Source organism: Nicotiana tabacum, chromosome 14 (genome assembly GCF_000715075.1).
Source record: "Nicotiana tabacum cultivar K326 chromosome 14, ASM71507v2, whole genome shotgun sequence".
In the NCBI taxonomy this organism is placed as follows: domain Eukaryota; kingdom Viridiplantae; phylum Streptophyta; class Magnoliopsida; order Solanales; family Solanaceae; genus Nicotiana; species Nicotiana tabacum.
The window spans coordinates 30,999,168-31,143,346 of NC_134093.1; the positions used below are offsets into that span (position 1 = coordinate 30,999,168).

Sequence of the window (144,179 nt, forward strand, 5' to 3'; positions counted from 1 at the left end):
GGATTCTTATTTGGGAAAGCATAGAAGAGTTAAATTATTCAATTAAAATGTTGTTTGAAAAAAAAAGATTATTGCTGGTAAGACACATAAGCACATATATATAAGAAATGATTTTGAGTTTACCTTATATCCCTAGCAACTTGAGTTTCCACTTCAACAGGTGGACAAAAGCGTAACTCCACTGGCTGTTCTCCAGGCAACTATATTCCAAAGCAAGGAGGATATTGATTTAGAAAATTGTATCAGCTAGATGCTTATGAGTTCGTAAATGGACAAGTTTCTTTTTAACTGTAAAAATGTGAGAGATTAACATATATGCACATACACCAATCACATCTCAAGTAAATGAAAAAATCCATTTCCAAAATAAATGAGTAAATAAATAAAACCATATTCAAATAATCAGTCTCACAATTCATAAACCTGCGGTATAAATTCCCAAATACTTGAATTTTTATGATACTTTGAAGTTACTGATCAAGTTGTTAAAACAACAAATTTATCTTATTGCTCTCTCTTTTTTTCTCATCTCGGAGAGGAGTACATTTATAATTGTGTATCAATAATTAGAGAACTAAACAATTAAAATAACAATTTAAAAAATAATTAACTAAAAACTAGAGACCCAACCCTTGCTTTATTTAAACAACTAAGATAAGGTATAAGATAGTCTCTATTTTTTCACATCCTCCTCCTCCTTTTCGGCAGTTGCAATTTAACAAACATGCATGCACGATAATACGACGTAAATCCTATCTTGTCAAACTAAGTATATATCATGCTAGTTAAAGTTCCTAAAAGAAAGCTTTTAAATTACCAGTTCAGGTTCTTCTTCTTCTTCTTCTTCCTCGTCACTCACTTCCTCGTCAGCTCCCTCACCTTCTGGAAAAAGCCAATTGCCATATTCTATCTCGCGGCAGTTAGGGCAACACATAGATCCCCTAACGTTGAACTCAGAGCCAATGCAATCTGCGTCCAGAATAAATATAATTGAATACACGCAGTACACGCGCACGCATATATATATATATATATATATAATGGCAATTTCATTTTTCCAAAAAGATTTTTAGTCGAGTAGGAAAAGGACGATAACAATCTTTTTTTAAGCACTTTCTTATAAACATTCTTTTAGTTACAAAGTACCTAGGGACACTTCTTCTGATCAAATCAGAACAAAACTTCTTAAATCGATCAGCTACTCATTAAAACATACTTTTTACTTCTCTAGAAAACTTTTCTAAAATGACTTCTCCAAAAAGTTCTTCCAAATTTGGAAAGGGCTCTCTCTCTCTCTCTGTGTGTTTGTGTGTGTGTGTATGTGAGAGAGAGAGAGAGAGAGAGGTTTCATAAGTTCATTCATTAAAAAATTAAGAGAGAAGAAAAACAGAAGAAAATTGGGCAGATAAATGCCTAGAATATATATAGTTCATAACAGCTTCATTAACAAGTGTAACCAAAGTACTTAACCATAAATAAAATTTTAAAAAAGCCCAAAAAGACAGCATTCAGCAGATCTACTAATTAACCAATACACAAATGAAACATACAACTAATAGACATATGAGAAAATTGAATTTTATGTTACATACCCAAATGAAAAAGATGACCACATATAAGTTTGGCAATTGACCTCCCATCGTTATCTATAACATCTTCCAAGCAAATGGAGCATTGAGGAGCAGCCGCGATATCATTCGGAAAAAGATTATCAGATACAATCTCGGGAGGTTGATAAAAATCGGCCATGGTAAAAAAGTTTACGAGCTTGATAAATATACAAACCAAAACTTAGAAATTGAAAATGCAAAGGAGTCGTCAAGACCGAGGTAATGTTATATAGGGGCTAATCACAACCCTTATATAGGAAAAGATTTAACAATAACCTTTTGTAGAGAAATAAATTTGAAAACCGGTGGAACAAATGGAAAAAGCATGAAATTCAGGGGTTTTAAGTAAGTAGATAATGCACATATAGAACCACCTATGGCAGAAAATTCATTATTATTAGATTTGTGGTAATTTACTGATGTGTCATGATTTTGTTCTTATCTTGGTCCTAGTTTGACTCATAAGAACTGATTACAGGTAATCTGAAATTAATTTATATTACGTGCTTAACTGGTATTAGATTCTCTATTTCAAGATTTTTACGTTGAAATAAGAATCAATTTGAAATACTGAATAAGAAATACGAATAAGGAGTCTTTATGCCGAAGGAAATCATTTCAACAAAAAAGAATCCTGCCGCTTTACTAGGACTAACTAATGAAAAACCTAGGACCGGAAGTGATCTTAGAAACTAATCGCGTTTAGAAAAGAATTTCAATATCATAGATGTCTAGAAAAAAATAAAATTACGTTTTCATTATAATCATTAATTACTTAAATGGCCAAAAAATTAAACTCGTCCATTCATGAAAGCTGAAATTTTGTTGCGTCAAGGAGAGTCCAGGTGTGAAAGGGCTTTAGTGGTGAGTGAAAATTGATTTTCTTTCTGATTAAAGTTGTTTATATTTCATTAAATTTCTTGCAACTTAAGATAAATCAAAATTTATTTCGCAATATTAGTCCTCATGTTGCAAGTGTTACAAGATTTGATTAAAATAATTAATAACTAAGCTCCCAACTTAAAATAGTGTTGTCAAAACGATATATTGCAATCAGTTAATTAACGATCGATTGGAATTGCTTGTCAAAACAAGGTACACTTGTTTATTGAAACCCTTCTTATTGGAAAATTGCTCTAAATTACAAAGAGAGGAAGAGGACTGGTTGTGTGGATGTGTGAATGATAACATGAAGGAAGATGATATTTGGGTGTCAATGGTAGTAATCAGCGTTTTAAAAGGTGAAAGTCCGAGGCGGGGCATTTTACTTAGTGCGGGGCGAGACGTAAGCTCCGAAACATGAGGCGAATGCCCCGTAAATCATTAATTTTTTTTAATTTATAAATTTATACCACGAAAACTTTAAAACACATTAAGATTTTAATAAAATTTAAAAGGATTAATAAAACTCATATAAAATAAAATATCAACATATTTTTAAAAATATAAACAATACAATAGTGTTTAAGTTATTATGAGATAGCATTCAACTATAATGTCCTAATTGTCAAACAATTAAAAAAATATAATTTTGTACAAAAAAAAAGTTATCAAACGGTATATTTTACTTCCTTAATAGTAAATAATCAACAAATTGTTTTGACGTTATAATTTAAATTATTAATCCTTCGTGAATAAATATAAATTTTCTTTCAAATAGAAAAATAATAAAAGAATGATAATCTTGAGTGACATAGAACTAAGACAGAAATCAATAGCAATTGAAAATATAAACTTGAGCTACCAAATTTTTTTAAAAAAAAAAATCAACGATATTCATCGTGACGATGCTCTCAATTAGTAAATTTGTAATATTATAGCTCGTTATTGTTGGATTTTTTCTACAGGATGTGAATGGGAAATGGAAGAGGCACCTCTTGGATTGAACCTTTTTATCTCATCCTTTCATTGTCTATAAATTTAGAGGCTTGTCCTCATTTTTACACACGGAAAAATCTGAAAACTTCTCCTCCCTTTTTTACATTGTTGCACTGTTGTTTCAAAACAAACATATAAGTGTCAAGTGTGATTTGCTACGTTTGTTGAGTTCACTGAAGTTCTGTAATTTCGATTGTCAGTATTACATAATAGTTTTTTCGTTCTATCCTGGGAGGAAGTAATCCATAATCCTGGGCAATAATGAGAGGATTAAATTTCTTAAGGACACACAAGCAACTTGTGAGCTGAAAAATTATTTTATGTTTTGCTTTATTGAACTAATATTTCTTTATTTTTCTGATTGTTTGGTTTCAAACACAGATTACTAACAGTAATTTGGTTATTTTCAATCTTCATATTTCTATAGATGAAAATAGAATATTTATCATTCTTTAGTTAAAGAATTATGGGGGTCAACAATACTAATTTGATAACTCGACATGATATTGCATAGAAACTGATAGGCCAGCTACGAGCGTGGGCGTTAGGCACGTTTAAGGTGCATAGTTGGGCGCTTGAAACATAAGCTTCATACAACTAAGGCCCAAACGTAAGTCTCATGGTATTTTGCAGTATCTTGCCCAAGAGCGAGCCTTGGACGAGTCCCCAAAAAGCCTTTTAATAGTGATAGTGAAGGTGATGTCGTACTGGCGTGGTAATTTTGTGGAAGAGATGGTGGTTGTCTTTTTTTGGTTGAGGGGTGATTTCAATATTCTCTATGATGGATATTGGGAGATCGAAAGAGATATTGGATAAATTCCATTTACCATTAACAACGATGTCCTTTACTTTGAGGTTTTCCTCTTTGTTTTGAGGGGGGACTACTATGCACTTTCTTAAGAGAGAAAATTCTGGAATCCAACGTGAGTCCCAGATATTTAGGTTTGAATTACGGTTTGGTTGCCAAAGAATGCCTTTAGAGCAGGTAGTCCATCCTTTGAGGATGCTTCTCCGTATGAAAGAAGAGTGAGTGGTTCTTTTATGACCATACTTTTTGATGAGAAGATTTGCCCAGGGTGCTATGGGGTTGGTTAGGATACGCTATCACGACCCAAATCCTAATATGTCGTGATGGCGCCTATCGATGGTACTAGGCAAGCCGTCATTTCCAAAATACTCCCAATATTTAACAGAAAAGTAAATCAAGACATTTAAAATAGGCAAAGTTTTCATAAATAGGGGGTAAAATCCAAAACACAAGTGCGAAAATAGCTCCCTATATCGGGGTGTCACTGAGCCATGAGCATCTATACATAATCAATCTAGAAATGAAACGACTGTAACAGTTTGGATCCAAATACAATGAAAGAAAGGATAAGGAATAAGAAATAAGGACTGTGAACGCCAGGCAGCTACCTCGATATCTCCAACGGGCAGCTACGCGAAATATCAACACTCTCCGCGTCCAAAAACTCTTGGATCTGCACACGAAGTGCAGGGTGTAGCGTGAGTACAATCAACTAGTAAGTAACAATAATAAATAAGGAACTGAAAGATAGTGACGAGCTACACAGTTATAATTCATTTTCAGTAGTCTCAACAAGCAAAGTAGACATGCTTTCAAATCCGGCAAATTGAGTTAAATAAGTTTATTCGTGCCAAATTCAAGTAAAAATCATATAAAAGTATCCTTCGGAAGTTTTCCAAAATTAGTGATATATGGAAACTATGTGCAACAACAATGAAATCATATACAGCCTCGGAGGGTAACAATCACTCCGTCCTCCCATTCACTCCAACCTGACAATCACGCATTCCTCACAACCACTCATTCCTCACAGTCACTCAGCACTCGACACTCGACACTCGGCAATCACACTCAGTAGATACCTGCACTCACTGGGGGTGTGTACATACTCCGGGGGGGCTCCTTCAGCTCAAGCGATATATCAAGCCAAATCATGGCATAAATCAATGAAAACATATTGCGGCGTACAGCCCGATCCCATAAATATCCTCACAATCAAGCCCTCGGCCTCACACAGTCAGCAATCTCTCCAATCTCTCGGGATCTCAGAAATCAGAAAAATCAGCCCAAACAGCAATAATATGATGTATCAACAAGAATAATAGAGACGGAGATATGATATATGAATTAAACTAAGACTGAGAACAAATAGCATTTAGCAGGTAATTCAACATGTAACACGGCCTCTGTGGGTCCCAACAATACCAACACATAGCCTAAATATGGTCTCTAACATGATTCCCAGTCAAATTCTTATAACACATGAAAAGCATATAGTTAACAACAAGTTTATTCAACTTCTCAATTTCACGGAATGGACCAAGTCACAATTCTCACGGTGCACGCCCACACGTCCGTCACCTAGCATGTGCGTCACCTCCAAAACAATCATATAATACCAAAATCCGGGGTTTCATACCCTCAAGATCAGATTTAAAACTGTTATGTACCTCAATCCGAGTAAAACTCTACTCCAATATGCCTTTGCCTAGCGAATCGGCCTCCAAACGTCTCGAATCTAGCCACAAGCAGTACAAAATAATTAATACGGACTAAATGAATCAACACCATAAGAAAAATACGAAATTATAAGCCAAAATCCGAAATTGGTCAAAAGTCGGCCTCAGGCCCACGTCTCGAAATCCGACAAAAGCCACAAAACCCGAAAGCTCATTCACTCACGAGTCTAACCATACCAAATTTATCAAAATCCGATATCAAATGGCCATTCAATTTTCCAAAATTAACTCTCCAAATCCCTAAACTCTAACCTCCAAATTTCACCTCAAAATCACACCAACTAGGTGGAAAATCGGTGGGGAAACATCATTATTGAAGAAAAATGAACACAAGGAGCTTACCTCAGTAATCTCTTCAAAAATTCTCTCAAAACCCTCCAAAGTCTGAGCTCAAAATGATAAAAATGGTGAAAAATCTTGAACTCTGCCCCAGGTCTTCCGCACCTGAGGCAACTTAGCCGCTTCTCGCAGGTGCGCCCTAGAGCCCACTTCTGCGTCTAACTCCGCACCTGCGTCCTTTTTTCCGCTCCAGCGGACTCGCTTCTGCGAGACAAATCTCCGCTTCTGCAGAGTCGAGCTTCAAGGCCAAATCCACTTCTGCGGCCCGCAAATGCGCAAAAACTCTTTAAAAGTAAATACTCTTTAAAAGAGTATTTACCTCTTTAAAAGTAAATACTTAATAAATTTTATCAACACTGTAATTTAAAATATTACTCCTTCGTGAGTAAATATAAAATTATTTTTAAATAGTAAAATAAGAAATGTATGATAATTTTGAGAGACATAGAACTAAGACATGGAGATCTATCAAGTGAAGATGTAAATTTTGGTCATCTATTTTTAGAAGAAATATTCAAATGATATTCACCCTCACAATATTTTTAATTAATAAATATGCAATAATATGGTTCGTTATTTGAGTTATTCACAATTTTTATATTTCTATAGATAAAAAGAACTTTAATCATTCATTTGTTAAAGAATTTAAAGAGTCAACGGTGTAAATTAATGAATTCAACACATGATTTGCATAGGAATTATTGGGCGAGTCCCGAGCGTTGAGCATTAGGTGTGTTTAGGGCGCACAGTCGGGCTCTTAGGGGCGTAAGCCTCATAGAACTAAGCCCCACACATGAGTCTCACAACCACTCATTCCTCACAGTCACTCAGCGCTCGGCACTCACACTCAGTAGGTGCCTGCGCCCACTGGGGGTGTGTACATACTCGGGAGGGGCTCCTTCAGCCCAAGTGCTATATCAACCCAAATCGTGGCATAAATTAATGAAAACATGTTGTGGCGTGCAACTCAATCCCATAAATATCCTCACAATCAGGCCCTAGGCCTCACTCAGTCAGCAATCTCTCTTGTCTCTCGGGCTCTCAGAAATCAGGAAAATCAGCCCAAACAACAATAATATGATGTATCAACAAGAATAATAGAGACTGAGATACGATATGTGAATAAAACTGAGACTGGGTACAAATAGCATTTAGCGGGTAATTCAACATGTAACACGGCCTCTGTAGGTCCCAACAATACCAACACATAGCCTAAATATTGTCTCTAACATGATTCACAGTCAAATTTCTATAACACATGAAAAGCATATAGTTAATAACAAGTTTATTCAACTTCTCAGTTTCACGAAATGGACCAAGTCATATTTTCCACTTTGCACGCCCACACGTCTGTCACCTAGCATGTGCGTCACCTCCAAAATAATCATATAATACCAAAATCCGGGGTTTCATACCCTCAGGATCAGATTTAAAACTATTACGTACCTCAATCCGAGCAAAACTCTACTCCAATATACCTTTGCCTAGTGAATCGGCCTCCAAATGTCTCGAATCTAGCCACAAGCAGTACAATACAATTAATAAGGACTAAATGAATCAACTCCATAAGAAAAATATAAAATTATAAGCCAAAATCCGAAATTGGTCAAAAGCCGACCTAGGCTCACGTCTCAAAATCCGACAAAAGTCACAAAACCCGAAAGCCCATTCACTCACGAGTCTAACCATACCAAATTTATCAAAATCCAACATCAAATGGCCATTCAATTGCCCAAAATTAACTCTCCAAATCTCTAGCCTCAAACCCCCAAATTTCACCTCAAAAATACACCAACTAGATGGGAAATCGGTGGGGAAATATCATTATTGAAGAAAAATGAACACAAGGAGCTTACCTCAGTAATCTCTTCAAAACCCTCTCAAAAACCTCCAAAGTCCGAGCTCAAAATGATGAAAAATCTTGAAGTCTCGCATTTATAGGTTCTGCCTAGGTCTTCCGCACCTACGGCAACTTAGCCACTTCTGCGGTCTCGCAGGTGTGCCCCAGAGCCCGCTTCTATGTCTAACTCCGCACCTGTGTCCTTTTTTCCACTCCAGCGAACTCGCTTCTGCGAGACAAATCTCCGCCGAGCTTCAAGGCCAAATCCTCTTCTGCGGCCCTTCTACCGCATCTGCGGTCACGCAGATGCGTGAAAACCATCGCACATGTGACCTTCTGCTTCATCACTCTCTTGGCTGCTTCTGCGGGCACGCACCTGCGGTTCCCATTCCGCAGTTGCAATTACCCCAGTAATGGAAAACCTTCAGCAAGCTTACAACTTCAAAACTTGATCCGTTAATCACCTGAAATCAACCCGAGGCCCCCGGGACCTCAACCAAACATACCAACATGTCTTAAAACATCATGTGAACTTAGTCGAATCCAAAAATCACCTCAAATAACTTCAGAAACACGAATTTCACATGGATTCAAGCCTAATGAACTTTGAAATTTCTAAATTCTACAAATGACGTCAAAACTTATCAAACCACGTCCGATTGACCTCACATTTTGCACACAAGTTACAAATGACACCACAAACCCATTCCAACTTCCGAAATTCCAATCCGACTCCGATATCAAAAAGTTCACTCCCGGTCAAACTTTTCAAAAACTCAACTTTTGCCATTTCAAGCCTAATTCCAGTACGAACTTTCAAATCACAATCCGGACAAGCTCCTAAGTCCAAAATCACTAACGGAGCTAACGGAACTATCAAAATTTAAATCTAAGGTCGTTTACACATAAGTAGACATCCGGTCGATTTTTTTAACTTAAGCTTTTAATTATGAGACTAAGAGTCTCAATTCACTCTGAAATCTCTCCGGGCCCGAACCAACCAACCTGATAAGTCATAAAACAACAGTGAAGCACAAAAATGAGCAGAAAAAGGGAACGGGGCTATATTTCTTGAAACGACCTGCCGGATCATTACATACGCCATGTTAGACCGCTAAGGAGAGCCATTGTAGGGCCCCAATATTTTTAATAAGGATGTATTGGACATTTAGTAAATTATTAAAAATAAAACAAATAAATTAAATAAAACAAAACAAAAAAAAGGATGGAAACAAAAGGGCCAAAGCCCATTAGAAAGTAACCTACCAAGGTTTGAAAAAGGGTTTAGAAAGAAAAGAAACTTTTGGCTTCTGGAGAAAACGAGAAACAGAAGAAATAAACCAAAAGTAGAGAAAGAAAAAAAAAAGAAAAGAAAAAGAAAAACGCTTTGGACAAAGTATTTAAGAAGAACTGGGAGTTAAAATTGAAAGTATTAAAGTTCTCCTTCGACTCAAGAGGTTAACCTTCTTCTTCTCATCTGTTGAATTATTTCACTACATCTATGCAATTTCATGTAGTACAAAAGAATTCAACAAAGTACCTTTACACAATGTTTTATAGCCACACAAAATATATGTGCCTCATTTTACACCACAAGATCCAAAGTCTTCTCTCTTTTCTTAAATTTCGTGCTCAGTCAAATGGGTTCACATAAATTGAAACTGAGGGAGTACTAAATAGTTTGAAATCGATAGAATTATGGACTAGTTCTATGATTAAATATAAATACCTTTTTATTTACAAGATTTGTTTTTGACTAATTTAAATTAATCATAGCATGGGTAAATATACAATTAACACGAGATCGATGTTGATGTGGTTATAGATTGATTGGAGAAAGTCATAAGGATCGCTCGAGGTGACGAGTTGGTATTTCACACGAGTATTATGAGTAGTAATCTTACCACAATTTGTGTTTTCATAACTTGCATGGTTTATATATGATTTTGAAAATAAATGTGTTAATGATGCTTTGAAATTGCATGTGGGACAAGTCCTTTACTTGATATGGTACCGAACAATTTACTTAAGATGTTTACAGGTTAATCTAAATATTTTCACCGTTACTGGATATGTCTTACTGTTACTTGAGATATGATTACCGTTCCCGAAATAAAATTACAAGATTTGAAAGAAATGATATGCCCTTTGCTATTTCGAAAATGCTTTCGTACGAGTATTTACTGGTTATAAGAAAGAGTATAAATGGGAGGAGACTTTGAAGGATCCCGTAGCTAACGGTGGGTTCGTTAGACCTGGTGCACCTTGTATTTACCGGTTACCGAGTACAGTTATAGCTCTCGCTAGTAAGGTAAAACTAGCATACAATTACAGTTTTCCCTTGAGTAGGGACCTACAGTTATATTTGACTCTTTTTACGAAGGGGTCCACACAGTGATACAAATTACATGATCCTTCTTTGGAAACCTCCCAAATATAAAGATTTGCTATGAGACAGTGTTTACCAAGTTTATTACAGAATTTTTAATTGATTTTATTTATATGAAACACGTGATGAAACGGATTATTGTTTATTATTTCTGAAAGGACATTTTATTATATTTTCGGGTTAATAGGAATATTTTTTGACTTGTCCCCAATTAAAAACGGTTGTGGTTAAGAGTTATTACTCACTGAGTTAACGACTCACTCCTCGCTATTATTTTACAAAGACACTAGATGATGCGAGCGAGGATTTCGTTAATTAGAGTACACGAGTTGCTAGTTCCTGGTGAGCCCCCACACTTGTTCGTGTGGGCGAAGAATTTATTTATTGTTATTGTCTTTTCTTTTGAACTCTTAGAGTCGCTCCATAGTCATTCTTATTGGTGTCATGATGATTCATTCGTTATATTTGACTAGTTACTAGTATTGCACTTTCTCTCCATATTTTGAGATAGGTTTAGTATTATTATGTTGGTAATGGTAATGTTGGTGAAAATTTATTTTGGTTAGTTGATGAATATTGTGACTTATTTGGGTGAATATTGGTTGGTTATTAATTGTTTATTAGACAGAAAAACTTTTGGATAGTCTTAAAATAGGGGAAACTCTGTCCGATTTTCTGTAAATTACCGATGAGGCTTACTTGGGGGCACTTGCTTCCCAAGTGTTGGTCATGATCCTAAATTGGGTCGTGACAAAGTTGGTATCAGAGCCCTAGGTTATTCTTGTGACTAATGGAGCACATGTCAGTAGTAGAATCTCAATTTTGGTTATGTAGTCGGCCATTCCCATAATCGTGATTCTGCGAGAGCGTGATAGGATGTGTCTATCTTTCTTTCTTATTTTTTCTTACGTGTGAGACGATTAGGGTCAACTAATTGAATCTTTCACTGTTTATCTTATTACCATAAGACTCGATCTTGATCACTCGATTATATGAATAGGCGAGAGGTTCAGGGGGCATTAAATGTGGCCCTTGGCAGATAACCGTCAAGGGGAAGAGGTAGAGCTTCCTTAAAAGGACTATGAAAGGGTTCTTAAGCCACCATGAGAGGATTTCTTACCACCACGAGACGCTTGATAGGATCCTCTCCTGAAATAAGTATTATCCCACCAATATAGCCATATGAAAGTGTTATCGTTGAGGTACTTACCTCATCTTGATGGGTATAATGGATGGAATGGAATAATGGGCAACAAATGGGCTCCTAAAGGCCTCAAGCACCTACAATAACTAAGATGGTCGAAAATAGAGATATATCCTTAATAAAGTTCCTAAAAATTAAAACCACCATGTTTAATGTTTCTGATTGTTCGGAGGATCCTCAGAGGTTCTTAATGAAATATTTGCATTACGAGTTTTAGGATGCTCTAATAAGAGACTCATGGAGCTAAAAACTTACAGCCTGGGGAGCATGGTCAATAAATATATGGTATGATATTGTACTGTTAGGAACATAAATAGGTGCAACACAATTGATTTGGAATAAGTCTATAAACTATTCATGAATTGCTTTCTTCTTGGAAGCCAAAAACGTAAATCTACTAGGTAAGAAATTGGTTAACATACTAGGATACCGATATATGATACTAGACTTCCTCAGCTAGCTAGATACACATTATCTCAACCTTGAGGAATTATCTGAGGAGTGCTTAACCTTTTAAATAAGATATTAACCTCGTATACAAAAAGTATGGCCTATTCTATGATAGCTAGCTTGCTAAAGATATTGAAAATATAGATATGATAGGCATGCAACAAAGTTTTACGGAGAAAGTACAAGACTGAGAATTCTGTCGATGAGTATTTTAGTGCGAGTCAAACAACTGGAAACATAGACGGTAAGATTTTGAATGATCTTTCGGGGTTGTTAATCATGTGGGAGAATCTGAGTTAACCGAATATGTTTAATAAGCATGTCAAATTCAAGTTGAACATAAAGATATCCTAGTCAACTTGATATTACTTAATATGGTCTACTTTGAAATAGATCGGTTATATCTTCTTGCCATGCCACTCTCGATTTCCATGTAAAGGAAGTTGAGTTTGGGATACTGAATTAACCTAGTTTCATCCTAAAATATAAACAAGCTCCAAAGATAAATAAGGTTATATCATGTGTCAAAGCTCAACATTACTAAAGAATGATTGTTGGGGTCTCTTGGCTATGATAAGAGAAATAAGGGATAAGACACCTAGCTTGGAAAAGGTACCAATAGTTAGAGAATTATTTAATGTATTTTCTGAGAATTTACCAGGATTATCTCAGTAGCAGAAATAGACTTTGGCATCGATTTGATACCTAACATAACCTATATCGAAATCCCCATATGGCATGACACCAACAGAGTTAGAAAGAGCTAAATGAATAGTTGCAAGACCTAATAGACAATAGTTTTATTAGATTGAGTATAACTTCATGGGGTGCACCATTAGTACTATTTGTGAAAGAGGAAGATGGGTCATTAAGGATGTCCATCGACTAAAAGCAATTAAAAAGGTAACGATGCGCTATAAGTACCTATTGCCTCATATAAATGATCTGCTTAATGAATTTCTTAGTATCAGAGAATAATATATTCCTAGGGCAATATTTCAAACTCGGTATGATATTATATGGGTTCCTTGTGATATCTTTTGGACTTACAAATACTCCAGCTACATTGTTGGACTTAATGAATAGGGCATTCATGATGTTTTTGGGCAGATTTTCCATAGTATTTATTGATGATGTTACCCCGTAGCCAGGAAGAACATGAAGATTACGTGAAACTATATTATAGATGCTGCAAGAAAATTTTACTTATGCCATGTTCTCTGAGTGTGAGATTTGGCTAGACTTTGTGGTATTCCTCGGTAATATTATATCTGAAAAATAAGATTATGGTAGATCCTAAAAAGATAGAACCAGTTCAAAAAAATAGTCAAAACCCACTACTCCTTCATAAATCGCAGCTTCTCGGGCTTTGCAAACTACTTCAGGTAGTTTTTGCAGAAACATTTTGAATAGCAGCGCTGCTAACCAAGTAAACTTAGAAAAATGTAAAGTTCCAGCAGACGAAGTAATATGAGATTAACTTTCAGAAACAAAAAAAAAAAAGAAAAATATGTTTGGCAACCTGTATTAGTCTTACCATTATGTTCTAAAGGATTCATAGTGTTATGTAATACTTCCAATGTTGAATTAGGATATATTCTCATGTAGAATGATCACGTGATGGCTTATAATTCAAAAACTATAGAAACATTTGCAGAACTATCCCACTTATAGTTTGGAGATGACTATAATTGTATTTGCTCTGAGGGTCTGGAGACACTATTTGTGCGAGATTTATATAGACTACAAGAGTCTGAAGTACGTTTTCCAGCAGAGATATCTAGACCTTCAGCAACATAGATGGATAAAACTATTTAATGACTATGATTGTACTACTCTATATCATTTTGGAAAGTCCGTTGTTGTGGCTAATGCAAAAAATAAAAATAAAAAATAGGGTAGTTCGACGAATATAGCTCCTATAAAGAGACTTTTGGTTAAGAATATGCACAAACTAAATGGTATAGGTGTCTCATTTAGTGTGAAAAATTTTAGAGCCATTGTTGACTTGTGTTCAAGTAAGGTCTTCATTAGTAAAGTACATAAAGGCCACTTAATATAAATATGAGGTTCTAGCTAATAAAAGCAAAGATATAACTATTGACAGAAATTGTATTCTCGACTAGGTAACTACATTTGTGTACAAGATGTAAATGTGTTAAGATGAGTTATTTTTGAGGAGCTCACAACTCTAAATATGATGTACATTCAGAGCCTAGTAAGATATACCATCACTAGAAGAAAATTATATTTGTGGAAAAAGGAGGAAGATTAACTTAACCTTGTTTCTAACAGTTTAACTTGTTAGCATGTCAACCTTTATGACTTGCAGGCGCACTACAACAACTCAGGATTCCAAAGTGAAAATTGAATAGAATCAAAATAAATTTTATGACAAAACTACCTCAAACAATTAGAAGTTATAATTATATGTGGTAATAAGGTAACTAAAAATTGACTTACATGGTAGGCACACTTTTGCCAGTTAAAACTTCTCACACTGAGGATAAATATACTCAAATATACATGAATGGAAAATTATCAAACTATACGAGGTCTATCCATCATTTCTGATAGAAGATCACAATTTACTGCACGATTTTGAAAATCTTTCCAAGAAACATTGGTTACACGAGTAGATCTTAGTACTCTATTTTATTGACAGACATGCGAGCATTCTAAATGTACCATGCAGATCTTGAAGGATATGTTGAGAACTTATATTTTGAGTTTGGAGGTAGCTTATACGCTTACATATCTATAGTTGATTTTGCCTACAACGATCGCTCTCAGTCTAGTATTTAGGTGGCACCATATGGAGCCTTGTATAAGTGTATGATGTTGTTCTCCTGTCGGATGGTTTAAAGCCTATGAGACTAACTTTTTAGGACCCGACTTAGTACAAGAAGCTATTGACAAGGTCCAGTGATCAGATTGCTCACAACTCATAATAGACAAAAGTCTTATGCGGATAAGAGAAGAGAGTTAGTGTTCACAATCGAGGATATAGTGTTCCTACGAGTCTCCCCTATGAAAGGTGTGATGGGGTATGGGAAAAGAGGAAAGTTGAGCCCTAGGTTTATAGGACCGTATGAGGTACTAGACCGAGTGAGAGTTGTGTCTTATTGTTTGACATTTCCGTCTGAGTTATATTTTACTAATCCAGTGTTTCATGTCTGTATGCTAAAAAATATATATCGGACTTCTCTCAAGTTCTTGAAGCACCGACTATACCGCTTGATAAGAATTTATCTTGCGAGAATGAGTCGATGGCCATTGTTGATAGACAAGTAAGAAGACTACGGTCAAAAGAAATATTGTTCGTGAAAGTCTTATAGAGAAATCATACAGTTGAAGAAGCTATGTGGGAAGTGGAAGATGTTATGAGAGTCAAGTATCCTCACTTATTTCAGTCCACAGGTTGTACTAGAGTTAAATTCAGGGACCGAATTTCATAAGGTGGGGAGGATGTAGGGCCCCAATATCCCAGTTATTCAAATGGATGGGATTCTAAAGACAGGTGTCAACTTGGTCGAGGATTAGTCGGGAAAGCATCTCCATGCAAAGGATGAAGATATAAGGTGAAAGAGGACAACCTTGTCTAATGCCTCTACTAGAAATTGGTGGTTGCACCATTAACCAAGATTGCTATTTGGCTAGTATAGATGCAATTCATAATAAGACGTTTAATGTTTGGTGGAAAATTAAAGAAAATGAGAGTTCGATGGATGAAAGACCATTCAAGCCTATCGAAGGCTTTTTGAAGATCTAGTTTCAAGATCATGTTGGCTTTACTACCTCTCATCTTTTTGAATTGAGAAAAAATTTCCTAAATGATAATAGCATTATCACTTTCGCGTCTTCCTTTGATAAAACTGGCTTGAAAGGGGCTGACAATGTCCTCAAGGTCAACATTTTAAAAGTACATGTTTATAGTACATTAATAAGATCATAATCGATTTTTTTCAGATAATTTTTGTTCGTAATTTCTAGTTAGTAATAACATCGCCTGCAAAGTATCGAAAATTATATATATATATATATATATATATATATATATATATATATATATATATATATATATATATATTCTAAATCGTACCAATTAATCATGATGAAAAAATCTTTTCTGTTTCTCCTTTTCATTGGTGATTCATCTCTCTCACACACACTTTCTCTTCTTTTCCTGTTTCTTTTCTTCAATTCTAATGTGATACCTCACATGATTTAAGGATAACAAGTGTTAAAGATTGAGAGGAATATAACATACGAAAATGTGGAGAAAGGCAACCCATATAATTGCGAATGCAGGATTTCATTTCCATTAATTAATTTAAAAATAAAAAACATTCAATCCAATAAAAAAAACACCATGAATGTGGTGCAAGAAAAAAGGAAAAAGGAGAAAGAAAAAAAGACCAAGAGGCATACCTATTGCTAACTACTAAATTCATGAAGCCAGCAAGATATGATTTTTTTTTCAAGCATATATGCTAGCTACATATAGTTCTATTGATTTTTTTAAGTATATTTAGAGGTTTGGATGTATGTCCTCTTTCTCTAAATTAATATTTCTTGAGAAGGTTTTGGTCTAATCTCCCTCCAATATATATTTTCCTTTATGCTTTTATTGTTCAACATTTTCAATTCTTTGTCTTTGGCTTCTTCACAATCATCACTGAGCAACGAGCATGGTGAGAGCAATAGTCACTTACGCTTCCCAAAACAGCCCTGTTAAAAATTTAAAGTATAAATTGCCAATCAACACTCTCGTTATAAAATAAAATAAAATATAACACTAAGAAAAAATAAGCATTAGCTATAAAATTCGTCATTAGTCTGTCGCTAAATCATCCATCGCTAATATGATTAGTTTAGCGAAGAAAATATGTTTTTTAACGACAGAATTCATCTAACGCTAATATATTCATGTTTCTTTTAGTGTACGTAAACTCTAAAATGATTATGAGATCTACTATAGGATTATTTATTTTACCTTTTGAAAGCTCCATAGCCATGGCTGCCCATGACCAAGACAGAGGCGTGGTGCTTGTCAACAGCATCACACAGCACATTTCTAGCATCTCCTTCGACAACATCAAATTCAACATCAGTCACCCCTTTAGCATTGCATAATTGTTTTGCCTTCTCACAAACTCTTTGAGCTGTCTTTTTAATATCGGTTTCTACGAGCATGAGCACGTCGCTTGTTCCTACGTACCACATTAAAGAATCGATCAATCAGTTATATCTCAATCTCAAACTAGTTAAGGTCGGCTATATATATGCATTAGATCTCTTGTATTTTTCGGATCCAAGAGGATTATTCATCATAGGCGGATTTATAGGCAAAATTATGGAGCACGTGAACTCATGATCTCTCCGTAAAATTAGATTTTTTATGTATATATTTTCTAAAATTTGTATAATATTAACAATTGGCACTCATACTCCAAGAAAGTTAAATGATGCACTTGGTTGAATGTTGAATTAATTACCAAAAGGAATGGGGATCAATTTTTACCTAATATATTTTTTCATCATTTTTTTTAGTAGTGCACCCATGTACTAGAAATCCTAGATCCGCCTTTGTAATCGTCATAAATAGTGTCAGAGCTATATTTATTGAAGAAGTTCATCCGAATCCCCTTTGGCTGGAAATTTTAATGTGTATACACGTTAAAAAAAAGTGTATATATGTCAATTGTTGAATCCCCAATATATATAGAAGACAACATATTTTTGAATCCCCTCGATGAAATTAACAAATGGAGCATTTATAAGTAACGGATTAACCGAACCCAACGTTTTCAACATAAAATATAAATATATAAGTGAAAAACTATTAGAACTCACAATTTAAAAAATATAATGGGTGAAAACCTAAAGATTGAACCATAAACACGACAAAGCAATCAAATTGTATGGTTAGTACCTGGGCCAGCAAGACCTATAACAGAAGTTGGAGTAGTTTTTACGTGAACAATGACGAGCTTAAAAAGGGAATCTGTGACAAAGAAATGATCAAGAGTCCATTCTAGGGCATAGAAGCTGTGGTCAGTGTCATCTAGGGCAAAAATCATGGCTTGTTTTCCTGCCATTTGTGTCTGATGAATTGCTACAGAAGACCAAAAGCTTTGAATTGTTTGAAAACCAATCCAAACAATTCAAAGCTTTTTTCTACAAAGACCAAAAACTTTGTGTATAATTGGATGGAAAGAATAGTGATAATATTATGGGGATTTTATAGCTATTCTTTTTTCTAACTATGGCCCGTAAAACATGATTTGACCACTAATTTTAGTGGACATTATTCGACAGTTAGTTCTTTAATCCATAACTGAACGGAGGTTGTTAAGGAAGATGCTTGGTCTGGTTGTTTTGCCAGATATAATTATGCGAAAGAGTTTCTCTTTTAGAATTGATTTAATTAATGTTCTTGTCAAGTAGTTTAACTACCTAGGAAACCTAATGTTATGCTAAAGATGGATATTTTTCTTCTTCAGTAATCTTTGAGTGGCAAACTATAAAAGGTAATGAACTTTTACGTAGTTTAATTTATTATTCATATATTGAGAATAGTTAAATTGCTAATCTTCCTTTCACATTTCAGTGACGAAAAAAAGTCAAAACTGTTGAATCACAAAAATACTTTTGTCAAATTCTGTTCTCCGATTAGGTAAATGCAACTCGAAGAAATGCTAAGATGACAACATATTATTATTATAAAGTTAAGAAGAGTAAATTATATGTATTAATTGTGGAAGGATTATTAGTAACGGATCCAGAATTTTCATCGAGGGGTGTCAAAATATAAATAATTAGATATATCAAAAAGTCAAGGGGAGTCAACGTATATTAAATATACATAAAATAAAAAAGTTATCTAGTAAAATATTGTAATTTTCCGGCCAATGGGCGTCGCTTGACACCCCTTGCTTCAATGTGGCTCCGCCACTGATCTGACTTGTCATATTTCGCTGGGTGCCAATACTAATCAAATATGTAACGAAAAAGAAAAGATCAAATAATGACCTACAACTCGTAACCTAGTAACAATTACATAACCATAGTCTAATTTTTTAGCCTTTTGAATTCTTTTTCACGTAAAAGTCTCTGAAGGCCTTGTTAATTAAGAAATATGATTACATATCTTACCCGTAACTGCATTCAATCAAGAGATGTTTCAACTTGCATAATTTGTTGAAGGGTGTGGTAATATATGAAGCTAACTAGTTACTACTAGAGGTGTACATAGGTCGGGTTGGTTCGGATTTTGCAATTACCAAACCAAACCAATTGTATCGGGGTTTTAAATCTATAGACCAAAACAAACCAATAAAAGTCGAGTTTTTCAATATCGGATTTTCTCGGGTTTTTCGGGTTTTTCGGGGTTTTTTTCCGATAAACTTGTGCTCCAAATATTTCTATAGTCCTAAATATAATTTTACCAATAACAACCATGTTTTTATTTTTTAGCATTGACCTCAACTATGCTAGTCAATAGGTTGTATGGTTCCACTTTATAAAGGTCTCTACTTTATAAATTATTTTTCACTTTACACTAAAATGCTAATAAAAGCTTAAAGTAATTGACATGTCCAGCTTCAATTGAGCCTTAGATAAATAATTAGAAAGGGCAGGTTGGAGTATCATGGACAAATCAATTGCTTTAAGTATTGTAAAAAGTCTAATTTCTTCAACTGTCAAATCAACTGAACCTTACAGAAACAATATAATACAAAAGCTTCTTAATCGATTAAAAACCATGCACCAACTTTCTTTTAATTAATTACCTTAAAGTAGTAAAGATTCCAAAAATAATCATGAAGCAAATTGTAGTTAACTATCTCTCTAATCAATCCTCAAAGGTGAATCTGCATATTCCGAAAGAAAAAAAATAATTAACATATTTAATATTAAATAATATAAAAAAATAATTATACTCATTAACAATTAAATATAAATTATTACCTTCTTCAACTTGCTCAATTTTCTGGACTTCCTCTAACATGTCTTCAAACTTATATTCCTTGAAAATACATCAATATAAGAAATAATGTAGAAAATACATCACTCTTAATTTTATATAGTCCATATTATTTAACCAAATGATTCAAAATATAAGTAAAAAAGTTTTAATATCTTTTTAAGTAACAGTCAATTACTCATGTTAATCATCTAAGAGAAATAAAATAAATAAATAAATTCGATAATAGGGAGGAATACAACAGATTTGCAAAAAAAACTCGCTAATCGGAAAAAGAAAAATCTTAGTTAATTAGAAAAAAGCAAGGCGTATGTATGCAGCTAAAAGAAAACATGTAAAATGAGAAAGGGAAGAGCCTTACCGATGAGAGCAAAAGAGAGTTGATAGGGTTTGAGCTAATTGGGTGGTTTTGGAATGGAACGATAGGGTTTCTTGCTTTTGGAGAAGAGGCAAAATGATTTCAATTGTTTAAGTATTTTAGAACAGCTTTAGGACTAATCTAGTTTTGCTTTAGGACTAGATTTTGGTTTGGGCTCAATTATTCTTTTATGGGCCAGACAAAAATATATATTTACATGGGCTATAAAACCAACTTAAAATATTATGCTAAATACAGAAATTATAAAAAAATTAAGAAATATTTATAACTTACATTCTAATAAATATTTTTATCTATCTAATATATAAAATATGTATACATGTAATGTCGGATTGGTTTGGTTTCGGTTTTACTTTTTTTAGTTAATACCAAACCAACCCTATTATGGTCAGGTTTTATTTTTCAATACCAAATTAAGTCAAACCAAATCACTAGTCGGGTTTTTTTTCGGGTTGACTCGAATTTTTGGATTGGTGCGGGTTATCGGTTTCGTTTGTACACCCCTAGTTACTACTAATGGAACGATCCAATTCTTTTAACTTCTTTTCTCAAACTCAAAATTTCCTAATTCAAGTGCTAGTTCATTTCAAAAAGTTGGCCATGTCAATCAGAGTCTTTAATGCTATATTTCGCTTGCTCTCTCCCTCTCAAATTTAGACGGCAGAATCTTTTATTTTCTTTTTAAATAATTCTTCTAGATATTTTTTTGGAAGTCAAACAATCGGAAGAGATAACAGTAGAGTTCTTTAAACATAGTATTCAGGTAATACCGCTAAGAAAAACAATTAAATTTCATCATCAAAAGCACGACAAAAAGAAACATTTCGCTATTATTTTTAATCTTGACTTTCTCTACCTGTATGTTTTAGTGAACTATTTTGATTAACGGCATGGTTTTGAATTATATTATGGGATCGTGTGGCACGCCGTCCACTTATATATGATATTATGGGATCATGTGGCACGTCGTCCACTTATATATATATATATATCATGGGAACCGGAGTTTCTTCTGTTTATTTCTGATATTTCATTTTTACCTGTTACTCCCCAATAGCATGTCCCCTCGTAGCTTTACTTTGTATTATCTTATTATTGTTTCGACACGCTGTGATATAATAGTTAATAGGTTACGATATAAGTTTTGAAAATCAAAATCTAGTGTTTAAATCTCATCAAAGTCTCATTTTAAAATCGATATTCACCTTAGTATATTTTAAAATGCACAAAAACTATAGTAGGTGATAGATGTAAATATAAACATACACTTTGGATGCTTTATAGGTGATTAAACAACACTAATCACCATCTTAGACAGCAAGTATATTTCAAACTTTTCAATAAGTAACCTTAAAGTTTACTTTATATAATAAAACAAAATGCAAATATATCTATTTTTCTTTCCAATCCAAGGGTATTTTAGTTATAGCCCGTTTGGTCAAGCTTCTCCAAGTTCAAAAATACTTCTTTTTAAAAAAAAAATATTTTCTTTTCAAATTTAAAGTGTTTGGTCAAACTTTTAGGAGAAAAAAAAGTGCTTGCGAGGAGAATCGGAAGCAGTTTTGGAGAACCATGCTTCTTCCGAGACGCACTTTTTTGAGAAGCACTTTTGAAAAATTTTACTTTTTAAAAGTTTGGTCAAACACTAATTGTTGTTTAGAAGTACTTTTTAAATTAATTAGTCAAACGCAAATGCTTCTCACCAAAATTACTTTGAAAAAAAAACAATTCTCTAAATAAGCTTATTTTTTCATCTCGGCCAAACGAGCTATTATCCGCTTGATACTTTTGAAGAAAAGAAAAACATTAATAACAGTCAATTTTTATATTTATAAACAGAACTACATTACATACACAATTATACAAAACAGATAGTAGTAGATATAATTTCTCTGTTCCTAAAGGTAGAGATATAGAGAAATTATATGATAAAAAAACCTTCACATTATCATAAAATCCCATGTTTTCTCAATCCAATCCGAGAATTTAGGGTCTTTTCCTTCCTAAGGTTCTATCCACGTTCTCTCAAATCTACTTTTGGATAATCCAATCCAAAATTCAATTCTTATTCTGCAGATATTGCATTTTTCTATGAATGTTTATGATTCTATATGTTTAATTTTATTTTCTAATCTTACTTTTTGTGGTTTTGTTGATTTTTAATATGTATTAGTTCTTGAATAATGATCTACCAGTTTTTATTATTATTATTATATTTTTTGGTTTTCGCATTAGAAATGAAATGACCCAAATGGAGCAGAATTGACACAGATGATCATTATTAGCTTACTCCAACTAGTTTGAGATTAAATGTAGGACTAGTTGTCATGTTATTTCTTTTTTCTTTTCTTTTCTTTTCTTTGGAGGGGAGGGTGGTTAGAGGATGTAATTGGAAAACTTAATTGGAAAGACTCAAGTGTTTTAAAGTTTTACTTTTTTTCTGTTTTTGTTTCTTTGAGGTGTTGTAGAAGTATTGAATAGAAGATATTAAAGTTGGCTCCTCAAAGGCGATTGCAGCAGCGCCACATGGGTGGTCAGGTGCAGCAGAGCAATGCGGCGGCTACTGCTCTGTATGATCACCCACACCCAGGCAATGCGGGTGATGCTGTCATGGCGCGATGGCTTCAGTCTGCTGGCTTGCAGCATTTAGCCTCTCTCCCTATGCAGGTAAAATTTTCTTAATTTTTAATAACGTGTACATTTTGCTCGAATCTCAACTTTAAAGCTTAAAAAGAAACTGAGAAACCAGATGTGAAGCATTGCTATATTAGTTTTAGTTTGATTTATCCTAGCTTTTTGGTGTAAATGGATATTGAGGATTCATAGAGCTAACCACTGAGGGATGTTACTGTTCTTCTGTCTGCTCTGGTCCCAAAGGTCCTTCTAGTTGGTTTACCTCTCCTACCAATAGTGTTATTAAAAACCATCGGTTGATAGTTTGAAGTGATGAAGCAACGTGAAGCCAACATTATCACTTCAAACAATGATACTTAGACTAAGCCCAAGGAGAAGAGGCCAGTTCTTTGAATCACAACTCGGAGGGGTTACAAGTATCAGCATAATTGTATATTGGATGCTGAAATTAGCAGTATTTTATTTTAATTTGATTATTATAGTGTTAGATTTATGTGTTTGGTAGTTTTAAAATTTCCCGTAACTTGTACGCTTTACTTCACGCTTTTCGCTTCAAACCCATTCACGTTGCTTTTTTATGCTTTTCGCTTTAAAAACACTACCTACCACTGTGTTTAGTGAGAATACAATCATAGACTTTCTTTCCACATTCCTGGACAATAGGGTTTAAGTAATTTCGTAGTTGTTTTATTTACTCCAAGAAGGAGTATTGCATCGTTGTAAACACCATTCACTGTATTTAGGAGTTTATCACATACATTTATCCTTTCCCTTGCACTCCTTGTTCTCTTTCATTTGAATATGACCATGTAACCTTATCATGGCATTCTTAGTTTGTCTGGATGTTTATCATTGAGTTTGTTAGTAATGGTGAAGCTTGGGATTGTTTAAAGGGATATGGAACTCAATCTATGGAGGAGAAGCAAAGGCTTTTCAAGTTAATGAGAAACCTCAACTTCAATGGTGAATCTGCTTCCGAGCCGTATACTCCAACTACTCAGAGTTCTGCATGGATTGGAGCATTGGATGGTTTTAATTCTCCTGAGTTCAAAGGAGACTTTGGGGCTGGACTTTTGGATCTGCATTCTATGGATGATACAGAGCTCTTATCTGAGGTATGAAAATAGTCTACCTTGGCACTTCTATTATAAGAATTAACATTGTTTAAGCTTATCAAAAAGAAAAACACATTGTTCAGCTGGGGACTTCTGTTAAACACACACTTTTTCCGAGACCATTCCCATTTTACCTACCCTTACACCCCCACCCCTTGCCAAAAAAGGAGAGGAAAAAGGAAGAAGGATATAGATAATAGGGTTACTAAGTATGGGTTCATTTCAAATAAATAGTTGATTGTTTTGCTACAGCTTTCAGTCGATTATTCGGGGTGCTACTTAACAGTAAAATGGCGAGTTCTCTGTCTAATAGTTGTGAAAAGCACGGGAGAAAAATCTTATTCATAATGCCCTAGATTACATAATAATAGGTATCTACTTCCCGATGTGGGACACTATACATGACTAACTACGTAATACTCCCCCCCTCAAGTCGGTACATATAAATCAAATGTACCGAGCTTGTTACAGATGTAACTAATACGAGAATCAATAAGAGACTTAGTGAAAATATCGGCTAGCTGATCATTCGACTTCACAAACTTTGTAACAATATCCCCCGAGAGTATCCTTTCTCTGACAAAGTGACAGTCGATCTCAATGTGTTTAGTCCTCTCATGGAACACCGGATTTGACACTATATAAAGAGCAACTTGATTATTACACACTAGTTCCATCTTGCTGATTTCTCCGAATTTCAACTTCTTGAGCACTGTTTGACCCAAACTAGCTCACACGTTGCCATAGCCATGGCCCGATATTCAGCTTCGGTGCCAGATCGAGCAACTACATTTTGTTTCTTGCTCTTCTAAGAGACCAAATTACCTCCTACTAGAACACAATATCCAGACGAAGAACGTCTATCAGAAGGTGATCCTGCCCAATCAACATCTGTGTACCCAACAATCTACTCGTGGCCTCGATCCTCGAATAGTAATCCTTTGCCTGGAGCTGACTTTATATACCAAAGAATGCGAACAACTGCATCCCAGTGACTATCACAGGGAGAATCCATAAACTAACTTACAACACTCACCGAAAAAGAAATGTTAGGTCTAGTCACTGTGAGGTAATTCAATTTGCCAACTAACCTCTTATATATCGTAGGATCTCTAAGAGGTTCCCTCTGTCCAGGCAAAAGTTTAGTATTCGGATCCATAGGAGTGTCAACAGGTCTGCAGCCCATCATTCCAGTCTCCTCAAGAATGTCTAAGGCATACTTCCGCTGTGAAATAACAATACCTGAGTCAGACTGAGCGACCTCAATACCTAGAAAATACTTTAATCTGCCCAGATCCGTAGTCTGGAAGTGCTGAAAGAGATGTTACTTCAGATTAGTAATATCACCCTGATCATTGCCAGTAATAACAATATCATCAACATAAACTACCAGATAAATACACAGATTAGGAGCATAATGCCGATAAAACACAGAGTGATCAGCTTCACTACGAGTCATGCCGAACTCCTGAATAACTGTGTTGAACTTACCAAACCAAGCTCGAGGGGACTGTTTCAAACCATATAGTGACCTCCGCAATCGGCATACAAGACCATTAGACTCCCCCTGAGCAACAAAACCATGTGGTTGCTCCATATAAACTTCTTCCTCAAGATCACCGTGGAGAAAAGCATTATTAATGTCTAACTGATAAATAGGCAAATGACGTACAACAGTCATGGACAAAAAGAGACGAACAGATGCTACTTTAGCTACGGGAGAGAAAGTGTCACTATAATCAAGCCCAAAAATCTGAGTGTATCCTTTTGCAACAAGACGAGCCTTAAGCAGATCAACCTGGCCATCCGGGCCGACTTTGACTGCATTAACCCAACGACAACCAACAGTAGACTTATCTGAAGGAAGAGGAACAAGCTCCCAAGTGTCACTCACATGTAAAGCAGACATCTCGTCAATCATAGCTTGTCGCCATCCTGGATGAGATAGTGTCTCACCTGTAGACTTAGGGATAGAAATAGTGGACAAAGATGATATAAAAGCAGAATAAGGTGATGACAGGCGATGATAACTTAAACTGACATAATGGGGATTAGGATTAAGTGTGGATCGTACACCTTTGCGGAGTGTAATTGGTTGACTAAGAGGAGACAAATCCGCAGTAGGTGCAGAATCTGATGCATGACGTGAATCACCTGGGCCTGATGCTGGACGTGGACGACGATGATAAGTCAAGAGTGGTGGGGCTGCAGAAGGTTGAACTAGACTAGGTGGTGGAACTATATCTATAGGTGGTGGAGCTGCAACTGGAGCTGTGGGTGGTGGAGCTGGAGTTGGAGAGGAAGATGAATGGGAGATAGTGACTGAATCTTCAAAAGATGAAACCGGTAGCACCTCAAAAATATCTAAGTGATTACCTGGACCTGTGAAGTATGATTGGGTTTCAAAGAGGGTAACATCAGCGGACATAAGGTACCGCTGGAGGTCAGGAGAATAGCATCGATACCCCTTTTGCGTTCTCGAGTAACCCAGAAATACGCACTTAAGAGCACGAGGAGCTAACTTATCTTTTCCTGGAGTAAGGTTATGAACAAAACACGTGCTTCTAAAGACACGGGGTGGAAGAGAGAACACAGGTAAGTGGGAAAACAGGACAGAGAATAGAACTTGAATCTGGATAGCTGAAGATGGCATACGATTAATAAGATAGCAAGATGTAAAAATTGCATCCCCCCAAAACGCAACGGAATATGAGATTGTATGAGTAGAGTACGAGCAGGCTACCCCATTTTGTTGAGATGTGTACAGACAAGATGTTTGATGAATAATCCCATGAGAGTTCATAAACTACTAAAATGGGGAAGACAAATACTCTAGGGTATTATCACTACGAAATGTGCGGATAAAAACCCTAAATTGATTTTGAATTTCAGCGTGGAAGGTCTGGAAAATAGAAAATAACTCAGATCGATTTTTCATCAAAAATATCCAAGTGCACCTGGAATAATCATCAATGAAACTGAAAAAGTGGCGAATTCCAAGGTAGAACTCACCCGACTAGGACCCCAAACATCTGAATGGACTAAAGTAAAAGGTGACTCTGCTCGATTATCAAGACGCCGAGGGAAATGGGAGCGGGTATGCTTACCAAGCTAACATGACTCACACTCTAGAGTGGACAAGTGAGATAAACCAGGTACCATTTTCTGAAGTTTTGACAAACTAGGATGTCCCAATCGTTTATATAATAAATCTGGTGAATCGGTAACAGGACAAGTTGTTGAAGGAAGACAAGATGTGAGTCCATGTGTTTTTGCAAGGATAAGGTAATAAAGTCCATCTGATTCACGACTGGTACCAATGATCCGCCCTGTACTGCGTTCCCATATAAAAACAAGATCATCAAGAAATAAAACAGAGCATTTAAGTGATTTGGCTAAACGACTAACGACTATGAGATTAAAAGGACTACCGGGAATATAAAGAACTGAATCTAAAGGTAAGGAAGGAAGTGGACTTGCTTGACCTTTCCAGTTGCCATGGTTTGAGATCCGTTGGCCATTGTGACTGTTGAAAGAGATTGAGAATATGAAATAGTAGTGAAAAGAGATTTCTTACTGGAAATATGATCAGATGCACCTGAATCAATGACCCAAGACTCAGAGATTGAAGATTGGGAGACACAAGTCACGCTACTATCTGTTTAAACAACGGAAGTTATCCCTGAAGATGTCTGTTTACATGCTTTGTACTGAAGGAACTCAATATAATCCAGTAAAGAAACCATCTGGATTGGATTCAATGAATTGCATCCAACGGATTGTGAGTTAAAGGCTTCTGATACGAATGCCATTATAATGTTGCGCCGAAAAAAGCAAAAAATTTCTGGGAATTAATTGTTCACGCCGGAAAATATATAAAAGTGGTCGAAATTTGATTTAAATTAGATGGGTATGCTCGGATTTGCAAGGAGAAGACACTGCCCTGAAGAAGTTTTCCCAAATTCTGGCTGGAAATTGCCTCACGCGCCGGCGCATACACGTCGGAGCTTCGCCGGAGAAATTCTTCCGGCGGCGCGTGAGGGCGCGTGCGTCCTTTTTTGCCGGAGAATTTTTTATGGGTTGGTCGCCGAGCTCTGATCTACTTCCTGGTGGTGTTGGTTTTTGCACAACACTGACGAGTAGTGACTTTTTACATGCGGCAGACCTGTGTTTGCCGGAAAAAGACTTTCGGTTGACTGATTTCTCTTCCCGGAGTCGCTGGAATTTATGCACGGCGATAAATCTCTCACGATTGCTCTGATACCAGGTGAGAAGCACGGGAAAAATATCTTGTTCATTCTCTTCACAAGCGGAGAGGAGCAATTTACTATAACAATAAAAGTACAAAAGAGAGTACAAAATTAGAGTAAACACTCTAATTAATCCCAAATACCCTAAGAGAATAACCTCACAAGATCACTCCAAAGAAAGGGTTCACACAAGTACTTTCCAACACTAACTCTCATACAAAACACTCTTAATAAAGGAAGAAAGGAAGAAACAAGAATTGAAGACAAGTCTTGTTGGTGTGTCTACAAATGAGGAGAAACTCCTCTATTTATAGCAAGAAATCCTTCGCCTAATAATGGATACTATGTCATGGCAAATGTCATGATCCACAAATTTGTTATAATGGATATTATGTCATGGCAAATGTCATGAACCACAAATTTGTTATAATGGATATTATGTCATGGCAAATGTCATGAAAATTTGACCATATTACAGAGTTTTAATCGAAGATGACAATGGATTTAGTCACCATTGTGCTCATTAAAGATTGAAACTTTCCAGAATTTAAAAAGGTTGTGATGCTGCTGATACTTTCTTATATAGCCATTACTCTCTTACTTAGAATCACATCATCGTTTGTTCTAATTAGTACATTGTGGTCCAATCGGGAAAGCGAAGAACATAAGATGTGTCTATAGTTATGTCTGAGTTCATTTCTTGTTGTATAGAGGGAATTTGTTGAGTACTAATGTTTGCTTTATTTTCATTATAGCATGTTATTTCTGAACCATTTGAGCCATCACCTTTTATGCCGGCAGTAAACAAAGCCTTTGATGGCGACTTTGATGATCCTACCAATCAGCACCAAAAAACATCGCCAAACACAGATGCTGCAACTGGATTTCTGCCATTTGAAAAACAAAACAATGCGAGGGAAAACAATGTGGCAAAGATTAAAGTAGTGGTATGTCAGTTTTGCATGTACCATGAATTCATGTACCTCCTTCCTTAAAAGAAAATGTGTTCTTTTGACAACTCAAACTACTATAGACTAAGACCATTTTAACCACTTTACTTGTACACATTCATACCATTATTCTCAATACTTCTCTACCAAACTCAGAATAAAATCAACTCAAATATTTTACAATTAATAATGACAAACTAACATATATTTTGGGATGTAGGTAGTATCTGGCAATACTACAGATTCTTTTACCACTCTTTCTAATTTTGAGTGTTGTTCTTACCCTTGTCGCATGAATTACATGGTTGCTGAGATGATATGGCAAGTCTTTTCCTCTTTAAAATTCTCCATAGTTGACAATGGTGTGTGGGCAGGTGCGTAAAAGGCCTTTAAACAAGGAGATTGCTCGGAAAGAGGATGATGTTGTCACTGTATCTGACAATGCTTCTCTCACTGTTCATGAACCTAAGCTTAAGGTTTGTCATTTGTAGTTACAAATTGTTTACTTCTGCATCATACAATGTGGAGGCTGATAAAGCTTTACAGTCGCTTATTTTGACCTTTTTCATGTCTTTGAAGAACTGAGTTTTGGTTTCGTTATGGAAGATGGACTTGACTGCTTATGTGGAGAAGCATGAGTTCTGTTTTGATTTTGTCCTAGATGAACATGTTACAAATGATGAGGTATTGTTTCATCTTACAAATGAAAATACTAATCACAAAGACAACTGATTTATGTGTTTGTCCGGAGATTATGTCAAAAATGATTTGAACTACCTTTAGCTTTTTATTTTGCAAGGAGTGGTATTTTATCATCGCTTTCCTCTACTATCTCATTCTTTTGTTCTTTCATATGTAAAGCATTTCCAGCTTAATGTGTTGGTTTCAAGTTTCCTATCATGGCTGTGCCTTAAGCAATATTTTGCAGGTTTATCGAGCTACTGTACAACCAATTATTCCTATCATCTTTCAGCGCACAAAAGCAACATGTTTTGCTTATGGCCAGACAGGTCTGTCTATATTCCTTCACATGTTTGTTTCAGTTTTTAATATAGGGTACTCGTTTATTTTTTTCTGATAGTTAATATAGGGTGCTGAATTATCTCCCCGCCTCTAGATTATTGCTGCTCGTTTTGTTCTATAATGTTTCTGTGTTTGCTATTTAAGTTTGGGAGAATTTGTAGAAGGGGAACAAGCTTGGCAGAGGAGATCTTAAAAAAGTGTATTGAGATTTTCCAACTTCCAGTTATGTTGTGATCTCATTCATCTATTCTTTTTTGTCTGGCCCATGCAAATTTGCGAAATGGACCTTTAAATTCTTGACTCGTGTGACTAAAGTGCGAGATATACTTGAGGTCAGGTCTTGTTTAATCTGCTTGGTCAAAAGGTGCTCATTAAATGAGTTATTGAATGTACGAGGTTAAATTCTTTTAATCACTTTGGAATGTTTTCCTTCTGGAGTTGAAGGGATAATTCTTGGCTTTCTATCTTTGATATTTCTATATTCGGATGGTCATTGAAAGCATCATAGTATGATATGCAGTCATGGGACAGTTGCAGCTCCCACTTCCTTCTTCCATTGTCAGGAGTGGACACATGATTGACCCTAAGCCATTGTATATTGTTGTATAAATTGGTTTTTCTCTTTATGAGTGTCTATTAATGGAAGTTGCTATAAGCCTATAACTGTTGAATTTATATTTGTTATTGCTAGTTGGTTTGGTTTCCGTTACACCCATGGTTACTCTCGAGAATCTCCTTAGTTGGTTATCTTCAAATTCACGTATCTTCTTTTTTTTTTTTGGTAAATAAAGAATATTATTACCAAGTAATGTTATGTACAGAGTTTCAAAACTACAAAAGCAGACAAACTACACCCGCGAGCTGAGCATAGTGCCCCAACTGCTAGGTACTCCCTATCTATCTATCTTCTACTTCGCTGCCTATGGATATGAATCCAATTCTTTTAATCTGTTTGCTACTTTTGACTTCTTGTTTCCTCGATAAAATATGTCTTGTACTATCAGCCGAAGGATCCCATCAACAGTCTTCTTCTTGTCCTGGAACAATCTTGTATTCCTCTCAAGCCATATGTAGTAGACACATCCTGCGAGAGTCATTCTGTAGACCTCCGCAATGGCTTTCTATCCATTTATTTCTCGGACTGTCCATTCAATCTCCTCATCCCACTTCAATACCGACCTTTGGAATCCCTGCCATTTCAGTAGTCTCCCCCAGATTTCTTTTGACATCCTACACTCAAAAACTAAGTGTGGAATGGTTTCATTTTCCTCATTACACAACTCACATTTTTGGTCTACTGCTTTGCCCCATCCTGCTACCTTATCTTTCGTGTGAAACTTCCCTTGGATCGCCAAATTCATTATAAAACTCCACCTAGGAACAGCATAGTTGTTGCAAGTTAGTCTCCTCCATGACACCTTTGGGAACTCCCCTCTCATCTTATGGTACATTTTTTTAATAGAGAAGAAGTGCTGGCTCATCAACTCTGTTACCTCCATTCCTGCCCTTTCCAGGTATGCCTTGGCTTTAAGTATTTTAAGTAGTACCCAGGATGCTTGCTTCACTTGAACCTCCCAGATGTTCTTCCCCTTCCCGTAGTATATATGGACCCACCTTACCCACAGTTTATCTTTTTTGGTACATAGGTTCCACAGAAGTTTAATTATTGCTGCCTTGTTCCAAGTTTCAATGTGTATCACATTAAAAACCCCTGTTGTTCTGGGCCAACAAACCTTTTCCCAAGCCAACAATGCTCTCTTTGATATCTCTGTTGCGCCAGTCCAGAGAAAGCTTCTGCATGTTGCCTCTATCAGCTTCACAACTTTCTTAGGTAGCACAAAGATTTGGGACCAAAACACTTGGACTGAGAATAGTACATTCTTGATCAGTTGGAGTCTTCCGGCATAGGACAAGTATTTTGTGGTCCATGAAGTTATCCTTCCCAACATCTTCTCTATAAGTGGCTGGCATTGTACTAGGGATAGTCTTTTGGAGCTCAGAGGGACCCCCAAGTACCTAATAGGTAACTCCCCTTTTGTAAACCCCAGTGTTGTTAGAATTTCCTCTTGCAGCTCCCTGCTTACCCCTCCAAAATAAATGGAGCTTTTGTCTCTGTTTGCTATCAGTCCTGAGCATTGTGAGAATTCATTAAAACCGTTCATGAGCAATTGAACTGAGATTCCATCTCCCCTGCAGAAGAGAAGTAAATCATCTGCAAAACATAGTTGAATAAGCTACAGCTTTGAGCATTTCGGATGAAAATTAAAATCTGGGTAGTTTTGTAGTGTCTTGAGTTTTCTATTGAGGTACTCCATGGCAATAACAAAGAGGAATGGGGATAATGGATCCCCCTGCCTTAGGCCCTTCTTGGCTTGAAATGGGCAGCTTGGTGTCCCATTAATGATAACTGAATAAGAGACAATTGTAATACATATCATGATCCATTCTATAAACAACTTTGGGAAGTTCAGAGCATGTAGGATTTGTTCCAAGTAGGGCCATTCCAAGGAGTCATAAGCCTTTTGCATGTCTACTTTGATCATACATCGTGGGGACACTCCTTTCCTTCCATAACCCCTGACCAATTCATGGCTAATAATAATGTTGTTTGATATAATTCTGCTAGGAACAAAAGTTGATTGGCTTTGGTCTATTGTAGCATCCATTACTCCTTGCAGTCTCTTTGTAAGAATTTTGGATATCAGTTTATACAAAATTGTACAGCATGATATGGCCTAAATTGCTTGATAGTGGAGGGGTTCTTAACTTTTGGTATTAATGTAACTGTAGTGCAATTGATAGGCAGATGCATGGTCTTTCTATTGAAGGACAGGACAGCATCAATTACCTCATTCCCTATAATGTTCCATGCTTTCTTGAAGAAAAACGCATTGAAACCATCACAGCCTGGCGCTTTCTGGTCATCTATATCTTTCAGAGCACTCATCACTTCCATTCTTGACACTGGTGCTATCAGTTTCAGCTGCATCTCTCTGTTCAGACAAGGTCCATTTTTCATTTCAATGGGGTTTATTGCAGGTATAGAGTCAGCTGTTGAGCCCAATAGTCGTTTATAGAACCCTATTATCTCTTCTTGAATTGCCTTTTCACTCTGCAGCAACACACCATTATCATCCATCAAATTTCTGATTTTATTTTGGGATAGTCTATTCTTCACAGAGGCAAAGAAGTAGGCCGTATTTGCATCCCCCAATTGCAACCATTGGTTTATAGACTTCTGCTTTGTTATACTTTCTTCAATAAGGATCCACTTCTCCAGTTGCTCTCTAATTGATTTCTCTTCCTTTTTCAATTCCTCTGATATCCCCTTGATTCTCAACTCCTCCTGGACTGACCATAGTTGTTGTCTACTGTTTTTGATTTTCTCATCAACTCCTGAATAGTGAGTACTGTTGAGTTGTTTCAGTCTGTGCTTCACTCTTTTCAGTTTGTCCCATACTCTCTGCATATTCCCCTCTTTATCCATGTTGGTCCACCCTTCTATTACTTTTTGCTGGAATTCTTCATGTTCTGCTATGACATTGAAAAATCTAAATGGTCTATATGTTTTCTTCTGCTGGTCCTCCAATCTAATTGCTAATGGACTATGGTCGGAAAAGTAAGGCGCCATGATTATAATATCAAAGTGTGGATATTTGATCATCCATTCTGCATTTGCCACTCCTCTGTCTATCTTACTGCTAACTGAGTTATTCGACCATGTGTACATTGCCCCTATACTTCTCAACTCTGCCATATGACAATCATTCATAAAGTCTTTAAAATCTTTAACCTCAGATTCCTGTATCTGATTGCCGTTTATTCTATCCTCTATATTCAACACTGCATTAAAGTCTCCCATTGCTAGCCATGGTCCCGCTTGATCATTTTGAATTTGCCTTAGTTCATGCCATAGACTTCTCCTATCACCAATTGTATGCAGACCATAGATAGCTGTGAAGCTAAATCTCATCTTGCTATCCAATATGCAAACCTGCCCATGAATGAGTTGTACATGAGTAACTTCTACTGTGAAACTGACCCTATTAGGATCCCAAAGTAGCCAGATTCTTCCTCTATCTCCTGTTCCATAGTTGTTGCACCAGTTCCACTGCGGAGCTATTTTATTTTTGATCTTTTTTGCGACTAATTCTGTCACTCTATGTTCTACTATAGCTATTATTGCTATATTATTTTCCTTTATAAACTCCTTCATCTCCTTTTGCTTGTACAGCTTATTCAACCCCCTTACATTCCATGTGACTAACTTCATCTTGGAATGAATAGGTGTTGTGTCTCCCCTCCTCTACTTGTGCTACATTGCCCTGCTTCCATCCCCTGCTTGGTTATAGCATATTGCATAGGGATCACCTATTGCTATAGGGTCAAAACCATTTTTGGTCTGCATGCCTTCAGTTTGATGGCTCACTGGAGACCTGCCTGCTGATTTCCCCCTCACTTTTGTCCACCCTTCTTCCTTTTCTATTGTATTTTCATTTGTTGGTTCGTTCTCTATAGTTGGTATCTCAACCATCTTAGTTGTCTCAGGATTGCTTTGTGCCTTTGCAATCTGTGTTCCCCCTTTTGCGTGCCATTCTTGTCTCTGCTTAGGGGCATTCTTTCTCACTTGCTTTGGTTGCTCTTTGACCTGTTCTTGTTTCTCCTTTTGTTGGCAAGAGTGTCCCAATTGTAGGCAAACATTACAATATTCAGGGCGCCAATCATAGGTCACTACCTGTTCAAAACATCTACCATTTGGATCCTTCACATCGATCTTTTCAGGGAGTTTTTTTGTGATGTCAATCTCAATTAACACCCGAGCATAAGAAATTCTATCCACTCTGGTAGTACAGTCATCAGCATACAGGGGTACTCCCAAACTACTTGCTATTCGACTCAGGGATGTCGTCCCCCAGCAATTCAGAGGTAAGTTTGGAAATCTTACCCATATTGGCAAAGTATTCAGTACTTCATCCTGGAAGTTGAAATCAGCTGTCCATGCCCTTGTTATTATCGGCCTGTTGTTTATAGTGTTGGGGGATGCATATAACGCCTTGTCCCTGTCCTCTATACTGTGGAATCGGATTAGGAAGTAGCCATCGTTATGGTAGTAGACTCTTGGCTTTGCAGCAATTCCCCATTGACTTGCTATGAACCTCTCTACAGCCCCAATTGTAGGGGAGTCCCCAACCACATAGAAGACAATTGCCTTGCGCCATTTTTCAGTTTCCTCTTCCACTTCTTCTTTTTCTAATTCTACGATTTTAACACCATCTCGTATAGTAGGGGCGATGTAGCTCAGATTCATACCTTTGGAAGCATATTTGTTTCCTTCAAACAAATTCACTCATGGCAGCTTGGTTGGTGGATCATGCCCTAGGTCCAGTCTTCTTTGCGCCTTATTCGTCTCTGCCACTAGGTTCCCATTTTGATTTTCTGAACTAAATGCTATTGTATCCTTGCTTACATCTTTCACTCCCTCCACTGCCGATATGCCGGAGAGTGGCGTTTTGTTCTTCTCAGTGCAGCTAGGTAGAGCAGGCCATGGACCGTCCTTCTGTGGCAAATGATCCCTTGGCGTATCAGTACTCAGCATGCTCGTGCTCAAAGACCCTTTAGTGGGCGGTGTAATCTTCTCCGCTACCATCTTTGCTGGTGCGGTGCAAATTAGGTTATTCACATCCCCTCTAAGATCCTCCTGCTCTGAGTTCTCAATTCCCATGGGTCGTCGATTAACCTTTGTCAATTTCACATTTGATAGTTCAATTCTGTGCGTTACCTTTTTTGCCCGGCCCCTAGCCATTTCCGGCTAGGGCGTACGTTAGTAATCACCACTATCGTGCGCCTTGAGAGGAAAAGCTAGATGACAGAAAAAATACGTATCTTCTTTTTGTTTCATTATTTATGTACAGGATGTGGTAAGACGTACACAATGCAACCTTTGCCTCTTAGAGCCGCAGACGATCTTGTGGGATTGTTGCATCAGCCAATTTATCGTAGTCAGGCGTTCAAATTGTGGCTTAGCTTTTTTGAAATATATGGTGGAAAACTGTTTGATCTTCTCGGTGATAGAAAGTTAGTATTCTTATCCTACATAGGACATCTATTTCTGTTCTCCTTTAATGTGGATGTCAATACACCACCTATTTACTTATCAAAAACATACATGCGTGGGTATGCACATATATACGTACATATATATATATGTTTGTGTGTGATTGTGTCTGTAACTATTGAGTAGATGCCCCATGTGGGGGACACAAATCAGAAAACTTTAGATTCAATTTTTGTGCACTTCGTTTTCTAACCTAGAGCCTTCCAGTAGGTCTCGGTTATACAATATGGAGTCCTGAGAGCGGTGGTATCTCTTACTTTGTTTTCACACCATATGAGATAACAGAAACTAAGATCATAATGTTACAGTCGAGTGCACATATTGCATTTATTTTATTTATCCAACTTGTAGATAAATGTGAAATCTTCTCCTACTTTCTTTCATGAATTAATAGCTTCATGTCTCAATTTTGTCTCTTATCAATGTTTTGCCAAATTACTCCATTACTTTTATGCAGGAAACTTTGTATGAGGGAAGATGGGCGACAACAGGTTTGCATTGTTGGACTCCAAGAATTTGAAATTTTAGATGTGCAGATTGCGAAAGAGTATATTGAGAAGGGAAACACTGCTAGAAGTACAGGCTCCACTGGTGCAAATGAGGAATCATCAAGATCACATGCAATATTACTGCTAGCGGTCAAGAAGCACAATGAGGTGAAGGACTCCAGGCGAAATAATGATGGAAATGATTCTAAGAGTGGCAAAGTGATCGGAAAGATTTCTTTTATCGACCTTGCTGGAAGTGAGAGAGGTGCGGACACGACTGATATGATAAACAAACAAGGTGAGTTCTCATGGTATGCACATCTGGCTGCTCGGCATTTCCTTCTGTGTGTGGAAGCAATAAAAGTTGATGTCACGAAGAACACTTCTGTGTTATTCCATTGCTGCTAGTAAGGAAGGATGCCATGAAGTTTGATACTTTTAAGTATTGACCTGAAACAGTACAGTACTTTAGCTAAAATTTTCATTCAAAATTTCATGTCTGCGTACAATTTTTTAATCCCAGTTTCATTCCAAACTCTAGAAATGAAGTTTTCATGTACATTTTTAGGTTCTAGTTCTAAGGTCAAACAAGCTCAAAGTTTCAAACAGGCAAAAACCTTGTTTGACTTTCCTAAACCCACCCCCACCCCCCCAACAAAACCACCACCACCACCACACACACACGCCAAAAAAAGAAGAAGAAATCACTTGCACTTCTATAGGCCTTGATGCCGATATATTGAGACCTACATTTTCATTTCTTTCCAGGATTGAGGGAGCAGAAATTAACAAGAGCTTGTTGGCTCTTAAAGAGTGTATTCGCGCTCTTGACAATGACCAGATTCATATTCCATTCCGTGGGAGCAAACTTACTGAGGTGCTTCGTGACTCCTTTGTTGGCAACTCAAGAACTGTTATGATTTCCTGCATTTCTCCTAATACTGGATCATGTGAACACACACTCAATACATTAATATATACAACAACAACAACAATAACATACCCAATATAATCCCACAGGTGAGGTTGTACGCAGACCTTACCCCTACTTGGAGAGGTGGAGAGGTTGTTTCTGATAGACCCTCGGCTCAAGAAAAGGTAGAAAGGAAGAAAAGGGAAGAAGAAGAAGAAAGAGGGGGAAGAAAGAAAGAGAGGGAGACATAAGACGATAAGGGAAAAGGGAAGAAAAAGTAGCATCATATAGTAACAATCAGGGAGCAACAATTTCCAGTAAAAGGGAAGAAAAAGTAGCATCAAATAATAACAATCAGGGAGCAACAATTTCCAGTAGCAATTTTCAAACACAATGGACATGGTTGCTAAGTACTAGATATAATAACAAACTAGAAGAAAGTATCTTTCAACCAACCAACAAGGATATTACTAGTACTACCGGTAAACCTAGGAGAAACTCACAACTACCAGTCAACCTACCACCTTAATCTTTGACCTCCACACCTTCCTATTGCTAGTCATGTCCTCGGTTAGGTGAAGCACCAACATGAGCTACCCTTGCGGACAAGTATATACTCCCTCCGTTCCAGTTTATGTGAACCTATTTCCTCTTTGATCCGTTCCAAAAAGAATGACCCCTTTCTAAATTTGGAAATAATTTTACTTAAACTTACAATTCTACCCTTAATTAGAAGCTTTTATAACCACACAATACCCTGGGCCCCTTTTTGAATTGTTTAGGACCACAAATTCCAAAAGTCTTCATTTTTTCTTAAACTACGTGCCCAGTCAAACAGGTTCACATAAATTGGAACGGAGGGAGTAGCTATTATCGTATGAGTTGAATATTTTATTTTCTTTTATTATGCATTACAACCTATTGACATTAGATCAACAGTGTTAAAAGTCTATCTAAAAGCGGAAACTCAAAAAAGGATCAGAGTGTCCCTACGATGAAGGAACCTTCTTCAGCACCAACTCTGGCTGCTTCTGTGGAGGCAGAAAATGCTAGTGAGCAAGCTCAAGAATCAAAAGAATCAGAAGTAGAAGAGATAAGGAGAGAGAAAGCACATCTTACAATCCCTCTAATGAGCTCGGCAACCTCTAGTTTTGCTTCAAATCATGCCTTCCCGGGGCCGGAGGAAAGTGGGGCAAATTCTGGTGGTCTGGGAAGGGATGAGTTTGAGGTGAAGAATATCTATGGTGGTCAGAAAATGTACTCAAAGCCATACTTGCAAAGTTCAGCTGATACAGAAGACAAGGTGCAGAAAGTATCTCCACCTTTCTTACCTTTACCTCGCAAAACCTAGGAGGTGCATTGCCAGGAAATTTCCTTGATTTATGTAACATGCATAGCAGTTGCCAAATGCCAACTGCATCTTAATTCGTGAATCTCCTTTGGAAATTCCCTTAGATGCAATACCCATTCAGCTAAGAGTTTTGATGCTTTTATCTGTGAAACAACACACCCATGTCTATATGAATTCCGTGCTTGCTTGAAATGTTAAAATCCTTTCTCGCCCATTTTTCTTAGTCTTACTACAAACTTCCCATGTTTTGTGCTATGCTTTACTAATTCATATAAAGAAGATGGTAGTAGGAGAATTCGTCACTTAGTAGTTCTCCTTGTTAGTTCTACTTGTCGCACCTAGAAATTCAGAGATTCTTCAACAATGATCTTGAATGTCCATATTTTCAAATTCTCGTTTAACTTTTTCTTCTCTCTTTGTCTGGTGGTGATATTTCAGAGGAGATAGTTAATACTTTATGAATGTTCTATTATGCCCTCTTGAGTTACCTATTAACAAAACCAATCAAAAAAGATGTTTTAGACCTGGGAAAGCTAAAACAGGGACTGTTAGCTATGTGCTTGAGATGATTAACGTATTTTACCTTTAGTGATTAGGAAATAAAACTGTTAGCTGAAGTTGATCAACCTGGTAGTCTAATCAACAATTATGTGACACAACTGAGTTTTATGCTATCTCGCAAAGCAGCAAGTCTGGTCAGCCTCCAGGCTCGCTTTGCCAGGTTCCAGCAGCGACTGAAACAGCAGGAAATACTCAGTAGAAAGAGGATACCACGCCAGGCAACAAGTTACATGGCTACAATTAAGAGTGGCACCATTTTCTACCTTGTTTTTACTTGTCCCTTTTGTGTTTCTTTCAAGATATAACTTTTTCCTCTCTTGCCCAAATTGTGTACACAAACCATCAAGCAGAAGTTTCATTGAGCTAGTTCAGTTGAAGAGAAAAAAATTGATGGCCTCTTCTGAGCTTGCACTAACAAAACAGCAGATATTTTAACATTGCTTTTGTACCATGCTGCTCCTGCTACGGGTTAAGGAGACTTTTTTTTTAATTCTTTGGCAGTCTGGCGAAGGAGCGACTTTGAGTTGTGAACTGGTTGTGGTCAGACATGGGCTTGGCTGAGAATTGGACACTGATCCGCATATGCTACTGCAAATTATCAAGAATGTATTATTCCAACTTGTGCTATATTGCCCAAAGTTTTAGTGGTTTTGTGGGATATTAGATGTTTATTGCAACCGAAAGGAAAAGCTTGAAAGTGTTTCGTACAACAATGGAATTGAATACTTTGTGTATAAAACAACTGCGATTAATATCTACTCTGAGCTTAGCATTTCCATACCCGTTTGTACAATATGAGCAGTCTAGTTTATCAGTTTCACTTCAACTGCTCTATGATCCTTTATAACAGCAGGACATTATGGTGGCAGATTATGTTGTGCGGACTCTCCAAAACTACTGTCGTACTCGTGTCGGGTCCTCAAAAAATGCACTATTTTTTGGAGGATCCGACATGCACGCACTGACATTTTTGGAGTGCCCGAGCAACATAGGTAGCAGGTAGGTGAGGTGATTCACTGACCCACTCCCTGCTAATGTTGAAGTCAGTCAATTATTCCTAGCGAAAAGAATATAACTAGTTGATCAAACTGAAGAATAGGAATCTTTGCATTCGTGAGGAAAGAAAATACATTAATGTTGTAACCTTTACAAACGTACAAATAAAAATTATTAAAAACTTTGTATGTTCTCTAAACATATAAATCTCTGAAATGCCAAACAACTCCTAGAATGTACACTCGTCTATTGTGACTCTGGAATGAAAAAGTGATCCTAACCAAGAAGGCAAGCTTGCTAGTTCTGGCCCTTGGCATAGTACAGCTTACAGGCTAACCGAAACATCAACTGAATAAGCACACTTGTAGACACCAAAACAGAGTGTCAAGTACAAAATTAACACCAGTTGATTTCAGATGACAAGAATTTTTTGTCACAGCAAATACAATGCAAACCAACCGCGTGCTGCACATGCCTATACATACCAAAATACCAGATCATGCAAATGAAACCTTGAATTTTCATTTCTTTAATGAAAATAGATAGAATCTCATGATTACAACTTCTGAGATTTCTCCAAAAGAAAGTTGATTTCAGATACTATATGTGAGAACTGTAAAGACCTACACAAAAAGGAAAGGGAAAAAGAAGGAAAAAAACTAAAGCACTTTCAACCTCAACCTACAAAATCACGCCTTCATCAGACAGTAACTAGCTTGCTAGGATCTCAAACCACCAAATAGACAAATCAGACAAGGCCTTCATGGAATTGTTAGCAATGCATCAATCATTCCAACAAACTATGTAGTCATCCTTTGCTGACACAGGATATTTAACATTGCAGCAAAGAGCATGTTCAGGACTTTTTACTCTGCTTTCAACCTTAAGATCTCCTTGGCAGTCCTTAACCTAAAATACGGCATATGTTCCTACAAGAAAAGGACAAGATTGTTTACAGTTTCAACATGCATGTTTTCCTGCAGAAAATGTCACACACACACACACACACACCCCACAACCCACCCACCCAGGCCCCAGGTATCCTTTTTTTGGTTGTTGTTGAGAGGAAAAAAAACTTCTATCACGTAGAACATGGAGCAAAGTAGGAAAACTAAGCTTCCAAAAACTAGGACATCCTAACTGCTTGTTGCCAAGACTTACCAGGAAAAAATGACAGCCCCCTTCATCCGAATGGTAGAGATGGAATTCTTTATAGTCCAAAAAAGTACTAACATGTAGGAAGGAATAGGCAAGCTATGGAGTTGTTCATGGCCAAGAAATCGGCCAACTTCCAAAACAGGGAAACAACAGAGAAGGTTTTTCTGGGAAGAAGAGAGAGAGAAGAGAAGCAGTGAACAATATACAGTTCCTGGAGAAGTTTTTCGCATTCTAACACAGATAGCACCGATAGATCAAAAGTCATATTGTTTGTATCATGAAACCCAAAGTGGCAAATTTTAGTATAATAACCTCCCTAAAACATGTGTATATATATACACACACACAGTATACACACATACATGTGTGTGTTGTGTATGTGTGTATATAATGATATTATTATATTCCCTTCCTACTTAGAAACCGGTTTGCCTTGTCACTTTTCATTTTTCATCCAAAGCTGCAATGACATTGCAGCACATCAGTTTACCTGATTAAAACAGAGTCCTATATCTCTGCTGTAGAAATCAGCATACTTGAGCATGAACATGCCGCAGTCAAACCTGTTCATAGTGCATATCTTATCAGTATGACCAGACAACAAACTTAATGAACAGAAGTCGGTAATAAATTAAGCATAGAGATACAAAGTTGTTTCATATTTCTTGTAACCCGAACCAGCTGAAAAATAGTTTGGGCAAACCATGGTAAAAAAATTTATGGTCAGTTAATTAGACCTTCACACTAGTTTAACAAAACTTAATACATCTACCCCTCTAGTTTGATGTTTCATTAGATCGCTTTCTCCTTCCGTTAGCCTCTGCTATCAGAACATTAAAAGCACAAAAAGTTAAATTATCATCCATGCCCTCTAACATTAGTGTTTTTAACAAAAAAACATAGAGCTAAATAAATTTATAGATATTTTATATTAGAAAGAGAGGAAGTTTCAGGGCCACCCTCATTCCCCTTCAAGCGTAGCCTCTCCCTTCCTAGCTTTGCTGATACACACACATCAGAAAGAACACTCACTGTGGAAGATATGCTTTATGTAAAGGCTAAAGCTATATCCCACAGCCCCATAGGCCTGCTCCACTCCTTATTTTCCTTTTCTTTGGTGGTTCATTATATAACATTTTTAAGAAGGATACTTTGGACTTTACCTTTACCTTATTAAGAAAACTATGCATACTTTGGAAATGGTAAGTTTCATCTAAAGCGGGCATAACCCAACTTAAAGCATTAAAACTAAAATCATTCTGCCCTAAATAACATGTTATTCTGTAGCATTACAATGACCATCTTTACTTAGACGAGCATCATTGTGATGCTTACATGGGATAAAGGGGTCGCAAAGTATTAGCAGAACGAGAACTATTCATGACATTAAAAGAGACATCACAGATACGGCTACTGGCTGTCAATAGGAAGTTAACTTAATAGCATTAAAATATAACCAATCTGCCATAAATAACATGTTATTCAAATAGAAGTAGGACCACGGACCTTTGAACTAGCCAAATTTTTTTATTTAGACACTTTAACTAAAGGTGTGACCTATTGAACACCTGACCTATATTGAAAATGTGCCTATTGAACACGTAGTGTTGACATGGCATAGTGCTTGTTTCACACCCAAAATCGAGCGTGTGAACAGATGAGAAATTTCATGTTTCCACGCAAAATCAACCTCTCAACTCTCCCGCTGCAACTCCGTCCTCCTATTGCCGCACCACCTCCACAATATTATACCCCGTCGGCTTCAAATGAGCCTTTGTATAGAAACAAAAAATTATCACTACTGAAAATCTAAATATGGAGAGACAATTTTGGCCAGAAATAGAAAGAGTTTTCTTGCCGGAAATATGGCCGAAGCTCAATCGACATGCAAGATCTATAGATGATAAAATTGAGGGTGCACACTGCACAGATAAAATAATTTTTTGCAAATTTTATCGGGTCAACATCTCATAGTTCTCAAGTCTGGGCTATAGAATTAAAACGCCTGGCTCATCTATGTAGATAGAGAAAAGGAAGTGCTGAAAGAAACTAAATTCAATTAGCTCAAAAGTTTGCTGCCTTCCAAGGCCAACAAATGTCCATAAAGGGCAAAAAAAAAAGTAGAACTAATGAAGAATTGCTGTCCCCATTTCGTCCAAAGACCCACAAAATCGCGCCCACCTCTGAGTACTCACAATCTTTCATGTCATCAAACCCAATAAAAGAATCAACAAAATCCTAAAGTTTCTCGTCGGAAAGAGATTTTGCCTGTGAGTTGAATTTTTCCGGTCAAGTTCTTCTAACTTTTTTTTCACTTATTTTTTTCCTACCAACTTCCGATGACCCTCCTCCGAGGAAGCTTAAGGTTTTCCAACTACAAATGTGAAAAGGAAAAAGGGATTGAAGGATCAAAGAAGATGAGCAATTGGAGTGTCTGGAGAGAGAAAGAGACGGGGAGAAGAAATTGACGGTGGGATGGAATGAGAACAGAAGGGGATGGGGTAGAATGGGACTCAGTTGACACATCACTCCTTTTTCCAACATGTCTATTTCATATTGGTTACATTTTTTATGTCAAATGTGTGAAACTCGTGGGTTTAAGTATTTTGGTTGACTGCCAAAAATGTGTTCAATAAGCACATTTTTCAACGTAAGTCGGGTGTTCAATAGGTAACACCATTAATTAAAGTGTCCAAATGAAACTCTTTGGCAAGTTTAAGGGGCCGCCTATGTATTTAGACTTCCTTAAATGTACATGATTTCTATGTTTACATGGGATAAATGGTTCGCAAAGTATTAGCAGAATGAGAACTATTCACGACTTTAAAAGAGACATAAAAAATACAACTATCAATAGAAAGTCAACTTAACAAGCAATTTTGGCGAGGTCCCAAGAAAAACTGATCTCCTCAGATACTTATAGACAACAAGCCATAGAAAAGGAAACGCAAATTCAGGGTTAAACTACAGAAATTGTTTGTCATTTATATTTCAAAAATGAAAACATAATTAAGTTTTATGAAAATGCTTGAGTAAACTCCAACAAAGCCCAATTAACTAATGAGGTTGCACTTTGCATAGAAAGATTTGTTCTTTTATTTTGGATAAGCACATAGGAAGAATAATATATATAAATGAGCCTCCAACATGTCGAAAGAAACTGATAGAGCAATAAGATTAAAGTATCATGCTTTTTATCAATAAAAAGAAGATTCAGGTATTACGCACCCATTCTCTTGCTCTGGGAGGTCCACAACAAATTCTTGCTTCCACGAGCTAACATCAATATCTTTCCCATTCTTGTCCTTCACCTCGTCAATGAAGTATCTAGTCTGCACATTTAATTTCCAATTTCCACAGATCATGACATCCTTCTACAAAACCTCAATAAACATGAGATTCTTTTTTCCCAAAAACAAATTGCAGCAACCAGTGTTAGGAGCTCTTGTTTTTAGTTTTTCTTTTTCATTCATTTGGTTTTTCTGCAAGTAGTGTTGCTAGTTGCTACAAAAATAAGCAGGACATAATGCCATGGTATCATAGTAAGAAACTTACAGTATCTTCCCTGCATTTTAGTACTAGACTATGGTAAGATTCCACTAGAGACTAAATGTGTTTTCTTAAAAAAAACTATGGCCTATCTCTATTTTATTTTTTTATTTTTTTTAGACAACCATGAAATCCCCAAGAGATAGTGGTGCAAGGTTCAGAAACCGGTGGATAATGGGCCCACCCCTCAACCCTTTTCAGTATCTCTCATTTTCTTTTCAAGAAACTTCTTCCACACTACCAAATTTCATCAGGAATTAGGTATAGGATCACACGCAGGTACAACTGACAGCATATTACATCCAAAACTGGGAAGAGATTAAGACAGGATTAAAACAAAAGGAAAACAAAACGAATGGAAACAGTAAAGCAAGAATCAGCAAATTAAACGAAATAGTGACAAGAGAAGAGGATGACCTTATCTACACCTAACTGGTCATGTCAAAAGCCTAAACAATTGGATCATGTGATCCGAACGGATATGAATAGCAATTCAACACAAAGCGCAATCCCATCTGCTTAGGAGCAGTGTTTTAAAAGGCATTTTCGGGGCGAGCCCTGGGGCGAGGCGCACCAAAAATGCCCCGGGGCGATGGAGTGGGGCGAAAATCTCAAGAGGCCCAGCAATTCGGGGCGTACGCCCGGGCGTTTGAGGCGAGTTTATTTAGTGAGGCGTAAGCCCCAGAGATTTTTTCAAATTAAAACAAAATTTGTTGAATAAGTCCTTCATATAATACCCAAATTTTCAAAATTCAGCTTGGTAATTACTCAAAAGTTTTAAAAAGGAACTGAAATGTATTAAATTTAAAAGTCAATTCCTTTTTTATTGATTGAAGCCCCAATTCATGGTCTTTTCCAATTCTTTATCTTGTCCGCTAATCTGTTAATATCTCCCAAAAGCAAAAAATATTCAATTTTTTTTACAAATACAAAGAGAACTACATTATCCTTCATACCTGCAAGTTCAAAGTTCAAATTGAAGGTTAGTCATCCTTTTTGTCCCTCCATATAGAAAACTTTATTCTTTTCGACTCAAGTTACTTGAGCTTCTAAGTAGCGTATAATAGATTGTTTTGACTAGTTTTTTGTGGGGATGAAGCGTGCGCTATTTTTTTTTTTGTGGGGATGAAGCACATCTATATATATATTTTTCACATATTTATAGTTTTCTTCATTTTTTATGCAATTTTACCTGTTTATAAATATTTACTGTAATTATATTATTTTATAAAATAGTAAAAATTAAATACCTATGGGGCTTACACCCCGTGCCTCGGGGCTTACGCCTCGCTGAGGCATATGTAAAACGCCTCGCCTTACGTCCACGCCTTTTAAAACACTGCTTAGGAGGCAACATAAACAAGATTAAAATCTCCCATCTAGTTTCATCCACTATTAACCAGCAAATTCTACCATCATCAGTACTAACTTCTTCTTTTTCTAATAAGAGTGTTGCCCAGACCTCATCACTACTACCTTATTAAAAAGGCTTAATGCATGTAGTAATGTGTTTATGCCTACTCAGTCTCCAATTATAGAAATAATAGTAGTATGCGTCTATGCGGTAGACTGCATAGAACCTACATTTGCACAGTACAGTCAGGAAAAATCAATAGGATAAGATTTGAAAACGCTGTCACATGTGCATTCATTTGAAAAAACTATTTCCTGGTAAACAGATGTAAAACATACCAGCACTCTCAGTACTTGATTATCTCTTCCTCCAAGTGAATCAAGATACTGGAACTTTTCATCCTTCTTGTTGATGACAGCTAAACACCAATGTACTTCTTGGTGGATAGGGACAAAAATCTAAGTAAATTAGGACATATCAATCAATATACAATAGACAACAAAACAAAAGTATGAATGAATGATGATAATTCTTACTTTATCACATTCAAAGAGGCAGTACCCCAGCTTCCTTTGGGATGTCCATCTTTTCACAGATTGATAGTTATAGCCTCCCTTGCCACTGATTAACTGAAATTGCAGAAAATGTCCAAAAGAACAATTAGCAGATATAACCTTCTCCTTGTAGGAAACTTAATATAAGAATTTTACACACACAGACGTCACTTTGGAGGTGATAACACTATCTGACATAGCAACCTCGTCCAGCAAGATGTGATGATATTCAATAAAAAGGATAATTCAGGGCACATGCTAGACATCTTATAGAGGCTATTAACAAGAAAATTACAAGACCAACTTGAGGGAGAAAACCAGACGGTGTCAACCAACAGACCACTCATCGTAGAGCATACATTAATCAGATTGGAAACAAGGTTCTCTACAGAGATCCGCATAGCAACTAACAAATACTTATTAATAAATTGTGGCAAGAAAAAGTTGGTGATGAAATAATTGCAAATCATGATCCTTGCAGATTTCTTCACTACGGAGACAAAAACACTATGTGATTTCTTCCTATCTGTCCAAGCCTCAGTGGATAGAGTAACCCAGTACCTATTGCTAGTGGGAGGTAGCACGTATCAAGTGGAATTAGTCAAGGTGCGCACAAGCTGGCCCGGACACCGCGGTTATCAAAAAAATAAAAGAGAGATAGGAGCGTGTGATAAAAGAATAGAAAACATGAACTTTTCTTCTCATCGAGGGCAAGGTTAAAGAGAAACAAGAGGAAACATGGTCATTGATACTCAGGCGAGATTTCATGTTGGAGCAAGCAATAGTTAGTACATTCCAATGAGCATCTTCATTATTTCTAAGTTAGTATTAGTGACAGGCCAGCACAAAGAAAGTGCTATATATGTACATTCCAGGGGTCATCAGGAGAGAAAAGGAAAGAATTAAAAAATCAGTTTTCAACTAAGGACAGAAACGATTAATGATCGAACATGCCAATCTATGGTTCGGGTATCACGATTAAAGTGAAATTTTTCTTCTCCGGGTAAAGTGAAGAGCAGAATAGGTGAAAACATGGTTAGTAACTTTTATGTGTGTATCTTATGTAAATCCATACTAGGCTGATACTTTCAACAACTTTGCCAAACAAACTCCAATTCAAAGAAATGCAAGATGAGAAAAAAAAAGAAAAAGATAAAGGAAATAAGATTACCCCTTGCCATGAAAAACATTCATGGTATGAAAAGAAGACAAGTGATATAAACCTAGAAAAGCTGATAAGCATAGACTGCAACCTAGCCAGCAACTGAATAACTTTGAAACTCAAAATTTTGAGCTTCAAGGCAAAGGACTGACCTTCTTGTAAAAGAATGTGTTAAAGAAATGACATCTCAAGAACCTTTTGGGCTCCCTTTTCTCTCTCTCTTTTAGCAACTCAAGATACACATTAATGACCTGCAAAAGAAGAAAACTTCATCATTCCCTAACTCCATTTCCATTCCAGTATTTTAGCTAAGTAACTGACATGAAGTAATACCTCATCATTCAACCATGCCCTGGGTCTCAAACACTGCAATATCTCTCCAGTAATATCTATATTGGAGTTTTCATGGGTTACCAAAACCTTACTCCTGCAAAAATAAGTCCACGAGAAACATATGAAGAAATTTTAATTTTGAAAATTGGAGCCTTTTGAAATGATCTAAGCCGATGGTCTATTGGAAACAACCTCTCTACCTTCGCTGGGTAGGGGTAAGGTCTGCATATGCACTACCCTCCCCAGACCCCACTTGTGGGAATATACTGGGTTTGTTGTTGTTGTTGGAGCCTTTTGAAAAGAAAATTGAAGTTTAAATAAGTTATACCTGCTATAATTAGATAAAGCATGAGAAACTTCAGCCTTTTCCTCCTTATCAAGTTGCACAAAGGGTTCTATAATCACATCCTGCAAGTCATTAAACCATACACACCATAAGGTCATACGCGCTAATGCATACCAATGACATTATATACAAGGATCTAGGAATGCAGAGTTTTACACAAAAATCTAACACTGTTTCAGTAATGCATATTTAGTAATGCAAAGATTTAAACTGAACCAAATGCTGTATTAATAATGCATGTGTTTTATACCTGGATTACTGTTGTTATATCACAAAAGAAATAAGCCCTGAATGCATGCAAACGACATTACCAAAAAAAAAAGGCTGCAGCAATATTACCTCCTTAACATATTGTTCATCTTTCTTTTGAGGCCTCAACAATTTATATGTTTCGAGAAGTTTCTCAGTATACTGAATGTGAAACTGCAGGCTCTTTAAATTATCATTTCTTTTCTCAGCTGAATCCAGCAATTTCTTATACGAAGGAACAAAGGATGCTGACGAAGATGAATCATCAAACTTGCTATTACTCAAAGATAGCGAATCCATCATCTTTTCTGCATTCTCCACCTTCAACAAATTCACATCGCCATCGGACACTGTTACAACTGAAGAACTCTGAAGCTGCACATCCGTAACAACACCATCATCAGAATTATCCAATATTTCAATAACACCATCACTCACCTTCCATCTCCCACCTGACCCGTTAGAAAGACCCATTTTTGCATTACTCTCCTTCCGTATCTGGCCCGACCCGTCAAAAAGACCCGTTTTTGGAACAAACCCAGTTCCTAACTCCTCAACATGTGAATCCTCATCATCACCATCAACGTTTATTACCACTTGTTTATCTTTTTTCTTCAAGTACCTGAAGGTTTTAAAAGCGCTGCTTTTAGCTCTATATAACTGCTGAACTAGGAAATTCCCCATTATTGAGTGGGACCCACCTCCAAATCTTGAAGAAGACGGCCTTTTACAAGGAGCATGAATTTCTCTTTTAATGGAAGTAATGGAAGATGGGTATTTTATGAAAAGCCTTTTGACTGTTGATGTTTTGCTGTGATCTTGAGTTGTTTGGTTCATAGAAAGCCTAGGTTTTTTGGAAATGTGAGGGTCAACGTTTGAAGCTGGAGTTTTGTAATTCAAGGTGAAAAAATCGTCACCCCGCTTTCGATTACTTGTTAAGGCCCCCATTGAAGTAGTAGAAATTTGTCAAGTTTTGCGAAATCATGTATGCATGGAATGGATTATCACTTCACAATGTTGAATTGAAAAAAAGGAAAACAGAGAGACATCCCAAAATACAAACGGCGAAAGTTCAATAGATAGAACAAAATATGATACTATTACGGATTCATTCAGAGAGGAAAAGGGGAGAAGAATATGAAAGGGCGGGGTGAATTTCGACGAAATTAATTGTATGGGGAAAGGGTTCGGGGGCTTTCGCGATTGGGTGGGGAATTGGAGAAAACCTTTTTGCTCTTTTGGATTTTTCACTTTTAAGACCTTGTTTAGAGCTCCAACAAATTATGCTTCACTTCTGTTTTTTTTTTTTGGGGGGGGGGGAGGTTTTCTACTCAAAAAAACAAAAGAAATTTAGATTTGGGCGAAATTTGGTTTGAAGATGAAAATGTGTTTGGATATCAGCTTTCAAAATATATTTTTTAAATTTATTTTGGAAAAACATGAAACATGATTTATACTCACAAGTTCTAAAAACTATCACAAATACCCAACAGTACAATTACACTCATTATATTATCGCAAACCATAGTCCTGAATATAAATAAATTTGATACAAAATTATTATTTTTATAATGAAGTACATGATACACTATCAGGTGACCGAGAAAACGAAATAATATTGTTATAAAATAATAAATGGTGGGCTCTTTTATAAAATATAAAAGTTTGGGGCAATTTTTAAAAAATATAATAGTGATATTTTGGCCCAAAACCAGCTGGTTTTAAGATTTGGGATTTGAAATTTTGCCAAAATGTAAGCAAAATCTATGGGCAAACATGTGTTTGCCAAATAAAATCCAAATTTATTTTGGTAAAATATATGATCAAACGGGTCCTTAGATGTGTGTATCATTACTCCACTAATTAAATGTATGCAAAGTATTTTAATAGTACTGGTCTTATAGCCTCTTTGGCCAAGCTTTTTTTTTTGGGGGGAGGGGGGTTAAAAGTGCTTTTTTTTGCCGAAAGCATTTTTGGCCAAAAATTGAGGTGTTTGGCCAAGTTTTTGGAAGGAAAAAAAGTGCTTTTGAAGAGAAGCAGAAGCATTTTTGAGAAACAGAAAAAAATAGTTTCTTTCTAAAAGCACTTTTCTAAGAAGCATTTTTGATAAAAATACACTTAGAAACAGTTTTCAAAAGCTTAGTCAAACACTAATTACTGCTCAAAAGTATTTTTCAAATTAATTAGCCAAACACAAATTGTTTCTCACCAAAAGCACTTCTTTAAAAAGTATTTTTGAGAAAAACACTTTTCAAAATAAACTGATTTTAGAAGTTTGGCCAAACAGGCTATTAAAGTACGCGCGTTGCGCGTGTTACCATATACAATAAATATAATATTTCAAAGAATTACATAAATATTATATTATTATGGTTGAGTTATAAAATAAAAGTTAAAGTTAAAAATTATAAGTTTCTAAATATGATAATTGTTGATACTATTTAGCTAACTCAAAAAATAAAAAAAAAAAAACTCTATCCATATAAGTTATTAATCATCTCGTTCAATTGATAGAAGAGGCCTTATTTTTGCTCACGAGCAAAATACAATTTGTTCTATTTCTTTAGTATATAAGAAATACCATATAAGTTATTTCCAATAGATTAAAAAATTAAATTACTATCACAACAATAAATTCAACCGCTACATTCTAATTAATCTACTCTTTTTGTTTTTAACTTTCCATGTATGAATTTATTCAAGAGTTTTATAGGATTTTGCGGTTGATGCTTATTACTATATTATAATCGATTTTGCATTATTTTTTTTATTGTTTCCACCACAAATGCTATTCCTATAAAAAAAATCTAATTTTTTTATCTAAAAGTTTTGTCAACTGAAAAAAAGGGTTTACTTATGATGAATTTGGAAAGAAATTGAATGTGATTTATTTTTTAATTTGTTAATTCAAAATTTTAATATGTATTCTTATTAAAAGAAATGATTTATCTTTTGTTGATTGAAATTAGTAATATTAATTCATTACAAGTTTTAAATATTTGACTATAGTTATAATTTTATTTAGAATTATGTTTTTCAAGCCTAAAAATCAATCAAATTTTTAAGTTTTGATATTTGTATTTGCAAAGTTATTCGTGTCAATAGTCCAACACCTTTCTTTGCCACGACCCCAAATTCCCGCCGTAGGAGGTCGTGATGGCACCTAGTCTCTAAGATTAGGTAAGCCTATCAATGCGGAATAATCATAAATATCTGAAAATAAATAAACTACAATTCAAATGATTACAACTCCCAAAACCCGGTAGAAATAAGTCACAAGCTTCTAAAAATTTATTCTCAATGTCTCTATATATCGAGATCTAAAGACAAATAAGAAAGCAACAATCAATGATAGAAGGGGACTCCGGAGTCTGCGGACGCTGGCAGATATACCTCGAAGTCTCTGTGCGCAGGTAACTCACTGACGTCTAGACTGGTAAGATATACCCGAATCTGCATAAAAAGATGTGCATAAGCATAGTATGAGTACACCACAGTGGTACCTAGTAAGTGCCAAGCCTAACCTCAGTAGAGTAGTGACGAGGTCAGGTCAGGCCCTACTGGAGAATAGATAATGACATGAAAAAATATTTAAACAATTTAATAAGATAAAATAACTATGAAAATGAATCAAATAGTATGTCACATTTAATGACATCAAATAATTGCAAATAATATCTCGTGAAATCAAAACAGAATTTCTTTCAACTTTATGAAAATCACAATAATTAATCGAAGGCAACTATGGCCATAAATCAATATCAACAAGGGCACTACCGAGTTACCGCCTCGTAGTCCCAAATTATAAATAATTTCACAATATCTCATTTCTTTATATCACCCCCGGAGCCTTCACGATTTATTTAAAGAAAATATTTTTTCCGAAATAGCATCCCGTGTTTTAGCCATCCTTATCACACCGCATGACTTCTAGTAGTCACCCCTACTACCCACGCGTATCAAGTCACCCTTATCTCACCGCATGCGTTTCAATACCCAGACCTTATACCACCGCATGCGTATTAATATCACAATTTGTACCTCAAGTGCCCAATATTTTAATTTTTCACAATAAATCAACAACAATATTTTTCAATAATAAAGAGCTCACGGCTCATGCTAGAATAATCCAACAATAATATTTTTTCCACAATAAAGAGCTCACGACTCCATCACAATGAGTACCAAAAAATCTTACGAAAATATTCAAGAATAAATAATTCAGAAAAATAATATTTCAAATTTTTAATACGTTGCTTCAATATCAAATTTAAAAATATCAAATACTTCATATTAATAATATTTAATTTAAAGAAAATCAATCTTCAAATATTGTACAGTATAAAAGAAATCAAATTTCAATTAAACAGGTAAAACAATTAGCAGGAAAAGGTCAAACAAATTTAAAATATATATCTCAGACCAATGATGAAGAATATAACAAGATAAAATAATTTAATAAATGCGCAACAATGATCTACACAATTTAAAAATATAATCTATCACATTTAGCCCGTGTACACACTCGTCACCTCGTGTACACGACTTTCAATACATTTCAATAATAACATTAATATAAATTCTAGGTAAAATTTCCCACACACAAGGTTAGACAAGTCACTTACCTCGACTTGCTCCAATTTAATCAAGTATTAAGCTTTTTCCTCATTTTTCCGATTCCGATCGACTCGTATCTAGCCATAATTAATTCGATACAGTCAACAAAAATTATAGAAATCAATTTCATAAGGAAATATTATATTTTCCAATGAAATCCGAAATTAGCTCAAAAATTGCTCGTGGGGCCCATGTCTCGGAATCCGGCAAAACTTACAAAATACGACAACCCATTCAATTACGAGACCAACCATACCAGTTTCACTCAAATCCAACTCCGGATCGACACCGAAATCTCAAAAATTCGTTTCTATGAGATTTCTAAAATTTTCCAAATTTCAATCTCAAAACACTAATTAAATGGTGAAAACAATGATATATTCGTGTATATTGACCAAATCCAAGTTAGAATCACTTACCCAAATGTTTTTCTTTGAAAATATATCAAAATCCTCTCCTCAAGCTCCAATTCGTCAAAAAAGCAAATGGGACGAAGTCCCCTGTTTTTATAACTTATAGATTTGTCACGGAGCTCGATTTTGTAAGGGAGCTCGATTTGTTAGGGAGCTCGATTTTGTTAGGGAGCTCGATTTTGTCAAGGGAGCTCGATTTTGTCAGGGGAGCTCGATTTGTGAGGGAGCTCGATTTTGTCAGAGTGCTCGATTTGTCAGGGAGCTCGATTTGTTAGGGAGTCCGATTTTGACAGGGAACTCAATTTTGTCAGGGAGCTCGATTTTGACAGGCAGTCCGATTTTGACAGGCAGTCCAATTTTGGCAAGCGGCCCGATTTTGACAATATTTCCAGCAGAAAAATTGCAGCAGCTAAGTCCCACTTTTGATCCGTTAACCATCTGAAACTCACTCGAGGCCCTCGGGACCTCAACCCAATACACCAACAAATCCTAAAACATCATACGAACTTATTTGAAACCTCAAATCACATTAAACAAGGCTAAAATCACGAATCACACATAGATCCAAGCCTAATAAACTTTGAAACTTTCAATTTCTACAAACAACACCGGAACCTACCAAATCAAATCCGATTGACCTCAAATTTTGTACGCAAGTCATAAATGACATAACAGAGCTATGAAAATTTTCAGAATCGGATTTCGACCCCGATATCAAAAAGTCAACCCCTCGGTCAAACTTTTCAAAAATTTAACTTTCGACATTTCAAACTTAATTCCACTACGGACTTCCAAATAAAATTCTGATCACGCTCCTAAATCCAAAATCACCATACGGAGCTGTTGGAATCATCAAAATTCTATTCCGGGGTCATTTGTACATAATTCGACATCCGATCACTATATAAACTTAAACTTTAAATTTTTCATCAAAAATCCATATCTCGGGCTAGGGACCTCGAAATTTAATTCCGGGCATACGCCCAAGTCCCAATTTATGATACGGACCTACCGGAACTGTCAAAACACTGATTCGAGTCCGTTTGCTCAAAATGTTGACCAAATTCAACTCAGTTGTGTTTTAAAGCTCTAATTCATATTTTAATCCATTTTCACATAAAAACTTTCCGGAAAAATTTTATGGACTGCGCACGCAAGTCGAGTAATGATAAATAGTGCTTAGATAACAGAATTAATCATTAAATTTAAAGATAATATTTTGGGTCATCACATTCTCCACCTCCAAAACAAACGTTCGTCCTCAAACGGAGTTAGAAAAAGTACCCGAGTTGGTGAATAAGTGTGGATAATAGCTGCGCATATCATGCTCGGCCTCCCAAGTCACCTCCTCAATCGGATGACCCCTCTACTGAACCTTCACGGAAGTAATGTTCTTTGACCTCAACTTTCGAACCTGCTTATCTAAAATAGCCACTGGTTCCTCAACATAAGATAGATCCTTGTCCAACTGAACCGAGCTGAAGTCTAACACATGAGACGGATCGCCGTGATATTTTTGAAGCATAGAAACATGGAATACCGGATGAACCGCAGAGAGACTAGGTGGTAGCGCAAGTCTGTAAGCCACATCTCCAACCCTTTCAAGAATCTCAAAAGGCCCAATATACCTAAGGCTCAACTTGCCCTTCTTCCCGAACCTCATCACACCCTTCATAGGCGAAACCCGGAGCAATACTCGCTCACCAACCATGAATACAACATCGCGAACCTTCCGATCCGCATAACTCTTCTGTCTAGATTGGGCTGTACGAAGTCGATCCTGAATCAACTTAACCTTTTCCAAGGTATCCTGAACCAAGTCTGTACCCAATAGTCTAGCCTCACCCGGTTCGAACCAATCCACTAGAGACCGGCACCGCCTACCATACAAAGCCTCATACGGAGTCATCTGAATGCTTGACTGGTAACTGTTGTTGTAAGCAAACTCCGCACGTGGTAAGAACTGATCCCAAGCACCCCCAAAATCTATCACACACGCACGAAGCATATCCTCCAGTATCTGAATAGTGCATTCGGACTGCCCGTCCGTCTGAGGGTGAAATGCTGTACTCAACTCTACCCGAGTACCCAACTCACGCTGTATTGCCCTCCAAAACCGTGAGGTAAATTATGTACCCCGATCAGAGATGATAGATACCGGTACACCGTGAAGTCTGACAATCTCGTGAATATATACCTGAGCCAGCTACTCTGAAGAGTAAGTAGTAATCACAAGAATGAAATGAGCTGATTTGGTCAGCCTATCCACAATCACCCAAACTGCATCAAACTTCTGCTGAGTCCGTGGGAGCCTAACAACGAAATCCATAGTGATCAGCTCCCATTTCCATTCTGGAATCTCTAACTTCTGAAGTAATCCACCCGGTCGCTGATGCTCATATTTCACATGTTGATAATTTAGACACCGAGATACATACCCACTATGTCTTTCTTCATCTGCCTCCACCAATAGCGTTGTCTCCAGTCCTGATACATCTTTGCAACACCCGGATGAATGGAGTACTGCGAACTGTGAGCCTCCTAGAGAATCAAATCACGCAAGCCATCCAGATTAGGCACACATAGCATGCCCTGCATCCGTAATACATCGTCATCTCCAATAGTGACTTATTTGGTATCACCGTGCTGAATTATATCCTTAAGGACAAGCAGATATGGGTCATCATACTGGTGTTCCCTGATACGATCATAAAGAGAAAACTGAGAAACCACGCAAGCCAAAACTCGACTCGGCTCGGAAACATCCAATCTAACAAACTGATTGGCCAAGGCCTGAACATCCAAGACCAAAGGCCTCTCTGCTACCGGTAAATATGCTAAGCTGCCCAAACTCTCCGCCTTACGACTCAAGGCATCGACCACCACACTGGCCTTCCCAGGATGATAGAGAATGGTGATATTATAATCCTTAAGCAACTCCAACCACCTCCGCTGCTACAAATTAAGATCCTTCTGTTTAAACAGATGCTGTAGACTCCGGTGATCGGTGTAGATCTCACGATGGACACCGTACAAATAATGCCGCCAAATTTTTAAGGCATGAACAATAGCTGCTAACTCCATGTCATGTACATGATAATTCTTCTCATGCACCTTTAACTGTCTGGACGTGTAGGCAATCACCCTACCGTCTTGCATCAACACTGCGCCGAGACCAATACGCGACGCGTCACAATATACAGTATAAGATCATGTACCTGTAGGTAATACCAATACTGGGGCTGTAGTCAAAGCTGTCTTGAGCTTTTGGAAGCTCTCCTCACGTTCCTCGGTCCACCTGAACGGAGCACCCTTCTGGGTCAATTTGGTCATAGATGCAGCAATAAAAGAGAAACCCTTTACAAATCGGCGATAATACCCAACCAAACCAAGGAAACTACAGATTTCCGTAACTGAGGACGGTCTGGACCAACTTTGCACTACTTCAATCTTCTTTGGATCTACCTTGATCCCCTCGCACGAAACTATATAACCCAAAAATCCCACTGAATCAAGCCAGAATTCACACTTTGAAAATTTTACATATAACTTCCTTTCTCTCAAAATCTGAAGCACAGTCCTCAGGTGTTGTTCATGATCTTCCCAACTCCGGGAATACACCAGAATGTCGTCAATAAACACAATGACGAAGGAATCAAGATAGGACTGAAATACATTATTCATTAAGTGCATAAATGTTGCTGGGGTGTTGGTCTGCCCAAAAGACATCACACGGAACTCGTAATGACCGTACCGAGTCCTGAAAGCAGTCTTTGGAATATCTGACTCCCGAATCTTCAACTGATGATAGCCTGAACGCAAGTCAATTTTAGAGAATACCCTGGCACCTTGAAGCTGATCAAATAAGTCATCAATACGTGGCAATGGATACTTGTTCTTCACTGTAACCTTGTTCAACTGGCGATAATCAATACACATCCGCATAGAACCATCCTTCTTCTTTACAAATAAGACAGGAGCACCCCACGGCGATACACTGTGCCGAATGAAACCCTTATCAAGCAATTACTGTAACTATTCTTTTAATTCTTTCAACTCTGCTGGGGACATACGGTATGGTGGAATAGAAATAGGCTGAGTACCCGATAATAAATCAATACCAAAATCAATATCCCTGTCGGGCGGCATACCCGGAAGATATACTGGAAAAACATCAGAAAAATCCCTTAATACAGGAACTGACTCTACAGTAGGAGTATCAATACTAACATCTCTCACATAGGCCAGATACGCATCACACCCCTTCTCAACCATTCGTTGAGCTTTAAGAAATGAAACAACCCTGCTAGGAACACGATCCGAGGTACCTCTCCACTCTAGCTGCGGTAGACCCGGCATAGCCATTGTCACCGTATTGGCGTAACAATCAAGAATAGCGTGATAGGGCGACAACCAGTCCATGCCCAAAATAATATCGAAATTCACCATACTGAGCAATAATAAATCAACTCTGGTCTCAAAACTACTGATAACAATTAAACACGACTGATACACACGATCCACTATAATGGATTCACCCACGGGTGTAGATACATAAACAGAAGAACTCAAGTAATCACGTGATACGCCCAAATACGGGGCAAAATAAGATGACACAAAAGAATAAGTGGAGCCTGGATCAAATAAAACTGATGTATCTCTATGACAGACCGAAATAATACCTGTGATAACAGAATCGGATGCAACGACATATGTCCTAGCAGGAAGGGCATAATATCTGGCCTGGCCTCCCCCTCTAGGGCGACCTGTACCTGCCCGATCTCCACCTCTAACTGGTTGTGCATGTGGAGTGGCAACTGGTGCAGTAATCATGGCTTGAGAAGCTTGAGGACCCTGTGGAATAGGTGGGGCCTGAGAAATTTGTGGAGGTGCACCCCTCCTAAATCTGGGGCAATCTCTCATAATATGACGAGTGTCACCACACTCAAAACAAGCCCTCGGAGGATGTGGCTGTTAGGACTGGCTCGGGCCTGATCGACTAGACTGTCTGCTGAAAGCACCCCGTACATGAGGTACAGAAGACACTGGTGGTGCATAATAGGGAACCTGAGGTCTGGGAGTAGTCGGAATACCACTAGAAGCTGGAAGTGCTGAATGAATAGGACGGCTCACATAACCTCTACCATGACGGGCTGCAATTGGGGCACGAGAATTATTATATGTTCCAGAATCTCGGGGTCTCTTAGCTTCCCTCTCTTCCCTCTCCCGAGTCCGCATACCTTCCAATCTTCTAGAAATTGACACCACATGTTGGTATATGATGTCCATCTCTAGCTCTCGGGCCATATTGTATCTGATACTAGGGTGAAGACCCTCAATAAATCTACGAACCCGCTCTCGAATGGTAGCAACTAAGGCTGGTGCATGCCTAGCCAAATCACTGAATCGGACCGCATACTCTGACACGGTCATAGAACCCTGGCGCAACTGCTCAAACTCTGTGCGCCATGCATCCCTAAGACTCTGAGGAACATACTCCCTTAAGAACATATCCGAAAATTGAGTCCAAGTGAGTGAAGATGCCTCAGCGGGACTATTCAACTCATATGCCTGCCACCACTGGTAGGCTGCTCCTCTAAACTGGAATGCCGTGAAAGAAACCCCACTGGAATCTACAATACCTATAGTACAAAGGATACGATGACATTCCTCCAGGAAACCTTGAGCATCCTCTGAAGTTAAACCGCTGAAAGCGGGAGGGTGGTACTTCTTATACCTCTCGAGCCTGAGTTGCTCCCCCTCTGAAACTGCTGTCCTAATATCAGGCCGAACTGGGACAACTGGTTGTACTGGTATAACCTATGGGGCATGGTCAACTTGGGCACGTGGCTCTGGAGTACGGGCGGCGGGAGTCTGCGCTCCTCCCCCAGCCTGAGATGTGGCAGGAGCAAGTGAAATTAATCACGCCTGAGCTAAAGTGCCAAACATGCTCAAAAACTGGGCAAGCGTCTCCTGAAGTGCAGGAGTAGTAACAGGTGTCCTGCTCTCCAACTGGAGCTACTGGTAGCTCTGGTGCAGCAATTCGTGCAGGTGCTCTGGCTGCACCACGTGGTCTTCCTCAGCCTCTGCCCTGACCCCGGCCTCTTGCGGCTCCAACAAGGGGCGCGGGTGTCTGATCATCAGATCCAGTTGTGCGTGCCCTCACCATCTATGAGAGAATAGAAAGACAATTGTTTAGAACTTTGAAATCAACAAAGGAGCATGATAAGGAATCAAAGAAGTGAATATTTCCTAACAGTTCCATAGCCTCTCGAAGATAAGTACAGACGTCTCTGTACCGATCCGCAAGACACTACTAAACCTGCTTGTGACTCATAACACCTATGAACCTAGTGCTCTAATACCAATTTATCACGACCCCAAATTCCCTTCGTAGGAGGTCGTGATGGCACCTAGTCTCTAAGACTAGGTAAGCCTATCAATGCGGAATAATCATAAATATCTGAAAATAAATAAACTACAATTCAAATGATTACAACTCCCAAAACCCGATAGAAATAAGTTACAAGCTTCTAAAACTTTATTCTCAATGTCTCTATATATCGAGATCTAAAGACAAATAAGAAAGCAACAATAAATGATAGAAGGGGACTCCGGAGTCTGCGAACGCTGGCAGATATACCTTGAAGTCTCTGTGCGCAGGTAATTCACTGACGTCTAGACTGGTAAGATATACCTGGATCTACATAAAAAGATGTGCAGAAGCGTAGTATGAGTAAACCACATCGGTACCCAGTAAGTGCCAAGCCTAACCTCAGTAGAGTAGTGACGAGGTCAGGTCAGGCCCTACTGGAGAATAAATAATGACATGGAAAAATATTTAAACAATTTAATAAGATAAAATAACTATAAAAATGAATCAAATAGTATATCACATTTAATGACACCAAATAATTGTAAATAATATCTCATGGAATCAAAACAGAATTTCTTTCAACTTTATGAAAATCACAACAATTAATCGAAGGCAACTATGGCCATAAATCAATATTAACAAGGGCACTACCGAGGTACCGCCTCGTAGTCCCAAATTATAAATAATTTCACAATATCTCATTTCCTTATATCACCGCGGGAGCCTTCACGATTTATTTAAAGAAAATATTTTTTCCGAAATAGCATCCCGCGTTTTAGCCATCCTTATCATACCGTATGACTTCTAGTAGTCACCCCTACTAGCCACACGTATCAAGCCACCCTTATCTCACCGCATGCATTTCAATACCCCAGACCTTATACCACCGCATGCATATTAATATCACAATATATCATAATTTGCACCTCAAGTGCCAAATATTTTAATTTTCCACAATAAATCAACAACAATATTTTTCAATAATAAAGAGCTCACGGCTCATGCCAGAATAATCCAACAATAATATTTTTTCCACAATAAAAGAGCTCATGGCTCCATCACAATGAGTACCAAAAAATCTTACGAAAATATTCAAGAATAAATAATTCAGGAAAATAATATTTTAAATTTTTAATACGTTGCTTCAATATCAAATTTAAAAATATCAAATATTTCATATTAATAATATTTAATTTAAAGAAAATCAACCTTCAAATAATGCACAATATAAAAGAAACCAAATTTCAATTAAACAGGTAAAATAATTAGCAGAAAAAGGTCAAATAAATTTAAAATATATATCTCATATCAATGATGAAGAATATAACAAGATAAAATAATTTAATAAATGTGCAACAATGATCTACACAATTTAAAAATATAATCTATCACATTTAGCCCGTATACACACTCGTCACCTCGTGTACACGACTTTCAATACATTTCAATAATAACATTAGTATCAATTCTAGGGGAAATTTCCCCCATACAAGGTTAGACAAGTCACTTACCTCGACTTGCTCCAATTTAACCAAGTATTATGCTTTTTCCTCGTTTTTTCGACTCCGATCGACTCGTATCTAGCCATAATTAATTCGATACAGTCAACAAAAAATATAGAAATCAATTTCATAAGGAAATATTACATTTTTCAATGAAATTCGAAATTAGCTCAAAAATTGTCCGTGTGCCCCATGTCTCAGAATCTGGCAAAATTTACAAAATACGATAACCCATTCAATTACGAGACCAACCATACCAGTTTCACTCAAATCCAACTCCGGATCAACACCGAAATCTCAAAAATTCGTTTCTATGAGATTTCTAAAATTTCCCAAATTTCAATCTCAAAACACTAATTAAATGGTGAAAACAATGATATATTCGTGTATATTGACCAAATCCAAGTTAGAATCACTTACCCAAATATTTTTCCTTGAAAATATATCAAAATCGCCTCTCTTGAAGCTCTAATTCGTCAAAAAGGCAAATGAGACGAAGTACCCTGTTTTTATAACTTACGCTAGGGAGCTCGATTTTGTAAGGGAGCTCGATTTTGTCAGGGGAGCTCGATTTATGAGGGAGCTCGATTTGTGAGGGTGCTCGATTTGTCAGGGAGCTCGATTTGTCAGGGAGTCCGATTTTGACAGGGAGCTCGATTTTGCAGCCCGATTTTGACAGGCAGCCCGATTTTGGTAGGTAGCCCGATTTTGACAAGCAGCCCGATTTTGACAGCTTTTCCAGCAGAAAAATTGCAGCAGCTTTTGCAGCAGCTAAGTCTCACTTTTGATCCGTTAACCATCCGATCTCAGGACCTCAACCCAATACACCAATAATTTCTAAAACATCATACGAACTTATTTGAAACCTCAAATCACATCAAACAATGCTAAAATCACGAATCACACATAGATTCAAGCCTAATGAACTTTGAAACTTTCAATTTCTACAAACAATACCGGAACCTATTAAATCAAGTCCGATTGACCTCAAATTTTATACGTAAGTCATAAATGAAATAACGGAGCTATGAAAATTTTCATAATCGGATTTCGACCCCGATATCAAAAAGTCAACCCCTCGATCAAACTTCCCAAAAATTTAACTTTCGGCATTTCAAGCCTAATTCCACTATGGACTTTTAAATAAAATTCTGATCACGCTCCTAAGTCCAAAATTACCATACGGAGCTGTTGGAATCATCAAAATTCTATTCCGGGGTCATTTGCACATAATTCGACATCCGATCACTATTTGAAATTAAACTTTAAATTTTTTATCAAAATTCTATATCTCGGGCTAGGGACTTCGAAATTTAATTTCGGACATACGCCCAAGTCCCAATTCACGATACAGACCTACCGGAACTGTCAAAATACTGATCTGAGTCCGTTTGCTCAAAATGTTGATCAAAGTCAACTCAATTGTGTTTTAAAACTCTAATTGATATTTTAATCCATTTTCACATAAAAACTTTCCGGAAAAATTTTACGGACTGCGCACGCAAGTCGAGTAATGATAAATAGTACTTAAATCACAGAATTAATTATTAAATTTAAAGATGACATTTTGGGTCATCACATTGTCTCTCTTATATTTTTATAGTTACTTGTTGAAATTATTGAGGAGTAATTTTCAAATATTATAATATGAGATAAATTATACAAACTAATATTAATCACTCTCTCATATTTTTTTTGTTCATGTCTACAATGGTTTCCATCATTTAATTTTGTGGCATTTATGTTTTTCCTCCTCGTAATAGCATAAGTAATATTACGTTGGTACACATAAAGAAAACTATATAAATTAGTAACGATTTTTTAATGCACGTACCACTAATCCTTCCCTATGGTTTGTTGTTAATTTGTGGTTATTGATAGTTTTTCCTTTCCCCCCCCCCTTTTTAACGATTTATTTTAATTGATTTTAAAATTTTAAATATTATGATTTTTTTACCCAGTTCAAATAAAGAATAATTTAAGGCACAAACTTTAATTGATTTGATTTTTCTAAATATTAGAAAAATAATTTAAATGACTATTTTGTCTAGTATGAAATCTATTTTTAAAGGATAAAAAAGACGAATGACATTTCACTAAGAGCTTTCGTGCTTTTAATATAGTATAGATAATATAGATTAGATGATAAAGGGTGAATACTATATTTTTTTAAGTTAATAATTTGACAATGACATGCATTTAGCAAGTAACAAGGTTACGCTATTAGAGAGATTGATTGTCAAAATGTAGTTACAAACACCTATTTATCTTTTGATATACCATTTTTTTCATACATAAATAATAGTTGTATAACCATTTGAATATTGTCCTAATAGATCAATATTACATCTTAACTAAGCATTAGACTCGAAGAAATGATAAGCAAAGCAAGACTTAAAATAGTGATTTCTAACTTGCAAGTGTCAAAAATATAATGGATAATTTTAATTCGATTTTTTTTTATATCAATTAAAGTACTTCTAGTAGGGTGAGGGTTCAAATTTTAGCACTCGATCACAAGTGAAGGCATGGTGAATGATTTATAAAGAATTGACAATAAATAAATGATTAGGCTGCAGTAGGAATATCAATAGTTCGATTTTGGTTATATTATACGATTAGCATCATACAATTTTTTTGATTATTCAATTGTATAGAATTAAATTAGACTTTTTGAATCATAAAATCATTTCAATTTCTCGTCAGTATTAATACGATTCGGTTAGTTTTCGATAATTAATTTTTATAAAGCCGTATTAAAAGTTACACTATTATTAAGACATCTTTATTTGTTATGTGTAAGATAACAACAAGTTTTAATATTACACATAAATATAAATTAAGAATATTATATGTTTGTGGAATTGCATATATGCTATGCTCAAGCAAGATTTTGAATTGCATGGCAGACGTTGCATTAACGCAAGATGTTCATTCCCAAACCAGACACAACTACTATTATTCTATCTTAGAACAGTTATTGAGTTGCTAATCGAGAATTTGCAGTTCAAAAGTCATAAAATCTAAGGAAACAATGCGTAGAATCATTATATTTTTAGAAAAATATATAGACTTACTATACTTCTGAAATATCACAAAGATATAAAAAGGAAGAAGGAGAGGAAAATATATACCTTTGTAGTTTGCTGCTAAAAATTGCCGGATTAGTTTAGTTTAATTTGTAGTAGATTTGAGTGTTACTTGTAGCCATTTTTATCTGAATTCATCCAAGGTCCAAGGAAAAATTTTAATGCTTCGTTATTTTTAAACTTAATACATATAATATTTTTTATACATAAATAATTATTCAAACTGATCCGATATTTTTTCAATTTCTTAAAAATAAAATCTATCAAAATTATTCAATCGGAAATACAATATAGTGAAGTGCTGTTATAGAGTACATATATTATAACATAACATAAAAATTGGTTCGAGAAAAAAATTAGCTTTTATAGTGAATGACTGTTATATAAGAATATTTTAAAGAAAGATCTGATTGTAGATGCGTATTGAAACCCCTATGATTTTACTAAAAAGAAAATTAATAATCGGCTCATAAAGTTCGGTTTAATTAATTCATTTATATTTAGTTTTAAGAGAACCATTGACTCTACTAGACAATATTTTAAGCACTTCACTCTTTAGGGATCCTAACTAGGGGTGTACAAATGAAACCGACAAACCACACCAATACGATAATTCGAGTCAAACCGAGAAAAAAAAAACCGACTATGGTTTGGTTTGATTGATTTGGTGTTGGAAAAAAAATCCAACGATACTTGGTTTGGTTGGGTTTTAACTAAAAAAAGTCAAACTGAAACCAAACCAACCCGACATTATATGTATAGAAATTTTAATTATATTTAATATATGAAAATATTTATTGTAGTGTAGTTTATAAATATTTCTTGAGTTTTTTCATAATTTTATCTTTTAACGTATTATTTCAAGTTTGTACTTATAATTTTTGGATGCTCCAATAAGTTTTATAGTCCATAAATGTCAGTAACTCAAATAAATTCTAAACCAAAATCAAATCAATACTAATGATAATAAAAGACATTCAATTTAATTGTACAATGAATGAAAATAGCGTTGGATATCTATTTTTTAGTTTTTTCATTATTTAGATAAAATGCATGACTTATTTTTCTTTTAGTATTTAGTCATGTAAATAATAGTATTTATTAGTCGTACTTATTTTAGCAACTTATTAGTAATTTTAAATTATGTTTGTTTTCATTATGACTTATTAATAATATTTATTTTATGTGATTTTCTCATCTTTATTAATGCGATGAATCATCTCATATTTATGTTATTTTATTAAAAAATATCTTAAATAGTTATGTCTTATTAGGATTAAAGAAATATTTGGAGCACAAATTCTATGTTTTGTGTAATGAAGACTTTTTGAAAAAATATCCGAAACAACCCGAAAACTCGAAAAACCTGAGAAAATTGAGATTTAAAACCCCGACTTTTATTGATTTGGTTTGGTCTTTAGATTTAATAACCCGATTAATTAATTTAGTTTGGTAATTAGAAATTAGAACCAACCCGACATATGTACACCCATAATCCAAACTTCGTGCTTTTGTTTTTCATTTAAAAGTATTTTGAGAGTTCTGTCTGCATTTTCCCTTATTAACCTTTTCCCTTCGTTTATCTTTTGTCCTACTATTTTAATTTTTTACAATTCTGATTTTGGCCATTCTTTGCTGGGCCTCCCACATAGTATTTGAAACGTCATTGGGCCTAGGAGCCCACTAAGTAAGCCCATTAGGGTAACACTCACAGTAGGGTTTCTCATCTGTTTAAATCGCGGCTTTGTGTCACTTCTTCACACTTTGCCCCCTTGAAGAGCTCTCCCCTATCTCAGGTATGACACTTATCCCTTCTTTTCTCATGTTAATTAATTCTACAAAATTTGTGGGTCTGTTCATCAGTTTAACTTCTGTAAATTCTCTCATAAAAATGGTTTATTTTTGAACGTGTTTCATTTTGGGTATACAGAATTCTTGCCTTTTTGGATATAAACAAATCTAATTCTTATGGGTTTAGAAAAATGTGTTCTTGGTAATTGGTATCACTTTTTTTCTGTGATAAATGTGAATAATTATAGAAGCAGAATATTGTAATTTTGTAGACCGTAATTGATGATTGTTCTTTTATAACCAGAAAGGTTGTATTTGTTGTGAAATTTTTTGTTCTTGCTAATGTAATTGGATAATTTTTATTTTATAAATGTGCGTTTTTTGTAGAAGCTGAATCGTGTAAGATAGAAAAAATTGACTGATGTTTGTTTTGTCAAACCCAGAAAGGTATTAACTTTATTTAATGCTGGTTTGGTTTTGTGGGTTAAAAAAGGTTGTTAAAGCTTGATCTGAGTATTCAGAAACACCAGCCAAGATGCAGAATGAAGAGGGACAAAACGTGGATCTTTACATCCCCAGGAAATGGTATGGCCTAATTCTTGGCTTTTTTTGGTTTCACATCGATTTTACTTTGTGTTTGTATGTCTGAATGTTGTAATTATAGCTAACATGTGCCCCAATTGCAGCTCTGCTACCAACAGGGTGATCACTTCAAAGGATCATGCTTCTGTTCAACTTAATGTTGGCCATTTGGATGATAAGGGCTTGTATATCCCTGGCAGTTTCACCACTTTTGCTCTTTGTGGTTTCATCCGTGCTCAGGTATTCTTTCCTTTGATAGTACCTTTTTAACATTTTGCTAGTGAAGTTGATGGCTGTTGTTTGTTTTCCCATGACATCTTAGAGGTTTTAGTTTTAGTAATTCATTTGATGAACTTGTACAATAGGGATATTGCGTAGATTGTTAATTTTTGGAGGTTTGATGTAAATCTATACCTTGTAAGTGATACCATTGTGGCGAATCATCAGTAAATATTTTGAGTTGCCTAGAAAAGGTCAAATGCATCTTCCATGCAAATTAATATGGGGGGAGTTGGTCAAATGCATCTTCCAGTTAACTCTGTGTTTTTAAATAAGTTCAATTTTGCTCTTTTCATCTTCGTAGGGTGATGCTGACAGCGCACTGGATCGCCTCTGGCAGAAGAAGAAAGTTGAAGCTAGGCAACAGTAGAAAAATAGATTTGCATATTGAGATTATTATCTTATGGAGGATGTTGGATAACTATTTGCATTTCATCTCAGTTTGACTGTTTTCCCTGCTACATATGGGATAGGTGTTCATCTTTGGATATTTCACTTGCCTACATGATTTTGATCTCCTTTTCTGTTCAAGTTTTAAAATGACTGCTTAGATGGCCGTACTCCTTTTGCTGAATTTTATTTGTCAATTGCGGAGAGGGGTGAGTGTTAATGTTAGTTCAAAATCTAATGTGAGAATGTTCGATCAAGTTGCTTCCAAAACTTTTTATCCCATATACTGCCTATTCTGAGGATGGAAGCTGGATCTTGAACTATGAGCAAATGATTTTCTGTTCGCTTATATCATTTTAATAGAATAGAGTTGACTTTACAAATATTTCTTGTGCTTTATTTACAGTTTTTGCTATTTATTTTTTACTGATCTCCTATGGAAAGGGATCATATAAATGGAAAAAGAAACATTTTAAATTCATCAAATAAGTGCCCTTTTTTTCTCTCCTTTCTGGTCAGTCATCACACATTCAAACATATGTAGGCCATTAATTTCTACAGGTGTGTTGGTTTAATATGTTTACTCTATCTCTTGGGTACTTCTCTATATTGTAGTTACAGAGAAGTATACCACATTACAATTTTGGACACCACATTTCCACCGACAAGGTGGAGGTCAAATTGCAGATATGATGGTCTCTTTACCCGCCCTAATATACTGCATTACCTTAGTTTTTGTTGGACTAAAATGATCCGAAGATATTCTTAACATGGTATGATATTGTCGCTTTGGACCATGCTCAGGTTTAGTCTTTCTTTCAGTCGGTTTCAGATTTCTCAAATCCAGACAAAGAGGGAAGTGATTAAATTTTTTACTGGTGGGGGACATAATGTTAAGCCTTCAGATTGGCATAGTGTAATGCACAAGGATATAGTAGCTCGCTGTGGTATAATGCCACAAGCACCAAGCAGTAGCACTTGATAACTGTAAGCAAAGATTTCGTAAAGTCAGCAGATTGATATGAAAAGGATATTGGGGTTCGCTCCTTAAGCAGTAGTACTAGATAACAGTTAGGATATTGTGTTTCACTGCCGGACACTTGGCTTATACTATACTGTTGCCTTGTGTATTACTCCTACGTATCATCAAGAATGCATTTGAGGCAGGATTGAAGTTCATCTTTTGATTAAAAGAAAGCTAAAACTGGTCTGTTGATATATCTATGTACATTTTTTTATATACTTCATTCATACAGTGAATTTTGATGCGCTCATGTTCATATAAACCCATTAACATGTTTCAACAAGAAGAAACTACAATGAACATCACAAGCAAAGGCTATGGTGGGCGATGGATGAGATCCTTTTACTCTTAACAAGAGTTCTCAGGGCAGGCGTGGAGCTAGAAGCCCGTCTACGAGTTTGGCCGAACTAGTAGCTATTGCTCACAATGTATTTGTGTTAAGAAATCTATTAAATATGTATAAATATTAAATTTTGAATTCAGTTATTAGCATTTGAAGCTAAAATTCAGAAACCATAAAGTTAAAATCCTGGTTCCGCCTCTAGTACTCTCCGTTCTGGCCTGGAAATGGAAAACCTGTCTGTATGAAGCACTTTACTCTCCTATGTGAGCTACCTGACTCGAGTCCAGATTAGTCGGGCTAATGGGCTATGGGTACTGGATGGTTAAATGGACAAAAATAGAACTACAATGAACATCACATAGAGCTGCTCGACATCTGATCCGCTGCAGCTGCAAGATTTGGTATGCTTTCAGGCAGGGAAAGTCCATGAACTTGTGCAGATGGTATTTAGCATATAGTTGGTTCGCAGCTGTGATATCTTCTCTTTCCACTGTGGTCTCCATATATGAACAAAAATGAACCCAATGAGCAATCAATCAATCAACTATACTTCAATGTCAATAGTTAGGGTAGGCTGTATAAATCATCTTTGTCCATTCCGTTCCGATTGTATCAAATATTCAGATAATACATCATAGTTAAATTATTTTTATATTGATGTTTAACTTGCCGCAACTCTCCTCCTTTTTATGGTTCAGGAACAGGTTTATGCTTTCATGTGGAAAGTTCATAAACGATGAACGAATTACGAATGCCTTAATTAAGATAAGCCTCAAGAGTAGTAGTTGTTAGGCTCTTACCGGTAGTTGTTAGGCTCTTACCAGATAGATGGACCTAAAAAAACAAGAATCTCTATTACGAGGCATTTGATGATTCGCTGTATGTGCTTACTCAATAAGTTGCATGTTCGGGTTTTTCAGTTACTAACAACAACATACCCAATATTATTCTACACTGTGGGGTCTGGGGAGGGTAGTGTGTACGCACACCTTATCCCTACCTTGTGAGGATAGGGATGTTGTTTCCAATAGACATTCGGCTCAGGAAAGCATAAACACCACATTAATGAAAATATAGACAAGAGACAGTACCAAAAACCATATAAAAGTAGAATAAAAACAACAAAATAGTAAGGTGATCAACAATGAAAGAAAACAACGTTAGTCATAAAAACCTACTACCAGCAGAAAGCGAGACTGCGTGCCAATACTACTGTTATAAATACTCTAGACTACCTACTCTACTACCCTAATCCTCGATCTCCATACCTTCCTATCAAGGGTCATGTCCTAGGTCAGGGGTTATGTCCTCGGTTAGCTGAAGTTGCACCATGTCTTGCCTAATCACCTCTCCCCACCTCTTCTTTTGCCTACCTCTACTTCTCCGTAGGCCCTCTACTGTCAACCTCTCATACCTCCTCACATGAGCGTTTGTGCTCCTCCTCCTCACATGGCCAAACCACCTAAGCCGCGCTTACCGCATCTTGTCCTCAATAGGGGCCACACCCACCTTGTCGCGAATAACCTCATCTATGATCCTATCTAATCTGGTGTGTTCGCACATCCATCTCAACATCCTCATCTCTGCTACCTTCATCTTCTGGACAAGAGCGATCTTGACTGGCCAACACTCAGCCCCATACAACATCATTGGTCTGACCACCACTCTGTAGAACTTACCATTAAGTTTCGGTGGCACTTTCTTGTCACACAAAACACCGAAAACGAGTCTCCATTTCATCCATCCCGCCCTGTGTGATATCTTCATCGATCTCCCCGTCCCCTGAATAATAGATCCAAGGTACTTAAAAATTTCCGCTCCAGCCTCACCTCCGCTTCCCCTCCTTGAGTCTTGCCACTGAACTTACACTCCAAGTATTCTGTCTTGGTCCTGCTCAACTTGAAACCTTGCAGAAGACTAGTGTGGATGGAAAAATAACTGCCTATAAGATGCCAATAAGAGTACTGATGAGATTTGATTTCTGTATAAAAGGTTATGCTTACCAAGTTAAAGATAAGCATCGAGAAAATGTGATATCCGGGACATGGAACAAAAATGGAAATAGAGAATCTCATCACATTTAACATCAGGATGCCAATAGAGGCAAGCGCAGGGTTCTCTCGCTCTACTTTACTGGTTCCGTGCCTCTAATGCAAAAAACAGTTGTTAGAAAATAATTTTGTGGTTCGTACTGTTACTATAGGAGAAGAAAGGATTCCAGCTCAATACCTTAGATATGGAACAAAAGAATAAGGAGTAAGGTAACAGACATGAAAGCAATGTCTATTGTCCATCCCCTTACTTTCCATTGAAAAGAATGTGATGTTACTGGTTAAAAAGCACTGGTGTGACTTATAGCCAATATAGCTATCCCCTGTAGTGGTGGCCCTCATATCTTGCAAACCAAGTGGGATAATTTCTTTCTTTGATGTTTTAAAACTGTACAAGAAAGTTAAGATTTGATCCATCCTTTCGAAGGTGAAATTTGTTAGCCGAGGTCTATCGGAAACAACCTCTCTACCTCTATGAGCAAGGGCGGCTCAACAGATCTCGGAGCTTAAGGCGAAACCATTTTCGGAGGCCCTTAAATTTATTTTATAAAATATTTACACTAACAATAAAATTTGCCTTTTAAATAACAAATAAATCATTTAAGACAAAAAGTGAATTTCAAAAAACAATTTAGGAAAAAGAGCACAAAAAATAAAGCGGTGAACTATCGAATATTGAGGTCCAGAACTCAAAGTGAAAATTTTGATTCGGCTATCATTACAAACAAGAAAAAAAATAAAAATAAACGTACATAACGTAATAACTTAAGTTTTGAGTATTGACGGTGTAAAAAATATTTACTCCGTCTTATCAATTTAAATAGTGATTATAGTTTATTCTATTAAGTAGCACTTATGGGTGAATATCTAAAATAAATTATAAATAACCTAATATAATATGTCGAATTACACTAAAAGAAAATTGGTGGATGAATGCTTTTGTGTTCATGTTGTTTCAGAGAACATTATAAAAGAAATTTATTATGGTGTCAATATATATAACTTAATTCCTATATATAAAAGATAAAATTAAAATTGAAGAGTGAAGCAACAACAACAACAACAACCCAATATAATCTCACTAGTGGGGTCTGGTGAGGGTAATTTGTACGCAGACCTTACACCTACCATGGAGTAGAGAGCTTGTTTCCGATAGACCCTCAGCTCTCTCCCTCCAAAAACTCTCCACCTTGCTCTTGGGGTGACTCGAACTCACAACCTCTTGGTTGGAAGTGGAGGGTGCTCACCACTGGAGCAATCCACTTTTGTCAAATATACTAATTAATGGGGGAAGAAAATTATCATAATTTATAAATTTATTGTATAAAATAACCTCAATCAAGTAACAAAAAATATACTGTAACACTTTTCTTTATTCTAATTATTTATATAAATTATATAATATATAATAATAACAATAATAATAATAATTTAAAATAAATTTGGGTCCTTCAAAATTTGGGGGCCTAAGGCAATGACCTCACTGCCCAAAGCCTCAGAGCCGCCCTTGTCTATGAGGTAAGGGTAAGGTGTGCGTACACACTACCCTCCCCAAACCTTACTTATGAGATTACATTGGGTTTTTTGTTGTTGTAGTTCCGGTCCTTCCGGATCTTACACCCTCTTTGTCAAAGGGTGTATAATACAAGATAATTATATTATGGAATCACACTCTCGTTAATCTTGATTTGCTTCCTGAGCTAGTTTTAACAAGTTTGTAGTAGAGCTATCGCGAGTAAAGCTCATGCTAACTAATTTCTTTAACAATGTCGACAACAATGTCATTTGAGGCGAGATTTTATTCAGCCAATTGGTTACTTAAAAACTATTTTCTTCTTTTCCCTCAATGAGTTTGTATGGCAAGGAAAATACCTGGTCCCATATCAGGTAGTATGCTCTGCTACCTAAAGAATTTTGAAATAGGGAATAGTAGTAGTAGTATTCTTATATGAATAAGATGAATTATTCTCTGTCCCCATGTTGTATTCTGAAGATGCTTGAATACAAGTTTCTAAAAGAAGCATTAGATGCCACAAACACTAAACAGTTAGGCTCCAAGTGTGAAAAAAATGAATTAGATGACAATGCTGCAGTAAGGGGAATCATTTCTATTTGACCCCCATCCACAAGATGCTCACCACACTACTTTTTATATACTAAAATGGAAACTTTGCCTACCATAGTGGGTTGACTCACATGTTAAATGTTCTAAACACAATTTAATTATACACCAAGAAAAAGTAAAATGGAACATATATATTCTTAATATGCTTAGGAGTGGAGATGCAAAAGTTGATCCCTTAGCTCATTGGCACCGGTGAATTTGTTAATCCGGAAACTAAGTCAAAAGGAAGGAAATAGTAAAGGAAAATGATAGAGTATATGATGTTAAACAAAATGTCAACTTTTTTTGTAGATTAAAAGCATTGATGTGATTGCAGGAATTAATCCCTCCTCTGTATACACTTTTCACTCCACTAAAGTTTATGTGAAACTTTAAATGTCTATCTCAGCTTCATGTTTAAAAACACATGATAATTCAAGGAAGAGGCAGTTCAGGAGAAGTAAGTCATTGAAAGGGAAAAGGCTCAGATGAAGAGCTATGTGGAATGGTACCCTATTTTTATTATGTTGGCAATTGATTTTGCTTTTGCCATTAGTAATATACTTCTCAAGAAGATTATATTGGATGGAATGAGCCATTTGGTTTTCATCACTTATCGACAGTCCATTTCGACCATATTCTTAGCCCCAATTGCCTTCTTTCTGGAAAGGTATGAAGATTGTTTCCTAGTTCTTAGAAAAATTTCCATATCCAATATATAAAAACTTTTTGTCTCCTTTGAAAATGCAACTTATTAATTTCTTCTTGCAGGAATACTAGACCAAAACTCACCCCTCAAATCTTGTGTAACCTTTTCTTGAGTGCCATTGTTGGGTAAGTTAGAATGATCTCTATAATTTTCCCTATATTCTTCTAAGTTTACTGGCTCATTTGCATGGCTATGTTTTCTTGCTAAACATTTTTGACCATATGTTACATCTTTTTTTGTAGGGCATCTCTTACGCAATACTTATTCCTTCTTGGAATAGAATACACATCTGCAACTTTCTCATGTGCCTTTGTCAACATGGTTCCTGTGATCACATTCCTTATGGCATTACCTTTTCGGTCTGAAAGCTCAGTTTGCTTATTTCAATGAAAAAAATAGCTTTAGACTATCCTATTTTCTTAACATTGTAACTCCATTTATGCAGGTTAGAGACTATCAACATCAAACACGGAAGTGGAATAGCCAAATTGATTGGTACACTAATATGCGTTGGAGGTGCCTTCATACTGACTTTTTACAAAGGCATCCCTTTGATTCATTTTTCAGACCTACAATATGTACCTCCATCCTCGGATGCAGCTATTAGTTCCTCGAAAATAAAGGAAAGATGGATCCTTGGTTCTTTGGCGTTGTTTGCTGGGACGTTTTTGTGGTCGTCGTGGTTCCTTCTTCAATCCTTTATTGGAAATCAATATCCATGCAAGTACTCTAGCACTGTTATCATGACCTTCTTTAGTGCCATACAATCGGCTATCTTAACTTTGTCTATTGATAGAAGACTATCCATTTGGATTCCAAAGGAAAAGATCGATATGTTGACTATCATCTATACTGTAAGTACTCTCTATGCTGGTTTTTTTCTTCCCAAGTACGAGTAGCAGATATAGATATTTTCCTTTAGTTTGTTAAAGAAACATACTGAGACAAAAAGTAGTAAACTCCCTTCTATGTTGTTTAACGATGAACATAGTCGTGGCGTGGCCTCTAAACACAAGATGGAAACTTAATTATTTTAGCTTAAAACTTCCCAAGTTAACAAAAGATACTTCTCCAGGGGTTAATAGGTTCAGGAATGTGCTATGTGGGAATGTCATGGTGTGTGAAGAAGAGGGGTCCGGTCTTCACTGCAGCATTCAGTCCTCTTGTCCAAATTATGGCAGCCATGTTCGACGTTCCCATTCTACACGAACAACTCCATCTTGGAAGGTGATTTCAACAGTTTAAAGCTTCTAAATTCTTTTTTAACCATTTTCCAAATATTCACCTTAGCACTGACTAACTAATTCCTTCATAAACGATCATGATCAGTGTAATTGGATCAGCTATTGTAATTGCCGGTCTATACTTTTTGCTTTGGGGCAAGAACAGAGAAATGCAAAAAGTTGTCCATGAAACTGAAGAGAAAAAGGACAAGGAGCTAACCTTTAAAGATTTAGAGACCAATTCTGAATCCAGGCTACCTTAATGTCAACTATCTCTAGAAGTATTTCAATATGTATTCCTTATGAACAGAGTTTTCATCGTTAATTTTAGATTTTTCAATAAAAATTTAACTGTCAACTGCAAAAATCAAGTGTATACTCAAATTGGCTGCAGATAAGGTATTATGCATTTATGCTACCAAAGGAAAATGAGAAGTAGCATAGCAGAAAGATCTGAAAAGATGTTATGATTATTAAAGTAATACAAATGCAACATTTTCCTTTCTGATATATCATAAGCATATTGAACCTCATAACAAGCATCACTTACTATAGGTCTTAAGCCGAATGGTAAACACAGTAAACTTCCCACCCCCCCAATGTTCTTGTCCGAAATCCCAAAGAGACAAGACAAGTTGAAAAGAGAAGGAAACACAAAGAACTAAAGAAGCAGGACTCAACTAAGCTCTGGTACTTATTCATATAGAGTAAAGGTCTGAATTTTTTTAGAGTTTCTTGACCATTGAGCTTATCTTGATTGTTGTACAAGCCTATTCTGAGTGTTGGGAATGGTGGTAATGTTTGGAGCTTCCCCTTTCCTTCTTTTTTCCTTGTCCTTTTGGTGTTGGGGTTTCTTGATCCACATAATCAGAGATGTCCAAATGAACACCAGGGTCATTAGTACAATAGCTACCACCCAACATGATTGAATTGTTGATGGACTGGAAATTGCTATTCACATATGTTTTTAAGGCCTCATTTTCCCCTGGTGAAACGCCCTCAAGGCCAGGTTTCTCATCCATCTCACCGCGCATGCTGGCTCCAACATTGGTTCCGGCTAAAGTGATGATTCTTGTGCCATGATCATCTTCATCATCGCCTTGAAGATTCTGGCCCGAGTCTCCTGATGCTGCCTTGTGCACGCGTTGGAGGCTGGTTAATCGTTTCGTTAGAGTAGAGATCATGTCCTTGATATCATTGTCTGCTTGCTTTTGCTTCTCCCTGTCAACAAAATTAGAGTCAGCCATAATCAAGAAGGGAAAATGTATAAGATTTTTGTATTTAATGGATACAATATGAAGTTTGGCTTGGTTTTAAAGAGGAGGAGGACAGTTGTGTTTGATTAAAGTTGAGGGACAGAAGCAAAATGCTTTCCCTACTTAGCAATGCAAGAATTTCATTCAAATATTCTCAAAATGGAAAAATCAAGAAAAGCATTGCTTGTTGAAGGGTTTTATCATCTTCTTCATGATTACATTTTATTGTCTTGTGTCTTTCAAGTTTTTCTTTAAACTTAAATAGATGCAAGGCAAAGTTAAAAAGACAAAAAAGGCTATCTAATTTGATTCTGGTTTCCCTTCAGCATGATTCATTTACATTCTAAGAGGAATGTACAGTTGTTTTTTAGTGATTTTTATTTTTTATTTTTAAGGTAAGGGGGTTGCGAGACAAGAAGAGAAAGTTCAACAATAAATAAATGAATTTATCTAGTTAAGACATTCTTGATTGATTGCATTTTATCCCATTGAGGCATTCTTCATTGTTCTTGGCACCTGGCTTTCTATAATTAGTTTTTAATGACTTGAATTTTGGCTTGTAAAGAAAGAAGCTTTTTAATTAGATTTAGATAACTCGAACTCAAAAGGGAAAAAGATACTATATAATTGCTCTTAAAATAATAGCCGAAAAAATATACTTCATATATTATATTTGCAACGATCGCTTAGTCCTTTTTATAAGGCATAGTTGGGCGTGATCAAAGGCTATTGAACAACTCGAAATATTGAGCCTATAATTAGGGGTGACAAGGAGAATCCAAATCTAAATCTAAGAAGAGTGAAAAATTGGATTATGACTTCTTTTGTGTGGACTAGATTGGAAGGGATTTTGAGTTGAGCAAAAGATAACTATTTATATCTGATAGCCACAAAAGTGTATAAATTTGTATAGTATTATTTATTAATAACATACATAAATATACTTAGATTTGGATTCTCCTTGTCACCCCTAATTATAGGCTCAATATTTCGAGTTGTTCAATAGCCTTTGATCACGCCCAACTATGCCTTATAAAAAGGACTAAGCGATCGTTGCAAATATAATCCGGTTTACAAGTCCGAAGTCGAATCCCACATGGAATTAACGTACCAATCACAACTTTTAGTTCAGCAAGAATCCAAATAATCAACTTCCAACAAGATTGAATAATGACTTGAGTGTTTACTAACTAATAACAAGGTAATTAAAACTATAATTCATTTACTAACAAAGCAACTGTTGTAGACAAGATTAGGAAGATCTAGAATTACGACTTCCCCTCTTATCGGAATCCTCCCTACTGTGTTGCTACAAATTCGCCTAAATACTCTCTACCGATTATGAGCACTTTAGGTGTCGTACTTCTCTTTCGAGTAAATACAATAATTTACTAAACGTATTCTTCCGAATTACGCTAGCTAGCACTATTTTACCGCTCACTACACTCGTACCAAGATTTCGTTATTCCTAAACCCACCTTTAAACCCTCCGTATTGATCCCTCATATACATTAGGAGTAATATTATTTAACAATTACCTAAACATGTACCCTTTTCTAAGTAATACATATTAAATAGGCGCAGCCGATTGATGGCCCTTCAATCAACCCCAATAATCACGTAGTTGAACAAGTAGAGAGAAAATCCAATGGCAAATTTATATCAAACACAACAAAGATTCATCCTCCAAGAGGTTCCATCAAACCCTAGAACAAAGAGTTTAGCTACTCATAATTATTTTCACAATCACATTATAAGAATTCATCATCAATGATAAACAAGGGAGAAAGAAAGATAAAACTCGTTTCCGAATCTTCCGTCTCGCTCCTTGCCTGTTCTTGCCTTCCAAGTTCTTCTAAAAACAGAGATACCCTATTTTTGGGTGAGCTGGGTTTCATATAGGTCAAGGTTGGTCGCCTTTGGAATTACAAATTTAGCCTTGGAATATTTTTTTTCTCGAAAGCACGTGTGCGGCCGCGCACCTGGGCAAGTGGCCGCGCACTTTGGCCAGTTTCTGCCTGACATGCGCGGCTCAATGCGCGGCCGCGCATCGACTGTGCACTGGCCAATTTCCTGCAGTCTTCTTCGTTCTTCTTTTTAAGCGCGCTAAACTCCTTCGATCCTCTAATGGGTTCCCAATTTATTCCATAAGCTTTTAATTGTCCTTCAATGCTCCATATTAGCTCCAAAACGCTCTTTAATGTCATCATAGCCCGGAATTGCTCCTGCAAAGCATAAAGTTCTCAATCAGAGCAATTTATTATCATTTAACGCTCAAACATCAATAAAGTGAAACTAGTTTAGAGTGCAAATAGTGGTTAAACTATATAATTATAGCCTACTATCAATACCCCACACTTAAACCATTGCTCGTCCTCGAGCAATCAAACCACACTCTACAGAGGCATAACTTCACTAAGCGACTTTCCTAACTCCTCACACCATGAATATTTTACATAGATTGAGCACAGTAGTGTAACATCTTCATCTCAAGAGTTGACTCACAAGAACCACGCATTATTCCCAATTTACTCACTTACTCTAACGCAGAGGTCAAGAATTACCTTTCCTTCATGAATCAAGTGCCTGCTCACAACAAAAGAGACTCGTTCCACAATTAATCAAATTCACGAACAATGAGGAACTTCAAAATAGACAGAATTCACTCACTCTCAGAAACGATATTCTTGTGCTACAAAATATGCTCCATAGGCTTGCCCGTAGTGTACTACTATACTAATCGAGTTCATTCAGTCAAAGATCAAGTAGGGCTTTTAACTGATTTTAATGTAGGCTGCGGGACGGGTATGATACATTTGTATAAAAGAGTGACTCAACCTCCCTAAGTACTTTAATACATACACTTTAGCAGTCAGAACCCCACACTTATGTCAAACCATACTCCACCTTCAAATTATTATACATTAACTCCCCATTATTTAAGCACACTTACATCAGAGTCACCACTTATCAACGACTATATATATCTTTTTTTTTTGAAATTCAAGTGACTCTTACTTTTTCAAAATACTGCACCTTTCTCTTTATTTCATTAGTTTCACTCAAAAGCCAAACCAACCACCCCACACTTTAACTTTTACAAATTTCATAACTATTCAAGTGCTTATGCGAGGTTAAAGGGTTCAAATAGATAGCTAATTCAAACAAAGGGGTAAGATATGTAATGTGGTTGCCAAAGAAACAGAATTACAGCTCAAAGGAGTTAATTACGATACATAACAATTAGGCGGGTAAAATATACATATCTGGCTCAACAAAGAAACGCCTATATCACTTTCAAGACTGAACAAAACTACTATTTCGCTTTGCAAACACACAGGGCAAGTTCTAGGCATCAAATGCAATGCACAGAATAACACACAAACCTCACACACACATGGCACAATAGTCACTCCAGATTGGATCATCAAAACACTCTAGTCAGGGTACTTAAGCCAAGTTAAGAACATACAATTTAAGGCACTTTTACAAGAATCAACATTTGAGCCTAAGCATCACGCTAAAGCACCCGCTATATTCAAGGCATAAAGAAGTTAAGAGATCCTGTTTCTATTTTAGCCCATAGCCCAGGGTTCCTATGTCTAAAAAAAACAAAAAAAAACTAACTACACCTGGTTCAAACGAAACCCTTAGAAAAGAACCGTGGCCCAAAGAAAAACCAAGGGGGAATTGATACACTCCTAACAAAAGAAAATCTTTTTTTTTTCTTCTTCGACTTTAATCTCTCAAGAAAACCGTCGAATGATATCCATCGTCGGGACAAATCGAAACTTTTGATTTTTGTTTGATAACATCCCGATCCCCCGAGCCTTTTATATACCCAATTAACACAACGAAACTAACACTACTCTACATTACTATATACGTACAACATACATACAAAATATCCCCCACCTCACACTTTAAATGGTGGCATGTCCCCATGCCACACAAAGGAAAAATTGCAAGGTAAAGGAAACTTCCCTGCTTACTTTAGTCCTGGTTGGAGACAGTGCCGGGATCGAGATGGCAAGGCCTGCCAAGTGCACGCAGCCATGCCATGACCTTCCTCTCAGATTTTGCATTTTGGGTAGCCAGTGCATCAACTCGAGCCCCCAAGTCCTTGATAGAAGTCCGTAGCCCTGCCATTTCGTGCTCTAAGGCCGTCATCCTCATGCCCCTTCTGACCACAGATGTTCCCTCAGCCTCAACAACCTGCTCGTGTGGGGTTGACTCAGCCACATCCTCAGCCTGCCCTTCATCTCCCTCATCTGGCGCATCAGACTCATCACTATTTGCAATGAAAGGTGCCATAGGATCCTTCCCAATGGTCACTTTATCCGCCCGGAACTTCTGTTCTTTTTTAACTTTTCCATCAAAGTTCTTGTTCTCCGGCACCCGTACTGCCCGGCATAATCTAGTGACTAGGGAAGGGAAGAATAACCCATACCGCTACACTGGACAATGAATGAACATCTCATCGTGAATAACCTTAGTCACGTCAAAATCGTGGCCATTGATAAAGCACCATATCAGTGCAGCTCGGGGACCATTCACCTCAGTAGTGTTGGAAGAAGGCAACATGCGACTATTGAAGATATAAAGCCAACACTTCCCTTCAAAGGTGAGTGAGGCCGAGTGAAACTTCCGCCCCGGCGTAACCCATACTATGTCTTTGTTTGGCACACAGATTGTTCTAAAAAACAAGTTTCAGGAGGTTGGTTCTCTGCTATAGGTATCATAATAGTCCTATGCCCCACCAAATACTGGCAACCGGTACTCCCTCCTAATGGCGTCGATAGATGCATCAACACTCTTCTGTCGTACCGTACAGACATGGTCCTTATTTTCGGAGCAGTTCGCGTAGAACTCCCGTACAACCATTAAGTTGCCCTCATCAGGTTCTTCAAAGAAAATACCCAGCCCACGCCAAACCAATTCCCGCTACATATTGGGGCAATTATTCTGGAGGGACCCCCTATCAATACCCCGTTCCAGTATGGGTTTCTTAAGAGCCTTCTGACTAAAATGTTCCCGGGTTGAGCTTAATACAAACCTTGTGCTATCAAACTGAGGCGCATTGGTCGAGGCCCGCGCCCGGGATGAGCATGCATGACCACTAGAAGAGGCACCTGTGGTTCGTCTTTTCTTTAAGGGCGTCATAGTACCTACAAAACAAATACCCCTATCAGTAAAAAGGTAGGATGTGTGAACCCATAGCGGTTACTCAGACTTCACCAGGACAATTGGTCATAAAATTACATACACGAACTCACAGTGGAATTTAAATAAACACTTGATGTGCAAGTTCACCCAAAACTCCCCAAACACCCAATTATAACCTCAATTCCACCACAAACATACCCATGTCTAATCCAACCCAACAAGATGAAATTCAACTATCACCTCACATACCAACAAGTATACTAGTAATACAAAGACAAGAAAAGAACAACAATGACTTCTACTACCATACAAATAAACGAGAAGAAGAAAAAATAAAAATAAAATAAAAAAATAAAAAAAATAACTGAAGTAAAAGGGAGACAGAAGCCATGGCACTTACCTGAAGGATCTTGTGAGGATTTGGGATGGGAAGTGATTGAGTAGGGGAGATGAGGGGAAATGATGTAGGTTTTGCTTTTGAAATTGGGGAGAAGGGAGGGTTTGGGCATTTATTCTTAGAGGGAGGGTTTTCAGATTTAGGAGAGGAGAATGGGGGGGGGGGGGGAGGGGGAGGGTATTAATAAAAGAAAAACAAATAAAGAATGAAGAAAAGAAATAAAAAAAATAAAATTACTCTAATTAAATAACCTACAAAACGACGCCCAGTGCGCGGTTGTTGCGCGGTCTGTGCGCGGTCGCGCACTTGTGGCAGTGAAGGTCGAAAAATGCGCAACCATATGCGCGGTCAGTACGCGGCCGCATATGTATGACAGTGGGGGTCCAAAAATGCGCGGTCAGTGCGCGGCCTCCCCATGTATGACAGTGGGGGTCCAAAAATGCGCGGCCTGTGCGCGGCCGCGCACATTTGTCTTTCCAAAATTTTCCACGTGAGCCACTTTTCGCCCTTCTACGGATTGATTTCTTCAACCCAAGTCATTCCAGCACGCACAAATTCATCCCTGCACATTGATAGACATGTGAAAACTTCCACAGTTCAAAATCAAACACGAAAAATAAGAAATACAAAAAATATTGGGTTGCCTCCCAAGAAGCACCTGATTTAACATCGCGGCACGATGTGGGTTATCCCTTATCAGGGACCTTTCAAGTACACTGTCAAGATCATTTTATCGTCCTCAACCATGCCCTGGTAATGTTTTAATCTTTTTCTATTAACTTTGAACTTGCAGGCACCATCTTCCGAAGCAATCTCAACAGCTCCAGTTGGATGTGTCTCTATCACACGAAATGGTCCCGACCATCTTGACTTCATCTTACCTGGAAACAACCTCAATCTTGAGTTGTACAGCAAAACCATATCTCCAGGTTTAAAGTTCCGCTAAATAATATTCTTGTCGTGCATCATCTTCATTCTCTCCTTATATATTCTTACACTCTCAAAAGCCTGGTAGCGAAACTCATCAAGCTGGTGCAACTCAGTGACTCTGCTTGTACCCGCTTCTTCTATGTCGAGATTCAACTGCCTCAATGCCCACAAGGCTCTATGCTCCAACTCCACTGGTAAATGACACGCCTTCCCAAACACCAATTTGTACGGTGACATACCAATTAGAGTTTTGAAAGCGGTATGATAAGCCCAGAGTGCATCATCTAACTTTCTCGCCCAATCTGTTCTTGTGGCATTCACAGTCTTTGTCATAATGCTCTTTATTTCTCTATTTGACACTTCCACCTGCCCACTCATTTGAGGATGATAAGGGGTGGCAACCTTATGGCGCACACCATACTTTTCTAGTAACTTGGCGAAGGCGCGATTACAGAAGTGCGTGCCTCCGTCACTGATTATTGCCCTTGGGGTGCCAAATCGGGTGAATATGTTCTTTCTCAAAAAAATAATTACTCCCTTTGCATCATTTGTAGGGAGCGCTGGAGCCTCCACCCATTTTGACATGTAGTCCACCGCTACGAGTATGTACTTGTTGCCATATGAGCTGACGAAAGGCCCCATGAAGTCGATTCCCCAAACGTCAAACACTTCTACCTCTTGAATTGGATTCATAGGCATCTCATGTCGGCAGGAAATATTCCCAGTTCGTTGGCATTCATCATACCCCTTCACCCATAAGTGTGCATCTTTGAACAATGTTGGCCAGTAAAATCCCGACTCTAGAACTTTCGCAGCTATCCTTACTCCCCCGAAATGACCACCATATGGTGATGCACGGCAAGCCTGCAAAATAGAAGATTGGTCTATCTCGGGGATACATCTCCGTATTATGTTATCAACACAAATCCTGATTAGATAAGGCTCATCCCAATAATACATGCGACAGTCACGAAAGAACTTTTTCTTTTGGACAGAGGAAAGGTCATAGGGGACAATACCGCTCGCCAGGTAGTTTGCAATGTCTGCATACCATGGCGCCTCCTCCATTGCCACTACTGACAATTGTTCATTCTGGAATGTCTCAGTTATATCTTCTACCTCTACTTTCTTTTCAGCTCCCTCCAACCTTGAAAAATGGTCTGCCACTTGGTTCTATGCCCCTTTTCTATCACGGATCTCCAAATCGAATTCTTGTATCAAAAGAACCCAATGGATCAAGCGTGGCTTTGACTCCTTCTTTGCTATCAGGTACCTAAGTGCTGCATGGTCAGTATAAACAATCACTTTTGAACCAATCAAATAAGACTTGAATTTGTCGAAAGCAAACATCATATCCAACATCTCCTTCTCAGTCACACTATAATTGAGTTGTGCACCTCTTAGCGTTCTACTTGCATAGTAAATTGGGTGCACCGGTTTGTCCTTTCGCTGCCCCAGAACTGCTCTTACAACATAGTCACTCGCATCACACATGAGCTCAAATGGTTGCTCCCAGTTGGGTATAACGATGATTGGTGCAGTCACCAGTCTCTTCTTCAACTCCTCAAATGCTAATCTGCAATCATCAGAAAACACAAAGGAATGATCCTTTTCAAGGAATTTACATAAGGGGTTAGCAATTTTGGAGAAATCCTTTATAAATCGCCTGTAGAAACCGGCGTGCCCAAGGAAACTTCTTACTGCCTTGACCATAGTAGGAGGTGAAAACTTCTCAATCACGTCAACCTTAGCATGGTCAACCTCAATACCCTTACTGGACACTTGATGCCCCAACACTATACCTTCTTGTACTATAAAATAGCACTTCTCCCAGTTCAGCACTAAATTTGTTTCCACACACCTTTTCAACACTCTTCTTAAATTGTGAAGACAGTCTTCGAATGAATCCCCCACCACCGAGAAATCATCCATAAAGACTTCCATAATATCTTCAACCATATTAGCGAGAATGGCTAACATACACCTTTGAAAGGTGGCCGGTGCATTGCATAGGCCAAACGTCATTCTCCGAAAGGCGAAGATGCCATACAGACAAGTAAATGACATTTTCTCTCTATTCTCAAGGGCTATTGAAATTTGATTGTATTCCGAATATCCATCCAAAAAGCAAAAGTGAGACCTCCCTGCCAATCTATCTAACATTTGGTCAATGAATTACAAGGGAAAATGGTCTTTCCGGGTGGCCGTGTTCAATTTTCTATAATCCATGCAAATTCGTCAATCCATGACTATACGAGTAGAGATCATCTCATTATTCTCATTTGTCATTCCACCCTTCTTTGGCAAACACTGAACTGGGCTAACCCAGTTACTGTCAGAGATGGGGAAGATGATGCCCGCATCTAACCACTTGATCACTTCTTTCTTCACCACTTCTTTCATGTTAGGGTTCAACCTTCTTTGATGTTCTATGGAAGGTTTGTGCCCATATTCCAGTAGAATCTTATGCATACAAAATGCTGGGATGATTCCCTTAATATCTGCAATGGTCCAACCAATTGCAGTCTTGCATTCCATTAACACCTGCAAAAGCTGTTCTGCCTGCACATCTAACAAACTGGATGAGATAATAACAGGTAAAGTGGCTTTAGGTCCCAAGAAGGCATACCTGAGGTGAGACGGCAACGGTTTTAGCTCCAATTATGGTGGCTCTTCAATTGATGGCTTAGTTGGAAGTGTTTTTCTTTCTTCTAAGTGTAAGGGCTCAAATTCGAGCTCTCTTTTCCAGTACCCTCGCCCTTCAAGGGCCAAAACCCACTCTGCCAAGTCCTCACCATCCATTTCTTCTAAGTTCATGAGGCATACTGCTAGAGGGTCTTTTGCATTTAGAGTATCATCTTCCTCCTCCAAAATCACATCCACAGCCTCTATCAGAGAGCAGTTAGTAAACTCACTGGGTCGTCGCATAGATTTCTGTACATTGAACGTTATCTCTTCATCGTTCAGTCTCATCTTTAGCTCCCTAGTTTCACAATCAATAGAGCTCTCCCAGTGGCCAAGAATGGCCTCCCCAAAATTATGGGAATCTCCTCATCAACCCGGAAGTCCAGAATGACAAAATTTGTCGGAAACACGAACTTTCCAACCTGCACCAGCACATCATCAAGTATACCCGAGGGCCTCTTTACCGTTCGGTCGGCTAGCTGTAGTAACATGGATGTGGGTCTTGCTCTTCCAATGCCTAACCTTTTATAAATAGCCAAGGGCATCAGGTTTATGCTCGCTCCTAAATCACAAAGTGCCTTAGCGAAAGCATAATTGCCTATTGTGCATGGAATTGTGAAACTCCCGGGATCAGACAACTTCTTAGCTATGGGTCTTGTCACAACAGCACTACATGTCCGAGTCACTGTAATCGTGGCCAAGTCTTGAAAGTCGAACTTATGAGACATCAAGTCCTTCATCATTTTAGCATAACCAGGCATTTCCTTCAAGGCGTCAATCAAAGGGATGTCCACCTAGATTTGCTTTAACATCTCCATGAATTTCTTATACTGCTCATCTTTTTGATATTTGGCCAATCTCTGGGGGGAGGGTGCTGGAGGCTGCTTCTTTCATGTGGTTTGAGTTTGAACCTGCTCTGGCTCTGTTTCGACAACTTTCTCTTTCACTAACTCAGTTTTCTTTGCAATCTCTTTTTCTTTGCTAGATTCAGCTGGTGCATGTTGTACCGTCACCTTTATTAACCCTGTCGAATCATCTATATCGATTGGTACTGGCACAAGTGTTTCAGCTGGTCGGCTTTCACGAGCAATTTCTTGCTCTAGATCAAGATCTCTACCATTTCTTAAACTCACCGCCATAAGCTGCTCCGGGCCCTGTTCTTTTGGATTGACTTGTATGTCTGCAGGTAGCGTCCCTTGGGGACGATTGTTTAGAGCCATAGAGATCTGCCCTAACTGAATCTCAATACCCTTTATCGCTGATTCATGTGAGTCCACTCTCTCTTGCATTTTTCCAGTGGACCCAATCAGTTGTTGCAGCATTCTGTTGTTGCTGTCCAGCATTCCCTTAAGTTCAGCAAACCCATCATCTTGTCTCACAATCTGTTGTTGTTGAGGCTGTTGATAAGCTAGCTGCTGATTTTGCTGATTGTAGCCCTGTTGTCTTTGGTATGGCACAACTTGACCCTGTGGTCTCATGGCTCCAGGATTGTTACCATTATTGTACTGCTGTTGTGTTGGTCTATACTGCTGATTCTGCTGCCCCCAATTCTGACCACCTTGCCGCTGTCCTCCATAGTTGGCCACATAGTTCATATTCTCCTGATAGTTCTGGTTGTCACTTTCCGCACTCCACGAGCATACATAAGGTTGGTTGATGCATGGTGTACATAAACCTCCATTAGTCGCGTCAACTATGTGTACCTGCTGCTTCTGGCCTGATTCATCAATCCTTTTAGTGAGGAAACTCATTTGCGTCATCGGAGTGGCCATATTTTTAGCTATGGAGTTGTTTGGATCCAAAGCCACTGAGTGAACAACATGAGTGATCGTAGAGTCTCTTGTCATCCATCCTGAGTTTTAAGCCATTTTATCGAGTAAAATCTTGCACTCTCTGAATGATTTGCTCAAAAATGCTCCTCCTGCTGAAACATCAATATTGGCCTTCAAGCTGTCTGCCAATCCCATGTAGAACCTTTGCCCCAATATCTGATCTGGAATGCCATGACGAGGACACTTAACTAGCATACCTTTGAACCTCTCCCACATTTCTTGTAGTGTCTCTGTTGGTCTCTACCTAAAGCTCAATATCTCATCAACTTGTTTGGCAGTCTTATTAGGTGGGTAGAACTTGTTCAAAAATTGCTTAACTAACTCCTCCCAAGTAGTGATGGAATTTATGGGGAGTGAATTAAGCCAAGTCTGAGCCTCTCCCGTCACCGACAATGGAAACAACAATAGCCTTATTGCTTTCGGTGTCACATTTGGTTGCCTTTGCGTGACACATATCGATAGGAATTTTTTCAGATGCTGATGAGGATCTTCAATATACGACCCTGAGAACAGTCCCTTATTCTGCAACAAATGTAGCATGTTGTTCGTGATTTGGAATGATTCCGCTTGTATCTGAGGGACTGCAATTGTTGTTGCCAGATTTTCGGCGGTGGGTTGTGCCCAATCATACAAGGCTGCTTCTGGTACAAGAGGCACCACACCCTGATTGTTTGGTTCATTCGCATTGTTTCTGTTATTGTTTGGATTTTCTATTCCGTCATCCATTTCTGGTTCGAGTTGTTTTGTTGAATTCTGTTGCTGTTTTTCTTTCTTGTTCGTACGATTCAATGCCTTGAAAACTTTCTTAGGATCTGATAATGCGTCGAGCAATTCACCATTTCTTGAGGAGTTTCTAGGCATGCACCTGTAACACCCAAGACTACGAATGTTAGAAATTCAATGTATTTAGTTTAAGATGAATAAAATTGACTACACTAAGAATTCTAGCTCTTCTTTTGCTGCAATTAATAACACCGTTAATTTTCCGGCAACGGCGCCAAAATTTGATCACGCCCAACTATGCCTTATAAAAAGGACTAACCGGTCGTTGTAAATATAATCCGGTTTACAAGTCCGGAGTCGAATCTCATAAAGAATTAACGTACTAATCATAACTTTTAGTTCAACAAGAATCCAAATAATCAACTTCCAACAAGATTGAATAATGACTTGAGTATTTACTAACTAATAACAAGGTAATTAAAACTATAATTCATTTACTAACAAAGCAACTGTTGTAGATGAGATTAGGAAGATCTAGAGTTACGACTTCCCCTCTTATCGGAATCCTCCCTATCGTGTTGCTATAAATTCGCCTAAATACTCTCTACCGATTATGAGCACTTTAGGTATCGTACTTTTCTTCCGAGTAAATTCAACAATTTACTAAACGTATTCTTCCGAATTACGCTAGCTAGCACTATTTTACCGCTCACTACACTCGTACCAAGGTTTCGTTATTCCTAAACCTACCTTTAAACCCTCCGTATTGATCCCTCATATACGTTAGGAGTGATATTATTCAACAACTACCTAAACATGTACCCTTTTCCAAGTAATACACCTTAAATAGGCGCAGCCGATTGAGGGCCCTTCAATCAACCACAATAATCACGTAGTTGAACAAGTAGAGAGAAAATTCAATGGCAAATTTATATCAAACACAATAAAGATTCATCCTCCAAGAGGTTCCATCAAACCTTAGAACAAAGAATTTAGCTACTCATAATTGTTTTCATAATCACAGTATAAGAATTCATCATCAATGATAAACAAGGGAGACAGAAAGATAACACTCGTTTCCGAATCTTCCGTCTCGCTCCTTGCCTGTTCTTGCCTTCCAAGTTCTTCTAAAAACAGAGATACCCTCTTTTTGGGTGAGCTGGGTTTCATATAGGTCAAGGTTGGTCGCCTCTGGAATTACAAATTTAGCCTTGGAATATTTTTTTCTCGGAAGGACGTGCGCGGCTGCGCACCTGGGCAAGTGGCCGCGCACTTTGGCCAGTTTCTGCCTGACATGCGCGGCCCAGTGCACGGCCGCGCATCGACCGCGCACCTGGCCAATTTCCTGTAGTCTTCTTTGTTCTTCTTTTTAAGCGCGCTAAACTCCTTCGATCCTCCAATGGGTTCCCAATTTATTCCATAAGCTTTTAATTGTCCTTCAATACTCCATATTAGCTCCAAAACGCTCTTTAACGTTATCATAGCCCGAAATTGTTTCTGCAAATCATAAAGTTCTCAATCAGAGCAATTTATTATCATTTAACGCTCAAACATCAATAAAGTGCAGCTAGTTTAGAGTGTAAATAGTGGCTAAACTACATAATTATAGCCTACTATCAGCCTTTCATGCAGTTCTTTTAAATTTTGAATAGTATTCAAGAATTTCTGTTTTCGATTATCTAATAAACCTAATAATGAAAATTGACTAGCTCATTATGCATACCCTTCGAGAAAAGATATTAGTGGTGTGTTAGTAAACCTTTATCAACAACTCATTCAACGTGTGGGATTAGAGTCACAATCATCATGTATTACTTCAACTTAGGATTCAACAAATGAATATGTAGAGTGATTTTGTACATGAAATGACATAAACAAAGTGGCTTTTTTTTTACAAAGCAAAGAAAAATGACTTTGTACGTGAAATAATAAAAACATAGTGACTTTTCTATTACCAAAAAAAAAAGTGACTTTCTTGCACAATTTTTATTAGTTAAGTGATTTTTTGAGAAATCGAACTCTTAAAAAATTGTCTTTTAATTTATCTTCCCCTATTATTTTCGGCTCCATGTCCACTCTAAAAAAAAATCTATAAAACAAGAACAACTCATTCAATTTCTATCACGTTATTAACCAAAATGGCCGAAAAACTTATAAATAACAAGCTATTAATCGTGATGTTCTAAGTTATTCAAATCAGGAAATGATAAATTTTGCGAAACAAAATGAGCACAAAAAAAAGGGAACCACATTTTTACGATAGAATGTTTATAATGACCTTTGGCCAAGACTGATTTTGACATCAGAAGTTGGTCAAAATCAGTACAATTTACAGAATTTAAATGTGGTCAAGTGAAGATGGACCACCCAAAAACTAGTGCCCAGAAACTAATAAAATGACAGCAGTAATCATCAAGTTGTTCATCACTTTCACAAAAGTGATTGGTCATGAAACAAACTACTATTGTGGCTACATTTATAATAATACAAATGTGGCTCCCACTTCTCTCCTGGCTCCCCAAAATCCCAACTATCTTTTTTTTTTCTTCCTTTTTTCTTGTTAATAACTTATAATGGAAGAAGCGACATTTGAGCACCGGTAAAGTCGTCTTCCTTTCACTTATAAATTATGGGTTCGAGCAGTGGAATTAACCACTAATATTTGTATTAGGATAGATTGCCTACATCAAGTCCCTAAGGGTGCGGCCCTTCACCAAACCTTGCGTGAATACGAGTTGTTTTGTATATTGATTCTACCCTTTTTTTTGAATTCTAATGGAAGAACAAGAAAGATAAAGACCCTTGGCGAGTTTTAAACCATGCACAAAGCAAGGTGTGTAGAGTGAAATTACAATCACTAATATGCAACTCCGGCCTAATTTCTGTCACCCTTGACAAAGAAATAGAAGAAGAAAAAACAAGAACAATGAAAAATAATTATGCACTATACTTTCCAATAATTGAAGTTATAAAACAAAGAAAAAAAATCTTATTCTTGTTATTAGGTTCATTAATATTTCAAATGATTTAGCTACAATATGACAAAAAATCACCTAAATTAGCTAAAATTATTAAGAAAATGAAATTGATTTGTTAAATGTATTTTAATTGAATTTAAAATAAAATAATTGGAACTACCTTTGTCGACAATGCCAATAGCACAAAATTGCTTTAGTTAGGAATATCTTGAACTTGAATTGAATTAGTGCACATCATATAAATATCAAAGGATTTTAAAAATAATCTTCTTTTTTTCTTCGGAAAAACTACTTGCCCACAAGTCTAGTTAGTGAAAAATCTTGTGAGGTAGTTCACGGGGATTTGCAGCCGTACCCTATATTTGTGTCACCTTTTAATCTGTACCCTATTTTTTAAAATTATTGATTTGGTAGCCATCTCACAAAAAATCCGTAATAATATGACAATTACACCCCGGACAAAAGATATAAAACGATCTCCTCTTCTCCTCTCAGCAACTTTATAAAAAAAAATCAGAAACTTGTCCAAATTCATCTTCAGAATCACACTTGCATGAAGTTGTTTCACCTTGGAGCTAAAACTTCATACTAATGTAGCATGAAGTTGTTTCATGTTGAAGCTAAAACTTCATGCTAATATAGCATGAAGTTGTTTCACATTGAAGCTAAAACTTCATGCTAATGCATGCTGAAGTTATTTATCATACAGTCTAAAGTTTTGCCATGAATTTTATCCGAAATTTCAGTCTAAACATGCTGAAGTTATTTAGTTCATTTGCTAAAATTTCAGACTAAACATGCTGAAGTTATTTAGTTCATTTACTAAAATTTCAGACTAAACATGCTTAAGTTATTTAGTTAATTTGCTAAAACTTCAGACTAAATATGCTTAAGTTATTTTGTTCATTTGCTAAAACTTCAGACCAAACATGCTTAAGTTATTTAGTTCATTTGCTAAAATTTTAGACTAAATATGCTTAAATTTTTGTCTTGTAGTATGTAATTTTCTAATGAGTTTTTGCTAATGCATGTTAAAGTTATTTAGTTCATTTGCTAAAATTTCAAACAAAACATGCTGAAGTTATTTAGTTCATTTGCTAAAACTTCAGACTAAACATGCTGAAGTTCTTTAGTTCATTTGCTAAAATTTCAGATTAAACATGCTTAAGTTTTTGTCTTGCAGTATGTAATTTTCTAAAGAGCTTTTGCTAATGCATGCTGAAGTTATTTAGTTCATTTGCTAAAACTTCATACCAAATCATGCTGAAGTTTTGTAACGCAGTCTACAGTTTTGTCCTGAGTTTTATCCGAAACTTCAGTCTAAACAAGCTGAATTTTTTTAGTTTATTTGCTAAAACTTCAGCCTAAACATGCTTAAGTTTTTGTCCTGTAGTTTGTCAATAGTCTTTTATTAAAGAAGGGCAAAATCATCTTTTTAAAACGCTTTTAACAAAAAAAATGGGTACGGATGCAAACAGAAAAACAAAACAGGTATAAGTTAAAAGGGATGACCGAATAGGGCACCCCATGCAAGTAAAACTATTAAGACCCGGTCTAGTTAAAGATTTTACTAAACACGATCTTTTATCATTATTTTGTTCATATCATCGTATAATCACCGTTACTAGTCACTACCACCCGTATTAATTGCACAAATAGTGACGGAGCCTGTATTTTTACTTAGGAAGATCAAAATATCATTGCCGACTTCCATCATCGCCAAGTCTCATTGCTTTTAACTTTAAAAATGTGTTAAGTCAAACAAATAACTTCTATTGTTCCACCATGTAAAGTAAGATTCTTCATAATATTTCATGGACATGATATTTGATTATTATTTTATTCAACCTTTATAATTATTTTCATTTTTTATAAATATATATCTTATACACACTAAGGTGCATAAAATATACAGTGTTAGTTATATATAGTTCATATTTAGAAACAATATCTTAAAACTAAAGTATTGATTTAAAATGAGAGTCTTAAAATTTAGAAACGGGCAATAGTTTGTCATATCTTATTGTCTTTTGGTTCCACTGTCACTACTTAGGGCCACCATTATCTACATAGAGGGATAAATCATACATATGCAAATCTTAAATAGATCTTTTTATCCTATGTCCCTGAAGGGACAAATCTTAAATTGATTGTTATTGAATAATAAATAGTAACATGGCTGTACCAATCACTCTTTGCGCCCCTTCAGAACTACATAAGAAAGGAAATGACAAATGATAAAACATACTTCATCTATATAAAATACTCCCTTCCTTTACCTTAGGGTCATTTGGTTTAGCTGCGGGAAAAACAACGATATCTCATGTGATTAGTTATTCCACCTTTTATATGTGAATTTAATATCATCATTTTGGTTAAATTCATATTGGCTAATACTCATAACTAAATGTAACATAAGTACAATTCTAAATTCTATCCCGGAATTAGTATCTTTATTCCCGTAACCAAATGATCCCTTATTAAGTTTTTATACATACATCTCCTCGTCTGATTTCCTATGCAAGAAGTATTCTTCACATCTAACAGTTATAATAGCCATGGTCTCTGAGTAGCCAAGAAAAGTGAGATTCAAATAAAAATGCCTTTTGCCTATGTTGAAAGGGTATGGCCTGTTAATGGCAAGGGAGAAAGATCCAACCGCGGTTCAAAATTGGCATATAAATATTTCTTCAAAGAAAAAGTTAACTCTTGTAGTCTTGCTTAAAAGTTATACTCCGTCTGTCCTAACAATAATATTACCATTATTATTATTTTGGTATCCAAAATAACTTAAGCAATTTTTTCAAGTATTAAAACATTAACTATAAATATATGTGTTTGAGAGGAGTAGTATTCTTATTGTTTATCCTTAAAATTGGTAACAATTGAATTTATACGCGGTTTTAAGGATATGCGAACTAATTTAATACAAGTGATCAATAACGTTAAATAAGTAAATTAAAGATAGAAATAATAACCAAACCAATTGTGATATTAGGTCAGAGCTCGGGTTTAAACTTAGTGATTGATCTACTCTCGGTTTGAAGCTAAATACTTATGGAGGACTATGAGCAGAAATAAGAACTTTGAATAACCTTAGAAGCAAAGAAAATAAATGTATATCCTTGATATGCGTGTTACACTTTGTCCTTTGAATAAAAATCATCTCCTTTATATAGTGGGAGAGTTTTGTTAATCACTGATCTGCTGCCGATACGGGTCGAGATCCGCGCCGTGATATCTGGTTGAGTGCGGATATCACGACCCTTCGTTAGTCCTGTGCAACCGTTTGATAATGTTCTTCCGAGGTTTTGGAACTTGAACCGGATCCAGATCCAGGGGGTGGGGGGGACACAGTCTCGATGGCTCCAGTGGTAGGAGTTTCATTCGGGCCTCAACACGAGAGGTTCCTAACTTCGATTTCGATTTCATGTAGTTATGCCCTTGCTTCGTTTTCCCCACCGAAAAATCGGGGTGCTCATTAACCTCAATTTTACCCGTATACAGATAGTTCCCTCGTTTCTGAGAGAGTAGGTTTGCCGAAACGAAGGAAAACGACAAATATTTTTCGGTTCCTTCCTCCGTACGTTATAACCGAAACGACGAAGAAATCAAAACGTCCCATCAGTCGTGTCGTTCTAACTTCGGACATGTGTCAACCATCGACTGGTTGCCTCCGAATGTGAAGCATCGCGTACCTCCCCTATAAAAGCTTCCACCCTTTGTTCTTTTTCCACTTTCTGATCAAGCTTCTACCTTCGAATTTTTTAGTTACCATCAACTTCTTTCAAACCTTCATATCTTCATCTTTTGATCTTCAAATCTTCATAGTTGTTCTTACCCAGATTTTCTTCATATCTTCATACCCCGCTGTTGAGTCTTCAAACTTGTTCTTCCAAACCTTCATACTTTATAGTCAATTTTTCAAATTTTACCAGATAGCATTGGCTAAAACTTCCAAATCAATTCCCCAACAGGCCGCCTCTTCATCTTCCCACCCGGCAACGAATGCCGAGGTAGCTGCTTCCGAGGGGGATATTCCGAGGTGGCCGATCTTGAGGTGGCTGCCTCCGGGGTATCTGTCCCCGAGCCTTCCCCCGAGCCTCCCATGAAAAGTTTTATACCCGGGCGTTGCTCAATCACAAACAACTTCAAAGTCGAGAAACCCTCATCCAAACAGGACCGGGTTAAGGAACATCGAGGTATATATGCTTCATTATCGAAGATGTTCTTTCGCATGGTCCAAGAGTACTGTAAATGGGAAGGCAAGGGCGTAGTATTCCCCGGGCCCGAGGATGCTATTACTACCCATGTGGAGGGGTATTTAAGTGTTTACACTTATCCCTTCACATTGGGCCCGGTAAACCCAATTATTTTGGATTTTTGCAAGAGATACGACGTGTGCCTTGGGCAAATCCACCCTTCTCTATGGAGGATCATGATCCTCCTCCATTATTTTGTGAATAACATCGAGTCTCGTTGGTTTACCATCGACCACCTGCTCCGTCTATACAGTCCACAAATATTTTGAGGGGGACTAATCAAGCTCACTCGTCAGGCTAACAAGGACCCCTTCTAGAGTATTGACGAAGATCGAGATCGAGGCTTGCAAGGGCGCTTCGTTCGGGTGAAGACTGAAGACTTGATGCCTCCCGAGTTCATGCCATTCCCCTAGAAGTAGAATGCATCTCATAAGTGTAGCGTTTCCTTAAGTGTTAGCTTTTCTTTATTTCCTTTCTCATTATTCGTATTTGTGGTTGTGCAGCTGTTGCCCGGGTTCCAAATGCGGTCCCCCGGCTCAAGGAGTGGATCGAAGGCATCAACAAATATATGTCATACTTCGAGCGCTCATGGCGCAAAATTTCAAAGGGCTGATGGGATGCCCGTTCTCATGATAAGGTTCTCATTTGAATAGATATTACCGTGTTCTTAACTCACACCATACTAACCTTATTCTTTCTTTTATAGTGTTGCCTAAGACCACCGAGCATAGGCCTTTGGAAGTGGACGAGGACGTATCCTTGTCCGTTGATCCCTCCGTTACGGGACAGCTCGGGGCTGCCGCAGGGGAGAAGAAGAGGAGGAAAAGAAAATCTTCGAGCTCCTCGGGTCCCGAGGTGAAGATAAAGAAGAGGGTGACTCATAATCCCAAGAAGAGTACCAGATCCCTGGTGCCCGATTCCGACTCGCTTCTCTGGCTCAGGGATGAGTCGAAAGAAGACGACATTTTTATCTCCCATGGATCGACCCCTCTCAAGGAGAAGGCAGCAGTCGAGGGTAAGATTCGTGAGGACGACCTCCCTCAGACTCGAGAGGCCGATATGGAGATGGGGGGTGGGACCCCCCGAGACGTCGGCTCTACTCTGAAGGAAGCATCCGGTGTAATAGACATTATGGAGATGCCCTCCTACACCGAGTCCATGCTTGAGGAGGCCCAAGAAGGAAAGGAGAAGTCCAATGAAGGGGTTTATGGTGCAGACGATCCCCTTTATTATTTTTTCGATGTTGTGGACTCGTCCACTTTGGAAGATGTTTTTGGGCTGGGAGACCTGGAAGTCCCGAAGAAGGATATATCTTTGGAAGCTGGCGGGCTGAGTTTGATCCTAAAATTGATTAATCAGTTTCACGCTCCGAGTGTGGACCCTGGTCGCAAAAGAGCTGTTATTCTTACTGTCCCGGAGTATGCCCGGGTTTTATCTGCTCCCGTGGGCGTAGCAAGCTACGCCCGATGCCTGGTGACCAAGGAGGACCAGACAAAAATAAACAAAGTGGACGTGCCGTGTCTTTTCAATGAGGCGCAACATGCACTAAATCGGGTAATGCATCATTACGTCTTCTTGCATTCTACTTAGGTTTTGATATTTCTCACGACTTTTGTTGTCTTGTAGGCCTCGGTACTTCACCACTTAAGCTTTCTCCAGTACTATGTCTAGGTAAATTAGCTCGATCTCTAGCTTGAGCTTAAGAAGCAGGTTTGAAAAGACATGTACAAGCTCCGCAACGAGCAACAAGACAGGGTCATCAAGGACCTTCAGGCCGAGATGGATAGGGATCAGAAGGAACATGCTGACCTGGTCGAAAAGGTAAAGGTCTTTCAATTTAGAAATGAGGAACTAGTCATAGTGACTAACGACAAAACCTCGTAGGTCCAACAGAATATCGAGCAGATCAACCAACTCCAAGCCGAGATGAACGAGATCCAAGCCATGACCGACGGGTGGAAGAGCAAAATGGATTTGCTAGCTTTGGAGAAGGAAACCTCCCAAGCAAAGCTGGCATCGGTAGATGTTCAACATTGGGTGGCGAAGTAGAAAGCTGACAAATAATCCCAGCTGAATGATGATATTCGAGCACAACTGAGCTCGGCTATCTTTGAGCGACGCCCTCGGTAGGGAGTACGAGGTAATGAAGTCCAAATTAGAGACAACTTCCACCGATGCCAAAAATATGGTGGCCCAATATAAGGCCGATGTCGAAGCAGCCGATGCCCGCCTGAATACCAATGCTGAATATATGAGGCGGCTGTCTCGAAGGGTGACCCTCGAAGAGATTCACGCCCGAGGCTTCGACCTGTCGACCGAGATCGAGGAAACAGTAAAGCTTGAGGTTGAGGTGAAGAAACGTTTCGAGCCTGAAGGTGCCGAAGGCTCCGACGGTCCTGGTGACGAGTCGTGCCCTCGTGAAGATCAGGCATGAATGCCTTAGATTTCTTTTAGTTTTTTTTCTTGTGTATGTTTTTTGTTTATTTTGAGACCGTATTTGTTGGGCCTTTGTAAATACATTTTGGAATATATAAAATTTCCTTTTATGGAAATTTCGAGTTTCTACTCTTTTAACATCTTTTCATAATTTCCATTATTGAAAATATTTCTAATGCCTTAGCATAAAATCAAATGTAGTAATAAGTCATTCATTTTTCGGAGGTCTGAACAGATCTTGACTTTGATGCAACTTTATTTGCTCGTGGCTTTGAAAACTCGGTGTGACCGGACGTTTTCCCAACATGCTTAAGTGATTTTTAGATGATGATTTTGCCGAGGGTAACCTTTTAGCAGGTCTTAAAATTTTATGAAGGCCTTATGTTCTGATTACGAGCTTCGGACGTCTCTGAGCTATTTTTTAGGGTGGTCGTAGCCTTTTGTGTTTAGGCACTACCTAATAGGTTTTGTGCCTCTGGGATTTGGTAGCTCGAGTTGCCCGAACATTTTTCGGACGACAGTCCCGAAGTAGGGGTAGCCCTTGGGCTCAATAGTCCCCGAATAGAGGGTAGCCCTTGGGCTCGATAGTCCCCGAATAGGGGTATCCCTTCGGCTCGATAGTCCCCAAATAGGGGTAGCCCTTGGGTTCGATAGTCCCCGAATAGGGGTAGACCATGGGTCCTTAAGACCTATGTTTTAAGAAATAAGAATGCGTAATAGCAAGGTGAAAACTTTCTTTCATTTCTGTGTACAAAGTACATGATCAAAAGCATGTAAAAGCTTGTATCACGGCTAAGGTGGCCTATGTTAGCACGGTTCACTTGACCGTTTGTCCCTTACAATAAATCCTAACCACCGAGCCTAAGCTATTCAAGTACAAAGTTTCCTTCTTTCCTAGTTAAGACCCATAACCCGAGGGTGATGACCCCCAATATTCGAGGTTGATCTTGAGAGGGCTCAGATGCTGTTGATTCACCCATTGACTCTGGTTTAAGACCGACCTTCGAATCTAAGATAGCACGATTTATTGTGCCTCATTAAAAACCTTGCCGAAAAACCCATTTGCGACAAAATCGGTTCAAGAGAAAAAGAGTGCAACGCGTGCTTTCACACCTAATAGTCACATTCTCCCTTGGCCATTGCCTGCAAGTGTTAGTTTGATACATAATATTATAAAAAAGCAAATGGGATCATACCTTAGCAGTGGTACCGCTTTAAGTACGTCACGTTCCAGTTGTTCGGTAGCTGTGCACCATTTCCTGCTTCGAGTTTGTACGAGCCTATGCCGGTAATTTTGACGACTCGATATGGTCCTTCCCAATTCGGTCCTAGCTTCCCCCGTTTGGGTTCCGGGTGTGTAGTGTCACTTTTCTTAGCACCAAGTTCCCGATCTTGAAGTGTCGGAGGTTGGCTCTTCGGTTGTATTATCTTTCTATCTGCTGTTTCTGGGTGGCCAAACAGACTAGGGCAACCTCACGTCTTTCATCCAATAGTTCCAGGCTCATGCTCATGGCCTCACCGTTCGATTCTTTGGTCACATATCGAAACCTGAGACTCGGTTCTCCCACTTCGACTAATATTAAAGCTTCGACACTGTAAATTAATAAAAACAGGGTGGCCCCAGTACTGGACTTTGAGGTGGTGCGATACGCCCATAGGGCTTCGGGCAAGATTTTCTTCCACTTTCATTTGGCACCCATCAACCTTTTTTTTAGGTTTTGAAGTATGGTCTTGTTCGTTGATTCCGCCTGTCCGTTCCCATTAGGGTTATTGTTCATTGATTCCGCCTATACGTTTCCACTAGGGTGATAGGGTGTTGATAAGATCTTTTTAATCTTGTGATCTTCAAAAAAATTATTTACTTTGCTGACGATGAATTGCTTTCCATTATCACACACGATCTCGACCGGTATTCTGAATCGGCATATTATGTGATCCCAAATGAAGTCAATGACTTCCTTTTCCCGGACTTTCTCGAATGCTTGAGCTTCGAACCATTTAGAAAAATAATCGATCATAAACAATATGAACTGAGCCTTATCAGGTGCCCACAACAGGGGACCGGCGATGTCCATTCCCCATTTCATGAACGACCATGGGGACAAAACCGAATGGAGTAGCTCTCCGGGTTGATGGATCATTGGTGTGTGTCTTTGACAGGTGTCGCATCTTTGTACAAAGTCCTTTGCATCCTTCTCCATGTTGATTTAGTAATAGCCGGCTCTGCTTAATTTTCAAACTTAAGATTCTTCCCCCGAATGGTTTCTGCAAGTGCCCTCGTTAACTTCTCTTAAGACATATTTGGTATCTCCCGTCCCCAAGCAAATGGCGAGCGGGCCATCGAATTTTCTTCTGAATAGAGTCCCTTCAGACAGGCTAAACCTGGCTGCCTTCATGTGCAGAGCTCTCGATTCTTTAGGATCTGAGGGCAACTTCCCAGTCTTCATATAATCTATGTATTCGTTCCTCCAATCCCAAGTTAAACTTGTCGAGTTGACTTCGGCACAGACTTCTTCCACCACCGATTTCATGAGTTGTACGACTGTTTCGGAACTGAATTTGTCGTCATCAACCATTGATCCCAAGTTAGCCAGGGCATCGGCCTGGCTATTTTGATCTCGGGTCACGTGTTGTAGGGTCCATTCCTTGAATTGATGCAGTGTTACCTGTAACTTGTCTAAGTACCTTCGTATCCGTTACTCTTTTACTTCGAACGTCCCTTTGACTTAATTTACCATAAGGAGGGAATCACACTTAACTTCGATCACATCGGCCCCAAGGCTTTTAGCTAATTCGAGACCTACAATCATGGCCTCACACTCGGCCTCGTTATTAGTCAATTTCACAGTTCTAATGGATTGCCTAACTATGTTACCCGTATGTGGTTTCAACACGATACCTAGCCCGGACCCCTTTGCATTTGAAGCACCGTCCATAAAGAGGGTCCAAACTCCCGAGGTAATCCTCGAGGTTAATAATAGTTCCTTTTCGACTTCAGGTATTAAGTCTGGTATAAAGTCGAGTACGAAGTCTGCCAAAATTTGTGATTTGATGGCGGTTCGGGGCCGATACTCAATATCGTACCCGCTAATTTCTATTGCCCAATTGGCCAATCGGCCCTAGATCTCAGGCTTGTGCATGATGTTCCTCAGTAGGTAAGAGGTCACGACACATATGGGGTGGCATTAAAAGTATGGTTTTAAATTCTGGAGGCGCTTAGCAAAGCGAGCGCCATTTTTTCTAGGTGAGGATACCTTGTTTCGGCCTCGCCTAGAGTTCTACTAGTATAGTAAATAGGAAATTGTGTACCTTCCTCTTCCCGGACTAGGAGTCCACTTACCGCCACCACGAATACTGCCAAGTAAAGGTATAGCTGCTCGTCCGCCTTCGGAGTATAGAGAAGGTGTGGACTCAAAAGGTACCGTTTGAATTCTTCCAAAGGTTGTTGGAGCTCCAGGGTCCATGAAAATTATTGTTCTTCTTCAATAGCGAGAAGAACCGATGGCTTTTTTCTGAGGACCTCGATATGAATCGGCTCAGGGCGGCTATACACCCGGTTAGCCTCTGAACGGCCTTGACACTGTCCACTACGGTGATGTCTTCTATAGCTTTAATTTTATAGGGATTGATCTCGATCCCTTGGTTGGACACCATGAACCCGAGGAATTTTCCGGATCCGACCCCGAATGCATATTTTTCCGTGTTCAGCTTCATATTGTATCTCTTTAATATAATGAAGGTTTCTTGCAAATGTTTTAAATGATTCTCTGCTTGCCGGGACTTGATTAACATGTCGTCAATATAAACCTCCATTGATTTTCCTATTTGTTCTTCGAACATCCAATTTACTAGGCGTTGATTAGTAGCTCCGGTGTTTTTTAACCCAAATTGCATTACATTATAACAGTAGGTGCTGAATTTAGTGATAAAAGAAATCTTTTCTTGATCGCCCGAGTCCATCCGAATTTGGTTGTACCAGGAATAGGCGTCGAGAAAGTTGAGTATCTCGTGCCCGGCCATCGCATCGATCATGCGATTGATGTTAGGCAAAGGATAAGAGGCCTTAGGGCATGCCTTGTTCAAGTCTTTGTAATCTACGCACATTCTTAATTTATTCCCTTTTTAGGCACTACCACTACATTAGCTAACTAGTCTGGGTATTTAACTTCCCGAATAGAACCTATTTTAAGGAGTTTAGAATACTCGTCTTTGATGAATGCATGCTTGACTTCGGACTGAGGCCTTCTCTTCTATTTAACCGGATGGAACTTCAGATCCAAACTCAACTTATGGGTGGTTATCTTCGGCGGGATCCTTGTCATGTCAAGATGGGACCAAGCGAACCAATCTATGTTAGCTATAAGGAATTCAATGAGTTTTTTTGTGAGCTCAGGAGTTAACCCCGTACCCAGGTATACCTTCCGATCAGGTAAGTGTTCGATCAATATGACTTGCTCCAGCTTTTCGATCGTTGATTTGGTGGCATCAGAATCATCAGGGGCAATGAACGACCTAGGGACTCCGTAATCATCATCCTCGCCTGCTCCCTGCTCCTTCAGTTTGGTCGGGGCAGGTATCGATGATTGCTATTTAGTTTCTTCCTTCCTAATCGGCTTCGTATTCTCTGATGTCGAGAACACAAGTATTAGGATCACCTCGTTGATTGTGAATATTTCTTTTGCGGCCGGCTGTTCCCCGTAAACCGTCTTGATTCCTTCCGGTGTGGGGAACTTTAGTGCATGGTGTAATGTCGAGGGTACTGCCCTCATGTTGTGAATCCAAGGTTTTCCGAATAAGGCCTTATACCTCATGTCCCCTTCGATCATGTAGAATTTGGTATTCTGAATCGTCCCGGTGGTATTTACTAGCAAAATTATTTCTCCTTTGGTAGTTTTGCATGCCATGTTAAATCCGTTCAACAACCGGACTGCCGAAACTATTTGGTCTTGTAAACCCAACTACTCCACGACCCTCGATCTAATTGTGAGCACCTAATTTTTGACTATATTTGAATTTTTATCGCCTTCTACTATGTAAATATTTTCAGAAATTTAATATATATTTTTTTAGCTTTGTTACACTTTTTTTTATATATAGGGTAAAAATTAATAATAATTTAATAGGTCAATTATTAATATTAGTATTATTTTTACTTTCTATTTTTATCTTTATTTTAAAATACAATAAATTAAAAAACCGAAAGAAAAATTAAATATTTTTAAAAAAAATAAATTTCAGATGGGAATAAAAAAATAGGAAAAGTAAAAATATAGAATTAAAAAAATAAAAGTAAAAGTAAGTGGAAAATATTTAATAAAAAGTAAAAGAAAGTGGAAAATTAAAACAATAAAAGTAAAAGAATGTGAAAATTTTAAAAAATAAAAAGTAAAAGAAAGTTGGAATTCAAAAATAAAAGTAAAGGTAGCTGATTTTTTTTAAAAGTGAAAGTAAGTGGAAATTAAAAAAAAAAAAGTAAAATAAGTAGGAAACAACAAGACAAGGCTCTCAAGGACCTCCCAATTCTCCGAGCCGAGCTAATTAAAAAATAAAAGTAAAGAAAAGTGGAGAATTATTTTTTTTAAAAAAAGAAGAAAAATGGGAAGTGGGAATTCTTTTTAATTAAAAAATAATAATAAAATAAATTTTTTTTAAAAAATCTGAAATATTCCGAAATATTTTCTATAAATAGGAGAGAAAAGAAAAAAGAAAAAGGGAAGGAAAGAAGTCATATCATTCTTTCTTCGTCTTTCTTTCGAAAAACTCCAGCCAAAACACCACCCAGAAATAACCCTTGAACCTCCATAGAACAGCCCTTTTAATACCAAAAACTACCATCCAAACCTAGTCGAAACAATGAGTTTTTTAGTTGAGGTCCACTTCTTATCTTGTTTTGATTTATGATATGAGTTATTTCTTTTTCTTTTGGTGTTCTTTGGTGTTCATTTATATCTTGAATGAATGAAATTATTCTCTGTTAAGCATGCTGCCAAATTTTGAGCTTCCCCTTTGTATATTTATCTTAGTTCATTAGCATGTTCTCTTATAAAAGGGTTCATCCATGAATGGTTTAATGAAATTTGCTAATTGATAAGTTAGTTGTGATTGTTCATAGGAAAAAGACAATTTCTTATTGAAATGGAAGCTCATGCAAGGTTATGTCTCTGTTTGGTTATTTAGTACTTCATGTGTTAATAAATGTGCTTTAGTAGTTCTATCTTTGTTTTAAATTAAGCTGTCAATTGTCTAAAGTATAGAGTTAATTTGTTAAACAAGTTTAGCTAGAATTATGTCACTCGTGAAGATCCAATTTTTGGGCCTAGACACATGGGCTGTTGAAGAAAGTGAGGGTGTGAGGTTACTATAAGCTAATGAAGAAAGTTATTTTATCTTTGGTCCAAAGCATGAAATCTGCTAGGCCCACTAATCTCATACAGCGGCCCCCTTTTGTAGTCCTTGAATAATTAATTTAATCTATTTCATGTTTTTCTACAATGACATACTCTTATGGCTTTACAAATCTCAAATTAGTTTAAGACAAATAATTCATGAACATCGTAGCTTGCTTTAGGCGCGATTAATAATAAATTATCGTGACTATAAGTACGGCTCCCGTGGCTTAGTCATGATACGTAAACCCCAATTCAAGTGCGCGTTTCACGCGACTTAACCATAACTTCAAATAATAATAAAAATAAATATGTTGTAAATCGCGAGTGCGTTTCATGTGGCACGGTTTGCACTGTGTACCAAAACAACAAGTGTACGACATCATAGCTTGTTCAAATAAATTCCATAATTACTAAATGTGGTTAAACAAACAATTAAAAGTGGTCAAAATATAAAATGCACAATAGGTTTAAAACATATAATAAGTCAGATAATTAGGCCAAGAATTATTTGTTAAGCGACCGTGCTAAAACCACAGAACTCGGGGGTGCCTCACACCTTTTCCGGGTTAATAGAACTTTTTACCCGGTTTTTTTGTATTTGTGGACCATAAATAGAGTCAATCTCATCGATTTGAGATTTTAAAATAAACCGGTGACTTGGGACACCATAATAATTATCCTTAGTGGCGACTCTGATTAAATAAATAATCTTATTTCGAATAATGTCACTTAAATAATAGAGTCTCTTAAAAGGAGGTGTGACAACTCTGCCGACTCTGCTGGGGACCGAACCCAGAATCTCTGGTTCATGGTTCAGAATTCGAGCTTAGATGACTATTATACTTGACTTTTGTTTATTATTTGATTTTTTCACGTGTTTGAGCCTAATGTGCTAAATATCACTTTTTACCGCTTTGATATTGCTTGAACTGTATATAAAATTGTTACAAAACCCTTCTTCTCTCTGAGTCTTCTAAATCTTCTGGGAAGTGCACGCTGACATGACTTCTTTTCTGTTAGTGTCATACCCTAATTTAGAATGAGGATCAGATCAGTTACAACGCCGCATGACCTTTTGGTTCCCGGTACGTTGCCCCCCCTCGGCTCGAGTTGTCCGCTCGGGTAAGCCAGGTCTAGACCTAGAATGACATAACCTCATGCCGTATCCCTGGTAGGTACGTTTGTTTGCATCACGTGCATTTGTCTTTGGGGATTCAACATAGGGGTTGGGTCCGTCTAGGACAGGTGTATCCAATTTAAAAGACCATCATGATGCATTTTATGTGCTACTTGCGCATTTATTTGTTTCGTCTTACATGTTGACATGCTTCTAGAATAGGGAAAGAAAATCAAGAAAATCCAAGAGTAAGGAAAGAGAAACTTACTCGGTTCTAAAAAATCCAGGTATTTGAAAAATCTTGCAACTTTGCCGAAATTTTGAAAAAAAAAACAAAAGAGTCATTTAAAAAATAAGTCAAATATTTTCAAAAAACAAAGCATGTTTTTCTGTTATGTCAGTACCGACCGAACTACGCGGGTTTGATTCTCACCGGATGTAAGATACGTAGGCAAATCTCAATGGTTCCGGCCCCAAATCTTCAAAAATTCCAAAAATATTTTCCTTTAATTCCTTCCTTAGAAGTCTTTCCTTCAAAAATCCCAAATAAAAGAAAAAATTTTTAAAGCCAAAAAAATATTTTCTTTATTTTTAGAAGTCTCTCATTTGAAAAAACAAAAACAAATCAAAATCAAAAAATATGTTTTTTTAGAAGTCTTTCTCCAGAAAAAAAAATAATCAAAATTCAAAAAAAATATATTTTCTTTCTTTCAAAAATTATCAAAAAATAAAATAATAAAAAATAATAAAAATTAAAAATTCAAAAATATTTTTTTTTTTGTTTAGAAGTCTTTCTTTTGAAAATTTTGAATAAAAAAAAAGAGAAACTTCTAAATCCAAAATAATTTCCTTGTTATGAGCTTTTTGTGGTACGCTTTTTGTTTTTTTTAAAAAAAGAAAAAAATGGTGAATAAAAAAAAGAGTTAGCTCAGTTACTCTATTCATGATATGACCGAACTACGCGGGTTTGATTCTCACCGGATGTCAGATACGTAGGCAAACCTCATCGATTCTGGCCACAAATTTTCAAAAAGTCCAAAAATAGTTTCCTTTAATTCTTTATTTAGAAGTCTTTCCTTCGAAAATCTCAAATAAAAGAAAAATATTTAAAGCCAAAAAAATATTTTCTTTCTTTTTAGAAGTCTCTCATTTAAAAAAAAAAAAATCAAAATTCAAAAATATGTTTTTTTAGAAATCTGTCTCCAAAAAAAAAAACAAAATTCAATATTCAAAATATATATATAGTTTTCTTTCTTTCGAAAATTATCAAAAAATAAAATAATAAAAAGTAATAAAAACTAAAAATCCAAAAATATATATTTTTTTGTTTAGAGGTCTATCTTTCGAAAATTTCGAATAAAAAAAAGAGAAAATTCTAAATCCAAAATAATTTTCTTGTTAGGAGCTTTATGTGGTAGGATTTTTGTTTTTTTTTAAAACAAGAAAAAAAATAGTGTATAAAAAAAGAGTTAACTCAGTTACTATATTCATGATCTGACCGAACTACGTGAGTTTGATTCTCACCGGATGTGAGATACGTAGGCAATCGTCATTGGTTCCGGCCCAATTTTCAAAAAACAAATTCAAAAATATTTTTGCACTTTCCTTAATTCCCTCTTTAGAATTCTTTCCTTAGAAAATCAAAAAAAAAAAATTAAATCCAAAAATATTTTCCTTCTTTTCCAAAGTCTTTCATTCAATAAAAATAAAGAAAAAAAAATTTCAAATCAAAATCCAAAATATTTTCTTCCTTATTTAAAATTCCTTCTTTTAAAAATAAATTTCAAAATTTTATAAAAAGAAAAAAACTCAAAAAAAAATATTATTTAAAAGTCTTTATTAAAAAAAAATGGGTCAGTCTATTCCCGATCTTCTTGAACTATGCAAGATCTGATTCATGCGGCGTCATGATACGTAAGCAATGCCCATCAGATTCGATCATAGCCATTAAATAAACTAAGCGAGAAAAAAGAAAAGAAAAGAGTGAAAAAAAATATATAACAAAGAAAACAAAAAAAAAGAAAGCAAGAGTGAAAAATCCAAAAAGAGAACTCTGTGTCGAGTTTGACAAAGAAAACCGCGGAATATTTTTGTGAACATGCTGTCCAATGGCGCGAGCAAGCCGCCAGGGTAAAGCCTCAAATGGACGAAGCATAAATGGCTACGGTTTTCCAACATGCCCGAGAGGCGGATTACTTCAAGAACATGATGTCTGCTATGGGTAATCCGTTCGCCGAGGCTATCAAAATTGGAGAGATAATCGAAAATGGTTTAAAAACGGGCCGAATCGTGAGTTATGCTGCCTTTAAGGCCACATCACAGGCCGTTATGAATGGTTTGGGGGGTTTTGATGAACAAAAACGGGAGAGAAGAGGGAGCCATGATGGCTTCGAGCTCGAGGGGGCCCCTCAGGTCATTCAGTCAATCATATATTCTTACTAAGGTCCCACAACACTATTATCCCCATCAAGATACTGCTTATGCCGTGACACCGCCTCCCTATGCGGTGATGAACACACAACCTTATACGCGGCCACAACATTATACACAAAACTGAGCTCCACCTCCTAGAAATGTCAGTCCCTACCAAGCTCCACATAATCTCCAACCAAATATTCCCCAATACAATCCTCGCCCAAGATAGTCCCCCGGAAGGAATCAGTTCACCCCTATTGGTGAATCATACTTTAGCTTGTTCCAAAAGCTAATCAGGCTAGATCTGCTGCAGCCAGTGGCCCCGAACAGGCCAAACCTCGAGTCCCCCTCGCACCGAGCTGATTCTAGATGTAAATACCACTCCGGAGCAGTGGGACATGATACTGAAGATTGTTGGACTCTCAAAAGAGCAGTGGAAGACCTCATCGAGGTCCAGACAATAGTGCTTAGGGATGAAGAGGATCCTAGTATGATAAACAATCCTCTGCCTACTCATACCAATGAGCCATTAGTCGGAATGACTTGTGAAGATGAAGAATTTGATCCGGCACTAAAGGCCATTGCATCCATTGCCGAGATAGAAGACAAGCTAAAAAATGGTCGCCAAGCCTGAAAGTTTCTCATTAGACGGGAGTCTCGATAGCCAGTCTTGCTATCCTTTCTGCGTCCGGATTATCTCAGGATGTGTTCTGGATATTTTACTTTATTTTCTTACCTTCCGATGTAAACCCTTCTATCTTCAAAAAAAAAAAAGCAAAACCAAAATAAATAAATAAATAAATAATCAAATGAAATTAGTATTTCATTATGCAGGAATGTCTCTTTTCTTAATCTTATCACTTTTATTATTCTCTTTTTAATTCTGTTAAATACAGATTTCAATAACATGATATGCTTGCGGACTTCATGCCCAGATCCTAAAATGTTGTCAGACCTCGAAATAATGAATCAAGAAGCAGAATGTGTTGAAGATAAGACTTCTGATTTGGTTCATAGTTCTTCACAAGTATTTAGCTCCGAACCGAAGGCGGATTACTTGTTAAGCTTATAATTGATCCTAGACATAATATTGTTAGTGGTTTGGCCGTTTATCATGTCTTCAATTCGCTTATCTAACGTCATTAATCACTTATATTGAATTATTTCACATATCCTTAAAACTGCGTATAAATTCAATTGTTATCCATTTTTAAGGGTAAACAGTTTGGCGTCCACTGTGGGGCTAAGGATAATAGTTGAAATTTGATATAAATTTCCATAACACACTCTATTTTACGCTTGTTCTTTGAGATTTTAATTTCAGTTCAACCTAAGAATGTCAAACTCCCAATCTGCTCACTTGAACATTGATGCTGAGTCTGGCCAACATGGAGAAAACAACAATATAGTACCTAGCAACGAGGTGCCCCTGCTGACCCCAAAGGAGTCCTAGTCGTGGACCCAATCGATGCCAACTCATATATGACTATCGATGCAAACTTGTCGACCGACCCCGAGAATAGCATTCGCGGAGGAGCTCCATCAAAAGCTCGAGGTATGCACGATGGTTAAGGTGACAAAATCTATCTGCGGGTGATCTTCGGAATGTTACAAGCTCAACAGGCGGAGATAGCCCAATTGCAAAACCAAAGCCGCGCCCCCAGCAGAGTTGAGCTTTAACCGTCCCGGGAAAACACCCGAATAAATGAACAACTCACGGAAAGGCGGGGTGAAGCTGAGCCCAGGGCCAACCCCGAAATAATAAAGATGCTTGAAGAACTAACAAAGAATTGGAACAGTAGGCCTAAGCCAAGTCCGAATGAAATCAGAAGAAGTTGAAATTCCCTCTTCGGATCATTGTTGAAGTCAAGATTGAGGATAAAGATTGGGTCAAGAACCGACTGGAACAATTGACATTGATTGATGAAAAATGATTGGCCGTAGTTTGCCACGGGAAGTTGTACCAACAAAGAATGGCCTGTGTCTACTTCAAGAAAGTGCGGCCCAGGAAATTTGACATAGGACAACTCATTCTGAGACCTATCCTCCCACCTCATGAAGAAGCTAAAGGAAAATTGGCTCCAAATTGGAACGGTCCATACATTGCAATGAGAGTACTGCAAAAGAGAGTGTTGTACCTGGAAAACATCGAATGAAATGTCTCTGAAACAACTGTCAACGCGGATGCAGTCAAAAGGTACTATGTTTGACCCTCTATATATCATTAATGTTCTCTTATTGGGATGACGAAGGCTTTCATTCTTGCTATCCAAACACTATCAACCCTTTGCTAACCCTTTTGTGCCAGTTACCTTTCTTTGATTACCCTCTTTGGAACCTGAAGATGTTATTAAAAAAAAAAGAAAATAGAAAGAAAAAAAGAAAAAAACAAAACAAAGAAGAAAAAAAAGGAAAAAAGAAAAAAATGGAAAAAAAAGAGAAAGAAGAAGAAAAAGAAAACAAAACAAAAATCCAAACAAGTTCATGTTGCTTGAATTACGTTCGACTTGATTCCGAAAGGATACGTAGGCAGCCTCTCTATGGAGGTTCAGTCACACCAAAACAAAAATCCAAAGTCCCCAAAAAGTTAAAACTAGGGTAGGAGTTACAATGATTTGGCGATGGGTTTGCCTGAAAGGTTTCAACGTTGTAATTCGATCCAAATGCTTTTTAACCCAAAAACCTTGTTCAAGTCCTTCTGATCAATCGGCAAAGAGGTTCGAAGTGGGAGGGTACAGTTACTTGGATCTGATACAACAAAATGAGAGAAATAAAATAAGAGAGTCTTATCGGTGAAAACCCTCACGGGAACCATAAGGCGATGGTAAGCAGAGAAATTGAAAATGAGCGAGTCTTACTAGTGAAAACTCATAAAGAGCACTATAAGGTGACGGTGAGAAGAGAAATGAGAGAGGTCAGATGGTGAAAAACCGCAAAGGGTGCCACTGATCGAAAAGAGGATCCTCACAGTCACTAACATTGACACAGTCCTGGGCAAGGTTTCTCGGTTTCAAGGTAAAGTTGTGATGAATTTCTGAGAGTTGGATGATCTACACAGATCAAACATCCAGTCCAAGAGGCATGTCATGTTCATTGAAGTCCGCATGCACTCCAGATAAGTCCTTCTTTTTTTTTTCCCCAAAAGGGATACCTCTCATTTAAGTTCATTTGTCCATTCCATTATGTGCTTTTCTTTGAATCCCTTTCGGTCTAAATTTGTTCGGAAACTAAGATAAAGAAAGGATGGAAAGAGTGATTTACAAGGTTTTTTGTCTGATACGAGCCCATATTCAAAAGGCACCTAGCCTCGGCAAGGGCATCAAGTTGACTCCGACTGGCCATGATTGCCGATGTTTCGAAATCAAAACTCCTGAAAAGAAAGGAAATCAAAGTCAAATGCCCATAAAGGAAAAATAAAGTTAAAAGGTTAAGTCCCACGTGACTAACCGTCATGGCAAAGTCTGGAAAAGCTAGAGGTTCTCCAGGGTCAGAAATGCAATCGGTATTCAGGAAATAATCAGTTGCAATTAAAAGGGCCGATATCAAGTGACCAAAACATTCAAAGCCACAAAACTAACCACCATTTCAAATTAACAAATTGTTCTTTGTTGGAAAAAAAAAACAGGTGCAATCCAAAAGCAACCTTGCAAGAAGCAGGTGCAACCAAAAAGAAACTGCGCAAGGGTCTCTACTCCCTAGTCCGCTTTTCCAACATAGGGTCTCCACTCCCTAGTTGATGATTATTTTAGACATAGGGTCTTCACTCCCTAGTCTGCTTTTCCAACATAGGGTCTCCACTCCCTAGTTGATGATTATTTTAGACATAGGGTCTCCACTCCCTAGTTTGCTTTTCCAATATAGGGTCTCCACTCCCTAGTTGATGATTATTTTAGACAGAGGGTCTCCACTCCCTAGTCGCTTTTCCAACATAGGGTCTCCACTCCGTAGTTGATATTTTTAGGTATAGTGTCTCCACTCCCTAGTCTGCTTTTCCAACATAGGATCTCCACTCCCTAGTTGATGATATTTTAGACATAGGGTCTCCAATCCCTAGTCTCTTTTCCAACATAGGGTCTCCACTCCCTAGTTGATTTTCCAACATAGGGTTTCCACTCCGTAGTTGATATTTTTAGACATAGGGTCTCCACTCCCTAGTCTGCTTTTCCAATATAGGATCTCCACTCCCTAGTTGATGATATTTTAGACATAGGGTCTCCTCCCTAGTCTCTTTTCCAACATAGGGTCTCCACTCCCTAGTTGATTTTATTTTAGACATAGGGTCTCCACTCCCTAGTTGATTTTATTTTAGACATAGGGTCTCCACTGCTTAGTCTCTTTTCCAACATAGGGTCTCCACTCCCTAGTTGATTTTATTTTAGACATAGGGTCTCCACTCCCTAGTCGACCTTTTCAACATAGGGTCTCCACTCCCTAGTCTGCTTTTCCAACATATGGTCTCCACTCCCTAGTTAGTTGATGTTTTTAGACATAGGGTCTCCACTCCCCATTCTGCTTTTCCAACATAGGGTCTCCACTCCCTAGTTGATGATTATTTTAGACATAGGGTCTCCACTCCCTAGTCGCTTTTCCAACATAGGGTCTCCACTCCCTAGTTGATATTTTTAGACATAGGGTCTCCACTCCCTAGTCTGTTTTTCCAACATAGGATCTCCACTCCCTAGTTGATGATATTTTCGACATAGGGTCTCCAATCCCTAGTCGCTTTTTCCAACATAGGGTCTCCACTCCTTAGTTGATTTTATTTTAGACATATGGTCTCCACTCCCTAGTCTCTTTTCCAACATAGGGTCTCCACTCCCTAGTTGATTTTATATTAGACATAGGGTTTCCATTATCTAGTCTCTTTTCCAACATAGGGTCTCCACTACCTAGTTGATTTTATTTTTAGACATAGGGTCTCCACTCCCTAGTCTTTTTTCCAACATAGAGTCTCCACTTCCTAGTTGATTTGATCTTAAATGCAGGGTACACCACTTCCTGATATCTTTTCCAATATAGGGTATCTCATTCTCTGTCCGTACACCAATCCTTAGTTGAGACATCATTTTGACAATAAAGGAACACCATACAAAAAAAAACATGACTTTTTTTGGGTACACCACTCCCGACCTTTTATTGCTTTCAATAAAGAAGTTGTTTAGAATTTTGTTACAATAACTCACGAAATTTTCATAGTGTAAACTGGGGTAAAATTTTTTTGTTTGTTTTGGTGTCTGAGTAGGTTTTACCTCGAGGCACAAGGTTCGAGATGACTAAAAGAAGAAGTTTCAATTCAGAATAAAAGAAAAGAAAAAAAATAAGTGAATCCAAAATGCAAAAGCAGTTGAAAAGATGTGGAATGCTCAAGACATGATTGAATCGACGAGCATTGGAGTCCCGTTTTGATTAGAAGAATCTATAGAACAATGAACTAGAACCTACAACTAGAGAGTATCAAGGTTTATATCAGAGTCTGCATGAAAAACCAGTCAAGACTCCAGATCAAGTTTCAGAAGACTCATAAATAGGAATCTTGTAACTCATAACTGATAGACTCTTTTAGTTTCTTATTTTATTTTGATATAGTAGTAGGATCGCGGACCGGAACCTCGACGGAACCTCACTCGACTGCTCAACTCATCATTCCACCATTCTCCTTGAACTACACGCGATTTGATTCCCATATAACCCGAGATATGTAGGCTGTCCAAAACCAGGACTCGGTTGCACCCTATCTTTTATTTCTTTTCCTTTTGAATAATGGTTTGGTAAAAAATTAGTCACATGGCTCACCTAGTCTTTGCCTGAAAACTTTTCATGTTTCCAAGCAAAGAGGGGCAACTGTGAGCACCTAATGTTTGACTATATTTGAATTTTTATCACCTTCTACTATGTAAATATTTTTAGAAATTTAATATATTTTTTTTAAGCTTTGTTACACTTTTTTATATATATAGGGTAAAAATTAATAATAATTTAATAGGTCAATTATTACTATTAGTATTATTTTTATTTTTAATTTTTATCTTTATTTTAAAATAAAATAAATTAAAAAACCGATTTGTTTTAAAATATTTTTTTAAAAAAAACAATTTCAGATGGGAATAAAAAAATAGGAAAAGTAGAAATATAGAATTAAAAAAAAGTAAAAGTAAAAGTAGGTGAAAATTATTTAATAAAAAGTAAAAGAAAGTGGAAATTTAAAAAATAAAAGTAAAAGAAAGTTGGAATTAAAAAGTAAAAGTAAAGGTAGCCGAATGTTTTAAAAAAAGAAGAAGTAAAAATAAGTGGAAATCTTAAAAAGAAAAGTAAAATAAGTGGGAAATAAAAAAAGAAAACCAAAAAAGTGGGAATTTAAATATAATAAAAGTAAAAAAATGGGAAATTAAAAAATAAAAGTAAAGGAAAGTGGGGAATTATTTTTTTTTTAAAAAGAAGAAAAATGGAAAGCGGGAATTCTTTTTAATTAAAAAAAATAAAAAAATAAAAAAAATCTAAAAAATTCCGAATATTTTTGAGGAGGAGGGATTTGAGAGAAATGTTTTTGCTTCTTATACGCTAAAGGAATTTCAATTCGTGTCATTCTTTCTTCGTCTTTTTTTCGTAAAACTCCAGCCAAAACACCACCCAAAAACAACCCTTGAACCTCCATAAAACAACTCTTTTAATACCAAAAACTACTATCCAAACCTAGTCGAAACAATGAGGTTTTTAGTTGAGGTCGCCGTCGAGTTTCGATGTTCCGTTTGAGGCCTTGCGTGCGGTCTGAATATGCTTAAGATTCAAAGCTGTAAAACTGTAAAGTTTCATATTCAACTTTTGAGGTCCACTTCTTATCTTGTTTTGATTAATGATATGAGTTATTTCTTTTTCTTTTGGTGTTCTTTGGTGTTCATTTATATCTTGAATGAATGAAATTATTCTCTGTTAAGCATGCTGCCAAATTTTGAGCTTCCCCTTTGTATATTTATCTTAGTTCATTAGCATGTTCTCTTATAAAAGGGTTCATCCATGAATGGTTTAATGAAATTTGCTAATTGATAAGTGAGTTGTGATTGTTCATAGGAAAAAGATAATTTCTTATTGAAATGGAAGCTCATGCAAGGTTATGTCTCTGTTTGGTTATTTAGTACTTCATATGTTAATAAATATGCTTTAGTAGTTCCATCTTTGTTTTAAATTAAGCTGTCAATTGTCTAAAGTATAGAGTTAATTTGTTAAACAAGTTTAACTAGAATTATGTCACTCGTGAAGATCCAATTTTTGGGCCTAGACACATGGGCCGTTAAAGGAAGTGGGGTTGTGAGGTTACTATAAGGGTGGCAAGTGGGCCGGTCCCACACCTAAACGGTCTAAGTGGGCCGGTCCAAACGGTCCCGGTTCCGGGCCAGTCCTAAATTAAACGGGCTAAACAGTCCCGGGCTAAGTGGTCTTTTTGTAGGGACCGGCCCGGGACCGGAACCGTTTGGTCCCGGGCTAAACGGTCCCGGACCGCGGGCTAAATGGGCTAAGTGGGCCTATGGATTTAAAAAAAAAATTAAATAGATATTAGAGACAAAAGGATGTTAAAAAAATATCTAAGGCAATGCTTTGTAAATTTTATTATAGAATTGTGACCTAAATTTTATTTAACATCCTAAATTTTAATATTCAATATTTAATTACGAATATAGCTTATATATATATATATATACATATTTAATATATATATACACTATACTATATATACATCTTATATCGAATATAACTTTTATATATATATATACTATACTATACTATACGTACATCTTATATAGCTTATATACTATACACTTAGTGTATATATATATATATATATATATATATATATATATATATATATATATATATATATATATATATATATATATATATATATATATATATATACTATATTATATATATATATATATATATAGCTTATAAAGATAACATTTTGGGTCATCACATATATATACTATACTATACTATATAGCTTATCGAATATAGCTTATATATATACATATATTTATATATACACACACTATATTGTCACGACCCAAAATTCTCACCTTCGGACCGTGATAGCGCCTAATATTTCACTTGCTAGGCAAGCCAACGTTAAAATAATATTAACCAATTTTTAAACAATGTTTACAGTATTAATAATCAAGGAACCAAATGCGGAAACATGAAAGGACCAAAGTATGATACTTTTTAGCTGGTATAAATATGGGATGATGGAAGATCAAGTTTTAGCTCAACTCAGATTACAGTTTTAACTAATTTTCCACTCTTAGATATATTATCCACTCTATCGGCTAGCTACACCAGTAGCATAGCTAAAAGATATACAATCTTATATCATATTATACTATATATAATATGGCTAATGGGGTCACCGGCTGCCAAATTCTCTGCTGTGATTTTAAGCGATATTATATTTAGCTATATTAGTTGTGTAGCTAGCCGATAGAGAGGATAATATATCTAAGAGTGGGAAATTAGTTAAAACTGTAATCTGAGTTGAGCTAAAACTTGATCTTCCATCATCGCATATTTATACTAGCTAAAAAGTACCATACTTTGGTCCTTTCATGTTACAATAAAGTAAGCAATAATAGCAATTATAGAAAAAAATTAGAGAGAGATTGTGATAGATTGATAATTTTGTAAGAAAAATGAAAGAATGAGGGGGTATTTATAGTTGAAAATAGGAAAAAAGTATAATTATAAAAAGTTTGGGGTTAAAACAAAGTTGGAGGGGTTAAATGGCTAATTTTATAAATAGACAACGGCTATTTTTGACAGCCCAACGCCTATATTTAAAAAAACAAAAAAAATAAAAATTTACCGTTTGGCCCGCTAAGGGACCGGTCCCGGTTCCTGGCGGGCTAAATGGTCCCGGGCCTGGCGGGCCCAAAGTATAGGACCGGCCCAGGCCCACTAAAACCGGACCAAACGGTCCTGGCCCGTTTAGCTCGTTTGGCCCAGTGGTCCCGGGCCGGTCCCGGGCCTGGACCGGCCCACTTGCCACCCTTAGGTTACTATAAGCTAATGAAGAAAGTTATTTTATCTTTGGGCCAAAGCTTGAAATCTGCTAGGCCCATTAATCTCATACAGCGCCCTCCTTTTGTAGTACTTGAATAATTAATTTAATCTATTTCATGTTTTTCTACAATGACATACTCTTATGGCTTTACAAATCTAAAATTAGTTTGAGATAAATAATTCATGAACATCGTAACTTGCTTTAGGCGCGATTAATAATAAATCATCGGGACTATGGGTTCGGCTCCCGTGGTATAGTCATGATATGTAAACCCCAATTCAAGTGCGCGTTTCACGCGACTTGACCATAACTTCAAATAATAATAAAAATAAACATGTTGTAAATCGCGGGTGCGTTTCACGTAGCGCGGTATGCACTGTGTACCAAAACGATAAGTGTACGACATCGTAGCTTGTTCAAATAAATTCCATAAATACTAAAAGCGATTAAGCAAATAATTAAAAGTGGTCAAAAGGTAAAATGCACAATAGGTTTAAAACATATAATAAGTCAGATAATTAGGCCAAGTATTAATTGTTAAGAGACTGTGCTAAAACCACGGAACTCAGGAGTGCCTCACACCTTCTCCCGGGTTAACAGAATTTCTTACCCGGTTTTCTGTGTTCACGAACCATAAATATAGTCAATCTCCTTGATTTGGGATTTTAAAATAAACTGGTGACTTGGGACACCATAATAATTATCCCAAGTGTCGACTCTGATTAAATAAATAATCCCATTTCGAATAATGTCACTTAAATTTGTAAAACTCCCCTATCCCATATCCCCGGGAAAAAGGAGGTGTGACACTAATGATGTTGGCCGACTACCTGGGTCAATCAACACATGTTTAACTCGAGATTTATTTATAAGTACATATATTACCAGTGCATTTTATGCAGTTGTACTATGCCTTCGGCGTCCTCATCGTTGAACAAAATGGTTCACTCCGGGATATAATCCCGGGTTCGCTTTTCCCGTCATGATAGATACTTTGGTGCGCTTTATCATTGGTCCCTGGGGAATATCAACCCCTCCAATGATCATGTTGATGACATGCTGAGGTTCTTCTTGTTTGGTCTGTTTGTTGGAGTCCCTGTTTCTGAAGTGGTTTTTGGCTCGATCACACAAAAATATTCCCGAAGATGCCCGTTATTGAATAACCGAGCCACTTTTTCTTCTTAACTATCGGCAGTCCTCGGTTCTATGTCCATGAGTGCCATGATACTTACATATCAAGTTAGGGTCCCTCTGGGTAGGATCAGACTGTAGAGGTCGAGGCCAATTGGTCTCTTTGATGCGCCCGATGGTAGATACGATTTATACTCTGATAATCTCGGTGCTTCCCTCCCCCCGAGCGGCCTATAGAAACCATGTTTTCTCATCAGGCCTCGGCTATTGGGCCATTGATCGCTTCTCCTTTCGTTCCTTGTAGAGTTGCGCCCAGACCCGTTTCCCCTTCGATCTACACTATATGGTTGATCCCGATGTCGGACCAGCCTTGATTCATGATTGACGACTCTCTTAGGCCTGCCTTCAGTTCTAATGGGATAAATGGACCCGGAAAGGGCTCCGAATTAGTCATCCTCGACTCTGATTTTTGACTGGTGTTGTTGTTGACGTCGGTCCAATTTAGTGCCGGGTATTCTACTAAGTCTTGTTTCACCTGCTGTGAAGCCAAGGAGATTCATGAGTTAAGTCCTTGAGTGGAAGCCTGAATGGCCCAATCGTCCACAACCGGAGGCATGTCCATCTGTTCTATTTGAAACCTTGACACGAACTCCTTGAGCATCTCGTTGTCCCTTTGATTAACTTTGAAAATGTCCGATTTTCTGGTCTTGACCTTGATGGCTCCGACATGATCTTTTACAAAAGCATTTGCGAGCATAGAGAACGAATCAAAGGAGTTTGGGGGCAAGTTGTGGTACCATATGATTGCCCCTTTTGACAGAGTCTCCCCAAACTTCTTTAATAGCACCGACTCGATTTTGTCGTCTTCCAAGTCGTTATCCTTAATGGCGTATGTATAAGAGGTCATATGCTCATTTGGATCCATGGGTCCGTTATATTTTGGAATATCGGGCATACGAAACCTCTTCGGGATTGGATTTGATACCACACTCGGAGGGAAAGACTTTTGACAAATTTCTTGGAGTCTGGGCCCTTCAGTATCGGAGGCGTTGGGAATCATATGTCTCTACCTCCTTATCATTTGCCTCGATTTTCTTTTCACTAGATTCCACTCATTTCGTTAATGCTTCTACCATTTCATCACTTTAGGACTGAAACCTGGCTCAGCTTCGCCCGACCTTTCGATGGTCTGCTCATTTCTTCGGGTGTTTTCCCGGGGCAATTCGGGCTCTACACTATTGGGCGCGCGACTTTGGTTTTGCAACTGTGCTATCACCATCTGCTAAGCCTGTAGCATTTCGAAGATCAATCGTAGACTGACGCTGTTTCCGGGGTCAATAGGAAGGTTGGCGTCGATGGACACATGTGAGTTAGCATCGACTAGGTTCATGACTGGGACCCCGTTGGGATCAGCAAGGGACACCTCATTGCTAGGCACCAGATTGTTGTTTTCGCCATGATGGCCAGATCCGTCCTCAACGTTCAAGTGAGCAGATTGAGAATTTGACATTTTCAAGCTGCCCTAAAATTGAGACCTTAAAGAATAAGTGTAAAATAGAGCGTGTTATGGAGATTTATATCATACCACCACTATTATCCTTAGCCCCACGGTAGGCACCAAATTATTTACCCCTAAAAATGGATAACAATTAAATTTATACGCGGTTTTAAGGATATGTGGATTAATTTAATACAAGTGATCAATAACGTTAAATAAGTGAGTTAAAGAGAGAATAAATGACCAAACCAGTTGTGATATTAGGTCCGAGCTCGGGTAAGAACTTAGTGATTGATCTACCCTCGGTTTGAAGCTAAATGCTTATGGAGGACTATGAGCAGAAATAAGAAGTTTGAATAACTTTAGAAGCAAAGAAAACAAATGTATATTTCCTTGATATACGTGTTACAGTGTGCCCATTGAATAAAGATTATCTCCTTTATATAGTAGGAAAGTTTCATTCCTAGTACAATTCTAAGTAAGGTAAAAATCCTTTTTTTTGTTAATCACTAATCTGCTGCTGATACGGGCCAAGATCCGTGTCGTGATATCTGATTGAGCGTGGATATCACGATCATTTGTTAGTCATGTACAACCATTTGATAATGCTCTTCCGAGGTCTTGGAACTTGAACCAAATTCGGGGGTGGTCTCGATGGATCCAGTGATAGGCGCTTCGTTCGGGCCTCAGTACGAGAGTTTCCTAGCTTCGATTCTAATTCAATGTAGTTATGCCCTTGCTTTGTTTTCCCCACCGGTTAATCGGGGTGCTCATTAGCATTGGTTTTACCCGTATACACTTATGTAGCTTAATGTCAAGTCCTTAGTCGTTAACTAAGTACACGTGCGATACTTTTGATAATTTATTCACGATCTTGCACAACTTGCTCATGTTCTTGCTATGCTAAGTCAGCCTTACTACAATCAAGATCACTAAGAGAATGGTATAAAAAACACAAAAGAATTATTAATGGAAGCTTTGTATTAGAGAGAACTTGAATTGTTTGCTTGGTGAAATACAAATGAAGGCCTCCTTTATATACTAGTCTCCTAGGGGCTAGTGTGTAAATATTAATTATTACACAATTCCTTAATATTTGCAAGATAAGAGCTTTCTCTAGAATTCTCTACAAGCCTAGAAGATTCCAAGGACTTTCCTAGAAAATCCATAGGGATCTAGGGTCTTCCAAAAAAAATGTCCATACTTCTCTAGAATCTTCTCACAAATTCTAGTCTTCCTCCTATGTAAGCTTCTACATGGCATTAATATATGTCAAATGACGCCTATGTGGCATGATGACATGGCGGGTCATCACATTAAACTATTAAAATTTTATTTAAGATATTTCTAAATTCATATGAGAATTAGATATATCGAGTTCGAATCTTGATATTCTTCTAGGACCAAAGTGTAAGATTTAAGTAAATTCCCATGTCTTAAATAAAAAAGAATATGTAATTAGTCACACACTAGTAAAATAAAACTTAATTTGTCTGATACTTCCTCTATTTAACGTTCTTAATGTTTAACATCATTCCAGCAACAAAACTATTTTATACAACTGTTAGAATTTTTAGCAATTCAAGTAAAATTTTCTATTTAAAATTAAGTTTTAATGTGATGTTTATTTATTAAAAAATTAAATTTAACTACTCAACTTTAATGCTTTCTTTTACAATCACATTATATCATGCAAGTAAATTAGATATCATGCAAGTAAATTAGTTATTCTAAACATTGTGTTTAATTAATTCTTATCATATAAGATGAAACAAATAAAATGTGATATCTTTTACAGTTTTTGTGACACTATTTTCTTATTAGTCAGTATTTTCAAAAATAATATGAAACAATTCAAATTCAAATTTCTTGTTTCACCCTTAATGAAAAACTTTTATGATCACACAAATATTGAGAATTTGTCCATCATTCGCCATTTCCTTAGTTGCAACCTTTGTTCTGATACCACGTTGTCACGTCCTTAGTCGTTAACTAAGTACACGTGTGACACTTGACAATTTGCTCACGATCTTGCACAACTTGTTCACATTCTTGCTATGTCAAGTCAGCCTTACTACACTCAAGATCGCTAAGAGAATGGTAGAAAGAACACAAGAGAATTGTTAAAGGAAGCTTTGTATTAGAGAGAACTTGAATTGTTTGCTTGGTGAAATACAAACCTTTATATACTAGTCTTCTAGGGGCTAGTGTGTAAATATTAATTGTTATACAAGTCCTTAATATTTACAAGATAAGGGATTTTTTTAGAATTCTCTATAAGCCTAGAAGATTCCAAGAACCTTTCTAGCAAATCCATAGGGATCTAGGGTCTTCCAAAGGAAATGTCCATACTTCTCTAGAATCTTCTCACAAATGCTAGCCTTCCTCCTATGTATGCTTACACATGGAATTATTATATGCCAAATGGCGCCTATGTGGCATGATGACATGGCGGGTCATCACACTCTTCCCCACCTAATGTTACGACGACCGCGGCGCAATGCTGCTGCATAAACTCTCAGATCTTATCTTTGAATTGCCATAAGTCTTCATATCGTTCCCATGTGGCCTCCTCCGGTGATTGCCCCTTCCAATGGACGAGGAACATAGCGGTGGCTTTTTTCCTTGTTTTCACCTGGCCTGGTAATCCATGATAGCCTCAATCTTTTGATCATACGAGGCGATGATAGTAATAGGCACTCGACTTGATTGGCCTCTACTTGGATCGTCCTTGTCTTCATGATATGGGTTAAGTATGCTGGCATGGAAGATAGGGTAGATCTTAAGATACGATGGCATGTCAAGCTTGTATGAGATCTTGCCTACCTTGGCGACGATCTTAAATTGCCCCTCATACTTGCGAATCAGATTTTGATGCATGCCTGGTAGTGCCTTGAACCGTCTTGGGTTAAACTTCACCATGACCATGTCCCCAACTCTATAGTTCGTGGGACGCCGTTTATGGTCCGCAAACTTCTTCATCTTCTTAGCTGCCCTATCCAAGTAGGACTTAGCAGTGTCAAGCTACTCCTCCCATCCTTTGGCCATACGATAAGCCCCTAAACTCTTTCCCTCGAATGCGACTGGTAATGAATGTGGAGTTTGTGGCTGTTAGCCTATGGCTAGCTCAAATGGTGTCAGCCCCGTGGACTCACTCCGCTGCAAGTTATAAGAGAATTGGGTGATGTCTAGGAGCCTTGCCCAACCTTTCTGATACGCGCTTACATAATGCCTCAAGTAGCATTCTAGTAAGGCATTGACCCGTTCCGTTTGCCCATCCGTCTGTGGGTGGAAACTAGTGGAAAAGTGAAGTTCTGTGCCAAGTATGTCGAATATATCTCTCCAAAAGTTTCCAGTAAAACGGGGCTCTCGATCATTGATAATATGCCTTGGTAAGCCCCAATACTTCACCACGTTCTTAAAGAATAGTTTGGCAGCTTCCTTGGCAGTACAACCTGGTGAGGCGGGCATGAAGGTGGAAAATTTGGAAAATCTATCCACCACCACCATAATAGTACCATAACCGTCGGACTTAGGTAGGCAAGTGATAAAGTCCATAGTTACGCTCTCCCATGAACGTTCTGCAACTGGTAGTGGCTCCAAAAGTCCTCCGGATTTTTGTTGCCCAACCTTGTCTTGTTGACAGACAAGACAAGTCTGCATATAACACTCTATGTCATCTCGCATACATGGCCAATAGTAGATTGACTCAACCAAAGCCCTAGTGAGATGTTGGCCTCGATGACCAGCCCACATTGTGTCATGACTATCCCTTATGATTCGCTGTCTAATGTCTCCAAACTTAGGCACGTAGACCTGCCAATTTGTGGTAAGCAGTAGGCCATCTTTGACCCAAAAATATCTCGTATTGCCCTGGTTGGCTAACTCGATAAGTTGTTTGGTTGCTGGATCATACTGCATGCCTTCTTTTATAGCCTCACTAATGTTCCATCTTGTTGAGGTGATTGCAGAAATCTCGGCTTTCCGACTCAAGGCATTGGCTACAACGTTACCTTTGTCTAGCGTATACTCCAGCACATAATCAAATTTGGCCAAGAAATCCTGCCACCTAGCCTGTTTTGGTGTGAGCTTCTTCTGCGTCTGAAAGTAGCTTGTAGCTACATTGTCGGTCTTGACCATGAACCTCGACCCGAGCAAATAATGTTGACATGTACGAAGGCAATGCATAATGACAGTCATCTCATTCTCTTGCACTGTGTAACACCGCTCCATCTTATTTAACTTGTGACTCTCAAATGCTATGTGATGCTTATCCTGTATCAAGACACCCCCAATGGCAAAATCTAAGGCATCTGTATGCACCTCAAATGTCTTGACAAAGTTAGGTAATGAAATACTGGCTCCTCTGGTACAACTGCCTTAAGGCCTTCAAATGCCTTTTGACAATGCTCCGTCCAAACCCATGGCTTGTTATTCTTTAGCAAATCAGTCAATGGTGAGGCTTTTGCTGAATAGCCACTGATGAGCCGATGATAGTAGTTAACAAGGCCAAGGAAGGATCTCAACTTAGTTACCTTTATAGGTGCCTCCCACTCCTGGATAGCACGTACCTTAGCCTCGTCTATGCGTAGCTCACCATTGCTAATGACATGGACTAAGAAGTGCACCTTTGATTGTGCAAACTCGAATTTCTCCCTCTTGATGTATAACTCGTTCTCCCACAAGACTTGGAAAACTTTACTTAAGTGCTCTAGGTGCTCCTCCAAGGTGTTGTTGTATATGACTATGTCGTCTAGGTAGACTACCAAGAACTGATCAAGGCGGGGATGAAAAATCTTGTTCATAAGGGTGCAAAATGTGGCTGGTGCATTAGTTAAGCCGAAGGGCATCACCAACCACTCAAAGGCTCCATATCTCGTCACACATGCTGTCTTCTGCTCATCCCCTTCTGCAATGCGAACCTGGTAGTAGCCCTTATAAAGATCCACCTTGGTAAAGTACTTGGCTTGCCCAAGTCTATCGAATAATCCAGCAATGAGTGGGATCAGGTACTTATTCTTCACTGTGATCTTATTAAGTGCTCGATAGTCTATGCATAAGCGCAACGATCCATCATTCTTCTTATTGAACAATACCGGCGAGCCAAAAGGTGCCTTTGATGGGCAAATGTGACCAGCATCTAGCAACTCTTTCAATTGTTTCCTGAGATCCTCTAGCTCGGGTGGTGCCATACGATATGGGGAAAATGCGGGTGGCTTAGCCCTTGGCTCCAACTCAATCTTGTGATCCACCTCTCGCCTAGGTGGCAAGTGCTTAGGCAACTCCTCGGGCATGACATCTTTGTTTTTCTCAAGCAACTTCTCTATGCAAGGCGGCAGTGTCTCTTGAAAGTTTTTGTCTTCCTCCAGACTTGCGATGGTTTCCTCGAATATCGGATCCCCTTTCTTGATCCCCTTGACAACCTGCATAGCTGAGAGTTGTGCTTGGCTCTGTCCGTGTGGAACAATCATTGTAGGTACCATGTAAGCTCCTTCTCACTCCATCACCAAGAGACGTTGGAGGTCGGGGTCGATCCAAATATGACAATGTCTAAAGAAATATTGCCTCAGTATGATGTCAAAGATATCCATAGCGGTTACGGTAAAGTTTGTCATACCTTTCTAAGTTCCCAACTTGACACCAACTCCATTAGCTACCCTACTAGCATTTTGTAGCTCGGCATTCACGGTCTTGACGCGAGAGTTGGTTGGAGCAAGCTTCAATCCTAGTCTCTTTACGGCAGCCTTAGTCACGAAATTATGAGTTGCTCCAGTATCCACCATTTCACGAGCATACTTGTTATTGATGGTGATATCCACGTACTGATTTCTATTCTCGGTAGGTTAGATACCTTGCTTTGTGATAGCACCACATAATTCGATCATACCCAATTATGCGGTTCCCGAACTCTTTCCTTACGGCTGCTCCTTCCATTCGCGGACCATGGCGCATAGGCTCTTTAGGTCGGGACAATTCCTGAAGCTGTGCGGACCTCCACATATGTAACATCCCTTCTTCTCAGCTTGCGTCTTCTTCTCGGCGTAGCTCTGAAGGTCACTCGACTTTTTGGAATCTTGAGTCTTGTAGTATTGTTGTTGTATATCCTTGACTTTGCCATGGTCTCCTCCACCTTTGACATTGTTAAACTTTTATTCTTTGCCTTTGCCTTTGTCGTGCTTGTCATGCCTGAAATCCATCAATGATTCGGCCTCCACTATGTCTTGGTCTATATCTGTGACTTGTCGGCGTTGTAACTCCTGCTTAGCCCAATTTTGCAACCCGTCCATGAAGTGGAACAACAAGTCATCATTGGTAAGGTTGGGGATTTGAAGTATAAGGGTAGTGAACTCCTTGACATAGACACGTATGCTCCCTGTTTGCTTAAACTCCCTAAGTTTGTGCCTTGCCTCGTACAAGACATTGTTTGGAAAGAACTGTCGCTTGAACTCGGCTTTGAACTGATCCCACGTGCTAATAGTACAGACTTTTATCCACATTGACCTTATTCCTTCTCCATCATAGAATGGAAGTCTCTGAGAGGTACAATACTGCAGTGTTGATCATGGCCTCGTCGTCCCTCACTTTGCCGTACCAGAAGTAATTCTCCAAGTGACAAAGGAAGTTTTCCACTTCTTGTGCATCACAAACACCTTCTCCAAGTGATTACCACAACATTGCTGGCTGCCTCGGTCATGCCAGCACTAACATGCTCCTCGAGTGACTCTATCTTTGCCTTCATAGCATCGATACTACTCACATCCTCCATGAGTCTGCACTCTAAGGCAATGATGGTTTGCCTTAGTTCCATCTCGGTCTGTGTACGTCCCACCAAGTCATTTCGGATACTCTCAATCTCTTCAAGAGTGTGCCCCTCAAGAACGCTAAGGGTGCCTTCCACCTTCCCCAAGCGTTGGCCAAATATCTCCACGGCATCCATCCCAACTATTTACCGAGCGAGATGTCCCCAGGCAGGACCTCCACTTCATCCTCGCTCGCCTCAGTGGCAGATGGTTCTTGGGATGTAAGCCCTTCGTTTGACATAACCTCGGGTGGCACCTCCTGGCTTTTGTTGGTGGCATTCCTCTTTTTGTTACGACCACTCTTGCCAGCCGTATCTTGGATAACGTTGGCTTGGGTGTTGGCAGCGTTAATTTCTCCGTCGTTCTCCATTCCCTTAGTTGAAACCTTTGCTCTGATACCACGTTGTCACGTACTTAGTCGTTAACTAAGTACACGTGCGGTACTTGATAATTTGCTCACGAGCTTGCACAACTTGCTCACATTCTTGCTATGCCAAGTCAGCCTTACTACATGTAGTACCCTGGAAAATTTTGAAGTACTTAAGTGCTATTAAGAAAGTTGATATGCTGTAATTATATTATTTTGTATACAAACGAGGACTATTAATATGATGGATATTAATTGGATATGATAATAAGTGTACGAGACATGTTATAAGTGATGTGGGGTCTAAGGATAGCCTTAAGTCCAAGTCAAGTTGAAAATTATATGATGGACTAAAGTTCCAAATGAGTAGGCATAAGACCAAACTTTGGACGAGCATATATATATATATATATATATATATATATATATATATATATATATATATATATATATCGTCGAGTCTAGTTTCTAATGCTTCAAACCGTTTGCTATTTGGACATTCTTACAAGAAGTTATGACCAAATTACTAAAGGATGGCAGAGGAGTCATCGGAGGAGAAGCATTCGGGGCCGCATCTGAAAGAAAGGCTGGCAGTGAAGTGCTGCCATAGCGTCCAGGTCCGCGTCCAAGATTCAAAGAGGAGTGAAGTGGGGATGGAAGCATCTCGGGCCATATCCGAAACCCAGAAATCTAGTCTTATAAATACAAAATCGGGGGAAGAGAGTATTTTGTGTATTGGGGGTTAGAGTTCGTGAGGTGAAGAGACGATTTTGAGCTCAAATCAAGTCCAATCAACTAAGATAAGTTGTTAATGATGTTTTCGGTTGATTCTTACTCCATAGATATTTGTGAAAGGTTGTAGTAACGGGGTTGTACATGATATACATGAAAGTATATTTATTTTACTTAGTCTTATTGTTATTATCGTGAAAGGCGTCATGTGTGATTTTGAATTGGAAAATATTTTATCATTTAACTTGAAAATGTATATGATTTTAAAGCAGCTTCCGCAGTTAAATTAGTTTTCATACATATGATTTGGGTGCATCACATGGTTTGGTTCGCTCGGGTCGGGTAGTGTGCCGGGTGCCGGTCATGTGGTTTTGGGTCGTGACAAACTTGGTATCAGAGCACTAGGTTCTAAGTCGAGTCCTAGGAAGTCTATGGAGTCGTGTCAAGTAGAGTCCCTCTTATCGGTGTGTTGCCGGCCACACTTATAATGGGGAGGCAACAATTACATCTAGGAAGTTTCACTTTATTCATACTCTAAATCGTGCGTATGTGCCTGAAGTGAGAGTACAGATTCTCGATCGTATTGATTTCCTATTGAGGAAGATATTGAAGTGACAAGAATGAAGCTCAATGTTCAAGTTATAATACAAGATGTTTGGGCTAATAGCCAGGAAGTGTCAGATTTGTTCCAAATGGAAGGATAAGTTGAGAATAGATTGGGGCCGATATAGTCAACACGTATGACTTTGGTGAATAAGAATTATTAGTAATACTGAGAAATCATGGAAGAAAATAATGTGATGATGTCATCTAGTATTGTCAGGATGGTGTCCTGACTTATAAAGAATTTTATTAAAGGATGTGAATAAGGGCACATGTGTTAGACCCTAGATTTCAATTCAAGATCGTTGGTCAAGATGTTGGAGGGACTGTTTACTATGGTAATCACCATTAACGAGTTTAGCAAAGGTAAAAAAAGAAAGAAAGAATAATGTAAATGAAGATATTGCATCTTAAATTATCATGACAAGATATAGAGAGGTGATATGGATCTAATTGATAAGTGAATATAAATCAGTCAAGTTTGTGGTAAACATAGTATGACTCATAAGAAGTATGGCATAGTTAAGACAATGTCAATAATGACCAAAGACACCTTCCCAAGAAACAAAAAGGGATTTCTTGATCATCCGAAAAGGGAATGTCACAAGACGAGAGAGATAACCCTTAATTGTACTTGACATCGGGTTTCCCCTAAGCATGATAGTTTATCGTCATGATGGTGGCATATGTAATAGAAGTGGCACACAATAAATAAAGTACCATGTGTAAGTATGAGTTGAGGATAGACGAAGCATGCCATATGTAAAAGATGAGTATGACAACCTTGAGTCCTCCGGATGATGAATGTGATACAAATAAAAGGTCTAATTATGCATACCAAGGTATGCGAGGATAAAGAATGTGAACTTAAATGGGTAAGCGTGAAAATATTAAGGCATGATATGCACAAAAGGCGTAATCTTGGAAGTTATAAGAAGCAATATATGTTGTTAGAGAAGGGAAAAAAATGATGTGGAATGATAATCTTGAGTTTTTCTAGTCGAGGTATGTCTTATTTTATTCTGTTGAAATGATGAAAAATTGAGAATTTCCAAGAATGATCTCAAAGCAACTCTATATGTTCCCGATATTGAAAGAGCAGTTAACTTGTGAGTGAAAGGATCCTTATGATTCAAGAAGAATAAATATTAAAATGGCTCATGGTCTAAGTGTAATAACTCGGGCGACCGTTTTGAGTATTACAACCCCATTTCCCCATTTACTGCTCAAATTATGCTTTACATCTGTTATGTGACTTGCCGGGGTGATTGGTTCGGGTCCGGTGAGGTTTTGGAATGAATTGGAACACTTACTTCCAAGGTTTAAAGCTTAAGTTGAAATAATGATCGGATGTCGACCTATGTGTAAACGACTCCGAAATAAAGTTTTGATGATTCCAATAGCTCTGTATGTTAATTTTGGACTTAGGAGAGTGTCCGGAAAAATATTTGGAGGTCCGTAGTGGAATTAGGCTTGAAATGACGAAAGTTGGATTTTTGGGAAGTTTGACTTGGGGGTTGACTTTTTGATATCGAGGTCGGAATCCGATTATGGAAATTTGAATAGGTCTATTATGTCATTTATGACTTGTGTGTAAATTTTGAGGTCAATCAGATGTGATTTGATAGGCTCCTCGGGACATCCCCCTGTACTGAATATTTAATTTGGGACTACGAGGCGGTTCCTTGGGAGATCCCCCTGCACTGCATATTTATTTTGGGACTACGAGGCGGTCGGGAGATCCCCCTGTACTGCATATTTATTTAGGGACTATGAGGCGGTTCCTCGATAGATGCTCCTATACTGCATATTTACTTTGAGACCATAAGGCGGTACCTCGGGAGATCCCATTGTATATTTTTTGGGACTACGAGAAAGTATCTCGGGAGATCCCATGTTGAGCATTTACTTTTGGGACTACGAGATGGTATCTCGGGAGCACCCCCTGTTGTTTACCTCTATTTGTTGTGTTGTTCACTCCTCAGTTATTTTATTATATTATTATATCCTCTGTCTTAATATTTCTATTATTTCCAGTAAGGCCTAACCTGACCTCGTCACTACTCTACCGAGGTTAGGCTTGGCACTTACTGGGTACCACTGTGGTGTACTCATACTATGCTTCTGTACATCTTTTTGTGCAGATCCAGGTACTTCTTACCAGCCCAGATATCAGTGAACTACCTGTGTGTGAAGACTTCAAGGTACATCTGCCAGCGTCCGCAGACCTCGGAGTCCCCCTCTATCCTCATCATGTTGTTTTCCTTATTTTAGTAGAAACTGATGTATAGAGACCTTAGTATTTCTCTTTAGATGCTTGTGACTTGTTTCTACCGGGTTTTGGGATATTGTAGTTCTTTGACTTGCAGTTTTCATCTATTATAACTATTGAGGTTTGAGTTTCAGACTCTTATTATGTTATTCCGCAATTTGTTAGGCTTACCTAGTCTTAGAGACTAGGTACCATCACGACATCCTACGGAGGGTGAATTGGGGTCGTGGCAAGTTAGTATCAGAGCTCTAGGTTCATAGATGTTATGAGTCATAAGCAGGTTTAGTAGAGTCTCGCGGATCGGTACAGAGACATCTGTACTTATCTTCGGGAGGCTATGGAACTGTTAGGAAAATTTTCACTTCTTTGATTCTTTATCGTGCGCATTTGTTAACTTTGAAGTTCTAAACTATTGTATTTCTATTCTCTCATAGATGGTGAGGACACACACAACTGGATCTGATGATCAAACACCTGTGCCCCTTGTTGAAGCCACAAGAGGCTAGGGTCGGTCGTGCCATAGGCCGAGGAAGACCACATGGTGCAGCCAGAGCAACTATACGAGCTACTGCAGCACATCCACCCGTATCTCCAGTTGGAGGGCAGTCACCTGAGACGCCTGTTACTACCCCTGCACTTCAGGAGACTCTTGCCCAGTTTCTGAGCATGTTTAGCACTCTAGCTCAGGCAGGGTTAATTCCACTTGCTCCTGCCACATCTCACACCGGGGGAGGAGCACAGACTCCTGGCGCCCATACCCTAGAGCCACGGGCCCAGGTTGACCATGCTCCAGAGGTTATACCAGTGCAACTAGTTGTCCCAGCTTGGCCCGAGGCTAGGGCAACCGTTTCGGAGGAGGAGCAACTCAGGCTCGATAGGTACAAGAAGTACCACCCTCCCACTTTCAGCTGTTTAGCTTCAGAGGATGCTCATGGTTTTCTTGAGGAATGTCACCGTATTCTCTGTATTATGGGTATTGTGGATTCCAGTAGGGTTTCATTCACGAAATTCCAGCTTAGAGGAGCGGCCTACCAGTAGTGGCGGGCATACGAGTTGGATAGTCCAGCAAAGGCAGCTTCACTTACTTGGACTCAATTTTCAGATATGTTCTTGAGGGAGTATGTTCCTCAGAGTCTTAGAGATGCATGGCGCGCAGAGTTTGAGCAGTTGCGCCAGGGTTCTATGACCGTGTCAGAGTATGCGGTCCGATTTAGTGATTTGTCTAGGTATGCACTAGCCTTGGTTGCTACTATTCGAGAGTGGGTTCGCCGATTTATTGAGGGGCTCCACCCTAGTATCAGATTCAGTATGGCCCGAGAGTTGGAGATGGACATCGCATACCAGCAGGTGGTGTCTATTGCTAGGAGATTAGAGGGTATGCGGATACGGGAGAGAGAAGAAAGGGAAGCTAAGAGACCCCGAGATTCTGGCACGTATAACAGTTCTAATGCCCCATCTACAACTCATCAGTGTAGGGGTTATGGGAGTCGTCCTGTTCATTCAACACTTCTAGCCGCCAGCAGTACTCCGACCATTCCTAGGCCCCATGATCCCTATTATGTACTGCCAGTGTCTAGTAAACCTCTTGTACGGAGTGCTTCCAGCAGCCAGTCCAGTCGATCAGGTCCGAGCCAGTCACAATAACCACGTCCTCCGAGAGCTTGTTTTGAGTGTGGTGACACTCGTCATATGGTTAGGAAGTTTTGGGAAGTTTGACCGGGGTTTGACTTTTTGATATCGGGGTCGTAATCCGATTCTGAAAATTTGAATAGGTTTGTTATGTCATTTATGACTTGTGTGAAAAATTTGAGGTAAATCGGACATGATTTGATAGGTTCCCCGGGAGATCCCCTGTACTGCATATTTATTTTGGGACTATGAGGAGGTTCCTCGGGAGATTCCCCTATACTACATATTTATTTCTGTACGAGGCGGTTCCTCGGGAGATCCTCCTGTATTGCATATTTACTTTGGGACTACGAGGTGGTACCTCGTGAGATCCCCTTGCATATTTACCTTTGGGACTACGAGACGGTATCTCGAGAGATTCCCTATTGAGCATTATTTTTGGGACTACAAGACGGTATCTCGGGAGCGCCCCCTGCTGTTTACCTCTATTTGTTGTGTTTTTCACTCCTCAGTTATTTCATTATATTATTATATCCTCTGTCTTAATTTTTCTATTATTTCCAGTAGGGCCTGACCTGACCTCGTCACTACTCTACCGAGGTTAGGCTTGGTACTTACTAGGTACCGTTGTGGTGTACTCATACTACATTTCTGCACATCTTTTTGTGCAGATTCAGGTACTTCTTACCAGCCCAGATATTAGTGAACTACCTGTGTGCGAAGACTTCAAGGTACATCTTCCATCGTACGCAGACCTCAGAGTCCCCCTCTATCCTTATCATGCTATTTTCTTTATTTTAGTAGACTTTGATGTATAAAGACTTTAGTATTTCTCTTAGAAGCTTCAGACTTGTTTCTACCGGGTTTTGGGAGATTGTAGTTCTTTGACTTGCAGTTTTCATCTATTACAACTATTGAGGTTTGAGTTTTAGACTCTTATTATGTTATTCCATAATTTGTTAGGCTTACTTAGTCTTAGAGACTAGGTGCCATTACGACATCCTACGGAGGGTGAATTGGACATTCCTACAAGAAGTTATGACCAAATTACCAAAGGCTGGCAGAGGAGTCTGCGGATGCGATACATCTAGGACCGCGTCAGAAAGAAAGGCTAGCAGTGAAGTGTTGCCATAACATCCAGGTCAGCATTCGAGCTTCAAAGAGGAGTGAAGTGGGGATGCGAAGCATCTGGATCCGCATCCGAAACCCATAAATCTGGGCTTATAAATACAAATAGGGGGAAGAGAGTATTTTGTGTATTGGGGTTAGGGTTCTTGAGGTGAAAAGACAATTTTGAGCTCAAATCAAGTCCAATCAACTAAGGTAAGTTGTTAATGATGTTTTGGGTTGATTCTTACTTAATATACATGAGTTCTAACATCATTATTACATCCAAATACTAGATTTCATCATCAATTCCTCAAGAACACAAAAATCACCAAAGTTGTGATTTTTCAAGATTGATCTACTAGAGGTAATTCCAATGCTTCAAACTCGTTTATTATGAGTAGTTAGAAGTATTTTAAGCAATTATTACAAGTTTTAATGGTTGAAAGATTGGATTATAAAACTCTAGTTCATGGCATGAATAATACTTTTGAGAAAATAAGAGAGAAGATGAGTAGTAATCTTGGTGATGAAATTGATGAATAAGATGAACCTATGGAGTTATTCGTTAGCAAAAGTTAGAAGTGATCAACTAAGTAATCACCCAAATTGTATACTTTGCAAGTGTTGATTATGAAAGACGATGAATAGTAACTTGGTGTCATTGGACAATTGATGTAGTATTATTAAATATTTTGAACGGGTATTAAAATATAAGAATGGAGTCGAATAGTCTAGCTTGTAAATCTATTTGGCGATTTGAGTTGTTGGAGGCTTGTAGCAAACTTATGAGCCATGTATGGATGTTGATAAATATCTTAGGTCATATTTTGATGCAATTAGGATATCTAATTGTAGATATCGAATTGTTGGTGACGTTGAGCATTTTTATCAACATTGTAATGATGAAGGAGGATTGTAAGCTTGTGAATGTTAATAAAGCGAAAGCGAGGTAAGTTGATTAAAACTTACTCTTCTTGAGGGACTTTTTTTAAAATCATGTTTTAAGTTAATACTTAAGTTGTTTGCAAACGTACTTTCGTTCTTGTTGGGACAAACAAGTACGAATATATCCATGTATTAAAATATTTTGTTGCATATGTAGTGTCCTGCCGTTTTATAAAATATTATTTTAAACCTTGTTGGCAGAATGACACTCAAGGTAAATGTTATAATTTTTTATCAAAACTTACGTATTGACAAGAGTATACATATTTGAGTGCTAAAGATAAGTTTTCATGGAAAATATTTTATTTGGAAATTGACGAACAAAATAACACTTGTGGTATCTTTTAAAGATTGATGTTAAATTACTAAAGGCTTTAGCATGTAAAAGGTTGTTTATTTAATTTTTGTTCAAATGATTTAGATTTTCTATAAATGCTATGAGTTGAGAAAAATAGATCATTTGAAGCTACTATGCTATGAATCTATTTTTCAAGTATCAAATGTTTTGGGAGTTACTTGTATAACTTGTCGCTAGGTACATAACCTAGTTGACCTTCTTATGTCGATAATGGTATAGTACTCCCACTGAAAGGTAAGGATGATTTTCTTATGTTTAGGCCTAAGGAGCCGAAAGTGATTTCGATGACTTAAAGCAAATGGAATAATTTTGTATGATTTTATTCAAAATCTTGGATTGATGTAAATATTTTAAAAGTTTATATTGTGGGTTATATTTCACTTGATTGTTATCTAAAATAACAAGGGTCGTGAATTGATAAAATTTCTTATCGTTTTATATCAAATATCAGTGCATTATTTTTATAAAGTTTGTCCCAAGAACTTAAGTTAGAGGGAGTCTATGACACTTATTGAGTATCGATGTGGTGTACTCAGCTTTTAGGGGGGGCCCTAGAGGGCCCTGCTTACTTTACATATTTTAGGAAGATGTATGATACGTGGCATGCGGTCAGACTAGGATGACTCTTTTTCCGAGGTATTTATTTCGTGATAGCTATCATGTTCTTCCTTATTTTATTTTTTTGGAATTACTCCAACCGTTAGTTCTATTCTTCGGTATAAAGGCTCCATATATAGTTATGAAAGGTTGTAGTAATGGGGTTGCACACGACATACATGAAAGTATATTTATTTTACTTAGTCTTATTGTTATTATCACGAAAGGCGTCATGTGTAATTTTGAATTGGAAAATATTTTATCCTTTAGCTTGAAAATGTATATGATTTTCAAGGAGCTTCCGCAGTTAAATTGGTTTTCATGCATATATTTGGGTGCATCACATGGTTTGGGTCACTCGGGTCGGGTAGTGTACCGGATGCCGATCACGTGGTTTTGGTTCGTAACACTACACTCAAAATTGCTAAGAGAATGGTAGAAAAAACACAAGAGAATTGTTAAAGGAAGCTTTGTATTAGAGAGAACTTGAATTATTTTCTTGGTGAAATACAAATGAATGACCCTCTTTATATACTAGTCTATTAGGGGCTAGTATGTAAATACTAATTGTTACACAAGTCCTTAATATTTACAAGATACGGGCTTTCTCTAGAATTCTCTACTAGCCTAGAAGATTCCAAGGACTTTCCTAACAAATTCATAGGGATCTAGGGTCTTCCAAAGGAAATGCCCATACTTCTCTAGAATCTTCTCACAAATGCTAGTCTTCCTCCTATGTAAGCTTCCACATGGCATTAATAAATGCCAAATGGTGCCTATGTGGCATGATGACATGGCGGGTCACATTAAACTATTAAAATTTTATTTAAGATATTTCTAAATTCATATGAGAATTAGATATATCGAGTTCAAATCTTGATATTCTTCTAGGACCAAAGTGTAAGATTTAAGTAAATTTCCATGTCTTAAATAAAAAAGAATATGTAATTAGCCACACACTAGTAAAATAAAACTTAATTTGTATGATACTTCCTCTATTTAACGTTCTTAATATTTAGCATCATTCCAGCAACAAAACTATTTTATACAACTGTTAGAATTTTTAGCATTTCAAGTAAATTTTTCTATTTAAAATTAAGTTTTAATGTGATGTTTATTTATTATAAAATTAAATTTATCTATGCAACTTTAATGCTTTCTTTTACTTTCAAGGGCACTGTTTGCTAAACTATGGTGGAGGTGTAGGACCACAAAATCTTTGTGGTCTAATTTCATGTGGAATAAGTATTGCAAGAAGGAGCTACCAACAGTGGTGCATTTTAGGGGAGGGTCTCATGTTTGGAGACAAATGCTGAATGCTAGGGAAGAAGTAGAACATGAGATCGTATGGGAATTGAAGAGTGGAACAACTAATATTTGGCATGAAAATTGGACTGGATTGGGTGCACTTTATCACGTATTACCTGAAGACTTTCCAATCAATGAAGATCTTCAGGAGGTGGCAGAACTGCGGAAAGGGGAAGCATGGGATGATTAGCTGCTAGATCAAACTTTCAATGAGGAAATTGCAGAACATATAAGGCTAAATGTGCATTATGAAGGCAGCAGGGGATATTGGGATATGCCATACTGGATGCCAACTCCTTCAGGCAAGTTCAGTGTTAGCAGTGCTTGGCAAATATTAAGGCATAAGGCTGATCCTAATCAGGAATTCAAGTTAATGTGGATTAAAGGTTTGCCATTCAAGATATCCTTCTTCTTGTGGAGATTGTGGAGGCAGAAAATAGCCACCGATGACATGTGGAGGAGGCAAGGGCAAATGGTGATGTCTAGGTATTGGTGTTGTCAGCAGCCCCAAAAGGAATCCATTGAGCATATATTTGTCACAAGTCCTACTGCCTCTAAGGTATGGAACTTGTTCATGGGGGCTGCTAGAATTTCTGTACAATTGATTCAATTGAAGCAGATTATAAGGCATTGGTGGTATGCTCAGTGTTGTCCAAAATTAAAGCCACTATTTCAAGCAGTACCAGCTATCATCACTTGGGAGCTTTGGAAGAGAAGAAATGCAGGTAAACATGGTGGTTCAGTGTCCACAAATAGGGTGATTCATGAGATAAATAGGACATTGCATCAACTGGCAAGGGTGAGGTATGCTTGGATCCCTAATATTCCATTGTTATGGCCAGACATGATTCAATACTTTGAAGGATATGAACCTATATTGATCACTACAAGAGTAAAATGGCAGCTTCCTTTTCATGGTTGGTACAAATGTAATATTGATGGAGCTTCAAAGGGCAATCCTGGACCTAGCTCCCTAGACTTTTGTGTGAGGGATGATGAAGGTGATGTGGTGTATGTTAGGGCAGTAGACCTGGGAGTGACAACTAATGTGGTAGCTGAAGCTAAGGCTATTCTTCAAGGGTTGGAATATTGTGTGGAGCATGATCTTCACCCTCTCATACAGGAGACTGATTCATTAGTGATGAAGAAGGCGATAGAAGGGGAATGGGATCCTCCTTGGGTAATTGCACAGGATGTGAAGAAAATTATAGAGATGAAGGACAACTTCAATATGATCTTTCAACATGTGTTGAGAGAAGGCAACTCAGTGGCGGATTTTATAGCTAACATTGTGTTCTCTTTTGCAGGTACATCTGAGTTTCATTCATTCTCTGAACTGCCTAGTGCAGGGAGGAGGTTGATCAATCTAGACAAATCTCAATCACCTAACTTTAGGGTTAGGATAGCAAAAAGAAGAACCCCAGACTGATGGCTTCACAAACCTGCATGTTTCTTTGTCTCATTCAGTATTCTATTAAGGTACTTTCCAATGGTATTAGCATGGTCCCATGATCATTCTGGGGGTGCTTTGATAGTGTACAGAAAAAATGCGATAAGTAGGTGTGGGATGGTACAATTTATCCTACTTCTGATATGTCCAAATGCTAAGGAAAATGCTGAACCCATCATATGGTATTTTTGGAGATTGTTGAATTATTTGTCAGTGGTATTAGCATGCTTTCATGCTCAATATGAGGATGGTTTAGTAATGTTTAAAATGATGTCTACATTAAAGGTTCTAGTAGGGAAGGATCTGAGCTTACAAGATCACAAAAAGGCACAATTTCAAAGCCTGGCCTTTGCCTTGCAAAACCTTCTTAAAGCCAGCTCATTCCTGGCTTTTCCCTTGCAAAGCCAGCCTAAAGCCAGCACATGCCTGGCTTTTGCCTTGCAAAGCCTGGCTAAAGCCAGCTCATGCCTGGTTTTTGCCTTGCAAAGCCTGGCTAAAGCCAGCTCATGCCTGGCATTTGCCCTGCAAAGCCTGGCTAAAGCCAGCTCAAGCCTGGCTTTTGCCCTGCAAAGCCTGCCTAAAGCCAGCTCAAGCCTGGCTTTTGCCTTACAAAGCCTGCCTAAAGTCAGGCTCCTCTTCTACATATTAATTTTGATGAGTGAGCACATGATTAATACTTGGACAAAATCAGTCCACTGCATATGGAGATCATATAGTAGCTACACTTGGAAGACTATGTTGGCTTTAACTCTGTGGTGGAGATGTTTGGAATTCATTTTAGCCTATGGACAGTATACCCTGGCGCATGGAGAGAGCTTGAGAGGTGTTGCTTGGTATTTGCCAATGACAATTGGATTCACATACACTAATAGGAGAAGGAAGCATTCAACTTATCATGTTGTAATAGCTAGTTCATTAGATTTTAGCTTTTCTATCTTTTTAATAGCTAGTAGCTTCATGCAACTTCTATTTTGGTTTGGACATCTTGTAAGCTTTGGACCCATTTTAGAATTTTATTTATATATTAGCCACTAGGCAAGTACTGCCGAGTGGTATAGCTGCTTAAAAATATGCTTTCTTTTACAATCACATTATATCATGCAAGTAAATTAGATATCATGCAAGTAAACTAGATATCCTAAACATTGTGTTTAATTAAATCTTATCATATAAGATGAAACAAATGAAATGTGATATCTTTTGCAGTTTTTGTGACACTATTTTCTTACTAGTCAGTATTTTCAAATATAATATGAAACAATTCAAATTTGAATTTCTTTTTCACCCTTAATGAGAAACTTTTTTGATCACACAAATATTGAGAATTTTTAAGATTATAAATTTTAAAAATTCATAATTGATAGTGTTTACCCAAAATTGGGTAACAATTAAATTTGTACGTGGTTTAAAGGATATGTGGTTTAATTCAATACGAATAATTAAGAATAACAGATAAATGAATTAAAGATGAAATAAACGATCAAACCAATCGCAATGTTTATGACCAAGCCTGATCTTAGATTGAACAGTTACCTCGTCCTTGATTGGACCCTTTGTTCAAGCCCAGTCGTGAATGAAGAACAGAACAAATGAGCAAAGTCTTTAACACTAGCTAGAAGGAAAAAAATAAACTTTTATTGCTTTGAATTACGTGTTACAATGTGTCATATCAAAGAAAAACTTCCCATTTTTAAATTAGGAGAATTTCAGTCCTACTACATGTCTGAAAGAGGTAAAAATCTTCTTTTTTTGGTAATTGTATATCCATAATCGATTCTGAACGAGATTCACGCCGTAATATCCGGTTGAGGGCGATTATTACGCCCCCTATCCATCGCGCATAACTGTCCACCGTGTCTCCTGAGGTATAGAAGTTATATCAGTCCAGGGTGCATCACTTTACCGTTTCCGATGTCAAATATATTGTTCACTCTTCCCGGGTCTCGATACGATGGGTCTCTGGCCTCAATTACAATTTCGCAGATCTGTGCTCCCCTTTCATTCTCTTATCGGGGAATTGGGGAATCGGGGTAGACATTATCCCCGATTTTACCCGTACACAAATAGTCCCATCATTTTTCGGAGGGTAGATTTATCGAAACGACGGGAAGTGATAAATGAACCTCGATTCTTTCCTTTGTATATTACAACCGAGATGACGGGTCAACGAAACGTCCTATCAATCGTGTCGTTCTGACTTCGGACACGTGTTAGCCACTGGTTGACTGTCCTTGAATGTGAAATATCACGCATTGATTGTTCTTTCTCTATAAAAGCTTCGACCCCTTCATCATTTCTCCACTTTCTGATTCTAGAGCTCTTTGATTTACCCTCAAATTCTCTACTTGCCTTTAACTTCTTCAAATCTTCATACATTGCTCCTTAGATCTTCGTATCTCCATCCTCAATCTTCATAAATTCTCTTTGAATCATCAACCCATACCTTCATATCTTCATCCCATCTTCAAATATTTATATTGTTTTCTCAAACCGTCATATTCTCTAGAACTCGATGGAAAAAACTTCCAAATTCGTTCCTCAACAAACTACCTCTTCATCTAACCCGGCCACAGACGCCGAGGTAGCCATTGCTGAGGTGGACCAGGAGCCTCCCTGGAAGAGCTTCGTACTCGGGGGCTGCTCTATCGAGAATGATTTCAACATCGAGAAGGCCTCCAATCAATAGGACCGAGGCGAGGGAGCATGGAGGTATATATGCTCCGTTACTAAGGAGACACTACCCACAGTTCAGGTAGACTATAACTGGGAGGGAAAGTAGGTGGTCATCCCCGAGCCCAACGAAGGAATCACCACTCAGGTGGAGAGGTACCTAAGTGTTTACACTTACCCCTTTACGTTCGCCCCGATGGACCCCATAGTCATTGACTTCTGCAAAATGTATGAGGTTTGCCTTGGGCAGATTCACCCGTTCTTTTGGAGGATCGTAATCCTGCTCTGACACTTCGTAAATAATACTAAAGCACCTCAGTACACCCTCGACTATCTGCTTCGTTAATACAGTCGCCAAACCTCTAAGGGGTTATGATCAAGCACGTTCACCAAGTAAGCAAGGCTCCGTTCTCAAGCATCGACGAGGATCGAGATCGAGTTTGGTATGGGAGGTTCATTCGGGTGAAAATCGAAGACCTCATCCCCTCCGAATTTCTATCATTCCCCGAAGAGTGGAACGCATCCCTTAAGTCTTTTCCTTCTCTAGTATTTGGCATTCCCTTTTATTATTTTTCTAATTGCATGTGTTTGTCGTTGTGCAGTGGTTGCCCAGATTCCTAATGCAGTTCCCCGCTTCAAGGAGTGGATCGAGTGGATCTGCAAATAGATGTCCTACTTTGAGCGCCGCATGGCACAAGCTCTTGAAGGGTAAGTAGGAGACCCGTTCTCACGGTGAGGCTCTTTCCCGTATGATTACATTTATAAACTTGACTTATATTTCACTAAGTCATATTCCTTCTCACAGGTTTTCCCAAGACCACTGAGCTCAGGCCGTTGGATGAGGATGAGGATCCGTCCTCGCTCGCCAAACCCTCTGCTTCGGGACAGCTGGGGGCTACCGCAAAGGAGGAGAAAAAGAAAAAGAAAAGGAAGTCCTCGGGCTCCTCGGATGTCGAGGTGAAGAAGAAGAGGGTGGTCATCCGGGTCCAGAAATGCAACAAAATAAGCACCAAGTCTAGGATACCGCACTCTAATTCCCCTTTACAGACTCAGAGATTATCTAGAGGATGACTACCTCGAGTTCATTGCTCATGAGTCAACCCTCAACGAGGGGGAGCGGGTGGTAACTGGGAAATATGATCAAGAGGTCGATCCCCCTCTAGCTTGGGAACCATAGGGAGAGTCGGAGTCCACGGTCTCCTAAGAAGTCGCTACTGCCCCGAAGGAGGTAGCTGGTGTTATTGATATCACAGAGATGTTGTCCTATACTGAGTCCATGCTCGAAGAGGCTCAAGCTGACAAAGAGAAATCAAACAAAACGACGCTGGGCACGGATGATGCCCTCAACACGTTCTTCGATGGCATGGACATGGACGCGTAAGAGGACTTCTCTGGGATTGGTCACCTGGAGGTCCCAAACAATGATGTGCCATCAGGAGCGAGCGAGCCGAGCTTGCACCCGAAACTAGTAAAGCAATTTCCTACCCTGAGTGTGGACCCCGACTGTAAGAGAACTGTCATTCTTACTATCCCAGTGGACGCATGGGCGTTGTTCGCTTCGGTAGGCATGGCCAGCTATTTTCGTTGTCTGGTGATCGAGGAGGATTAGGCAAAGATGAACGAAGTAGGTATGTCGAACATCATTAATGAGGCACAACAGGAACTGAACCAGGTAAGACGTCTATCCTTTGCATCCTTTGTGGACTTTCGCTCAGCATATTCCAATGACCTCATTGTTTTTCAGGTTTCGGTGCTTCATCATGAAAGCTTCCTCCGGTCTCACTTGGAAATCATCTAGCTCGAGTTCGAGCTCAAAGAGTAGATTCGTAAGAAGGACATGTATAGGGTTCTTAGTGAGAAACAAGACGAGTCCTTTAAGGATCTCCCAACTCTTCAGGCTGAGCTGGAAAAAGGCAAGCTGACAATCTCAATAAAATACCATATCTTTTAAATTTGAAAACATAATACATAATTTTAGCGGAAGAGATCTCACAAGTACAATTATAAACACTCCCAAAAACCGGTGTCACTGAGTACAAGAGCATCTAAATGATAATAAAGTCTGACTGATAAAAACACTGTCTGAAAATATAGAACAGTATAAAAACTGAAAGGAAAGAAAGTCAAGGTCTATGGACGCCAAGCATCTACCTCGATAATCTCCAACAGATAAAACTCCGAAAAACTAGCAATCGTCGTGTCCGGAGGTACCTGGATCTGCACACGAGGTGCAGGGTGTAGTATGAGTACAACCAACTCAGCAAGTAGTAATAATAAATAACGAACTGAAAGTAGTTACGAGCTTTATAGTTGAGTCCAATTACAGTAATTTCCAACATAACAATGTAGGCATGCTTTCAAATTCAACATTTAAGCCCAAAACAGTAATTTCATGTCAAGTTCAACTGAAACATAAGATTATATCTATCAGAAATTTCCAAACAGTGATATATGGCAGCTGAAGTGCAATAATAATGAAATTATATGCATTCTATCAGGACCACAGTCACTCAGCCATTTAATTCACTCAGTACTCAGCATTCGCACTCAGTAGGTACTTGCGCTCACTAGGGGTGTGTATAAACTTCGAAGGGGCTCCTACAACCCAAGCGCTATAATCCACATGCGGGCTCCTTCAGCCCAAGCGCTATAATCCGCACGGATAACTCACATGCCGCACGAACAATTCACGTTCTATAGTATCAATATCTGGATCCGCACGAACAATTCACGTGTTGCACGGACAACTCACATGCTATAGTATAATATCTGGATCTGCACGGACAACTCACGTGCTACACGGACAACTCACGTGCTGCACGGACAACTCACGTGCTATAATATAATATCTCAC

The 144,179-nt window shown here is 37.8% G+C and overlaps 7 protein-coding genes and 1 pseudogene across 8 annotated transcripts; 3 read left to right on the forward strand and 5 right to left on the reverse strand.

The window, feature by feature from the left end:
• Positions 1-16,666: 16,666 nt before the first annotated feature.
• LOC107818642 (universal stress protein PHOS34-like) lies at positions 16,667-18,470 on the reverse strand. The gene is made up of 3 exons (XM_016644681.2): positions 18,193-18,470; positions 17,254-17,470; positions 16,667-16,988 (listed from the first exon to the last, which is right to left on the reverse strand). Exons 1-3 carry the CDS (start codon positions 18,356-18,358, stop codon positions 16,901-16,903), a joined length of 471 nt encoding a protein of 156 aa, XP_016500167.1. The 5' UTR covers positions 18,359-18,470; the 3' UTR covers positions 16,667-16,900.
• Positions 18,471-22,478: 4,008 nt separating this feature from the next.
• On the forward strand, positions 22,479-40,422 carry LOC107823310 (kinesin-like protein KIN-13A). Its single transcript, XM_075230038.1, has 12 exons — positions 22,479-22,634; positions 23,095-23,293; positions 24,154-24,375; positions 29,381-29,572; positions 29,950-30,051; positions 30,182-30,259; positions 30,504-30,585; positions 36,511-36,673; positions 37,171-37,503; positions 37,970-38,204; positions 39,046-39,426; positions 40,062-40,422. Exons 2-12 carry the CDS (start codon positions 23,153-23,155, stop codon positions 40,329-40,331), a joined length of 2,199 nt encoding a protein of 732 aa, XP_075086139.1. The 5' UTR covers positions 22,479-22,634; positions 23,095-23,152; the 3' UTR covers positions 40,332-40,422.
• On the reverse strand, positions 24,651-27,059 carry LOC142169166 (uncharacterized; annotated as a pseudogene).
• Positions 40,423-41,522: 1,100 nt separating the features above from the next.
• LOC107800920 (ubiquitin-like-specific protease ESD4) lies at positions 41,523-51,006 on the reverse strand. 2 transcript variants are annotated; one of them, XM_075229457.1, is made up of 10 exons: positions 50,185-50,321; positions 49,818-50,102; positions 49,461-49,540; positions 49,133-49,226; positions 48,952-49,050; positions 47,620-47,712; positions 47,422-47,541; positions 45,409-45,512; positions 42,671-42,743; positions 41,523-41,951 (listed from the first exon to the last, which is right to left on the reverse strand). In XM_075229457.1, exons 2-10 carry the CDS (start codon positions 50,028-50,030, stop codon positions 41,889-41,891), a joined length of 939 nt encoding a protein of 312 aa, XP_075085558.1. In that variant the 5' UTR covers positions 50,031-50,102; positions 50,185-50,321; the 3' UTR covers positions 41,523-41,888. The 2 variants fall into 2 exon arrangements, with proteins under 2 accessions (XP_075085558.1, XP_075085557.1); XM_075229456.1 differs by having other exon boundaries at positions 49,818-51,006.
• Positions 51,007-67,423: 16,417 nt separating this feature from the next.
• Positions 67,424-68,916, forward strand: LOC107800934 (small ribosomal subunit protein eS21). The gene is made up of 4 exons (XM_016624208.2): positions 67,424-67,520; positions 68,009-68,100; positions 68,202-68,337; positions 68,681-68,916. Exons 2-4 carry the CDS (start codon positions 68,051-68,053, stop codon positions 68,744-68,746), a joined length of 252 nt encoding a protein of 83 aa, XP_016479694.1. The 5' UTR covers positions 67,424-67,520; positions 68,009-68,050; the 3' UTR covers positions 68,747-68,916.
• Positions 68,917-74,487: 5,571 nt separating this feature from the next.
• On the forward strand, positions 74,488-77,575 carry LOC107800942 (WAT1-related protein At3g30340-like). Its single transcript, XM_016624216.2, has 6 exons — positions 74,488-74,958; positions 75,060-75,122; positions 75,240-75,356; positions 75,443-75,851; positions 76,073-76,224; positions 76,327-77,575. The coding sequence occupies exons 1-6, from the start codon at positions 74,777-74,779 to the stop codon at positions 76,481-76,483; spliced, it is 1,080 nt and encodes a 359-aa protein (XP_016479702.1). The 5' UTR covers positions 74,488-74,776; the 3' UTR covers positions 76,484-77,575.
• Positions 76,991-77,467, reverse strand: LOC107800952 (uncharacterized). Its single transcript, XM_016624225.2, has one exon. The coding sequence runs from the start codon at positions 77,465-77,467 to the stop codon at positions 76,991-76,993; it is 477 nt and encodes a 158-aa protein (XP_016479711.1).
• Positions 77,576-83,981: 6,406 nt separating the features above from the next.
• On the reverse strand, positions 83,982-84,302 carry LOC142168871 (uncharacterized). The gene has a single exon (XM_075230039.1). It carries the CDS (start codon positions 84,300-84,302, stop codon positions 83,982-83,984), a length of 321 nt encoding a protein of 106 aa, XP_075086140.1.
• Between the last annotated feature and the right edge of the window lie 59,877 nt (positions 84,303-144,179).

Coding starts and splice junctions, on each gene's coding strand:
- LOC107800934 (XM_016624208.2), top strand. CDS start 68,051: ATGCAGAATGAAGAGGGACAAAACGTGGATCTTTACATCCCCAGGAAA. Junction 68,101..68,201: donor CTTTACATCCCCAGGAAATG/GTATGGCCTAAT, acceptor CCCCAATTGCAG/CTCTGCTACCAACAGGGTGA. Junction 68,338..68,680: donor GTGGTTTCATCCGTGCTCAG/GTATTCTTTCCT, acceptor TCATCTTCGTAG/GGTGATGCTGACAGCGCACT.
- LOC142168871 (XM_075230039.1), bottom strand. CDS start 84,302: ATGACAAAGACTGTGAATGCCACAAGAACAGATTGGGCGAGAAAGTTA.
- LOC107818642 (XM_016644681.2), bottom strand. CDS start 18,358: ATGGCAGGAAAACAAGCCATGATTTTTGCCCTAGATGACACTGACCAC. Junction 17,471..18,192: donor TATAGGTCTTGCTGGCCCAG/GTACTAACCATA, acceptor TGTGGTACGTAG/GAACAAGCGACGTGCTCATG. Junction 16,989..17,253: donor GGCTATGGAGCTTTCAAAAG/GTAAAATAAATA, acceptor AATTTTTAACAG/GGCTGTTTTGGGAAGCGTAA.
- LOC107800942 (XM_016624216.2), top strand. CDS start 74,777: ATGAAGAGCTATGTGGAATGGTACCCTATTTTTATTATGTTGGCAATT. Junction 75,357..75,442: donor CTTATGGCATTACCTTTTCG/GTCTGAAAGCTC, acceptor CCATTTATGCAG/GTTAGAGACTATCAACATCA. Junction 75,852..76,072: donor TGTTGACTATCATCTATACT/GTAAGTACTCTC, acceptor ATACTTCTCCAG/GGGTTAATAGGTTCAGGAAT.
- LOC107800952 (XM_016624225.2), bottom strand. CDS start 77,467: ATGGCTGACTCTAATTTTGTTGACAGGGAGAAGCAAAAGCAAGCAGAC.
- LOC107823310 (XM_075230038.1), top strand. CDS start 23,153: ATGGGTGGTCAGGTGCAGCAGAGCAATGCGGCGGCTACTGCTCTGTAT. Junction 36,674..37,170: donor GATCTTCTCGGTGATAGAAA/GTTAGTATTCTT, acceptor ACTTTTATGCAG/GAAACTTTGTATGAGGGAAG. Junction 39,427..40,061: donor CAGAAGACAAGGTGCAGAAA/GTATCTCCACCT, acceptor TTTAGTGATTAG/GAAATAAAACTGTTAGCTGA.
- LOC107800920 (XM_075229456.1), bottom strand. CDS start 50,675: ATGGGGGCCTTAACAAGTAATCGAAAGCGGGGTGACGATTTTTTCACC. Junction 47,713..48,951: donor ACACATTCTTTTACAAGAAG/GTCAGTCCTTTG, acceptor CTGCAATTTCAG/TTAATCAGTGGCAAGGGAGG. Junction 47,542..47,619: donor GCCTCTTTGAATGTGATAAA/GTAAGAATTATC, acceptor TAATTTACTTAG/ATTTTTGTCCCTATCCACCA.